Source organism: Lissotriton vulgaris, chromosome 5, assembly GCF_964263255.1.
Source record: "Lissotriton vulgaris chromosome 5, aLisVul1.2, whole genome shotgun sequence".
Taxonomy (NCBI): Eukaryota; Metazoa; Chordata; class Amphibia; order Caudata; family Salamandridae; genus Lissotriton; species Lissotriton vulgaris.
This window is the reverse complement of record NC_141693.1, coordinates 605,128,775-605,272,953: the sequence shown is the minus strand read 5'-3', so window position 1 is coordinate 605,272,953 and position 144,179 is coordinate 605,128,775.

Here is a 144,179-nt window from a genome sequence, read left to right as displayed (position 1 = left end):
CCATGTTATCCACCTCCCATTGGATAACATGGCTAAGAACTGCTCGCAAATGCAAAAGAAAACGCCCGCAATGCATGAATATCGCAGAAAAGTCAGCGATATTCATGCATTTTCCAGCAAATGCTCTTAGCCATGTTATCCACTTCCCATTAAATAACATGGCTAAGAACTGCTCAGGGCCCCATGAGGAACGCTTTCCATTTAAAAAGGTAAACATAACATCAAAGACACTAAAATGCCTTCTAAATATGACCCCAAACAACCTATGAAGCTCTAACAGTACATATCAAGAAATGTAATTGATTTGAAAATTCGTTTTTAAACACAGCATATAAATCAATTGTATACCTGCATTCAAGAGGAAAGGACTGAAAATGTCCTAGAGACACAGAAAAACGTTTTCTTGAATGCCCTACCACCATTGTTTGGACATTATTAACATGGCTATGTAACTCCCATAATCAAAATCTAAATTTGCAAAGCACAAGTGGGAGCGTATTTACAAGACACTTGCCCCATGAGGAACACTTTACATTTTAAAAGGAAAACATAACATCAAAGACACTCAAATGCCTTATAAATATGGCTCAAAACAACCTATGAAGCTCTAGCAGTACATATCCAGAAATGTAATTGATTTCTTAAATCGTTTTTAAAAACAACATATCTGTTTCAGCTTACATAACAGACCATGGAATGGGCTCCATGTACCACAATAACTTGTGTTACTGCATGCCAGAATGCTACACCGAATATGCAATTACAATTTCTCAAAGAAACTAATTCTATTAGTATATCACTAGAGACAAAACCACATTTTAAAAACACAGCTTTCTTCATCATTTTCTCCTTAAATCATACTATTCTCTATCTAAATTAAATAAATCTTTTCTCACCTTAGCAAATATTTTTTGAGTTTTGAAAACAGTCTCAGAAATACACCAAATTGTCTTCAGCAGAAGAAAAAGGATGCACTCCAAAGGCTGCAGCTATTGAAAGCACAGAAATACAGATATTCATTTCACATATCTCTCATATTAGCCAATCATAACTCTTCCCTCACTTTTTTCAAATCAAAACCCTTCCCCCCTCTGCCCTCTCTGCCTTTTTTCCATAGCAACCACCTCCTGGAAGACCTCTCATGTTTGCAAATTCACACAACAATGTTTCAATTGAACTCTGAACTCTCAGTGCACCTGCGTATCCAGTGCAATCTTTCATTAAATGTTTCTTCCTTGACCATTCAAATTACATGTTTCAAAGAACACATCCATGCACCCTAACTTTCTGTTTTCAGAAATGGAAATGCACCAATCACTGCTAATGATTCATTAGCATTGCAAACCCACACTTTTTTTTCTTTAGAAACTCCTACTGTTTCAACTGCCCTTTCATTACCACACTTCATCTGACTGCAGAACAACCTTCTCCCACCATGTTTAAGGTCTGGATTGTTGGACATCGTTACATCCACTGGGCTCAAAGGTATGCTGAGAACAGAAATTTACCTAACCTCAATTTACAAGATGTGGAAATTAAGTGGTTGGGCCAAAGAGGATTAAAATGTCACCAATTGATACCATTGGTGAAAACCTTTATGCATTTGCCAAAACCTGACCTGTTAATAGTGCACTGTGGAGGTAATGATTTGGGCACTTTGACAGGAGTAGGTCTGGAAATGCTTTTAAAGGACACCTTTGAGCAATTAATGGCACTTTTTCCTCAAACTGCCTTGGTATATTCCAATATATGCCAAAGACAGAAATGGAGGTGGTCCAACCAATTTTGTCCACAAATTGAGAAAGCGAGGAAGCATGTAAACAAATCTGTTTCAGCTTTCATGAGAGACCATGGAATGGGCTCTCTGTACAACAATAACTTGCGTTACTACATGCAAGATATCTACAGAGGAGATGGAGTTCACTTCTCAGATGAGGGCAACAGAATTTTCATTCTGAATTTAAGACTGTGCATTGGTACCTACTTATAAGTACCTAAATGTACCATAAACCCAAAAGCTCTTCTCAGAGCTACCCTTCATCTGATCACTCACAATTATTATTTTTTTCTAACTTTTTTCACTAATTTTCCACAAAATACGCTCCCCGGGGCGCTACCCGGTTCGCGAACCGAAAGCTAACCTCGCGGAATTTTTAAAAAAAATGTTTTTTTCCGCACATATAAGCCTCCTCAGCCACCCTCAGAAAACCTAGAGGGTCAAGATAAGTCTACCATGACCCCTTCTACCCATTCTAAACATTATTTGCCCTCCATCTTGTATCTTAATGCGACCGAAACACAAAATGGTGGACTCCCGTGACGCTTAAGGTTCGCGAACCGGGCCGCTTCCCGGAAAGCGGTCCTAAAAAAAAGGTGGGAAAGTAATTTACAGAAAAACGACTAGAGACACTCTCACCAAATATAGATTAGCTCATACTACATAACAATCCCTTTCATTTTCACAAATTTGATTGAAATTCCATTTAGCCATTAAGCCTGTAGACCTCTCTAAGTACCGTGAGGTAAATTACTTCACAAAACACATCTGAAGTGTTGGAATTGACAACCAATGAAAATGTTACTTTCATTTTCAATTTTTTTTTCCTGACATTTGATTGGTTATGTACCTGAATATATATAAAGGAAGAGAAGGAAACACAGCCATTTTGACTACTACTTCCTGAACTACATTTCAAGAGCCTTTTCACCTCCCTGTAAAGTTATTTGATAATTTGTAAGTGGCACTTTAAATTAATTTGTAAAAACGTTTATTGATAATTATTTACTGTCCCCCTGCTATAGTTATAGATACAGATAACCTCCTCTGTTACATTTATTGATTGACTTACACTTCTCTGCCATAATTATGAATTTACTTACTTTAACTTCACTGTTAAAAAAACAGAACTACATGTCTGAACTTAAACCCAACAGTGCCCTAACTCTTCTAATATAATTATTTTTTTTATGCAATTTACAGCAAAAAAATGGAAGGGGAGCAAGAAAAAACTAATGTTTCCTTCGAGATTACATCCGAAGACATTGTAACTGAAGAAAATGTGGATGAAGATTTTATGGATCAATCTTTTGACGAACAATTTATTCAAACCTTACAAGAGACAGAAACATCCATGTTTGACGAGATACCAGATGATATAATGCTGGAAGTTTTAATGAACTATGAAAATAATAAATAATTTTTTTTTAAATCAAAATAAATAAATAAATAAAAAAACGAACAAAAACAACAAATAATTAACATACAGTATTAGAAAAGTCTATCATTCTTTTATCCTTAAAGTACGCTGCCCAGAACGCTTTCCGGTTCGCGAACTTGGCGCTTACCACGCAAAAAAAAAAATATATATTTTTTTTTTTTGGGACCCTCCTAGGCCCTTTTAAAACCTCCACATAAAACCTAGGGGGTCAACGAGGATCTACTATGCCCCCTTATGGTAATTTCCCCCTTTGTTTTGGCCTCCTCTTGTCTCTCGATCCTACCGAGAGACAAGATGGCGGCCGCTCCGGACTGTTTAGAATGTTGACAGACACCGGAGGGCCAATCAGCTTCGCATCGCAAAGTTCCGATACGCGAAAAGTTCGCTAACCGGATCGCTGCCCGGAGCGCTGTTACAGATATATATCTTGATTTAAACATTAATTTCTCAAATTCCACTGAAGCACATATATTGAGACCTAGCAAAGGCACATAGGGCTAACAGTCCCTACAATTTTGCCAAGTTTCGTGAAAATCCATTCAGCCGTTCGGGCTAAAAGTGAGTCCAACCGCCCTATGGAAATTAACATGGGAAAAACGCGTTTTGGGACCCCCCTTTTTTCTCGGCCCCCCCTTGACGACCCCCCCCCAAATTTCCAGGAGCTGCTCAGAAACAAAATGTGCCATTTTCCAGAAAATTTCAGCCAATTCCGTACACAAACGCCAAAGTTATTAGGCATAGAATTTTCAGAAATCCCATAGGGAAAAAATCCTAACTATATATACCTACTGGCGACCGCCAGTAGGTAATATATATACATATATATATATTTTAGTTATTGTTAATTTATACTGTATTTTTAAATTGTTTAGTTATTGGTTTTAAATATACTTGTTATTTGGCCAAGCAAAACAATTTACATGTTGCTTTATGATTGACTCTTAGGGGTCCAATAGGATGTCGGGTGGATTGCGCCCGCCAGGTTGGCGGTAGCCACGGCCGGCCTGGCGGGGGCAATCCGCTCAATATCTACTCCTGAATTCCCCCTGCCATATTAGAATGGCAAGGGGGCCACGGCGGATGAAAAAGACCGTCCGCTGCTTTTCCGCCCCAGTCGCCTTGCGGCCGGGCGGAAAAGGATTAATATGGTGGTGGTGTCTTTCAGACATCGCCAGCCATATTACAATTGAGCGAAGCCGCCACGGAAAGGCATGCGGTCTTAACTCTGGGGGACCTGCGGGCCCCCAAAGTGAAGGAGAGGTGGGGGCTGCACACAGGGGGTACATCTAATACCCCCCTTCATTTGCATAAACAAAGTGGCAGGCACCGCGCGGTACCTGCCGCTTTGTTTATGCAAATGCATTAATGCATTTATAGCATTGTGGCGGGCGGTGCAGAGAGCACCCCCCACCACAATGCTAAAAATGCAGGATGTGCCCGCCACTGTGGCGGGCACATCCTAATACCCCCAAGGGACCCCCGCCCTAATGGCGGGCGGTCCCGAATTCCAACAGGATGGCAGGCGGACAAAGTCCGCCCGTCATCCTAATGAGCCCCTTAGTAAGACTGCTTCTTTTTGACTGAAACCTGGACCCGTTGGCTGCAGTTCTAGCCAGTTATAAGACACCGTAGGCTGGCAGACACTCAAGAAATGGGGAGCCCTCACAGTCACTTTCAGAGTTACTGGACACTTCAGCCATGCTGTGTTGCTAGTTGTTAAAACTGGGGATTTCTGGTTGGCTAAGGCTTGCGCCAAAGCAAGGCAGAAACCACCACTCTAGTCAGGACAAGGGAGTCACACGCCAAGATAACCCCTGCTCACCCCCTTGGTAGCTTGGCACGAGCAGTCAGGCTTATCTCGGAGGCTATGTGTAAAGCTTTTGCGCACGCACCCACCAGCAACAACATCCCAGGCCCCCCACAAAAGGAACTCCACACAAGGTGTTATCAAAAATAGCCTTTGTTATCACAACACATCTGAATAATAATCACAGGATGTACATTGTGCCAACTGGTACAGGCAATATTTACAAGGAATTATGTACACCTGACAGGGCCACATGGACCACTGTCAGGATCATCACAAAGTTAACTTGGTAAAGGTGAACTAAAACATACAAGTAACATTAGGTCATAGAACGTACAGTCAGTAAGCACTGATAATCACTGCACTTGCAACAGTCTGTGCCATGAAATCCATCATACACAGAATCCCACCAGTCTAACTACATTAGACCCTCACCACCTAAGTATGGGCCCTCACTGGCCCTTAGAACAATAATGTGCCAAACGTTGGAGCCCTCTAGGCTCTGGCAACACAAATAGGGGTATTGCAACACACTGGCTCCTGAAATAATCCTGCGCAACATAGGGAGTAGAACTTGCCCCCCAACCACTGGAGCTTTAAATGAATGGGCCCCTGGGAGCCACCAAGGCTCTAATGATAATCATCTCCCCAAGCACTGGGGGGAAATGGATACAGGCCCCTCTGGCCCTGTAAACCAGCATGGCCAACTGTGGGAGCCACACACAGGCTCTAGCAATAATCAGGTCCCCAAACGGTGGAGCACGCTGGCTCTGGGAGGACAAGGGCCCTCGGGACCTCAGGACCTCCCACAGGATCTTTAAACTACAGATGGCCATTGGTGAAGCGGCCCGCCGCGGCGGGTCTGCTCATGCACCCCAAAAGAACTTGTGCCATGTTGGAGCAGCCCTCTAGCTAGAGGGGCCACTCAGTAGACCATCCATACTGTAACGGGCACAGGGGGCGGGCCGAAGATATGCTGTGAAATCAACCCCCCAACCATCTCTCCGCCATTGAGCCACACTCACTGGGCTCTCTTGCGAGGTCTCCTGCTTCGCCGCCAGTCTGCTCTCTCTCCTGTCAGGTACGGCGGCATGCGGGGTAGCAGCGTCGCACTACATCCTCATCTCGAAATGTGGCAGGAGGGGGGCAGGCACCGACAATGTGCCTCGGGCCCCCCCTTCTTCCACCAGATGCACCATCATCGCCGCAGGGCTCTTACCGGCAGACGGGGGCCCTGCAGGCAGGCTCCCACCTCCTCCTCGCGTCCGGCCGCACTTCCGGTTCCGTCTGGCAGCCCCGCCCACAACCAGGTGGGCCGCGGGCGGTGGCGCTAGCAATCCTTCAGAAGGCACTCGGGTAATTAAAGTCTGGCACAACAACGGGGTGGGCACCAGTCATACAAATAGCAAAAATAGGTGGCCATGATGAGGGGTGGGTACCTGCTAGGAATACTTAATAAAAGCAGAGATGCAGGGTGGGCACCTGCTCAAATTAGAGCAACAGCAGGCAGAATAAGCTGGGCGGGCACCCGCAAAAGAGATCCTCAAATAGGCGGGTTGGGCACCTGCGCTGCAAGAATAAATGCGGCAATGAGGGGTAGGCTCCCTCCATAAAAGAGCAAATGAAGGTAAAGCGCTTCCCAGGCACTAAGAGAAAAAGAACACCCAGTTCAACAGAACAACTGGAGTAAAAGGGTCCCAAGAAGTCCTCCAGCATCCAGGGCATCCAGGGCCTGAGCAGGGCCCAGGGAGGCAAGCCTTCCCTGGGCCCCAGCAGCAGCACGCCCCTGGTAGATTCAAGTCAGGAAACCAGAACATTTAACATGAGGTCACAGCCTCTTTTTATACACCCATTTCCTTTGTCTCTAGGGTGCAGGGTGGGGGGAAACCAGACGCAGCTGGTTCTGGAGCACTCGGTTGTTCTCAGCCCCTCTCCCCATTCACAGGACAGGCTAGGGACATCAGACGCACCACAGGGGTGGAGCCAGCATTGTGGAGGGAAGGTCTAGCCCTATTCAGGTCCCAGGTGCACTCCTCCCTTACATCAACATGCAGATCTCTCCATTCACCACCGGGGCAGACCCATCCTGACTCCTGGAGCCAGGCACACCAGCCAGCTCCAGCCAATCACAAGCCAGACAGTCAATTCACATTATCTGCACAGACATGCCTACTTCTAGAAGTGGCACTTCCACACTAGACACAATAAATCCACGCACATCATCATGCAGCATTTAATCACACGAGTCGGCACATACCAAACTCGACCCTGCACTCCCCACACATCAGGAACTACCATGGACACTCATATCCCCCATGCATTCCTATGGGAGGGCAGGCCAATCTCACACACGCACTCAGAGAGTGCACGCACTTTACACTGCGCCACAGTGCTAAAGTGCGCAAAGACCAGAAATCACTACAATGATGTAACATTAAAAGGCAAAAAGTTCAGGGGTGAACCTGCCAGAAGGGCCAAGTGCAACACTAGTGTTTAAGCCGACTTGACCCCCTTCCGTAACTTTCACTGGTAAAGGTACTTATAGGCCTACAAGGTCAGCTAGTCACTTGCGCATTCTACTCCCAGAATTCCTTGCACCGTTGGTAGCCTCTGTGGCTAATCTAACCTTGGGTGATTTTAATGTTTGTGCTGACTCTTGCGAGAGAGCCAAGACAACTGCCCTTTTGATTTCCAGTACCACCTTAGGACTCCTGCAAACCTTTGTCACACTCACCGCTCCACCAGTCTCGATGGATTTAATTTTCTCCTCTTTACCAAACATCACTTGTAGTAATTTGCTTATCCTCCCCAGGTCGGTCCACTGAGCAAATCCTTTTGACTGAGCACTCTCACAAGTCAGAAAAGATTATTTGCACCCTGTCAGATACCATTTATAGACATGCTTGATAAAACTTTACTCCTGATAAACTCCTTCTATATCCCGTTGCAATAATCTGCAATTTTTATTCTAGGCCACTCAAATCTTGATTTCCTTAACAAGTACTGGCAAATCCAATAGGTCTGGCTTTGGCAATTTGGTAGAATATTTTTTTTATTGCAGGCATATGTTACAGAAAGAAAAATAAAAAAGAGTAAACATGCTATCCCTACCTAAACGTTGGACACATATGCTTGGAAAACAACTGAAATTAAAAAAAAAAACGTTGAACGCAATTTTACATTTAGAACAATGCTGGTGCTTCCTAGCACACATGGGGTTCAAGTTCAAGTTCAAGTTCAGGGATTTATATAGCGCGCTACTCACCCAGAGGGTCTCAAGGCGCTTGGGGAGGGGGGGTTAATTTTTTGTCGAATAGCCAGGTTTTAAGTTCTTTTCTGAAGGAGTTGTGGTTCTGAGTAAGGCGGAGATGAGTGAGGAGTGAGTTCCAGGTCTTGGCCGCCAGGAAGGAGAAGGATCTGCCACCCATGGTGGATTTTCGGATGCGCGGGACTGCAGCGAGGGCTTGATTGGAGGATCTTAGTTGGCGGGTGGGTGTGTAGAAGGACAGTCCTTCCCCCGTTCAGATCAGAAGCCACCGAAGTCATCTGCGGCATTCCTCAAGGCTCCTCGCTCAGCCCAACCCTCTTCAACGTCTACATGAGCCCCCTCGCAGCCATCGCACGCCAACACAACCTCAACATCATCTCCTACGCCAACGACACCCAGCTGATCCTCTCCCTCACCAACGACCCCGCCACCGCCAGAGCCAACCTACACGAAGGGATGACAGACGTAGCCAAGTGGATGATGTACAGCCGCCTGAAACTGAACTCGGACAAGACGGAAGTCCTCATACTGGGATCTTCACCCTCCGCCTGGGACGACTCCTGGTGGCCCCCCGCCCTGGGCAGCGCCCCCAAACCAACAGACCACGCACGCAACCTGGGCTTCATCCTGGACTCCTCCCTCTCCATGACCAGACAAGTCAACGCCGTCTTCTCGTCGTGCTTCAACATCCTGCGCATGCTACGTAAGATCTTCCGGTGGATCCCCACCGAGACCAGGAAGACGGTCACCCAGGCCCTCGTCACCAGCCGTCTCGACTACGGCAACTCCCTCTACGCCGGAACCACCGCCAAACTCCAGAAGAGACTCCAGCGGATTCAGAATGCCTCAGCACGACTCCTCCTGGACATCCCCCGTCGCAGCCACATCTCCGGACACCTGAGAGATCTGCACTGGCTCCCGGTCAACAAGAGAATCACCTTCCGTCTCCTCACCCACGCACACAAAGCCCTACACAACCAAGGCCCAGGATACCTCAACAGCCGCCTCAACTTCTACGCTCCCACACGCCAGCTTCGATCAACCGGCCACGCCCTCGCCACCGTCCCCCTCATCCGAAGAGCCACCGCAGGAGGAAGGTCCTTCTCCTACCTGGCCACCAAGACTTGGAACTCCCTCCCGACCCACCTCCGCCTGACCCAGGACCACCTTGCCTTCAGGAAGCAGCTCAAGACCTGGCTGTTCGAGCAGTAGCGGACCCCCCCTCCTCTAGCACCTTGAGACCCTCCGGGTGAGTAGTGCGCTATATAAATGCTTTGATTGATTGATTGATTGAGTGTTGAGGCATTCGGGTCCTAGTTTGTAGAGGGCCTTGTGTGCATGGGTGAGGAGACAGAACGTAATTCTCTTGTTGACGGGAAGCCAGTGGAGGTCTTTTAGATGTCCGGTAATGTGATCTTGGCGAGGGATGTCCAAAATGAGTCTCGATGATGCGTTTTGGATGCGTTGGAGTTTTTTCAGTAATTTGGCTGTGATTCAGGCGTATAGTGTGTTTCCATAGTCCAGTCGACTCGTGACCAGTGCGTGGGTGACAGTCTTTCTTGTCTCGGGGGGGATCCAGCGAAAGATTTTTTTGAGAATATGAAGTACGTTGAAGCAGGAGGATGAGACTGCGTTGACTTGTCTGGACATCGAGAGTGAGGAGTCTAGGATGAAGCCAAGGTTCCGTGCGTGATCTGTGGGTATGGGTGCTGTGCCCAGAGCCGAAGGCCACCAAGAGTCGTCCCAGGAAGAGGGGGAAGATCCTAGGATGAGCACCTCCGTTTTGTCTGAGTTGAGTTTTAGGCGGCTGTGTTTCATCCATTCGGTTACTTCTTTCATGCCTTCGTGAAGATTGGTTTTGGCGGTGTTAGGGTCTTTGGTGAGGGAAAGGATTAACTGGGTGTCGTCGGCGTAGGAGATGATGTTAAGGTTGGGTTGGCGCGCGATGGATGCGAGTGGGCTCATGTAAATGTTGAAGAGGGTGGGACTGAGTGATGATCCTTGTGGTACGCCACAAATGACTTCAGTGGCCTCTGATTTGAATGGGGGGAGTCGGACTCTTTGAGTTCTCCCGGCGAGGAATGAGATGATAAAGTCCAAGGCATTTCCTTGTATGCCGATGTTGCTGAGGCGTTGTATAAGGGTGCTGTGACAGACTGTGTCGAAAGCGGCGGAGAGGTCGAGTAGAATGAGGGCCACTGTTTCTCCGTTGTCCAGTAGTGTTCGGATGTCGTCTGTCGCTGCAATGAGGGCGGTTTCAGTGCTGTGTTTGGCTCAAAATCCGGACTGAGAGGGATCAAGGGAGTTGTTGGATTCAAGGAAGGCAGCGAGCTGGCTGTTGACGGCTTTCTCAATGACTTTGGCAGGGAATGGGAGGAGAGATATGGGTCGGTAGTTTTTAAGTTCAGAGGGGTCTGCTGTGGGTTTCTTCAGGAGGGCGCTGAGTTCGGCGTGTTTCCAGCTTTCTGGGAAGGTGGCAGAGTTGAAAGAGCAGTTGATGACATCACGGAGATGGGGTGCGATGCTGGAGTCACCTTTGTTGAAGATGTGGTGGGGGCAAGGGTCGGTTGGCGAGCCAGAGTGGATTGAGTTCATTAGGCGGATGGTGTCTTCAGTGGTGATTGGGTTCCAGGCGCTAAGGTTGATAGTTGGCGGTGTAGGTTCTGAGGGGGGTGGGGAGGGTTGTTCGCAGGGTGTGTTCTCGAAGCTGTTGTGAATGTCTGCAATTTTGTTGTAGAAGAAGGAGGATTACGCATCGCAGAGGTCTTGGGAGGGAGTGATGTAGTTAGATGCTGCGGTGGGGTTGGTGAATTCTTTGACGCTAGAACAGGTATGGAAACCACTTATAGTTTCCATGCATAGTATTATGAAAGGAAAAGTCACAGGAAGATGTGATCAGGGGTCAAAGAAAATATGCTTTTGGCTTTGAGTTACTGTAACTGAAAACCAAATTAAAAAACAAAGATAAGTAAAAAATACATAAGTATAAAGAATTAACAAATAAAAGCATTGTTAATGAAAAACATTGGCTCAATTACATTGAAGTGCCCTACTTTTTAGGTAGATGTATACCAGTAATATTCAAAATGTCACTCATAGTGCAAGACAGCAAATGGCTGAAATGGGCTGACCCATTGCCCTGTGTTGCCTGATGTGGTGAGTGAGAGCAACATGTTTGTGACACCTATACAGAACAGTGGTTGAAAAGAGCGGACCCAAAACCCCTATATACAAATATGAGTATCTATGTTTTTCATAATTTTGTATTACATGAGGCAGACAAATGACTAAATGTGGCTCTCGGGCTGACTTGAAAAAGGTTAACGCACACCACTCACAACCCTGTGCTCCCTCGTACTCACATAAGCTAAGTTATGTAAAAAGCAATGGAAAAAAACTTGAGCGGGCATGGTGCACAGAATATATTAGCTCAAACAAAAAGATGTGTACAGCAGTCTTATGGAAATGTATAAAGAAGAGACTATGCAACGTTCTTATCATTTTATCATCCTAAAATCTCCGCTGCAAAGAATTCGCTAAGAAGATGTTAAATATCATTCAAGTCTTGATTAACCCCAGCTGTTGTAAGACAATAGCCACCAACACTTTGAATCTATGTGATTAGCTTGGCGGTGACTTTCACAACAAAGTCCCACTAGTTGTAAAACGTTTTACACTGGTAATACTGCCTCTTTAAGGAGCCTAATGCTGTCAACAGCAGGGCTATAACCCCCGATCTAGTGGACTTCAGGCTATTGTCTTCAGAATTAACTAAGTCACTTGTACATGCTGCCATATCCAGTGTTATATTTTATTAGGTTTGTGCCCAGGTTTTGTGCAACATAGGTAGATTTGGGACATTTGACCCGCCCTTATATCATTATGGATTAAATGTATCACTTCCTCACTGTTTTCTTCAAAATGGATAGAAGCATTTATGATAACTTGATTAATGAAGGCTATTGCTGATTTCAATGTCTTCAGCATTTACATTCGTATTTCACAGTTGCCTCTGGCTGACAAAATACTTTAAATAAACATAAAGAAACAGCTCTTAGAATTTATTCGGTATAACAGGCTCCAAAGCCTCCCCCAATGCAACCGCTTCCCTGAGGTCTGGGTCCTTGCCTAGTAAACTCTCTTGCACCTTCCCATCATTAGTGCACCTCACCAACGGTTCCCCCATTCCAAGGGAGTAGCCAGCAAATTAAAATACCCCCCACTATGATCCAGACCTTGAATGCCATTGGGTGAGCCAAGCAAGTAAGCCCTACCAACTCTAGATGAGGTCCCTTATTAACACCTTCTGTTCATATTTAAGCCTTTCATGTATACATCCATCTGTCCATCTTTTCGCACTTTCATCCATCCTTTCAACATCTCATCCACCCTTTCATTATTAGTTTCCATGCATCCATCCTTCCTCTCACACTTCCATCTTCCAAACATTCATATATTCTTTTGCCCATCCATCCATTCATCCATCCATTCTTCTTCCATCCACCAATTCACCCTCCTTTTAACAATCCAGCAATTCATCCTTCCACACCTCCATCCAGGCGACCATTCATCCAGACTTTTTTCATTCAAGCCACTTTCTTTCTCTCACTCATGCAAATATTGTTTTATCCTTACATCCATGAGTCTATTCGCCTTTGCATCCATCCTTTCATTTTAAAAAAATATATATTTATAAAGTTTTATATAGCGCGAACAAGATCCCAAAGGATATCAGAGCGCTTTACAGTAAATTGGTATCCTTTTTACTCTTCCTTCTGTCACAGTTCCTTCTTTATTTTCATATGCCCTTCATTTCACTCTTCCTTCCAGCCCACTCTCTCTCTTTCACTCTCTCTTTACCTCTGTTTTCCTCTTTATGTTTTTTGTTGTAATGATCTTTTCTTGCTTAACCTCTGTTATCAGTGTTCACAATTTTTTTATCTATTAGAGCTTTTATCTGCAGAGCTGCAGACAGGAAAGGCTCATAAATAAATGTGAGTGTCAACACCACCCCCGCCAAAGCAGCAAAAGTGGGGGGTTTGCAGTGCTACAGCCCTAAGCAATGAATCAGTTAAATTTCCAAAGTCATACCTGCCAGATAGTGTTCTTAACAATGCAATATAGTTTCCCAATCTTTTCATTTTACTCACCACCCTTGAAAAAAAATTGTGCTTTTCTAACACAACATTAATCTTGCTGCGAAAGTTCTTCTCAAGCACTATCATCGACATCTCAAATTGATCCCTGGGTTCCCCAATCACCTTTACCTTTAGGTAATTCTTCCAAACGTTCATAAATGTTCCTCCCCTCTAAGCCAAGATTGGGGTGCAAAACAGCTTACTTCCTGGCTGAGGAGAACCGCTATCCTCCCATGGCTATTAAACAGGAATCAAATACTTATGACCAACACAGTCATCCGCTCCCCCCGCAACATACACATTTTACCCATAAATGATACATCAGACACTTTGTTTGTGGGTAAGAACTGCTGCAGGTTTATTATCATACAACCAGTGTACGACATTAGTGGTTCATCTTACGGGCGATCCAGGGCAGGCACCCCCTCGCTGCCCCGCCCGCCTATAGAGCCAGCCAGCACGGTGGGTCGACGCCCGGACAGTGCCGCACCTTGTAGATCCTAATCTTGTACTCCCGCCCCTTTCAGGGCGGAGCGGTATGGCACACCCCCAGTTGGTTCAGGCCCCCAACCGCCCGAAGGACTAACGGGGCGCGGTCGTGGTTTCCCGGAACCTCCTGCGGCTCACGGTCTTAGGCTCTGGCACCCTTACTGTGCCAGGCAGAGGTACCCTTACTGTACCCGTCTGCCGCAGAGGTACCCTTACTGTACCCGTCTGCCTCCAGATCGCCCTGTAACTCCGCCTGCAACACAAGAGAAAACATTAAAACATTCCAATTATCCGCACCGCCTGTCATGCTGCTGGGTAAGAGATCAGGGTGGGTGCAGCACTTAGGCGGCGGACGGACACAGCCCGAGGACAGTGGCCGAGCCAGGGAACAGGAAGCAGAGGCCGAGGCGGCCAGGGCATATATAGCCAGCACGCCCATCCCAAAAGGCCCTCCTCGGCTGGGCGGTATGGCGGAACAAGGGAGGGTCAAGGAGGCTCTCTGGACTTCCCCTCCTAGCCCCTGCGCGCAAGAGGGGGGGGACTGGCCTGGTGGCCACTAAGGAGCTGCCCTGCCAATGTCCCCCTGCGTGGGACGTGGGCAGCGGCATAGTGCCCACACAGTCATCCGCTCCCCCCGCAACATACACATTTTACCCATAAATGATACATCAGACACTTTGTTTGTGGGTAAGAACTGCTGCAGGTTTATTATCATACAACCAGTGTACGACATTAGTGGTTCATCTTACGGGCGATCCAGGGCAGGCAGCCCCTCGCTGCCCCGCCTGCCTATAGAGCCAGCCAGCACGGTGGGTCGACGCCCGGACAGTGCAGCACCTTGTAGATCCTAATCTTGTACTCCCGCCCCTTTCAGGGCGGAGCGGTATGGCACACCCCCGGTTGGTTCAGGCCCCCCAACCGCCCGAAGGACTAACGGGGTGCCGTCATGGTTTCCCGGAACCGCACTTAGGCGGCGGACGGACGCAGCCCGAAGACAGTGGCCGAGCCAGGGAACAGGAAGCAGAGGCCGAGGCCGGAGCGGCCAGGGCATATATAGCCGGCACGCCCATCCCAAAAGGCCCTCCCCCGGCTGGGCGGCATGGCGGAACAAGGGAGGGTCAAGGAGGCTCTCTGAACTTCCCCTCCTAGCCCCTGCGCGCAAGAGGGGGGGACTGGCCTGCTGGCCACTAAGGAGCTGCCCTGCCAATGTCCCCCTGCGTGGGACGCAGGCAGTGGCATTCTTCCGTTGTTTCCATAAAAGCAGAGGTTCACCTTTCTTCGACGAGAATGGTAAAGGTTGAGACATGTTAGAGGTAGTCATGGTTGCTGACACTTCAACAACACACCCTTTGGCTGCTTCTACCACTGTAGCACCCCATACTCTGTGGGAATGATATGGAATTGTTGATTTTCTCTTCACTTTGTTCCCTCCCCACTCCCCTCCTCCCCTCCCCTCCCCTCCCAGACTACACGTCATGAAACACACACCGTATACAAACAAAAATGCCCAAAACGTGAAATATCCATATTGTACCTAGTGTGTTTTCCTCCGTGCACACTGCTCCAGTCTTACTGACAGAAGCCCCGGGGTAATAGTTGTTTCCTGTTAGCTGTCTTTGTTAGACTGTTTCCAAGCCGATGAGAACTTCCCCAAACCAAAATCATGTGGAGGAGGGGGGCTTAGGACGTCACCCATACGCTACTCTTGTAGTGCAGACGTCCCAAGGAAAGGATGTGGTCCGAGGGATAGAGCTGCCGAATTTGGTGCTGGAAAGCAAGGTTCGAGCCACGTGGTCGCGTCCACATCCTGTGATTCTGGGCAAATCACTTTATCTCCCTGTACCTGAACGTGTCCTTGTGTAACATAACCGGTGCTCATGTAAAGCTCTCCAATACCTTCGAGTCGATTTCGCGCTATATCTGCAACAGAAAAATAGGAGCAGCTCTGCTGTAGCTTCTCTGGCTCCATCTGATGATCCACCACTTGGTTTGCTAGCACGCTTGACGCTGTCCTCTGTGCCTGTCTCCGAAATCAAATGAGTTGTCGCCACAACTCCCAACAACTCGGACAGTGGTCTCACTACTGGTTCATAGGTCCACTTGTCATCAACATTTGTTGCCATAAGGAAAGCCGCCTCTTCTTTCTCAAACTCCTCAAGGCTTGACTTTTTTCTTCTTAGAAAGACCAGCTCATTGATAGGCCAGCTAAGAGATGGCCAGAGGATGCCCAGTGCCAGGAAAATGGGTGGTAACTGCACAATCAATACAATGTATCAAAAGTACATAGACCTTTGTGAATGTGTCTACACTCCTGTGATCAGGCGTGCAACACCCATTGGGCTCACGGGGCTTCAGCCCCCCCCACCCGTCGTGTGCGTCAGCCTGGGATGACACGTCTTCGCGGGCTGGCGACCATCTAAATTGCAACCACACCTGAGTACTTAACAGGTCTTTAAGGACCATTTACGTGTAAATGAGGCTTTTGTTGTGTGTTCACCCCTTCTTACAGCCCCTCTGTCTTTGGTTTGAAGAATTAGCCCCCCCCCGAAATATTTTTCAGCCCCCCCCCACCGAAATATGGCTCTAGTTGCCCGCCTGCCTGAGATAGTACAGGTCATCGTGCCTACTTTCCTGCAAGTCCTTCACAAGTGGAGCAGTCTGTCAAGAAGTGCATCCCATTTTAGAGGGGTATCAAAAGCCACAGTACAGCTGGAGATAAAGTAGCCACAACTGAGGGAGTGAGAAGATGGTTTCCACTGCTTTATTATGGACTGAGGAAAGAAGCATGGCCTTGTCACTTTTCCCTTGTCTGGAATTTGTTCCAGAAAAGGCAGATGCACTGTATCAAATTCCTTCTCCGAGCGACTCTTTCGGCTATCGGACAGGTTATGGAAGGCGGAAGGCGGAAGCCAGACAGATCTTCAGCGGAAGTCAGGCAGCAGGCAGCGGAGGCAGCACACAGCGGCGCTCAGCGGGCAGCTGACTGCGGACTACGGGCTACGGGCTGTGACTACGGGCTACGGGCTGTGACGGCGCATACAGTTACGGCGCATACTGCCTCGACCCCCCCTACGGCTCCCCTAACTCTCCTAAGACCCCTCAGAACCTAAGCCCTTTCAGCTCCTTTCAACTCTTCCTTTCGCTTCCCTTCGGCTCCTACTTCAGCTTCTTAATTCCTGAGTCTGAGTCCAGCGGATCGTGGCCGGGCTGGTCGGGGGTGTGAGGCCGGGTGAGTGAGGCTGGGTGTGGTTCAGGTCCGTGCTTTGGAGTAAAGTTGTCAGGTCGGCAGGTCCAGCTGCTGTGGCCAATGCTGTGGCCCCTGTGAGCTGTTGAATCGGCTCACCACTGTCACGAGGCTTTGAAGCGACACGAGCCTGGCGAGCTGAAGTTGAGCTGAAGTTGAGCCGAGGTTGAGGGGACAGGAGGACTGGGTCCTTGGAGCGCCGGAGGACTGGAGGGTCCAGGTGGACACTGCAAGGTGGATTTGGAGGAGGAGAGGGGCTATTGGGAGGTGAGTCAGTACTCTCGTTCCAGATCCCCTCCTTTCCCTTCCTCCCCTCCCCTCCCCTTACTAGCAACATATACCCTACAACCCCGCATGGTGTGAACTCTGGGCAATAACTTTAATAAACCAAATCAAACCTGCATGCCCAGCAGCAACCTGTCCAGCGGCCTATCTAGGACCTCTAGGACCTCAAGGAACCTTTAAGGGAGCCTCTACCCCACAGCCCCGCATGGTGTGAATTCTGTGCAATAACTTTAATAAACCAAATCAAACCTGTATGCCCAGCAGCCACCTGCCCAGCGGCCTATCTAGGACCTCTAGGACCCCAAGGAACCTTTAAGGGAGTCTCTACGAGGACTGTTCGTATTGTCTATTGTCCAAAATTAGAGGCAGAGACAGACACAAGTAGACTAGGCACAAGGAACTGGGCACAACACCAAAAAACATTTAAAAACATAAAGTACCAAAATACCCAGCCAGCAAAGCTAGCCGGGTGTGAGCCCAAGGAGTGCAGCTGAGTAGACGGCTGAGTTTGGCAACTGAAGGATCTCCTGCCATAATCATAATAAATAAATAATAAGTAATTAAACAAGCTTTGATCGTCACTAGCGGGGGCAGCACCACCAAGGCTCTCAGAGGCACACTTTGAACCGCAATTGAGGCGCGGCTGAGTAAAATTGAACACAATCTGTGAAGCACTCAACTCAACTGAGAAACGTAGGCAGTTGCAGGCAAACTCCAAATCGGCCACCAGAAAAGGACAATAATCAGTGTACAGGGCGCCATGAGATCAGTTAGAGTGCTGAAGGTCACAACAAAGCCAAGACTGCAGGTCAAAGCAACAAAACGGAAGAACGACAGTAATAGTACACATAGAGAAGCCAGTCCACTTGAGTTCGGTCCTGACAATTGTAAAATAAAACGGGAAAAACTTGATGAAACAAAGGAAAAGCCATCGACTAGCATGCTCTCCAACTCCAATAAGACATTATCTCTCAATGATACACCTAATTATGATTTTGTTAGCCAGGAAGAGAGCAACTCTCCACCAGCCGCAATAACCAAAACAATGAATATGAGGCGGGGGCTAGACGATCAGGATTCAACCAGACTGGAAGGTTCCCAACTAAGGAGAAACCCTTGTACCTTCCAGCCCAAAATATATACAAAATGTTTCTTTCTGAAGGACCCCACCACTGCATTTTTTTCTAAAAGTGGCACAATAGAAGGACTGCAATCTCCTCTCCTGCCTTTAGAATTAGGCCGTACTGACCAAACCTTATAAAGTACAGCGACCTTACAAACAGCTGCATTAGTTCATTCTAATGAATGCTCTCCACAAAAAGCTAATAGGAGCATCAAAGTAGAGAAGTTGCCATTTTGGCAAAACCTGCGAATTGGTACAAACAGTGGAAAAATTTAACATATCGTGTCCTGACGGGAAGTATGATAGTATACAAGATCATCAATTCTTTTATCAGAAGGACAACATCATCACCCAAAAGACTAACTCTCTAAATATTATACCAATCCCACAAGAGGGCCACCATGATCTTCAATTAGCTCACCAGAAGGTTAACATCATTTCCCAAAGGAATAATTCTGTAATCATTCTCCAACTCAGCAAAATACTTCACTATATAGTTTATGCACTAAACACAATGCTTGGAAATTTCCCCTATCCTCGCTCGCGCCAACAGAAGGACTTGAGGGTTTATTAGAGACAGCTAATAAAATACATCCTAAGCAAGGGGAGAAAATGCCTGGATTAATTCACAAGCTTTACCAAGTTACCCCTCAATCTCCGGTGACTACTCTTAGCATAGACACCCAGCGAAGCCCAAAACAAGCAGATTCAAACCTTGGACCAACATTAAAGAACCAACATGGCTGCAAGTCTAAAGTAGCTCAGTCGGAAGAACAGGAAATAACTGAAAATAAAGTAAATGAACATGAATCATCATCATTAAAGTATTCTTTTCTGTATCCTTCATCAACCATCGATCCAGGATTAACATCCTCTCCAGCGGTCCTTTCGGCACCTGACAAACTATTTGAAACATTTGCACCACAGCACACTCAGCTGCCTATTTATGGAGACTTACTTAACTGTAATGGCGACATGACCTTTTTAGGCTCCCAAGAGTGGGAGTAACTAGTCGCCTCATACAATCATAATTCCATACCGGCAAAAACCGCTCCCTTAGAAAGAGGTCATCCAAACAAAAACTTAATCTGGGAATTGTTACTAAGTACAATGCAATATTCAACTGCGGCTTTACAATACCAGTCACAAAAAATGGATCTCCAGCTGACAGTCCTCCAAACTTTAGCCGACTTTACCTCGGGGATTGATAGGAAATTATCCGACTTGAATGGTTTGATAAAGAGAGGGCAGGAAGTAACTTACAGCATACAGCAAAGGCAACAAGAATGTTCCTGTGCCCCAGTAGTGGACAAACTACTAACTCTTCCAACAATATTAAGTGACCTACTGACTGTTCTGAAAAAATCTGTTTCTAATCAGAAAACTGTAGGTAATGACAACTCCATAGAGGAGAAAATAGCGTTGGTTCCATTTCTCATAAAGACGTCACCTTCAAATAGTGCCCCATCAACAGAAGGTGCCGGATGCCTGCAGAATAGCACATCAGAATCCTTGGTTGAATCCACTGCTCCAGCAAAAATTGGGCACAAGCAAAAAAGGAAAGGAAGAAAGAGGAGAGTGCATCTCCAGTTTTCTCGCTCAGTTGTCCCGATTACACCAGACCACACAAGCAAGGGAATACCAAACGCACCAGCACTAATTCCTCCAGTACCATCTACAACGGAAGTTAGAAAAGAGGCACAGCAAAGAAGCCCAAGTTCCACAGCCAGTGACACTAATAACCTGCAAGGCAAACAAAAACCAACCAGGAGTTTACTTGAAATTAACCTTATACCAACCGCCTCTACCAATGAAAGCCATTTGGAAAAAATTGGCCTCATTAAAGAACCATTTAAATCACCATTAAAAAGAAAGCCTCTAATTGAGGGGACATTAGCCACAAAGAGGACCCAGGGTATAACCCTTCAGGAGAATTATAAAGAGTTCATCTTTATGTCGAGTCAAGCCATCGAGCAAGTACCATTTAAGCAAGAAACAACTCAGTCTCCATCTGTTCAACCTGTATCTACTCACAACAATACTAACCAGGAAACAAACATGACCAGAGACTCTTCTTTTGGGTCTTCTACGTGTACATTTAACAGTAAAATACACACCTATGCCCCAAACCAGAGATGTTCTGCTAATACAGCAATTAATTGTGATAAAACATCTCTTTACAACCCACAGCCGTTAAAAGTGATATAGTTTGACACCATTATATTACTCCCGCGATATAAATCGCCAGGTCGTATAGACATATTAAATAGACAAAACGTGTTACGGCTCTTACACTCTACCCCAACTTTAATTGACATCACATCGTCAGATTTGAATGTCTGACTAATTATCCACAGACAGAATATCGATTTACAAAAATATCGCTACACAAATATCGAGGGACAAAATATCGGGATGCTATCTTTAAAAAGGTAAGTACCAAAATATCGGGAAAAAATTATCGAATGTAAAAAATATCGTTTTTTGTAAAATATTGTTATATTTTTATTAAATTAAAATATTATATTAACAAAATAATAATTATGAATGTAATAAACATGTTTAAAAATATAATATATTATAAAATATTAACAATAATGTAAAAAATAGAATTATTAATACATGTATAATACATAGTATCTTTTTCATTAATAATAACTCTAAATTAATTATTTTAATAACTTATAAATATATAAAAATATAATAATATATATATAAATGTATATACATACAATAGTAATATAAATTACAATTAATAACAACATAAAAGTACTAAAATAAACATACATTAAATATATATAAATAATTTTATAAACATAATTTATTTTATAAATAACAATTAATTACAACATAAAAGTAATAATAATAAAATTATAAACATAGATAGCGTATGAGTACAAATTACTATTCCAACTCCAGAGAGCGCAACAGTAGGGAAAGTGTTGGATAGCGTAGGGGTTAAAATTACTATTCCCACTCCAGAGAGTACAACAGTAGGGAAAGTGTTGGATAGCATAGGGGTAAAAATTACTATTCCAACTCCAGAGAGTGCAACAGTAGGGAAAGTGTTGGATAGCGTAGGGGTTAAAAATACTATTCCCACTCCAGAGAGTGCAAAAGTAGAGAAAGTGTTGGATAGCGTAGGGGTAAAAATTACTATTCCCACTCCAGAGAGTGCAACAGTAGGGAAAGTGGTGGATAGCGTAGGGGTAAAAATTACTATTCCCACTCCAAAGAGTGCAACAGTAGGGAAAGTGTTGGATAGCGTAGGGGTAAAAATGACTATTCCCACTCCAGAGAGTGCAACAGTATGGAAAGTGTTGGATAGCGTAGGGGTAAAAATTACTATTCCAACTCCAGAGAGTGCAACAGTAGGGAAAGTGTTGGATAGCGTAGGGGTAAAAATTACTATTCCCACTCCAGAGAGTGCAACAGTAGGGAAAGTGTTGGATAGCGTAGGGGTAAAAATTACTATTCCCACTCCAGAGAGTGCAACAATAGGGAAAGTGTTGGATAGCGTAGGGGTAAAAATTACTATTCCCACTCCAGAGAGTGCAACAGTAGGGAAAGTGTTGGATAGCGTAGGGGTAAAAATTACTAATCCCACTCCAGAGAGTGCAACAGTAGGGAAAGTGTTGGATAGCGTAGGTGTAAAAATCACTATTCCCACTCCAAAGAGTGCAACAGTAGGGAAAGTGTTGGATAGTGTAGGGGTAAAAATGACTATTCCCACTCCAGAGAGTGCAACAGTATGGAAAGTGTTGGATAGCGTAGGGGTAAAAATTACTATTCCAACTCCAGAGAGTGCAACAGTAAGGAAAGTGTTGGATAGCGTAGGGGTAAAAATTACTATTCCCACTCCAGAGAGTGTAACAGTAGGGAAAGTGTTGGATAGCGTAGGGGTAAAAATTACTATTCCCACTCCAGAGAGTGCAACAGTAGGGAAAGTGTTGGATAGCGTAGGGGTAAAAATTACTATTCCTACTCCAGAGAGTGCAACAGTAGGGAAAGTGTTGGATAGCGTAGGGGTAAAAATTACTATTCCCACTCCAGAGAGTGCAACAGTAGGGAAATTGTTGGATAGCATAGGGGTAAAAATTCCTATTCCCACTCCAGAGAGTGCAACATTAGGGAAAGTGTTGGATAGCGAAGGGGTAAAATTTACTATTCCCACTCCAGAGAGTGCAACAGTAGGGCAAGTGTTGGATAGCGTAGGGGTAAAAATTACTATTTCCACTCCAGAGAGTGCAACAGTAGGGAAAGTGTTGGATAGCGTAAGAGTTAAAATAACATACTTATAAATAAAAAATAACATTTATTAATCAAAAAATAATCTATTACATAAATAATTACCAATTAATTAAAAATAAATACCAATTAATAAAAATTATTTAATAATTCCTACAAATTAATACTTAATTTAACATAATTAAATTACTTCCCACCCTATTCCCCTGTAAACTCACAACCCACTACAGAACATATTTATCAATTAATCAATATTTATTGATTAATCAATTAATTAAAATTAATGACCAATTAATTAAAAATATTTAAAAACTCCTACTAATTAATACTTAATTTAACATAATTAAATTACTTCCCACCCTATTCCCCTATAAACCCACAACCCGCTACATAACATATTTATCAATTAATCTATTAATTAAAAATTATTACCAATCAATTAAAAATAATTACCAATCAATTAAAATTAATTATTCATTCCTACTAATTAATACTTATTTTAACATAATTAAATTACTTCCCACCCTATTCCCCTATAAACCCACAACCCGCTACTGAACTAAAATGCTAAATTTAATTAAATTACAGAAATAAATACTTAAAAACATATTATATACATTATAATATACAAAACAATTATTAGAAAATCGATATTAGTAACATCGAAATTATTTACATCGATATTACTACACATCGATATATTTAACTTCGATATTACTGATATCGATATTAAATAGTGTCAATATGACTTACCTTCGATATTGTGTTACATCGATATTTAAAGTTCAATATAATTGTATATCGATATTTAAATTTCGATATTATGTCTGTGTACCGTCAGATTTGTTGTCAATTGAATTCTTACCAAACAACAATAGCCAAAATCTAGAAGCTACCAGAACTAGATGGATAAATTCAGAGGTTGCAGGCAGAATCTTACAGGAAGTAGACTGATTCCAAAATTGGGGGATAATCATGAGACCAGTCCCAAAACCATTATATCCAACACCTTTCCTAAACAATGACATAAACAACTCAAGCTTGATGACACTCTCAATCCTGAAAGGAGCAAGGAGTAGAACTCTAGGCACAAAGATTGAGGCAAATCTGGCAATAGCAGTTTTAGCATCAGAGATTCAACATGCATTATCACAATACTCAATTAACAACAATTAGTCGGGCATACAGCGTGTAATTACATCAGCGCGCACAAATTGACAAGAGTTGGCTGTAAAACATCCATCCCAAACTGAGCATGACAGCCTTAAAATATGTGTCTGGAATATTAATGGCTTAGCTTCCAAAACAAGCAACCATGAGTTTCTAAACTACCTGAAATCTTTTGACATAATCCTGCTCCAGGAAACTTGGGAAGACCAGTCCTTTGAACTGCAGGGCTACATCTCTCATCTACTTCCGGCAACAAAGGGGTCTGTTTTTGGCCATCGTTTGGCCGGCCTATTGCTCTTAACCTCTATAACAGAAATAGGTAAGACCGATTTAAAGAAAATTCAATTATCACCTCCAAGTTGCATTCAGGCCATAAAAATATCGCTTAAGATTAACCAGTGCCCAGTGGAAGTTATAATAATGAACATCTATGTCCATCCAAAACAAAAGTTACAAGCAGCAAAGGAGTTGTCAACAGAGTTAAAAAGATTGATGGACAAGGAAGCAACAGGCCACATCATCCTTGCTGGTGATTTCAACATGCATCTCTTAGGTGACACTCAAAATGACGATCAAATCCAGGATCTATCTGCAGCATGGGGTAACCCGACGCAAGCCCGACTCATTGTCACCAACCCAGCGCGAAGTGCGAAATACCTGCTTCAGGATTTGGAGTACTTAAATATGAAAGCCGTAAATGGCCGTTTTAAGGACGATACTCCACCAGCTGCTAGGTACCATTCAGCCATAGCATCGTCCCACCTAGACTATATCTTCACAACCCTAACACTATACAATCATATTACCACCTTCGAGATCGGCAATAATGATCTCAGTGACCATATGCCACAAGAACTAAGTCTTAAAGCAAGGTCAAGCCAGACACTGCCCGTCAGTAAAACAATTGTGCAAAATGAAACCATCAATCTCAAACGAATAAGGTGTAATTCAGCAAACATAGAGAAAATAACATCCATCGCCAAAGACCTGTACAAACAAGAGGGGGAGGCGGCAGCAGAGCCTTTGTAATGCTGGGGCAATTTTATCAAGTCACTTGGAGAAACATTTTTAAGCAGACAAGGTTTGAAACAGAGGAATGCTTTATATATTCCTAGCAAAATGGCAAAAAGTCCAGTATCCACAAAATTGATGCAGCTTATAAATCACACACTAAAACAACTTCGCAAATTTCCAAACAATTTGTTACTGCAAAGTTCCCTCCGCGAAGGCAAAAAATCATTAAATAAGAGGAGATGGGAAACTAGAAGAGCAAAGAACGACGAAATATGGGTGAAACTTCTCCACGATGCAAAACAGAAAAACAGCGCCAAATTTTGGCAAACAGTCAATAAATTACAGAGACCGAACCATCTTGGCATCAACTCTAACATCAAAGAAGCGGTCTGAAATGAATATCTATTTAATCACTTCAATGACTCAAACCAAAAATTAGACACTGTTTCCATCTACCAAGGCAACACTAGTACAACCAAACCAAAGAAAGAAGCAACTACTCATCATTGCTCCAGCAAAGAGAACATTAGTAACTCTTGGTCGATCCAGCGGGAGAAGGACTTCTCAGACCAAAATTGCCTATCCATCGAAGCAAAAGACCATAATAGCCCTGCTGCACTGGCCATAAAAAAGCAACTAGCTAAAGGCAGACGGGCGGGAGCTCCCGGCCCCAACGGCATTCCACCAATGCTGTTCAAACAAGATCCTGACATCTGGAGCAACGCACTGGTACCAGTTTTCAGACATGCATTAAGAACTCCCATGCTTCCAGAATCATGGAGAGGCTCCATTATCAGCCCAATATATAAGCAAGGCGAGAGGTCTATTCCAAATAATTACCAGCTGATAGCCCTTATAGACACTGAGGCTAAATATTAAGCAGGGATTATCTTGGAAGAAATAGGCTATTCTGCCTCAGAGAATACGATTATCCCTGCAACACAAACAGAGGAACAACAACTAACATCATGGCCTTAACCATGCATATGGACCCTGCAAAAGAGGGCAAATACCCCCTGTATCTCTGCTTTATAGATTACACAGCTGCGTTCGACCACGTTGATTGCTCACAGCTCTGGCATAGGCTGGCCAGTTGGGGGATACCAACTTCTCTTTTAGATCAACTTAGATACCTGTATAACAGCACGTGGTTCAGAATAAAACTAGGTGGCGGAACGCACCTTTCAAGCAGAATTTCCACAACTAAGGGTCTTAAACAGGGGTGCGTCCTAGCTCCACTGATGTTTAATCTCTTCCTAGCAGACTTACCAGGGGAACTGGACAGCTGTTCATCTCATGCCCCGAAGTTGGGTGGTATGACACTGACAAACTTGTTATACTCTGATGATCTAGTCCTGATCAGTCGGACCCCAATTGGTCTTCAACATCTTCTGGACGTGGCTAGCAAATTTTCAGAACGGAACGCCTTAAAAATAAATCTTACTAAAACTAAAGTTATGGCAGTAAACTACCACATGAAGACAAGACCAAGTTGGTACCTTGATGGAAAACTTTTACATCTAGTAACAAGCTACAAGTCCCTGGGGATACTTTTAGATCAAAACAACTCCGTCAAGCCGCAGCTGGAATCATTACGAAGGAAGGGCACTATGACCTATTTGGCTCTCAAACCCTTGAAGAAAATGTTGCTGGACCTGTCTCTAGATCCTTTCTTAAAAGTCCTGTGAGCCAAATTGCAGCCCACGATCACTTACGCTAGTGAGCCAATGAGAGGAAGAGATGTAGCAATATTAAATGGCCTAATAGCAACCTCTTACCGAGCAATATTTCAGCTCCCTAAATATGTTTCCCTGGCCCAAATACGGTTGGAATTTGGACTGCAAAACCAAGAGGCAGAGAGAATGGGAGCCTGTGTAAAATGCTGGCCTAAAACCAGAGCTGCAGAAAGTGGTACCCTAAATAACCATCTCTGGTAAGAACTAACACGAACGGGGAAATCACCAGCGAACAAATACTTCTGGATTCCATCAAAGCTCTAGGTCTGACAGACCTTTGGAAACTTTCAACGACTCACAGTGTATTAAAAAAAACTAGTCACAAAGTCAACAAGACTTAAATCTATTGTAGAGGACAAGGAAGCACTGTCAAAACGGGCCCATGGATGGGTTGTGCTCAACAACTACGAAGCTGGTAAACCTCAATCTTACCTAAGCGCAGGAATAAAGATAACAACTAAAGAAAAATTTCTGAAACTTCGTTTGGGAGTTGGATCAATCAGCCCATTTTTGCCACCTTGGGAACGTAGAGGAGGAGACCAGCAATGCAGGATATGTGCTTGTGGAGTCGAGAACCTTATTCACATCATTTGTATCTGTGACAAGTTAAAAGATCTAAGGAAAACTTTACTAAAACCATTCTTTAACCAACTCGGTATAAGGTCCTGTAGACAGGCGGTAATCTTGTGCTTCAATCCAACACTAGCACAGCTGAACCGCCGCCTTATCAAATTCCTTGATCTCACTGATCAGAGACTAAAAAACATATCTCTACTGCCTTTGCACAATCACTGTATGTTGGTCCCCGGAACTAATCTAGTCAGCTTAGAAAATTACCCTTAATAACTTAAGCAGATCATCAGGACCACTTCCCCAGTGACATCTTGAAGCTGTTTTTACTGCCTCAAACAATTTCAGTGGCAAGGGAACCCCAATGAGAAGCAACGAATCTGAGGGCGGATTGCTCAATAACATATCCTATATGAGATAGACTTTTTAACCTGACTAAAGATAATAACCACATTTTATACGGCTTTATGTAAGATATAGTCTGGATTGTTTTAAAGCTGGTCAATTTCTTTGAAATAGTTAACCATTTTATAACGAGTCACAACTTTGTAACAGTGGATTGTTGTTTTTAAAGATTATTTAATGTATGCAACGGTTTTAATTAATCACGCATAATAATAAATTACTTACTTGTCGGGGGAGAGCAGGGTGTGCCCAACTTCTCTCCCATGAGCGAGGGAAACTCTAATTGTGCCTGCAATTTCAACTAGGTGTAAAAAAGGTGGTGGCTCACCTGGCAGCTGAGAGTAGGATAGCCCTGGTTACTTTAACCTTTGTGGGGGTAGCGGTATGATGGCTTCTGGTTCTCTTTCCTGGTTGGGGCAGAGTATTTTATTTCCCACTGCTCTAGTCTTTTCCTCTCATCAGAGAGGACAGGTGTAGATGGCAGGGCCGGCCTTAGGCATGTGCAAGCTGTGCACCTGCACAGGGCCACCAAACCCCAGGGGCCACCACGCCAATATATATCCTTAATATAATAATCCTCTGAGGATGGATACATATTTGCGTGGCGGCCCCTTGCAGGGATTTGGCAGCCTCTGGCTCTGTTCCACTTCCAAACACCCTGACCCCCCCTCTTCACTGGCCTACGTGCTCCGTCCTGCCCGGACCCCCTCTTCCGGGGGCCCCTACCTGCGCTCCCTGCCCAGGGCCACCATGAGCCTAGAGCCGCCCCTGTAGATGGCTTCACCTACTCTGTGGTTTGGCTCGCTTTCACCCATCTGATCCTGAGCAGACTCGGAAAACCGACAGCAAGTGTGAGGAGCTTGTGATCCTCATCGTTAAGCTCTTGAGATTCAGGGCCTGATTACGACTTTGACAGTGTGGGAGTGGCCACCACGCCAGCACCCCATTCCCACACTGCCAAAATCAACAGCCGCCCGCCAGATTACGTGTCATTCCGTGGTCTGGCGGGTGGGCAGCACGGCAGCCCTGTGGTGGTGCAATTCAAAGGCTTTTATGTGAGTCTTGAAACTGCAACGCTGAAGGAGTGCTAAATCAAGGTCTTGCATGGCATTTACTTGGAGTCCATGATGTGCATGAACTGGGGTGGATTCTCACAGGGGAGCACAACATGTGCCCCCCTACATGCATCACCAGGCCTTGAGGCATCTGGGCCCCCTTAGTTTCCTCATCACCACAGTTTTCATGGCAGGCTTACCACCATGAAAACTGTGGCTGTGAGGAAACTCATATTAGGCTAGGTGGTGCTGCTACGCCACCGCCAGAATATTGCTGGGCCTGCCCGCCGCACCACAGCCGAGGGATCACGGATCCCCATCGGTTGTGGCAGTCCTGTGGCGGTGGGACCGCCACACTCGAAATGCGGCGGTCAGACCGCCAGCACGGCAGTTCCCGCCATGCCACTGAGAGTTTGGCGGTCCGATGGTCTGCCAAACTCATAATCAGGCCCTCAGTGTTTGAGAAGAAACGGAGACGGTCTGGCAAAGTTTTAGGAGCTTGTAGAACCTGGAGCATGAGTAGAGCTTAGGTCACAAGGAGATGGAAAGGTGGCGATTGGGGCAGCGTGGGGAGCTTGTGGCACACTGACTGTGCCAGTGGTGACGTAGGCTCTAATGCAAACAAGGAAAATGGGTCCCTTCCCTCTCTTTCTACAGCAAAAAACAATCATAATTTGTGCACGGTTGACCCCATAACCCACTGTTTGGTGTCACTGAAACTACTGCACTACTGACAGCTGGGACCTGGTACAGACATTGTGAGAAGCGTGTGGTACATGAAGCTTAGGCCTTACAGTGTGGGTGAGGAGTCAAGGGCTGAGCGCGAGGAGACTGAGGGGCACCAGAGCGGATGGTTCGGCCCCTCGGTGCAGGTTAAGCCAGCATGAGGGGGTTTGGGTGAGCTCCGCGCCTCTCCCTCCGCCCTTCTTGTGTTTGTCTCTGCGCCAGTGGCCCACGACGATCCACACGGATGAGACGCATTGTATGGGGGTATAGTTAAAGACGCACACGCTGCAAAGAACGACAAAAGCACTTCAAGGTGCGGGGGCACGGGGTCAAAACATAGCGTCTGGAACAGAGAGGACGTGTATCGGTGTATTTATTTTTGCTGCTTTGTAATGCGCCACATGCCGCCTCCCCGCACGACAGGATTCGGTAAAACAATCTCGGGCCCTTCAGGGAGCGCGGCGCACAAGGGCCGACCTTTTCCCGAGGATCGAAAGAACCGGAGGGGCCGTGCGCCCGGAGGGCCGCCACAATGCGTGACCCGCGGGCGCCGCGGGAGGCCGCCAAGCACTGTTTACTTAGCTTCTAATTGAAAAGGCTGCCGATTGTCGCCATCACATAATTGGCACAGTGCAGGCTTCCGCAGCGCCAGCGGGTTGAGTAGGAAAAAAGGATAAAAAACTTAATATAGCAAAAAATCAATACAGAGAGCATTTAGTGTCAGCAACAATGATCGGAGTTTAGAGACCGGGGCCTGCAGCAACAACCTGCAAACCGGGGACGCAGGGAAGGAGGACTGGTTTTGCCAAGAAAACCAGGGCTGCAGGAACCGGGAAACCAAGCACAGGAGCAGAAAAACCAGGGCTGAGGGAGTAAAGAAAGGGGTCAAGAATTCAGGATCTGCAGGAGCATGGAAATCAGGGCCAGGAGGAACAGAAAATCTGACATGAAGAGTAAAGGAATGCAGCCGTGCAGGTGGAAAAAAAAAACAACAGCATGGCGATTTGCAGAGCAGGAAAGACCTGCTGCAGACTAGGGTGTATGTGACAGCAGTGAATGAAACAATGCAAGAACCAAGAAGTCAGTAGACACAGAGGGGCAGATTTACAATAACTGGCGCATCCCTGCATATTAAAAGGGATGCGCCAGTTATTGTGCGTCACGGCTCCACCGCCATGGATGCACCGCATTTACAATGCGGCGCACCATGGGGCGCACCATGGGGCAAAAATGGACAGATGCGTGACACATCTGCTGCCGTAAAGGCGGTGCATTGCTGGAGTTGCGTCGCAAGCGCGACGCAGCTCCAGCAAGGCTCGGGGGTGCCCTATCTTTAAAATGCTGCGTCAATCCTTACGCCTACTTCAAGTAGGTGCCGGATTTTAACAAAGCATGGCCTTAAAAGTGGCAGAGTGAAGTCTACAAGATTTCACTCACCCACTTTTAGGAGGCGTTCCTGCACTGGAATGCCCCCTCCTGCGCCAGAACGCCTACATGTGGCGCAGGGCTTCACAATGTGATGCATCTCCCAGATGCATCACGTTGTAAGTACCCTGCACCTTGGCGCTGGCTTTGCACCACCGCTGCGTCACAAAAGTGATGCAACGGCGGCATAAAAGAGGCGGAAGGGCTTGTAAATCTGCCAGTGAATGTGGAAAAATGCTTACAGGGGCCAAGAGTTCCTGCAATCGCATGTCAAGAGGCATGGGACAGAAACTAATCAGCCCTGCAGAAAAGAACTGACGATCATCAGTAAATAAGCACTTGCAAAAGCAAAGAAACAAGGACCTGAAGACGTGGGGTAAAACAAGCTTAATTATTGGCTTCTGCAGGAGGTGATGCTCCAAAGCCTGGCTCAAAAATAAGACTTGTGAAAAGGAAACAAGGGAGAGGCAAGCCTTCTCAATGTAGAAACCCAAAATCTGAAAGAAAATTAATCTGCGTGTCAGTATTGTAGTACTCCTGTGGTTCATAAAGGAGCTAAAGATTCATACCTTCAAAGAGCACTTACACAAACGAACCAAGAGCCTTCCTCGCTTCTTCACCCTGACCTCCCTCTTGCACCTAATCTTAACACCATTGCTGCTGATAGTATTCTTCTTCTATGCTGACAATTATTGATTCCCATTGTTCATGACGAGCTCAGCTCGTCATGCGCACACGAGAGGTGTACCTCATGACGAGCTGAGCTCGTCATGAGCATCGAAGGGGCTAAATGTCCCCTACTCTCCAACAATTATATAGTGCTCATTAGATCTCTAGATGGGTCCATGTCTGTAAATACACATTATAAATATCTATATAAAGACAAAATAAAGTATTTTCAGGTTCTTGTTTGGCTATAGTGTTCCAGATGGATTGTGGTCGAAAGCAGTGTTAACTCAAATACAGGACTGAGAATGATAGCACAAAACAACCTAAACACAGCACAGATACAACACGGGCATGGGCGGAATACAACTGCACATACATGTTTTATAATATATATGCAGTTTATGTGTGGTGCAAATTATTTGTATAAACATAATACTTTATGCTATTGAATATACTGCTGTAATAGATACCCATATGGGTATTTGGGGGGATTGGAGGTATTGCTTCCAATTCAAACAGTGGGGCGATGATGGTGTTTGTAATTGTAATTACCGGTATTGGGATGTGCTTAATGTCTCACTGCTTGACAGTCACTTAGTAAAGGGGTGTCAACAAACACTGGGCGTCCTATTATGTCTCGCCTACGCAGCGCGCATGTGCTACATAGGAGGACCTTTAGCCAACGTTCTGCTCATTTTCAAAGCACATACTAGTGCTTGGGCGGCGTTCACCTTGTGGGAGCGAGAAGGGGCACGCCACAAGCACGGGTGCAGTGCCTTCAAAAAGAGCAGACTGCACACGCACGCACGTACCACTCCTGGGCTCACCTCCTGCTCCCCCTCTCTCTGACTCGCATTCCTTGTTTGTGTTTTTTAACTTTAAGCACGTTTTCACAGGCGCTTTCCTTGTTAATCTTATTGACGGATGTAATACATTTGGACGCTTTTAATCTACTTTTAAATCTCGGTTAGTACAAGGGACAAAAGTTTTTTCTTCAATACATATCCCAAGTATTATGTTCCAGGGGGGAAAGTAAATAAAATATCATGAGGGGGTTTGGGTGAGCTCCGCGCCTCTCCCTCCGCCCTCCTTGTGTTTGTCTCTGCGCCAGTGGCCCACGACGATCCACACGGATGAGACGCATTGTATGGGGGTATAGTTAAAGACGCACATGCTGCAAAGAACGACAAAAGCACTTCAAGGTGCGGGGGCACGGGGTCAAAACATCGCGTCTGGAACAGAGAGGACGTGTATCGGTGTATTTATTTTTGCTGCTTTGTAATGCGCCACATGCCGCCTCCCCAAACGACAGGATTCGGTAAAACAATCTCGGGCCCTTCAGGGAGCGCGGCGCACAAGGGCCGACCTTTTCCCGAGGATCGAAGGAACCGGAGGGGCCGTGCGCCCGGAGGGCCGCCACAATACGTGACCCGCGGGCGCCGCGGGAGGCCGCCAAGCACTGTTTACTTAGCTTCTAATTGAAAAGGCTGCCGATTGTCGCCATCACATAATTGGCACAGTGCAGGCTTCCGCAGCGCCAGCGGGTTGAGTAGGAAAAAAGGATAAAAAACTTAATATAGCAAAAAATCAATACAGAGAGCATTTAGTGTCAGCAACAATGATCGGAGTTTAGAGACCGGGGCCTGCAGCAACAACCTGCAAACCGGGGACGCAGGGAAGGAGGACTGGTTTTGCTAAGAAAACCAGGGCTGCAGGAACCGGGAAACCAAGCACAGGAGCAGAAAAACCAGGGCTGAGGGAGTAAAGAAAGGGGTCAAGAATTCAGGAACTGCAGGAGCATGGAAATCAGGGCCAGGAGGAACAGAAAATCTGACATGAAGAATAAAGGAATGCAGCCGTGCAGGTGGAAAAAAAAAACAACAGTATGGCGATTTGCAGAGCAGGAAAGACCTGCTGCAGACTAGGGTGTATGTGACAGCAGTGAATGAAACAATGCAAGAACCAAGAAGTCAGTAGACACAGAGGGGCAGATTTACAATAACTGGCGCATCCCTGCATATTAAAAGGGATGCGCCAGTTATTGTGCGTCACGGCTCCACCGCCATGGATGCACCGCATTTACAATGCGGCACACCATGGGGCGCACCATGGGGCAAAAATGGACAGATGCGTGACACATCTGCTGCCGTAAAGGCGGTGCATTGCTGGAGTTGCGTCGCAAGCGCGACGCAGCTTCAGCAAGGCTCGGGGGTGCCCTATTTTTAAAATGCTGCGTCAATCCTTACGCCTACTTCAAGTAGGTGCCGGATTTTAACAAAGCATGGCCTTAAAAGTGGCAGAGTGAAGTCTACAAGATTTCACTCACCCACTTTTAGGAGGCGTTCCTGCACTGGAATGTCCCCTCCTGCGCCAGAACGCCTACATGTGGCGCAGGGCTTCACAATGTGATGCATCTCCCAGATGCATCACGTTGTAAGTACCCTGCACCTTGGCGCTGGCTTTGCACCACCGCTGCGTCACAAAAGTGATGCAACGGCGGCGTAAAAGAGGCGGAAGGGCTTGTAAATCTGCCAGTGAATGTGGAAAAATGCTTACAGGGGCCAAGAGTTCCTGCAATCGCATGTCAAGAGGCATGGGACAGAAACTAATCAGCCCTGCAGAAAAGAACTGACGATCATCAGTAAATAAGCACTTGCAAAAGCAAAGAAACAAGGACCTGAAGACGTGGGGAAAAACAAGCTTAATTATTGGCTTCTGCAGGAGGTGATGCTCCAAAGCCTGGCTCAAAAATAAGACTTGTGAAAAGGAAACAAGGGAGAGGCAAGCCTTCTCAATGTAGAAACCCAAAATCTGAAAGAAAATTAATCTGCGTGTCAGTATTGTAGTACTCCTGTGGTTCATAAAGGAGCTAAAGATTCATACCTTCAAAGAGCACTTACACAAACGAACCAAGAGCCTTCCTCGCTTCTTCACCCTGACCTCCCTCTTGCACCTAATCTTAACACCATTGCTGCTGATAGTATTCTTCTTCTATGCTGACAATTATTGATTCCCATTGTTCATGACGAGCTCAGCTCGTCATGCGCACACGAGAGGTGTACCTCATGACGAGCTGAGCTCGTCATGAGCATCGAAGGGGCTAAATGTTCCCTACTCTCCAACAATTATATAGTGCTCATTAGATCTCTAGATGGGTCCATGTCTGTAAATACACATTATAAATATCTATATAAAGACAAAATAAAGTATTTTCAGGTTCTTGTTTGGCTATAGTGTTCCAGATGGATTGTGGTCGAAAGCAGTGTTAACTCAAATACAGGACTGAGAATGATAGCACAAAACAACCTAAACACAGCACAGATACAACACGGGCATGGGCGGAATACAACTGCACATACATGTTTTATAATATATATGCAGTTTATGTGTGGTGCAAATTATTTGTATAAACATAATACTTTATGCTATTGAATATACTGCTGTAATAGATACACATATGGGTATTTGGGGGGATTGGAGGTATTGCTTCCAATTCAAACAGTGGGGCGATGATGGTGTTTGTAATTGTAATTACCGGTATTGGGATGTGCTTAATGTCTCACTGCTTGACAGTCACTTAGTAAAGGGGTGTCAACAAACACTGGGCGTCCTATTATGTCTCGCCTACGCAGCGCGCATGTGCTACATAGGAGGACCTTTAGCCAACGTTCTGCTCATTTTCAAAGCACATACTAGTGCTTGGGCGGCGTTCACCTTGTGGGAGCGAGAAGGGGCACGCCACAAGCACGGGTGCAGTGCCTTCAAAAAGAGCAGACTGCGCACGCACGCACGTACCACTCCTGGGCTCACCTACTGCTCCCCCTCTCTCTGACTCGCATTCCTTGTTTGTGTTTTTTAACTTTAAGCACGTTTTCACAGGCGCTTTCCTTGTTAATCTTATTGACGGATGTAATACATTTGGACGCTTTTAATCTACTTTTAAATCTCGGTTAGTACAAGGGACAAACGTTTTTTCTTCAATACATATCCCAAGTATTATGTTCCAGGGGGGAAAGTAAATAAAATATCATACTTGCTACTGACTCGGTGTAACCGTACCCAATAACCAGAGAGTCTGCCTCTGGCTTCCCGGCTTGGTTGGCTTACCGACAGTGCTTGTGCGTCCGACACCCAAGTGGATATTCCGGTGAGTGGGTGTTGAGGGGGCAGGAGTCCTGTAGAGTGTCCATCTTGGCCGGGCAGTATTATGTTACTAACTCGAGTGGGACCAGGCAAGGTTCTTTTCGGACCCCAAAATTATTTTCAAAGCTACTGCTTTACTTTAAGTCATTTAAGACATTTTGTAGTGCTGCTTCTTAAATGACCTAAGGTATAATGCAAGTTAAAGAGGATATACAATGTTACCAATTTGTCTGTAAATTTCCCAGTTATTTGTTTTCTACGATTGGCATGTATTGAAATTTTCTAACTTCTTGACCCTTACCCAAGAAAACTAGCGAATTGTAGCCTTCAGATATAGGTGCCCGGGATGGCCGCGTGAGCGCAGAGCTCCCGAGATCCTCGCAACCTCCCACGTCTATCCTGACAATTATCCTGATTACATTGACGGGTTATTGAAGACGAGCCATAGCGGAGGCGAACACCGTTGTCCAAATTTGAATCGGACTTCGGGAACCGGAATTACAACGATTTGAATATTGCGGCCTGCCCCTCGGCGATGCCCGGAGCTCGAGTTGGTACAGTGCCCGGTCAGTAGTTGAACAACAACGGCATGAAGAGACACTGACTTGTATTTTCACTTTCGTTTTCGAGGCTCCAGTCTGATCCTATCTGAGAAAGGAACTGCAACTAACAGAAGCTATTTGATTGCTCAACGATCACAAGGGTGACTGCGCACATTGGGCCTATACTCTCTGTGCCCTCTGGTTGCCGCTGTTGCTTTGATCGCAGCTCCCGGTGCGGCCACTTTCTCTCGAGATACACCACTTTGGAGGGCCTCCTTGTCTGTGATGGCGATCAGACCTAATGGCGACAAGCAAAAATCCAAGACCACTAGGCGAGGTGGCTACACTCAAACAAATAATATGGATCGATATGCCCAATCTAAAGTATCCCCTGGTGGTCCGAGCAGATCACTAGATGATACTAAAGAGGGCCCAGCCTCGATGGCAGAATTGACTTTACAAGACGTCATGGGCGCCCTTGATGGGATGAATCCGTCCATCGGCAGGCAATTTGAGACTCTCGCCCACAAGCTGGACACGGTTTTGATCGATGTCAATTTGATCCGTACGGATTTATCGAAAAATAATGATAAAGGTCAAATCTTTAGATCTGAAAAGTTCCAGCCTAACGGGTGATGTGTCCGACTTGCAGATAGAGGTCCGCAATCTGTGGACCTCGAACAATCTTTGTGGGCGCCGGTTGGAGGACGTTGAAGGAAGGGCCCGGCGTAACAACGTACGCATTATTGGGGTCCCAGAAAAATCAGAGGATCCGGCTGCCGATTTGTTTGTGGAAGATCTCATCACCAAACACCTCACTCCTAAGGGTCTGAGCAGGTTTTTCGCAGTTGAACGAGCCCACAGAGTACCGGGTGGTAAACCTAAGCTGGGTGCCCGCCGAGACCTCTCATCGCCAGAATATTCAATTTCCGTGATAGAGACGCTATCCTGCAGGCCTCACGGATGAGTGGTCCTACCAAATTTGAAAATACCACTGTAAGTTTCTACCCAGACTTTACACAGGCAGTCCAAAAGCATAGACTTGGATTTATGGGCGTGAAACGGCGACTGAGAGAGATGGAACAGAAATACGCAATGTTATTTTAAGCCAGGCTGCGCGTGGAATACAAGGAACGAACATATTTTATTGACCGCCCGGATATGGCAGGAGAATGGCTCGACACTTTGCCACACCAACGTGGCCGGGAGGAACATTCTGGAGGAGCGGAAGGTGGCCTGACGGAGCAGGAATAGGAGTATGTTTTCCGGTTCCTGAACTTTACTGATAACCCTGACTATGGTTCGATGACTTTTACAGTATGACTTGATGCGCCCTACCATGGAGTGGCGGGGCGATGGGTTGACTCTCTTCCTCCCCGGGGGTTTCTTTTTGTAGACTAGTTTGATATTAGGGCGACAGGCACACTGCAAGTTGGGGTGGATATTTAGTCTTATGCAGGGGTGCAGGGTGGGGGGAGTTGTAACGGGTTTCAGGTTTGAGGCTGGAGGGGTGTTCAAGTGGGCGTGTTTTGGTTCCATGCAAGGCAACGTATTATATTATCATTTGATTGGGATGTTGAGTTCTGAACAGGGGGTCTGCTTTCACCTTTGGGATGGGGGTAGGGGATTGAGACTAATGAGTTGGAATGTGAATGGGCTGGGGGATAAGATAAAACGAGGGGTTGTGTTACAGTTGTTGAAGCGACTTTCCCCTGACGTGGTGTTGTTGCAGGAAACATATTTGATTGGTAACACTTGTCACGCCATGACCTGGAGAGGGTATCACCTGGTTGCTCATGCGGGGTTCACCTCTGGACCCAGAGGGATGGGTATCCTGATTAGGAATTCTCTCCCATTAGATATAGATGCTACGGTCCTGGACGATAGGGGGCGGTATGTAGCTCTTACTGGATGGTGGAAGGGTAAAACTGTATCCTTGATCTCTGTTTACGTCCCCCCGGGTCTGCAGTCAACAACGTTTGCTGACCTGGGGTGACTGGTATTGGGACTTCCTGGGGGAACTCTGGTCATGGGCGGAGATTTTATCTCAGTTGTCTCTGGTAGAGAGGATCGTCACCCACCCAGGGACCTCACCGGGGCACAGAATTGGCTTAGTGGCTTTGTAGATACGCTGGGGTTGGTGGATTGTTGGAGACTGTTGCACCCTGCCCAGACTCAATACACTTTCCACTCGGGTGCACACGGTAGCCTTTCTAGGATTGATTACATTTTGATGCCGGCTGCACAGGCCACCTCTGTAACTGAGGTTCATCACTTAGCACAGGGAATATCCGACCACTCTCCACTATGGCTTCGGGTAGACTCGTGTGTGGGCTCGGAGGGGCGGGTAGCCCCAATTAATCCGTGGTATCTCCGTAACCCTAAGACTCACACGGAGTTGGTAAAATCTCTTGACCATTATTTTGTTGAGAACCTAGGATCAGTGTCTTCTGCAGTATCACTCTGGGAGGCCTTTAAGACGGTCATCAGAGGTCAGGCGTTATCGTTGATTGCTGGTGCGAAGAAGAGTAGAAACGAGGAGGTGGTCAGGCTCGAGACAGGGATCACCGAGCTGGAGCGTGAGCTGGAATCGGGTGTCACCCGTGAGAAGATACATGTTATGCGACTTAAACAGCTTGTCTACAGGGCGTTGGTTACGGATGCCGCGAAAGATATGGGCAGAGAGCAGCAGGGTCGGTTGTATGATGTTGAAGATAAAGCCGGCAAATTTATTGCATGGTTGGATAAAAAAGAGAGGACTAGTCGTGTGGTCCCTGTGATTGAGAGGGTGAATGGTGTGTGTGTGACTGAACCCGAGGAGATCGTCCAGAGTTTTGCGGAACATCTTCGGGAAGTGTATTCCCCCGTATCTGATAGGCCGGAGGAAGACTCACATTTATTGCTGCGCGACATTGCATTGCCCTGCTTATCTGATTCTGATAGAGAGTCACTAGATGCCGTAATAACCGCGGAAGAGGTGGCTCTCGCTATCCCCTCTGTTCGTTCGGGAAAGGCGATGGGTCCTAATGGACTCCCCATTGAACTTTATAAACTGCGCCCGATAAAATTGCGCCATATCTTCGTGATATGTTCTTGGAATCGAGAGATGGCGGCTCCCTTCCCCGTGATCAGCGTCTTGCGACCATAGTGATGATTCATTAGGAAGGGAAGCCCAAGGACTGCTGCGCCTCTTATAGGCCAATATCACTGCTTAATGCGGAACCCAAGATTCTCGCTAAGTTGTTAGCCAATCGTGTAATAAAGGTGATTAGTGATTTGATTAATTCGGATCAGTCCGGTTTCATCCCGCATCAGAATACGGCCCTGAATCTGCGACGATTGCATGGTGTTCTCGCGAGGGCTTCGGCATTGCGTGAGCCGGCCATCTTGGCCTCTCTGGATGCCACAATGGCTTTCGATACGATTGAGTGGCCATGTTTGTGGGCTGTACTCGCTAAGTTTGGTTTTGGTCCTGGCTTTATTAGCTGGGTCAGGCTTCTCTATGAGGACCCGTTGGCGCAGGTGGTGGTGAATGGTCGGGTCTCTGAGCCCTTTGTTCTCGGAAGGGGCACAAGACAGGGTTGTCCATTATCTCCGCTCTTGTTTGCTCTTACCCTTGAGCCCCTTGCAGCCTGGATTAGATGGGAACCGTTGATGAAGGTTATACAGTGGGCCCCAGACCTCGAAGATCGTATTTCGCTTTACGCGGACGATATATTGTTGTATCTGACTTCTCCCCGGAAGTTGTTAATTGTTCTGTTTGATGTCCTCACCTCCTTTGGTAGGAACTCGCGTCTAGTCATTAATTGGACTAAGTATTACCTATACGTCCTCTCGGGAGATGTCCCTCTATTACCGCGTGATTGTCCCATCCAGGTTACACAGACGGGTTTTAAGTATCTCGGGGTTTATGTATCATTGAACCCGGCAGCCCGATATGAACAGAACTTGCTTCCGCCGCTGACCAGGCTTAAGATGGATATGGAGCGCTGGCGCAAGCTGCCGCTTTTGCCGCTTGGCTGTGCAGCAGTCTTTAGGATGATGTCATTGCCACGCTTTCTGTATGCTCTTCAGAACACCTTTGATGTAATTCCCGCAAGCTATTTTCGGACTATTGAGGGTCTCCAGAGGAAGTTGATCTGGGATGGGCGTTCGCGTATCGCTCTCGCCAAGTTGACGCTCCCATACTATGACGGTGGTATCGCTCTCCCTGACATCAAACAGTATTATTGGGCGTCTCAATTGGGGGCCATTAATCATGGCATGTATTGTCCCGGATTGAACCCTGCGTTTGCCGTGGACAGGTGGCTGTTGCCGGGGGGAGATTATTATAGAACGCTTTATTCTAGACTGGATAGAGGGAAGCTCTCCGGGCCCACAACGATTGCTGTACAGGTTTGGCACTGTGCAAATAATGCTATGGGATGGAAGGATTGACTTACTCGCGCAACCTCACTTTTTGCTTCCGAGAAGCTGTGTAACTTATGGAGAACGAAAGGATTTGAGAAATGGGATATGATCGGTATCAGTAAGGTAGGTGACCTATGGGAAAAAGGCAAGTTTAAAACTTTTGAGGAATTAAGGCTTGAGTTTAACCTTAATGACAGGGAATATTTCCGATACGCTCAGGTCCATCATGCCCTGCATTCGTTTCTTACTGATGGTGCGGAGATTCCGGAGTCCTCTCCACTTGAGGATAGGATACTAGATGGTTATTTGCCAGATAGTACTATTTCTTTGATCTATAAAAAACTGATCAATGGTAGGACTGACCTGTTAGTGCTCCTCTGGGAGGTATGGACCCGAGACGGCCTTGAATTAGATGATGAGGACTGGCAGTCTGCGGTCTCTTCTCCCAAGGAGATATTGGGTTATTGGAACACTTACCGGGGAGATATTTGCACTCCTCCTCTTGTGGATATACCTGAAGTTCCACTTTCTCCCTGACCTTCCATTCCTCATAATGTAATAAATGTAATCGGCTTTGTACTCGTTTCTCCCCTGCTCCCATCCCCCTAATATGATTTTTATACTTTGTTGTATGATACTTATTCCTCCTTCCACATTCGAATTGATATCCTATTGTACTGTGTCTACTGCCTTGTTGTTTTTTACTTTCAATAAAAAGATTTACAAAAAAACAAAAAAAAAACAAAAAAAAGATATAGGTGCCCGGGCTTTCCTAGAGAACATTCAAATCTAATTACATATCATGGTTCATTTTTGTTAAACTCCATCTTCATATGCGCATATACGCCCAATAGTGTCGATCATGGGATACACAGTTACCTAGCAACGTAACTTTCTGCTGGGATGTATGCAGCCCCAAGCCTCTGTTTTGAGCCCTGAAATACTGGACCCTTTTTCATTGTACAGAGTCAATAACTACTATTGTTACGTTGGAAGGCAAGTGAATGAGACCCCTGTAGCAATAATCCCCACACTGCCTCCTGGTTCATGGCCATCCAGATGAGGCAGGCCTTACCTCTGAGTGTTGCCATATATGCCTAGATAATATGAAGAAAGCTACCTGCGTTATTGCATTCCATTTAAACAGGAGTCCAAATCTGGTTTCACAAATTGCTTAAATTGAGCTCTGAAACAATAAACTCAATATATACTTCAGTGCTAGTGATTAAGAATGCAATAATTAAACCTATTGCCCCCAATCATAAATTTACCACCGCTTCAACCCCATATGTATTGGTACTTGCAGGGGTTCCTGAATTAAGGAAGGAGCTAGTAGAAACTCATCAAGATCTAAAGAACAAATCCATTCATTGGTTAGTGAACCATAGTAATTTTCAAAAACACTGAAGAGATCCTAACGACAAGAAGGGTGGGTTGGATAGGCGAACGACACAAGGACATTCAAGGAGAATGCATAGTAATTAATTTTAGAAATCTAAGTATGACCGAAAAAGTTTTAGCTACTGTGCATGGGAGAAATAGGGGTAGTATTTTATTTCTCCCCCTTGTTTATTTTTACCCCCCTAACAGGTCCTCTCGGCAAGGGCAGTTTTATGAGTTGGGAAGGAGATCTGCACCTAGAAATCCGGTACTACCATATCTAGGGCAGCTTTGGCATAACCAACCTATTTTTAATATTTCGACTGGAAACAGGTTTAGTCCCCTAGAGGGAGTGGATTGACTGAAGGAAGTCACCTTAATCAATAAGGAGAAAATATCCCCACATCACTAGATTTTGAGACCCAGGGCAGTTCTACAGGCCCAAATTCCGAGAATGAGGATGGTTTAGTCGGAGGGAGCATGACCGGCTCCCGATGCAATAACCGCCACGAGGGTGGGCTAGCCCACTCTGAAAATTTTGAACAATTATTAGCTGTAGGGCCAAACTTCTGGATGTCACTGGACCTTTAAAAGTGGCTATGAAGCAGCCCCCCTTAGTGTCCTTCAATAAGAATCTATTGATTTGCCAGGTAACAAGGGTTTCATCCTGGAATATTGCGGGTATAAACAATAAATTAGATGACCCTGATTGGGAATCTTTTATTATTCATTTTGAGATCTGCATGTTTCAGTAAACCTGGGCTAGAGGGGAGGTCCCTAAATTAGGTTATGCCTCTTTAAGTATCCCCGCAACTTTGAGGGGTATAGGGAGACCATCTGGGGGCCTTACCACATGGATAGGCTCATACTTGGGGTGTACAGCTGAGCAAATTGACACAGGTTCCATTGACATTTTAAGTGTTCTATTATGGTTTCCTTCTAAGTCTCCTGTTGTCCTAATAAATATATATTCGAGACCCTCAAAAACAAAGAGTCCACCACGGTGGAAGAATTAACCACATTTTTATGTTCTATTGACGCAAATCAAATGATCATAGTATGAGGACAACCTCCTGAAAATTCCAGAGTCTAGATGTCCAAAGGTTAAAAAATGGTCTCCCCTGATGATCCAGATGAATTGTTTCACATTGAGACATTAATTAAGAGCGTATTATGGGAGAACCTTATCTGATACATCCAATGGTTACACGTTCTACAGTAAAAATCATGGGTTTCTATTAAATTATATTTTAAATAACTCTTACTCCTGGGACAGGATGACGGATTTTAAAATCATCCCACGCCTAGATAGTGATCATTACGCGCTAGTAGTAGAACTTAAAGCTTTTAACTCTGGAAGTCTGTATCCCTCAGATAACTCCATTAATCCCAGGGTGGTGGTCTCAAATTGTATGCCGAGAGTGAGATGGACTGATTTTAGTAAATCAAAGGATAATTTGGGCAGCTTATACATCTTGCTACCCGTACTTGTAGAGGCGTCTACTTTATGCAGCCAAAGTGGGGATGGTATAGATCTAGAGTTGGTTGAGATGAATCATGCCAAACTAGGAGAAGCTAAACTGAACTACTTCTATCCAAATAAAACCAGCAGGCCGGGTAGGCCGCCGTCTCACCCCTGGTGTAATGCCCTTTGCCGCAAGGCTATAAGGGCATTAGTAGCATCCATTAAAGCCAATGATCGCCCACGAATAAGAACTGCAAGAAAGGATTATAAAGCGGTCACCTTAGAAGCTAAACAAAGGTGGGAAAAGGAAAATTGGGACACTTTCAAAATTGCACTACGGGACAGGAATATGAGGACTTTTTGGGGTATTGTAAATTCAAGATCCTCTACCCCCCAAAGAGCGGTCGAACCGAACTTGGAGGAAGAGCTCTGGTGGGAGCATTTTGAATCCCTCTATGCCAAGGAGATGCTGCCCAGAGTTGATTTAACCAATGGCTGTCATTTGACAGTGATTTGCCCCCCAAACAATCGGGATACAAACCCCCAGTCCGATGGTGTTCTGGGCCCAAGTATAAGTTTAACTGAAATAAAGGGCGCATTGGCAAAAATAGCTCAGCGCAAAGTACCAGGCCTGGACAAGATTCCTGGGGACCTTTTTAGGAGTGAACCATCTAGCTGGGCCTTGTATTTTTGGATGCTTTCTAATGCAATAATGCAGGGCATGAAGATCCTCCCCCTAGCTGGCTTGGTGCGGAAATAATCCCGCTTTTCAAAAAGGGTTCCCCTCTTCTCCCAACCAATTACAGACCAATCAGTTTAACAGACAATTCACAAAAAATATTCGCACGTGTTTTGCTCCTTAGGCTACAATCCTGGATGGAAGAGATGGGGTACTGTCCTCCCTACAGGCGGGGTTCAGGGAAAAGTTTTCGACCCGGGACCAAGTACTAAGATGGCAATTGTTGCACTGGAAGACCGTCTGCCTGCAGGGGGGCAGTCTCTATTTAATTTTTGTAGACCTGAGGTCTGAATTTGATTTGGTCCCTAGGGAAGAATTGTGGTTAGTTCTTGGTGAGATGGGGGTTCCTAAATATTTAATCCATCTCATTAAACGACTACACAAGTCCAACTATGTGCACATTAGGCATGGTAAGGATGGTAACCTTACTGCACCCATACCCATCAAACGTGGCGGACGCCAGGGATGCGTTCTCGTGCCAACCTTATGCAGCCTCTACAACAATGACTTGATTGATGCCCTGCTATCAGAAAAAGACCTAGATGCCCCTAAGTTAGCCTCCCATAAAATATCAGCAATGATGTTTGCCGATGACACTCTGTTGGTAGCCAAATCTCCTATGGGGTTACAAAGGGTTCTGAATAAATTTGAGATATTCTGTAGGGAAAGAGGTTTAGAAATAAATCTACAGAAAACCAAATTTATGGCATTTAATTGTCCAAAAAGCACACGCCCAAACCCTTCATTAAACGGTAAACCCCTTGAAAGAGTGTCATCATGTGTTTATTTAGGCATAACAATCACCGAGACTATGGATTGGGGGGCTCAGATTATGAAATCGACACTAAAATTAGCGCAATCTACAGGTGGCATCAAGAACGTTTTTTACCAAGTCTAGCAAGATAGCTGTTAGCCCGGCACTAGAAATCTATAGGGCCCAGGGTCGAGGTGGGGCATTATATTGCACAGAGCTATGGGGCCATCTTAAGCTTGAGACCCCATCACAGGTGGAGAACCAATACCTAAGACAGTTGTTTAAGTTGCCACGTGGCACTCCGCTAATTCCGTTATGATTAGATACTGGAATAATTGCAATTGCAGAAGTGTCGAGCCTTAAACCCGTAATGTATTGGGGCCGCCTGTGGACTACTCCCGAACTTTTACCTTACAGGGAGGAATTGTCCGAGGTAATGATGGTACGGGGTGCTGCCAAGCTTTCGTGGTTTGACCATGTTCAACACTTGCTAACTAGCATGGGCCTAGGGGACTGCTGGGCTGATCCTGAGTTAGCCTGTTCTTTAATATTAAGGAAATAAATGAAGGTACACTATGAAGAGTACAGAATGGCTTAACTTCACTCTTGTTTCAAAACAGGGATAGTAACCAGAGCTATCCTAGAAATAAAAGATACTCCTTGCTTTGAGATGGTACTAGACCTTATTAAACCACCTGTGGCAAGGAAGCTCTACTTACAGTTCAGGTTTGGGATGCTTCCTCTTCACTGCTTTACATCTAAGTGGAAAGATCAGCAAGTGACACATTGCCCGGCATGTGAACACCCCAAAGAATCAGTGCTCCATGTTTTCTTTAGTTGCACAGGCTATTATAAAGCAAGGAAACGCTGGCTGGTACAGACTTGCAGGAACCTTGGTAATAGGCATTGTCTTGAAGTATTTAGGATACTGAAGTCTGACCAATTGTCTATCCAGTTGCAGGATTCCTGTTTTCCATGTGGTGTACCAGAAGGTTCTTTTAAAAATCATCTAATGATGTATTGGTCTCGCCATAGGGAACAAAAAGTGTTAGCATAGTATCTACGGTACAAAAGGGGGTGGTGATGGACGGAGCATCTGAACCAATCAAACACTCACACCCAGTCAAAAGTTCTGGGTTTGATCCATCACCGTTCTTTAGCCCACTCTGCCACCCCAGTTCAGACATGACTATATGCAAATCAGTCTGACCCTGTGGCTCGTGCTAGACAAAATATAGAAGTGTTGTTGTACAACATTTTGAAGAGGAGCTTCAGGACGACATGATTTTCATTAAGTTCAGCTGGAGTAGTGACATCAGTGTATGTCATGTGCAGAGTAAAATACATGGCCAGGCTGTGCTGCAGTAGTATATACATTTTAATGTGTGTCATCTGCCTTATGTGCACTGCATTGTGAGAACCACATGGTGCACGCAGTGTTTCCTCTGTGCAAAATATGCAAGTTTGTGAACGGCGTTTCGTTTTGTTCGCTTGATGCAGGGTGTGTGTCTCCCCTCTGCCACTACTGAGAGCACAGGCTCTCCTTATGCTGCGGGCGAGTGTGCACTGTTCAACCATACACTAAACATTTTTTATATTAAATATTTTTTTAATAAGGTTCAAATATACATAATCTCACCTTAATTATAGACAAGGTCACAAAAATGCTTATAACAGGTTTTTTTAAATATTATCTTGCAACATGCTGCACACAAACCCCACTGCTCTACAGCATAGATTAAAACACATTAGCAAAGCCACTAGTTATGGCTAAACACTTATAAGGTCCCAAAGGCGAGACCTATTGGCTTTGCCAATGCTTGTTTTCAGTGTGGGAAGTATCTGTGCCACCTCTTAAGTGACTCTAGAAAGATTATAAAAGCTACATTCTTTAGATGCAGCATTTAAAACAGTTTCTTTCAATAGGTTTACATGCAGAGATTGCATACAAAAAAATCTGTACCTGCTATATATACCTTAAAATCCTGCATAAAAGATTGACCTTCTGTGAAGCTTTTACTTATTTCCATCCCTTATGTTTTTTAATGGGCCTCTTCCTCTCTTCTACCTTCAACATGCCTCTTCTGTGTATAACATACTCTAAATCTCAGGCCTATCTGACTTAAGTTTTTTTTGGGAAACCATAACAATACCAAATAATTCCAGCCAGCAATTGCTTCTCACAAAGTCCCCTCTAATGATCACTCCCTATATCAATAATTTACCATAAAGATAATGGAGGGAATGCATGGAATGATCATGCAAAACCAATCCCAATACCAAATGGACTGACCACTAACTTTTGGCTCCCAGGTAGCATGCGACTCACTGTACGACCCTTCAACGCCTTGTCAGGGGTAGTAAGTGCTATATGAATCCAATTTAAACTATTTAAATTGAGAACGCGCACACACTTTTTTTTTCTCTGTCTCTCTCTCTCTCTCTCACTCTCTCACTCCCTCGCACAAAAAAGTCAGTGTATAAGAGATCCTGAGTAACCACCCGACACACAGACCAGGCACAGTACACATGACAGCAGTCAAGCACCACTTGGTACAGATACTGCAGGAACAGCAGGAATGGAAGACTCAAACACAGAGAACATATACTGTATGTGACAAACAAACTTCTTGCACTCTTAGAACTTTACTTATTGGGGGCGTGGCTTGCACGCCGAGGAGCGAGGACGGCTTCTCCGTGAGCTCCTGTGGAGGTTCGGACTCGCTGATGCCGTGAGAACCTCTTCCAGCGCCTCTTCATGTGAATTTTTCACCGTGCTTCCGGCGGAAGGTGTCTGGAACGAGTGAGGACCTTTGAATTATGCTTTCCTGCCGGTTACAAGCTTTTTCGGACTGCGGTTACTTTTTCCTCTTTTAGACGTGGGCGGCCGCCATTTTGTGCCGCCGAGCCCGCGTCTTATCTATCTCCAATCTGCATGTTACCGCTTCCGCTGCAAAATGTCTCCCCTTCACCCCACATTGATTGCGTTGCCTTGTTACTGCACACTATGGCATAAATTGCGATGTTTTTCATATGCTTCATGCTGTCTCCTAGCTTAATGCCTCCTTTTCCCAGTTTCTGTGCGGAAAACGGCCGCCATTTTAGGTGTGCATGAAATGAAGAGAAGGTTTATTCTACCTCTGCTATTTCTGCGAGTATAATATCCAGAGTGAGGGTTGCTATAATTTTTTGTTATGGATGATGCTAAATCATGAAGGCTGTTCCTCTGATGGTTTCTGCTCCTCTGCTACAGTTTTGACGTCTGCTCCAGTACTGCTCGTGCTTTTGTCCTGTATTATGCTGCCCTGTATTTTTGGACTGAGCTCATCTGTTCTTTTATATATTTTTTGAGTCCGTGAAGGTCGTGCCAGCTGTTATTTGCCTTCATAGCTTTGTGAAGTATACACCTCATCATACCTATTAATACATTGTTTTTTGGCGCACTTCCACGCTTCCAACATGGCTCATGACTCAAACAACCCAAAAACTTCCCATACTGGAGCCAATCCTAAGAGATCTAAAAATGACCTGCCTCCTCCCATTCTTTCCTCCTCAAATCCTGTTCTAGACTCTATTTTAGAGGATGTTCGTGGTCTCCAAACATTCATGTCTGCCACTAATGAAAAACTCAAACAAATTGAAGAGCGCTGGGTTATTATGGAAGGCAAGGTTCTGAGTTTGAAGCAACGCGTGAGTGATATCCAGGATGTCTCCGCTAAAATCCCTGTGTTGGAACAGGAGATACACAAACTGAAATTACACACTGAGGACCTTGAAAACCGCAATCGTAGGAACAATCTACGTATTTATGGGATTCCGGAAAATGTTGAGGGCCTGGACATGGTGTCTTCCCTACGGAAATTCCAACATAAAATTTTGGATCTTCAACCTTCGACTCATCCTCTCAACATTCAGAGAGCTCATCGTCTAGGTCGTATTAATTCCAATGCTACCAAGCCTCGCGGCATTATTATGCTGTTTCTTGAGTTCACAGAGTTAATGAATGTCCTGAAGGCTGCTAGGCTTAAACAATGTCTCCAGTGGTCTGGGCATAATATCTTTATCCCACAGGATCTTTTGTCTGCCACAAATGCCCGACACAAGGAATTTTTGAATCTTCGTCCCCTAATGAGACAGCTGAACATTCAATATGGTATCCTCCATCCTTGTTTTTGCAAGATCACGCATAATGGTCGTACCCAATCATTTGAAGATCCGCGAAAACTTCACACTTATTTGCTGAGTGTCGCCCCTTCTAGCATTGACACTAATACTTGATGCCTTTCTTCCTCTTGGCTTTCATTGTGGCTTTTCCTGTCTTCACTTTGGCTTCTTTTGAATTTTCCTTCTAGTTACGATTCTTTTTTTTTCTGAGGTTCTGTTTTTCCATCCTTTTCTTTTTATGTCCTTTCTTTGGCTGCTCGCTGGGATCCGTCCCCTCTTTGGCGTCTCTTCACTCCTGCTGTCTTGGTTGTTCTTTTCTCCTCAGATCAGGCTCTTATGCCTTGATCTGTCTACTCTTTTCTTTCTCTTCCTCTATATCCTTCCTTTCTTCTCTATCTTTTGCCCTTTCTTTATCTGTTCTTGTTTGTCCTGCTTACTCCTGTTTTATACTCTTCCTGAACGTTCTCTTCTTCTCTTTTTGTACATCATGTTGTTACCCTTTCTAGTTCTAGGTGCAGTATATTTTTGTACTATGAGTGTGTTGGGAGTTTTCTCCTCACATAATCTATTTGTTTGCTGTATCCCTTTTTGTAGTTGTCTCCTTGAAGTGTGTCTACTCCATGTGTCGCCCATCCTTCCTCCCTCTCATCATGTGTAATTTTGTCTCGTGGATCGTTCGAGGTCTTGGACACCCTGTCAAGCGTCAAAGGGTACTGTCCCATTTATCTAAGCTTAATTCACAAGTTGTTTTTCTCCAAGAAACGCATTGTTTAGATCTTGAATCATCTAAATTGAAAAGACAGTGGGTGGGCCAAGTTGTGTTTTCTCCTGCTATTAATAAAAAAGGGGTGGTTGCTATTTTGTTTCATAAAGCTCTAGATGTTCAAATTCTTTCTTCTCAGAATGATGATGAAGGTCGTTGGGCAATGGCTAAGGTTGTAATCCAGAATAAGACATTGGTCTTGCTAAACGTTTATGGTCCGGTAAGACCTGATCCCAAATTTTGGAAAGATATTAAACTCCTTATTTCTTCCATTGGCTGTCCAGATATTGTAATTGCTGGTGATTTTAACCAATGGATTGACCCTTTTTTCGGATAGACTCTCCTCAAGTAAATTTCAACCCGACAAATCCCATAAGAGTTTTCAATCTGCCATTGCCTCTCGGCCATTATATGACTCGTGGAAAATGTGTAACCCTGATTTGCTTGAATATACTCTTTTTTCAAATGTACACCACACTCGCTCAAGGATCGATTATATTATAGTTAGCAAATCTTCACTCCCATCCATTCAGAAATCTGTAATTGGTTCCATTTTTATATCTGATCATGTTCCTGTTTATACTACCCTTGACCTCTCCCTCGCCTCTTCTATATTTAGTAATTGGGAATTTAATACATTCCTTTTGACTGATACTGTTTTCATGAAAGAAATTGAAGGGTTTTTTGCTGAATTTTTCACATTTAACAATCCATCAGACACCTCTATCCCTAATAATTGGGATGCTTCTAAGGCTGCCCTACGGGCCTTTACTATATCTTATGTCTCAAAAAAAAGAAACTTAATAGAAGTAAATATGAAGACCAACTTCAGAAAATTAAACGGCTCAAACATTCTTATTTTACCTCTAAATCTACCTCTTCCCTTCAGGACTTAATCCTGGCAAAAACTGATCTTAATAAAATTATCACCAATGAAGCATGTAACACCCTACTTAAAGTCAAATCCAAATTCCATGGTCGTCAAAATAAAGCGGGTAAAATGTTGGCAAATTATCTAAAAATCAAATCTGAACGCAAAAATGTGGGCCCTATCTTTAATGACTCTATTCATAAACTAGTTTCCTCTGATGAAATTGCAGAAGTGTTTCATAATTATTACCAATCCTTATACACTGATGACACACGCTCCTCTGATGAGAATCTAGCTTCTTTTTATGGCGGTCTCCCCTCACCCACGTCTCTTCCGGATGAATTAGCACTATTAGAGAAAGATATCACTCTTCAAGAAGTTACTCGGGCCATTAATTCCCTTAAAAAATCGAAAGCACCAGGCCCAGACAGACTACCCGTTGAATTTTACTCTACTTTTCACGCTCTTTTTGCACCAAAACTCCTACAACTTTTAATTCCTTTATTGCAGATGCCAAAGCTTCTGGGTCCTTTTTGGATGCATTATATATCATAATTCCCAAACCTGACAAAGATCGCTCGCAATGTAAAAGTTACCGCCCCATATCATTAATCAATTATGACTTTGCTAAAATTCTGGCTTCACGCCTTGATTCCATTATCCCCCTTCCAATTAAAATGGACCAAGTGGGGTTTGTGAAAGGTAGACTAGCTGCAGATAATGCTCGTATGTTCTCTAATATTATTGCGCATAGTAAAAATGTTAAAGTCCCATTGGCGGCTCTGTCTTTAGATGCTGAGAAAGCCTTTGACCGCATTAATTGGCAATTTATGTTTCGTACCCTCCAATGGTTTTGGTCCCTCCTTTATTTCATTAGTTAAACTCCTTTATTCTTCTGCCCGAGCCAAGAATTTTTGTTAATAATCAATTTTCCAGGTTCTTTTCTTTATCTAGGGTACACGTCAAGGAAGCCCTCTTTCCCCTTTATTATTTATCCTGTGCCTTTAAACTTTTTTACAACGGATTCGCTCCAACCCCAAGATTGCTGGCTTCAAAATCTCATCTATTGAAACTAAATTATCTGCTTATGCGGATAACATATTGGTTTGTATGGCCGATCCTATTGTATCCCTTCCATATTTTTTGGATGAAGTGCGGTTGTACTTCTCTGTCTCGGGGTATAAACTCAATTTATCCAAAACTGAAGTTTTGCCCCTAAATTCGGTTTGTTACCAATATATTTTTAGTAATACCGAGTTTGCCTGGTGTCCTTCCAAAATTAAATACCTTGGTATCTGGTTTTCGTCATCCCTAGTTGATACACTTAAATTTACTTTTGACTCCCTTTTGAAGAAAATCCAATCACTCCTCCAACTTTGGTCTCCCTTATTTCTGTCCTGGTGGGGTAGACTGGACACGATTAAAATGATGATTACTCCTCATGTCCTTTACACTGTATTTATGCTCCCTCTAAAAATTCCTAATTCATACTTTTCTCGCATAAATTCTATTTGTACCAAATTCTTGTGGAATGATAAACACCCTCGCATTGCCTTAAAAAAATTGACTTGTCCTAAAAATGAAGGTGGGGTTCATTTTCCTAATTTTAAAATGTACCACTCTGCCTTTCTGATTAAGCAATCCTTTTCTTTAGCCTATGATATTTTAGACAATCCTGTGCCCAGATGGGTTGTTCTTGAATGCTCCCTCTTAAAAGATTTTTCATTCCAACATACTTTTTTTTCTGTCAAACTGTTCTTTTTTGGCCAAATATCCTGTGTTAAAATACTCCCAAACATTGCTTCAAAATGTGTTTTCCTAATACTTCTCCACCCTTCAATGTTTTTTTATCATCTGTTGTGTGGTATAACAAATTCCTTAAATACAAAGGCAAATCGTTTTACTTCAAATATTGGAAGGAAAAGGATATTTTGTTTGTCCATCAGTTTCTTGCTGACAATTCTATCATTCCTTTTCATGTGTTGCAAAATTTATATAATTTGCCTTTGTCTTGTCTTAATGAATACACCATCATAACGTCTGCCATTCAATCACATTTGTCTACTCTTTCAATCCCTGATGTCTTAACTTCTTTCAATCCAACTACTCAACTTTCAGGCAGATGCATCAAAGAAAATACCGGGAGCAAACGGGCAGATTCTCAGAATCTGGCCGTTTGCTCCCGGTATTTTTGCATTTGGGATGCATCATCCCAAATGCAGAAATCGCAATTTAAGGAATCTCTAAATAGCGATTCCTTAAATTGCTCTTGCATTTAAGGAATCCCAAAATGAGATTCCTTATATGCAATGCATGAAACCCCAAAAAATAGCGATTTTGCTAATAGGGGGAGCAAATTACCATGAAGTTGAACTTCGTGGTAATTTGCTAAAACTTTGAAAAATGCACTTTTGTGCATTTTTCAAACTTACATGTTGCGCACAGGTCCATTTCAGGGGTGCAACAGGGTGTCCTTTAGACACCCTGGCACCCTTGAAATAGCGGAACATTAGTGATTCGGTAATAGCTAATCGCTAATAAGGAATGGCTTTCCCATTCATTCCTATTTAGGCCCATAGGAATGAATGGGAAAGCCATTCCCTATTAGCGATTAGCTATTACCGAATCGCAAATAAGGAATCCGTAGGAATCGCTAATAACATTGCGATTCCTACATGCATCCCGTTTTGCGAGTCTTTAATAGCGATTCCTTAAAATTCGCTATTAAGGACTCGCAAAACATAAATTTGATGCATCTGCCAGTTTATCCTTTATTTTCAACGTACCAGCCTAAAGCTGCTCTTGTTTATACAATTTTGCTATCAAATGTTATTGATCGTCCTAAAACAACCATAGAGACTGCTTGGGAAACTGACCTCTCTGTTTCCCTACCTGTTACGTTGTGGTATCGTTTGTGGTCTAAACTGTTTAAAGTATCTATTGCTGAACGTATTACTCAATCTTTGTTTTTTATATATCATAGAGTTATTATTACTCCTGTTAGTATTCATAAGTTTTCTCAGACTTCCTCTCCCCTATGTTGGTCGTGTTCTAAAGAAACAGGCACGCTTAAACATACATTTTACGAATGTCCCTCTGTTTTATCCTTTTGGAATTCTGTTTGGAATATTTGCATGCCAATGTTTCGCTGTTCTACTTCATTATCATTATTAAATGCTTTTTTAGGTTCTTTATCAACTGATATTGATATTGTATACTCTTCTGCTACATTATTAGACCTATTTATTGCTCTTGCCTTTAAAGTAATTTTATCATGTTGGAAGGATAATTCTAAACTTTCTGTACATACATGGTGGAATTTCATTTGTGATGAACACAGGATTTCTGTAGCTTCATCCTCCTCTGTTTCCCTAAAAATTTAATCTGATCTCCTTTGGCTTCCTTTTACTACCGATCTTTCTTCCAACTCTCCTAGTTGATCGCTTGGTTTTTCTTCCCACGTGTTCAACTTTACTTTCTCTTCCTTCTCCTCTCCTTTCTTCTTTCCCCTTTTCTTTCATCTCTTCTCTCCCCTCCTCATCTCCCCTTTTCCTTCTTCTTTTCTACATTATCTTCAATGTTATTACATTTGTCATATATTCCATGTTCTTTTGTAGTTCATCTCAATATATATGGCTTATGTATTGTTTCTCTTTTTAAAAATAGACTAATAAAAATTTCTTAAACAAAAAAAATAACTTTACTTATTTAAAAAGAGTTGTGTAGTAGGTCAAATAGATGACTTCAGAGCACTAGATAGGATGAACACAAGCGAGGGGATAACGTTTTGTATTGCATGTTAGAGTCCTGTAGGATTTATTAGAAGGCACCCAGTTGTTTCCCAGTTGTAGGTGATCTTAGTTAAATGTAGAAAGGCAAAGTTTGTTTTTCAGGAGTTTTCTTAATTGAAGGTAGTTTCTGCCCGTGCAGAGTTGAAGTCTAGTGGATTCCACAGGCGTGGAACCTAGACACTTATGGCTCTTGTAGGAAAGTAAGATCAGCTTCTTCTGGTTACCCCCCCCTTTTGCTGATGTCTCACTGTTTTTGGACGAGTCTGACTAAGATCCTGCAATCCAGGATCCCAGTCTATCGGCTTTATCCCTTAAATTGCTATGTATGTACTTTAGGTACACTACAGGTTGGATACTGAGGGACCCTCATCAGTCCCTAGTATATGGCACACCATGTACTCAGGGCATAGGTACTCCAGAGGCCTCCCATGGGCTGAAGGATGTATTCTACCACCCATGAGAGGTCATTCAAAATGACACAACAGGCCTGCTACAGCAGACTGTGTAAGATAATGCTTGCACCACTTACTTAGATATAGGTTCACTATATCTATCTAAATCACTACACTTAAAATACCTTTCTTAGTGTTGATTAAAATGTGATTGACATAAAAGAGGGGCGTTTCAGGCGTGCCATGTTACCATCGATAAAGGCGTTTGCCGACATGCGTCTGGTTACGTGAGTCCGTTATATAAATGCTTTGGACTCCCACCCGAGAGTGCTTTCTTTGTATACAAGGATTAACACGGAGGTTGGAGCAGATATATATGAGCAGATATATATATATATATATTCACTGAAAAAACCATAGGTTTCACACCAGTTATAGTTAGCTGGAAATTTTACTGATATAAAACCATTGAAATTCCCACGTTATAGTTAGTCGGACTCACTATAACTTGCGCGTGCAATGCACTGCTGATGACATCACATATTACATCACTCATGACATGGTCAGTGACATCACTCATGACATCACTGATGACACCATCCTTGTGACACAGTCACAGACCTCCTCTCAGTGTAAAGTAACCCTTGAGACACATATTCAAAAATAGAAACTGAAATTTTTAAAAAATGGACATACCTATATCAGTTACAACAAGCAATTCTGTACTTCCACTATCTATGTACACATCCATTCATTCACCAACAGTTCTATATAGTCACTCATACATATACTCACTCATCATATGAAGAGATACACCTATACATCCTGTTACACACCGACATTCATCCAAAAGTTACTCACACACATATTCACACGTGCAAATAAACTATTGAACAACCATTTATTTGAATATAGAGTTATACACACACTTCCACCTTACTTCTATTGAAAATTACACATATTTATTCTCTTAAACAATCACTTATAGAAACACATACTTATTTAAACAGGAAATCTTACAATCTCTTACTCTCACATATACTCACTTATATACATCAATATTCATATATACTAGATTAAAACATATGTAGTTACTGATAAAGACACTAGTGGGACAGTCATTCACTCACTAACAAACACATATAGACACTCATCCACCCATACAGTCCTGTACATATGCTGTCTTCAAAACACATACAAACAAAGAGTCAGTCACTCATGCATCTATGTGCTAAGTAATACCTCCACCAAACCATATAGACACTCATACTGATACTACTAAAAATATCAAATAACCCATATACATACGCATGTAGCTACTTACCAACACACGTAGCCACTTATACACAAAGTGAAACACTAATATATGAATTTAAATATTAAAACATAACTCACTAATATTTATTTTTCAGAAAGACACATATTCACTGGATGGTGTCATCAGTGATGTCATGAGTGATGTCACTGACCATGTCATGAGTGATGTAATATGTGATGTCATCAGCAGTGCATTGCACGCGCAAGTTATAGTGAGTCCGACTAACTATAACGTGGGAATTTCAATGGTTTTATATCAGTAAAATTTCCAGCTAACTATAACTGGTGTGAAACCTATGGTTTTTTCAGTGAATTTAATAGGTTTTTTAAATGCTAATTCCTAACTATAACTGGTGTGAAACCTATGGTTTTTTCAGTGAATTTCAAAGGTTTTTTTAATGCTAATTCCTAACTATAAGTTTCACTTTATAAATAAGACTGTTAGCACTCTAGTTGTTCTTTTTAACACTTTGGTACATTCTCTCATTGGGCTACAGTTGGGCTACATCTAGTTGAATTTTGGGCTACATTTTCAATTTTTGATCTCTGGTGGCCATCTTTGGGCTACATTGGGCTACTTTGGGCTACATTTGGGCTACATTTTGGCTCTAACATATATTAAGCCCAATGTAGCACAATACATATTTTTCTAAAGTTAATGTTTTTTACAAACCACTTCAGAAAAGGGCTACCTGTCCCTACAATTATCCCAATTTTTTTTTTAAAAATTATTTTGGGGAGCGCTCCCGGAGCGCGCCCCGGGGAGCGCCCCGAAAAGCGTATTTTTACAAAGCGCCCCGGGGCGCGCTCCGGGGAGCGTCCCGTGAGCGCCAATATCGCAAACGAAAACATGATTGTGACGTATCGCGTAGCCGCGACCGCGTGATACGCACGGCGTAAGCGCACCCGGAAGTACTCGAGCGAATACGATCGCACAACGTAAACTTCCGACGCGCTTACGCTGCGCGACCCGGGGCGCGCCCCGGGCGCGTAGCGTAAGCGCGTCGGGTCATGTGAGCAGAAAATAACACTTTTCATTGGTTCATAACAGTTTTGGTTTCATAATGATGAAGCCCCTGGTCTTGTGACCTGAAAATAACACTTCTCATTGGTTCAGGACAGTTTTTTTTTCTAAATGATGAAAGACCCCACCTTTTTTCCTTATTCTGACTTTGTCCTTTGACTGAGGAAGACCTGTTTGTTGCTCTGTCTACTTTTTTGCTCTTTGAGTAATATTTTGTACTTTAAAATGGCTTCATTAGTAGCATCAGCTGGTGCATCTGCCCCACCACCACCACCACAACAACCAAGAGGACCAGCTCCAAATTATATTGGTGGTCAAGAACAGGAGGAGGAAGAGGAAGAGGAAGAGGAGGAGGGGAGAAGAAGATGGCTGCCAGAAGAAAATACACCTTATAAACCCAAACCACACTTTATTTGGCAGTTTTTTTCAATTCCAGAGGGGAAAAAAAAGGTGAATGCGCCCAAAGTCACTTGCCTCATCTGCAATGATGAACTTTCACGGGGCAACCCAAATAAGAAATATTCTTTTGGTAACTATACCATGATTCGGCACATGACAAGAAAGCATCCAAACAACTACTCTCGTGCAGAGTTCCGGGAACTGGCCAGTAACCTCCCCCATTCATCAAGGACCCCCTCCCAAAGAAACCAACCCACTTCCTCGGAACCAGAAACATCAGAGGTGATGCCTTGCATTCAGCCGAGATTTGCTGATTTTAAAATTACTTGCACTGCTTGTGGCAAACTTATCTCCTATGGGGAACAAAGTGTGAAACTCATCGTCCTTGCAGGTGATAATCACAAGTGCCCCAAAAAGAAGTAATTTTTTGGGTTTTTTGTTTTTTTGCTCCAGTTGAGCCAGTTTCAATTCCCTTTTTTTGTTTCTCCCCCCAAAAAAATACAAAAAAATATATAAAACTGTTTTGAAAAGCCAAAAAAAGTTCAAAAAGTTCAAAAAACACAAAAAAAATATAAAACAACAAAAAGAAGAAAAAAAAAAGTTCTTTTTAGAACTACCTCCAATTTCTAAATCAAAACTTCATTTTTTAAACACTCTGTCACCTTTTTTCATCATAGTGCGCTCCCAGGGCCGCTCCCCGGTGCGCGCACCGTGCGCTTCCCCCGCGCAAAACGAAAAAAAAAAAAATAATTTAAATGCCCCGCGGGGCCCTTTTATAGCCCCCACATCAAACCTAGGGGGTCAAAGGGGTCTATCCCTGACGCCTTATGGTCAGTTCCCACTTTGTTTTAGCCACCTCTTATGTCTCGATTTTACCGAGACACAAGATGGCGACCGCTCTGGACTATTTGGAATGTTTACAGACACCCGAGAGCCAATCAGCTTTTCATGCGCACCTCGCGTGTCGCGCCTGGAGCGCTCTCCGGTGCGCGCACCGGTGCGCTGCTATAGATATATATTTTTTTGAACCTAAATTACTCAAAATCCACTGGAGCACATATCTTGAGACATAGCAAAGGCACATCGGGCTACCAGTCCCTACAATTTTGCCAAGTTTGGTGTAAATCCATTCAGCCGTTCGGGCTAAAAGTGAAATCGACCGCCCTATGGAAATTAACATGGGGAAAACGCGTTTTGGGACCCCCCTTTTATCTCGGCCCCCGCTTGACGAATCCCCCCCAAACTTTCAAGGAAGGACCGGAGCTCGACGAGGCCATTTTCAGGAAATATTCAGGCAGATTCGTCAACCGGTGCCAAAGTTATTCCAAATAGAATTTTGAGATTTAACATTGAAAAAAATCCTAACTATAACTACCTACTGGCGACCGCCAGTAGGTAATATATATATATATATCCGACAAAGCTCCAAATACCACTTCCTGGTCAACAAACGTCGAACCGGCGAGGCAACAGAGGAGACGGACCACAGAATGCGCTGCACAGGTTCTTTTATTTTGCAGAGAAGCCGGTAAGCCAGAGGGCACTACGCGTTTCGGGCTGGAAAAGCCCTTGTTCACATGCAAATGAGCCAGTTTCAACTTTCTAATTTTATACTGCTGTGCACACCCAATTGGCCCGCCCTGTCACATGGTATACAACTGCATAGACATAAAAAACACATTTTACTCCCACATCATTTTTTTTTTTTTTTGAAATATATTTTTATTGCAGGAATCAGTAAACTGTTACAATTATGACCAGCATCAAAAATACACTGAAATCAATCGACTGCATCCTGTCCACCCCCCGCAGCACGTTTTTATACACTAGACTCCAGCCCACAGTTCCAAAGTCGGGCGATAAATTCCAGTGGGGGTTCAGCAGGAGCGAAAGGCTGGTCCGGATAATCCACTGTCCGTCATCTGCTTTTCTAAACAAGCCCCCAAACCCAAAAGAAAGTCCCACCCACAAAACACTAACTTGCAAAGAAACCCCTCCCCCACCCAACCCTGCCATCAGTGTATGGTAGCTACCGCAATAGGATTCGTGAGAGGACCCAAGATGTGCGTATCAGTAACAGTAAATACTATCGCCTATCGGGACTCAGGGCGCGCTGCTATCTCGCTATCAGAGTCGCTGGGGGCGCAATAGTCTCTGAGGGCCTGCACTAGTGTCTCCCATTCCAGCGCTGTCTCCTGTGCTCGTTCGTTACGTTGTCTCCCAGCCAGTTGGTATCTCAGCGTGCTCTCCCCCGCCGCCCACTTCAATAATTCGCTATGCCATCTGCTCCCAGTCGGACCAGCTCGTGCCTTCCAGTTCCTGGTCACCTCTCGTTTGGCTAAGAGAAGCCCTAAATCAATAAATTTACTGGAAATTTTGTTTTTGGGGGTATGTGGAAACCAATGCAACAGACCCACCGCCGCATCAACCGATAGAGGTCTCCCCGTCACCTCCGTCAGGGTCTTCTCCACCTCCACCCAGTAGGAGGATAGACCCGGGCAGGCCCACAACATATGGAGGAGGTCTGCCTCTGGCGCCGGGCATCTGGGGCAGGCTGCCGAGCCCGTAGCGAAATACTGTTGGATTTTCGCCGGGGTCAGGTATGCCCGATGGAGTACATAATAGTGGACCAACTGAAAACGTGCGTGACGCGTCCCCTTCCAGGCTCGCCGCACGAGCTGAGACCAGGTCGCTTCCGGGATTTCCTTGCCTATGTCCGCCTCCCACCGGATCTTGAGGGTCGTAAGGGGGGTCAACCCTTCATTGATCAATCTACCGTAGAGGCAGGTGACCGCCTTCACCGTGCCCGCAGACATCATGACGTATTGACACACCGGAGACGTAGGAGGTTCCTCCTGTCCGCCTTTCCAATGCGCCTGGATCGCACGGACCAGGGCCGAGTGCAACAGGAAGTCCCCTGGGGGAATCTCGAAGCGGTCAATGAGCTCCTGGAAAGGCAAGAGTACCCCGGCCTCATAAAGATCCCCCACCAACTGCAGCCCCGCGTCCTCCCAGTCCGCCAACCGTGACCAATCCCCGCCATGGGGCAACGCCGTCAGCATCCCCAATGGTATTTCCGGCACATACGGTATCCGGAGTTGGCCCCTGGCGTGAGCCCGGTTCCAACACAGGCGAATGGTCTTTTCCTCCAACGTCAGGTCCTGTAAGGTCAAACGTTGGCGTAGAGCTATGAAAGATAGGACATGCCTGGCCATCCCTGTCCCTCTCCTGTCCTCCGGGCCTCGGAACTCCCTGGCAACCTCCTGGGTGAGAGTCTGGAGCTGCGCCGCCAGATAGTATTTCTCGAAGTCCGGCACTGCAAGTCCCCCTTCGGCTTTCGGCCTCATCAGGGTCTTAAGGGCCACTCTACGGCGGCCCGAGCCCCAAAGGAATCCAGTCATCGTCGACCGTAAGAGCCTAAACGTGGCTGGCGGGATCCAAACTGGCAGCGCCCGGAAATAGTATAGCAGTCGGGGGAGAGCCACCATTTTGAGGAGGGCGACCCGCCCCGCCAACGAAAGCGGCAGTGTAGCCCAGAAGTCCATGTTCCCCCGTAGAGCTCGACTACATCTGGCGATGTTTCCGTCCAGGAGGTCAGATGGATCATGATAAATGTACACCCCCAGGTATCTGAAACAGTCAGGTTCCCATCTAAGTCCTCCAATGAGGACTGGACTAGGGGTGCCTCTACGGACCGGGAAGAGGCATGTCTTGCTCCAATTTACCCGTAGGCCCGAGACCGCCCCGAACGCCGTGAGCGCCGTCTTAGCGCCAAGTAGGGCCTCGACTGGGTCCTCAAGGAAGAGTAATAGGTCGTCGGCATATAACGAAACATGGTGCGGGCCCGAAGGGGTCCGGAAACCACTGTAATGCGCCCCCGACCGGAGTAACACTGCGAGGGGCTCCACCGCCAGCGCAAAGAGAAGTGGGGATAACGAACAGCCCTGTCTCGTGCCCCTTTCTACCGGGTACTGTGAGGATATTAATGGGCCCGCCCGAACCCTGGCCGACACGGAGGCGTACAGGACCGCGGTCCATCTGATGAAGCCCTCACCGAGGCCAAACCGTCGCAGCACCGTGTGTAGGTAGTCCCATTCCAAGCTATCAAACGCCTTCTCTAAGTCCACCGACAGGACCACTGGGCACGGAGCATCTATTAGCGGCTCACCCAGTAAGCGGAACAACCTACGGATGTTCATTGTTGTATTGCGCTTGGGGATGAACCCGGCCTGGTCCTCATGCACTAGGGAGGCCATGTGGCCGACTAGTCTCGAGGCCAGGATGCTGCTCAGAATCTTATAATCGACCGTCAGCATCGATAAAGGCCGGTAGGACGCCGGATCGGTTGAGTCTCGCCCCGGCTTGAGGAGGGGAACCACCAGGGCCTCACGCATTGAGCCAGGCAGTCGGCCAAGCCTCTTCGCTTCTCTATAAACAATCACCAGTCTCGGAGCCAGGAGGTCGGCATAGGTCGCGTAAAACTCCACAGGAAGACCGTCTAGTCCTGGGGTCTTGTTCCGCGCCATTCTTTTGATGGCGCCGCGGATCTCCCCCAGTTCGATATCGGAACCTAGGGCTTTCGCCACGTCAGGCTCCACCACCGGGAGCACTAGGGGTCGCAAATAATCCTCAAGGAGGTCGGGGTCTTTGGCAGCGCGACTGCGATACAACTGATCGTAGTAGTGCCGGTAGCAGCCCAGAATCTCCGGTTGAGTGTGCACCATGGTCCCGTTCGCCATACGCATGGATGTCGTCAGTGAGGTCTGGCGCGTAGGGTTTGCCAACCATGCCAGCAGTGCACTCGATTTATCCCCTTCTGCAAGGGACCGAACTGTATAGGCCTTGTAGTCGAAGCAGCGCAGCCGCTCGACCTCAGCCGCTACCGCCTCCTTCGCCTCCGCCGTGCGTCCCTGGAGTTCAGGGTGCCCGGGGCGGCGGAGTTCCAACTCCCGAAGCTTCCGGTCGGCCACCTCCAAGTCATCGAGGATAACCCGCCTCATACCTACCTTCTTGGTGATGCAATAACCCCTCACCACCACCTTAAAAGCGTCCCATTCCAGCGCCCTCGAGCTTGCAGAGCCCCCGTTGGACGCGAAATACTCCTCGATCTTATCACCTAAGTCCGCTCTGAAGACAATGTCCTCGAGCATCTCAGGGCGTAACTTCCAGGTGGGCACCGCCGGCGCCCCCGGAAACCAGCGAAGGGCCAGCAGGAGGGGGTTATGGTCCGAGATGGTCCTAGTCAAGTATTCGGAACAGATGGCCGCCGAAACCAGTTCTGTCGAGCCAAGAAACCCGTCCAGCCGAACGTGCAGCTCGTGGAGGCCCGAAAAGTAGGAGTAATCTCTAGTGTCGGGGTGCTGCGCTCTCCAAATATCCGTCAAACCCCACCGTGTCTGCCAGTCTCTACGGCCCTTGGCCACGCGGCGAACCGGAGAATCAGGGAGGGGCGGGTGCGAGCGATCGGTCTCCACATCCACCACTGAATTAAAGTCCCCACCGAGCAGGAGGGGCCCCGTGAAAAAGTGGGCTAACGAGCCCGATAACCTAGAAAGGAAGGCAATCTGGTCCATGTTAGGTGCGTAAACACAGCAAACGTTCAGGTCCCTCCCCCCCAGAGTACCAGAGATGGCCACGTAACGCCCCTCGGGATCTACCACTGAGTTTGTGACCTGAAAGGGAACCCCAGCCCGGATCCAGATTAGCGCCCCCCTGGCATACGCTGAGTACGACGTGTAGAAGACCTGTCCCCTCCATCTACGCTGTAGCGCCGCCCCTTCCGCCTTGTTCAGATGGGTCTCCTGCAGTAGCGCCATTTGTATTCCCCTACGCACTAAATAAGCGTGGACTTTGTGCCGCCTAGACATGGTGTGAAGCCCCCGCACGTTCCAAGTAATACACTTCACATTAGCAACGTCAGCCATTGTCCCATACTGTGCGTGCAAAGTCTCTCCATCTGGGTCTCAGCAATAGGCAAACAACAATCCCCCCAACACTGATGGTGGCCATTTTCCCCAACCAAAACTCAACAAATCTTACGTTACCCAAACCCCTGCCCACCCCCCCCAGAACAGGACCCAAATAACTCCATCTAGTTCCCATCCAAACCATGCCCTCAAGAAATCCCCTCATCCCAAACTAATCCTACAGTCGCCACCGTAGGAAGGCCTTAAGGGCCAGGTGCGGGCTGGGCGGTGGCAGTGGGCCCTCGACGCCCTGGCTGCCAGGACTAAAGCAAGCCCTAAACAGTAACGGAAACCCTCGGGGCAAAGGCAGGGCACCCCACCCCCCCCGCTTCTCCCGTAATCATGTTGAACCATCGGCACCCTCCACCCCCGCTACGGGCCCCCACCCAAAAGGATACAGCTCACCCCGTCAACCCTGTCCATCAAGAAGGTCCTCAACCGATTTTGGTGTAATCACCGGTGTGCCGGTACTATCTGTCACCGAGTTCTCCGAGTCCGTCGATGCCCCCTCGTCACCAGGGTTCTCCTCTTCTGCAATAGCGTCCTCTCGTGACCCAGACAGGGCAGACAACACCTCCAATACACCTTTCCGCTCCGTCGATGTCTCTGCAGTAGTAGGGCCGCCTGAACGGCCCCGGCGACTCCGCACCCTCGTGGATCGCCGTCGCTGTCCCGGCTCCGCCGTTGTCTGAGATGTGGAGGCAAAGCCATCTTTCCCAGCCCTATAAAGTTCAAGCCAGTTACAGGCCTCCTCCGGGGTATCAAAAAATTGAGTCTTGTCGTCAACAATGACGCGGAGCCTTGCAGGAAATAGGAGCGAGTATTGAATACCCTCGCTCCGGAGCTCACGCTTGATCGCCAAGAATGAGTACCGCCTACGTTGGGTTTCATAGGTGTAGTCCGGGAAGATGTTTACCTGGCTGTTCTCCACCTTGAAAGGGCCATTATGTCTAGCGGCATTGAGGATGAGGTCCCTGTCGCGAAAATGTAGGAGGCGCGCCACCACCGGGCGCGGCGCCCGGCCCAGTTGCGGTGGCCGTGCTGGGACTCTATGAGCCCGTTCAAGGGTGTAGAAAGAGGATAGGCCCTCCGGGGCTACCGTGTCTCGGAGCCAGGCCTCCAAGTAGGCCACCATGTCGCCATCCTCGATCTTCTCCGGCAGGCCTACCACTCGGATGTTGTTGCGCCTGTTACGGCCTTCCGCATCCTCCGCTCGCTGTTCCAGGGCAGAAATCCGGGTTAGAGCATCCTTCATTGCCGCGGCCAGGGTTCGCTGCGCCGGCTCCAAGGTTTTCACCGAGCCTTCTACTTCTTTGACCCTGTCCGATAGCTTGCCATGATCCGCCCTGAGGAGGCCCAGACTCGTCGCCACCTGAGCAATGTCCTGCTGGAGGGCCGAGCGTGTGGTCGCAATCGCTTCCAGGACGCGGTCAAACTGTTGCTGCAGCGGAGCGCCACCAGCGTCCCCCGGGTTGCCGCTGCCTTCCTTGTCTGGGGTCTCCGAGTCAGAGGCGGCCGGGGTGGGCCCCTTGGCCCCTCTCGGCTTCCCCATAGCGCGGGAAGCGCACAGTGTGGGCTCAGATAAAGGTGCCACCGAGTGCGGACGCCGACTATAACTCTCCCGAATGGAGGTCCTCGGGGTGAAGGCCGGTGATCCTCTTCTCCAGGGCCAGGTGGATCTCCACAGGTTCGGCTCGCGCCACCACCGTGTCGTCTGAGGGCGCTGAGGAGGAGGCGGAGACACTCGGCGCCAGGCCGGGCAGGTCCGTCTGGTTGACGAGGATCCGGAACGAGGGCCACCCACACCTCCAGAGACTTTGTGGCACCAGGGGGTTATGCTTCCCATGGGATCGGGACGATCGGGGGATGCAGCCAGGCGCCGCGTCGGAGGTCGTCACCACCGCCGGGACCTCCAGTCGTCCGCGTGCCAAGGTTCACTATGGTAGGAGCTCCGATCGCCCGGGCGCATTCATCAATACCAGGGTCTCAACAGGGCAGAGTCCAGCACCTCACTCTCCTGGAAAACACAAGAGCGGAGGGCACGTTATGACCAGCGGCGTTCATCCAGGCTAATGGCCCCGTCCAAGGGGACAAAGGGGTCCGGGCGCCATATTGGGTCGCTCTTCCCGGGACCTCAAACTTCGTGTTTCGGGCAAAGCACCACTCGTCCAGGCCGCGCCGGGCGTCTCAGTGGGGTCCAGGTGGGCCGAGCGACGATTTGCGGGGGCTAGGGTGCCCCGCGGCCTCCGATTAACAGGATAATCCCGGGCTCAGTCCCGGAGCCGAGCTCTCAGGCGACCATCGCCATCGGCGCCCAAGCCACGCCCCCCCTCCCACATCATGAGGAGAAAGGTACTGTCTAATCTATAGTTTTCCCTTGTCTTTAAACAAACCATTTTTCAATATTATACATATTATTTGCATACAAATTAATATAAAAACAATGGGATGTAAAATCAAGTCAGTAAGCAGATTAGAAAAATACGGTACTCAAATTTCATAACAGGATAAATCCTTATATATATAACCATAAAAAATGTCTATATACAGTATTGTAGTGACTGGGGAATTGTGGGATTGCTAAAGGTGCCAATATTTACATTTTAACCTGGTTCCAAGTCTGCGAGTAGTGGAGAGTGATAAAGTGCATAAGGAGGAGAGGTAGGTGAGAATAAAGTGCTGAATTCACAGGTTATTAAGTACCTTTTGTTATCATTGCATAAATGCATAAAGTCAGAGATGGGAACATGAACCTATATAAATCTCATACAAAAGTTTAAAACAATTAATACTTAATAAAACCACCATGTGTAGAATTCATAGTTGTTAAAAAATACCCGGTGTAAAATACAGTGATAAAAGGTGTACAAAAATATTTTTTCATTTTTTTGATAAAACCCGTGTATCAAAATTATTATATAACAATATTTACAATTTTAGAAGAAGGTAAGGAGTTACATTTGTCAATGGTAGGTTGACCAACAAGGAACTTGACTGGTCAACTGTACAGTTAGTGAGTACGGCACCATAATACATTGCTGGCACTCAGAAAATTTGGCCCACTAGATAACAGGGAACCTGACTATCTAGTGGAAAGGAAACCTAGGTACAGTATTCCCAAGAGCATCTCATAAAAAGTGACGAAGATCCTCAGTAATGTTAAGCCCGTTAGGCCATTTACTGTCAAATTCGAGGATCATTCGTGATTCCAATTGCCTTAGTTTAAGCTCACGGTTGCCCCCCCGTCTTAGCTTGGGAATCGAGGCTATTACATAGTAAGATAAGCAATTAATATCTTTACTGTGAGTGCTCAAAAAATGACGTGCTACTGGGTATGCTGGGTCCGAGTGCAAAATTGCGCGTATATGCTGTAAAATTCTGACATGTACAGGTTGTATGGTGCTGCCTACATAATTGAGGCCACACGTACATGTCAGGACGTATACTGCATATTCTGTTTTGCAAGTATGCTGGCCTTTAATTGGGATCTCTGTATCACTGAAGGGAGTTGTGTAATGGGTCTTGTTTATTCCGAATTTACATGCTCTACAAGTAGAGCATTTTCGGAATCCCTCCTTGATTAGCCAGTTCTGTTTGCACTTGAGTTCAGGGCTGCTTTGGTCAAGCACAGCGCCCATACTGTGAGCACGTCGAAAAGTAACCATAGGTTTATTAGGAAGCATATTGCCTAATACGTTGTCCGTTAGTACAATAGGCCAATTATGGTTGATGATTTGTCTTATTTTATTTTGTTGGCTACTGTAATTGGTGATGAACCTGGGACATTCCTGTTTGGTGGTATCAATTGTCTCATCAGGTGAGTTAGTTATTTCAGAAGATGTGCTTAAAAGACTTGCCCGGGTTCTATTTTTTGATTTAGCTAATGCTTGATTGAACATTTTTTCAGTATATCCTCGGGCTTGCATGCGAATGCGTAAGTCTTTGACACTACTCTCAAAATCATTTGTACTACTGCAGATTCTTTTCAGCCTAAGTATTTCCCCATAGGGAATACTCTGGATCGTGTGCCTAGGGTGTAAACTAGAGGCATGAAGAGTAGTGTTGCCTGCAGTAGCTTTGCGGTGGAGAGTAGTTTGCACTCTATCATGTTCATCAATGTATATAGTCACATCCAAAAATTCTGTTTGTTTGTTGCTTATTTTGGAGGTAAACTTAAGGTTGTATGGATTATCATTGATGGCTTTTATAAACGCACATGCTTCTGTTTCATCACCTTGCCACACTAAAAAGATATCATCAATGTAGCGAAGGTAACGGACAATTTTCTCACGTACCCACACCTGATGCGTGACATTGAGGACCCGCTCCTCCCACCAGCCAACGTGCAAGCACGCATAGCTGGGGGAGAAGCAGGCCCCCATAGCCACGCCTCTCAGTTGCTTCCAAATCTCTTTGCCAAATAAAAAATAGTTATTATACAAACACCATTCTATTAAGCCCAGAATCACCTTGTTATGCTCATAGAAATCAATTGGCCGTTGGCCTAGAAAATGAGAAACTGCATTTATATCATCTGTATGTGCAATGCTGGTATACAATTGTTCAACATCCAAAGTTATAAGGAGCATATCATTCTGCCATTCTAGATCCTCTATTTTGGCAAGAAAGTCTCCAGTGTCGCGTACAAAACTAGGCAGTCCGCTTACCCACTTTTGCAGAAAGAAATCCACGTATTGACCAACTCTTTCACCACAGCTGTTGATTGCCGAGATTATTGGCCTCCCGGGTATTGGTGATTGTCCTTTATGCACTTTCGGGATCAGGTACATAGTAGGTAGAGTTGGATGTTCATTGAGCATGAATAAATATTCTTCCTCTGAGATAAGGCCCTCTCTTCGATGTTTTTGTAGCAATTTGTTCAAATTCTCATTAGCCTTAGTGTATTCTTTGTTTGTGGATTTCTTATAACAAACTGGATCCGATAGCTGTCTTTGAGCCTCTTGAATATATGCTGCCTTTGGCCAAATGACAAGGTTGCCACCCTTATCTGCCGTTTTTACAACAATGTCCGGATTATCTTTCAATTTCTTCATTAATGCAGAGTATTGCGCTTGTTTGGCATCAAATTTCTTTCTTTTTTTGTGGATGTTGGTGGTTTTATGCAGTTCCTTCATTTCAGTAATGACACAATCCTGGAAAACATCAACTGCATCGCGAGTCATAATGGGTACAAAATCCGATTTACGCTTAAAAGGAGTGATGCCTGCTCCTGATTTAGCGATGTTGATTCTTTCTAATTGGATTTGTACTCTCCATTTCACTTTCTCCGGTTACTTCCACATTATCATCATTTATTAAACCATGTATTGCAAGAAGCGCCGGGGCATCTGACACTACAAAAGGTTGATTTGTATCAGCAGTATTTGAGTTGGCAGAACTGTTGGTGCCAATCGGAGTTTTAAGTCATTGTAGAGCAAAAAATTTCTGCAGTTTTAATTTTCGGATGTAACAGTAAACATCCACCCTGGTGGAAGCATAGTTAAATTTTTGTTTAGGACAGTAGTTTAAACCCAACGCGAGAAGTTGTTGCTCCGCCTTGGTCAGAACTACATTAGACAGGTTGATAATTGATTTGTCCATTATTGTTTCTTTTTCTTCCATTGCTGGTTGTTTTTTTGTGGTTTCTTGGACCCTTTGTTTTCTTCTTCTTCGCCTTTCCCGGCGCTTTTGGTTGCGGCGGGTTTTGCCGTTGCTTTTTGGCGTGGCCTCAATGTGCGCAGTTTTTCTTCCACTAAAAAACCCAGCTCCTCATCAATTTCCAAAACAGGCAGAGGTTGGTTGTTGACACTTAGATCTGTGCTAGATCCACTAGATCCACTATAGCTGGACAGCGAGTCACTACTAGCGCCACCTGCAGCTTCCTCATGAGTATTTATTTCAGATGTTGTAGGTTGTGCATTAGGTGTGGGATTAGATGCACCTCTGAATTGTTGCCTCTTAGTAGCATTGTATTTTCTGGCAAAGGTGAATATTTGACCATTTGCGTAGTCAGAGGCATCTCGGGCAAATTTGCTGATTTTTCTCGTTTTAATTTTATCTGCATGCTTTTTTAAGCGGTCATTCATGGCTTCTTTCAACTGTTTTGCCCCTTCCACTTCCCCCAATGCATTTATTTGTTCTTCCAACTCCGTGATTGTTTTAAGAATGGCTTCTCTGTCAATGGCGGCATATTTGATGAGAATGAGAACTAAATTCATTGAAGCCGCAAGATTGTTCTGACCCCATTCTTTTAACATCAATGGGTTGGGATTTTCGAAGCTTGGTGCTAGCATAATTCTCAGTCCTCGTGGCACCCTTTTTACTTCTGCATATTTTGAAAGGGAATAATGCTCCCACCATTTCGTTATTTCCAGCCTTTTTTGTTTTTCCAGTTCTTTGTATAATGATTTTAGGTTAGGTTTGTCCTGTGCTTGTGTGTTTGTAATCGGCGCACTGGTGTTGTTGCTTGGCGCCATCACTCCACTGAACAGTAACTCCGCCTCCTCCTCCCTTGCACGGAACTCTTCCGCAGACATCACCTCTGGTTACCCGGCTTAACACAATATGCAAATTTACACCACCGGGATGTTTTTGGCGTTTCACGTGGTGTATAGGATATGCGCTGTTTCCCTACAGCCGGGAAAAACCTTTCCACCTCCGCTTCTTTCGACAACTTCCAAACTCACCGCGTTTTCCGCAGTTACTCGTCAACCGGAGCCTTCCGAATCCCCCGACGAGTGCTCGCGTTCCACAGCCGGTTCACAGTGTCTTCTTCCGGGTTGCGTGAGGGGGCTGCCACATTTAATTTCCTCCAGGAAACGTAGAAAACAGAGTGGCTTGCAGTGGCGCCTCAACTTGGAAAGGGGGTCCGAAACGAAAGCAAGCCGGCTTCCGTAATTAACATCCGACAAAGCTCCAAATACCACTTCCTGGTCAACAAACGTCGAACCGGCGAGGCAACAGAGGAGACGGACCACAGAATGCGCTGCACAGGTTCTTTTATTTTGCAGAGAAGCCGGTAAGCCAGAGGGCACTACGCGTTTCGGGCTGGAAAAGCCCTTGTTCACATGCAAATGAGCCAGTTTCAACTTTCTAATTTTATACTGCTGTGCACACCCAATTGGCCCGCCCTGTCACATGGTATACAACTGCATAGACATAAAAAACACATTTTACTCCCACATCATGAGGAGAAAGGTACTGTCTAATCTATAGTTTTCCCTTGTCTTTAAACAAACCATTTTTCAATATTATACATATTATTTGCATACAAATTAATATAAAAACAATGGGATGTAAAATCAAGTCAGTAAGCAGATTAGAAAAATACGGTACTCAAATTTCATAACAGGATAAATCCTTATATATATAACCATAAAAAATGTCTATATACAGTATTGTAGTGACTGGGGAATTGTGGGATTGCTAAAGGTGCCAATATTTACATTTTAACCTGGTTCCAAGTCTGCGAGTAGTGGAGAGTGATAAAGTGCATAAGGAGGAGAGGTAGGTGAGAATAAAGTGCTGAATTCACAGGTTATTAAGTACCTTATATATATATATATCAGTCTAATAACCACTTACAATACAGAGGAACGTAAAATAAGGGGCATTCTTAAAAAACATTGGCCCATATTGAAGACAGACATCAGTCTAGCACCAATGCTACCTGTTGAACCTTCTATTGTTTTTAGGAGGGCGCCCTCTATGAGGGACTCTCTGGTTAGAACTAGTCCAGAAGTAACTAACAGCAAAGTAAGGGTCACCCACAAAAAGGGCTTCCACAAGTTCTTCTCGTGCAGGGCATGTAAGTTCGGGGTTAATACCTCAGAATTTTGTTCAGCATTTAACCCTATACCTACACCTATAAGGGAGTTATACACATGCCGCACAGATTTCGCGGTATATGTCTTAGAATGCCCCTGCGGGTTCAAATACGTGGGCAGTACTAAATTACAAGCCTTCAACCGAATATTGCAGCATCTGAGGGCAATAGTTAACTTGGATGCTGCATATCCAGTTGCTCGCCATTTCGAATTGGTGCATGGAAAAAATCTGAGTCACCTGAAATATTTCATTATTGATGCGGTGCCCAGGAACATACGGGGAAGGCACCGGGAAAAACTTTTAAGACAACTAGAAAGCAGGTATATTTTGCTTCTGGATACAAGAATCCCTAATGGATTGAATAGGGGGGAAGATCTTCAGGTTTTTCTCTAGGGTTGATTATATGAATTTGTTTAGCCATTTTCCCATTAGAGTTTGACCAGCACCTACTGTAGTCTTTCTAAAACTCAGGTTATACCGATGATGTTAGTTCCAAACTTGGAGCCTGAGAGTTAGAAATAGACTTGTTGATCCCTGAGTTGAGTGGTCCAGTTTTCCCTGTAATATTTGTATATATGAATTTGTATATATTTTTTTGAAGCTCGACGATTATCGTTTGTATATAGCCATTGTCGGTTCTCTTAAAAAAAAAATGGGTAGTAATGAAACCGTGAAGATATCTTATAATAGGTCAAAGGTATTACTAGTCACTATGGGTTTAGTAAGTTTTTTGCATTCAGCTTGGTGTGCTTTAGTGTTTATGTCTGTGTACATACATTAACATATGTTTTTTATGTTTATATCAATTTTGATGATTGGTGGAATTTATTTGATTTGGATGAAGACACAATTTTTGCACTATCACAATGCACTTTTTAATCAATTTTAAGCACTTGCACTTTGTTTGACATCAGTTTACGTGATTGTTGGTTTAATTTTGACATAATTGTCAGTAAGGACATTTGGATGGGTATATCTGTCTTGAAGTACTGATTTCATTGCAATATTTGGACTAAGACTCTTTGACCATTAGGGTTATGATCATGAGTACATGCACTTTAACGATTTTTATTGTTGCAGCCACTATATGTAAATAGAAATTCAAATGTAGTTCATTAATTTTTTATTATGAAGATTACTGTACTATTGACTGGTTCCCCTCTAAAACGTTTTTGTAAATAGTGTTATTTAAACACACAAGTATATATTTCTTCTATGTTAGTTAATCATTTGATTGATGTCAATCGTAATTTAAACACAGTATATAAACACTCCCATTGGTATTTCGCTGCCATGTGATCAAGGTTGTAGTAATACAACCGAAACGCGTCATGCTGGTGGAGAGGAGAAAATAAAGAACACTCTATTCAACTAAACTTTTGGCGTCTAAGAGGTCTGTACCTGTGGTTTATATGCAGCGTCGAGAGCTGGATGAGCAGGATTTTGTTATATATATATATATATTCACTGCAAAAACCATAGGTTATAGGCCATATATAGTTAGGGGTTAGCATTTACAAAACCTTAATTTACTCGCACAAAACCATAGAAATTCGCATATATAGTTAGATGCAATAACTATATATCGCGCACCCGCAATCCACTGCTGATGATGTCACATATTACATCATTAATGACATGGTCAGTGACATCACTGATGACATCACTGATGACATCTCAAATGACATCACTGATGACATCTCAAATGACATCACTGATGACATCTCAAATGAAAACATCCAGTGACTGTATGTTTCTGAAAAGTCAAAATATGTCTTACATATTGAAGAATGAGTGGATGTATAAGTGTCTGGATGAAGGATTTAGTAGGTGCATGACTGACTGTATGAGAGAGTGATTAAATGTGTCTCACTGAGTGCATGGGTTAGTAACTAAACTGTCTTGATTTGTGCATCATTATATCTGTTGTTCTATGAAGTGCTGCATGTGTTAATCAGTAGCTATATGAGTAACTATATGGGTTATTGTTTGGTTGCCTAAGTATTTCTATGGGAGAGTAAGTGTGTGTGTGGGGGTGGCTGGGAGGTGTGTGACTCTGTGTATACATGTGTGAACAGTTGATTCACTCGATCTATGGGTTCAAAACTGCATGTTGAAACAGCTGTATGGGTGGTTGACTGTGTACGAGTGCATTGGTGAGTGAATGGATATCTCAGTGCTACATGTCAAAGTAAGTAAATATGTAAAACACAGTACATGTGAGAGTTGACATATATAAATTACTGTGTATAAGAGCCAGTGAATGTGTGAGTGGCTGAATGGATCATTGTGAACTTGTATCAGGAATTGTATAAGAGAGTAAATATGTGTTAGTATATGTTTGAATAAGTAAGGTGTGTATAACTGTATAGTTGATGAAATGGAGGTGTGATTGATTCAGTGCATGACTGACTAGGTGTGTGAGTAACTCCATGGATGAGTGACAGTCTGTGAGTGTCTGTTTACTCTGAGTGTATCTAAGGTTATATTAGAGTCTGAAGAGGTTGATCGTATTATCACATGATTGATATCATCAGTGATGTTGTCAGTGATGTCATTTGAGTTGTCATCAGTGATGTCATCGGTGATGAAATCAGTGATGTCATTTGAGATGTCATTTGAGATGTCATCAGTGATGTCATCAGTGATGTCATTTGAGATGTCATCAGTGATGTCATCAGTGATGTCACTGAGCATGTCATTAATGATGTAATATGTGACATCATCAGCAGTGGATTGCGGGTGCGCGATATATAGTTATTGCATCTAACTATATATGCGAATTTCTATGGTTTTGTGCGAGTAAATTAGGGTTTTGTAAATGCTAACCCCTAACTATATATGGCCTATAACCTATGGTTTTTTCAGTGAATTTCAATGTTTTTTTAATAGCAAATATCTGTAGCTGTAACATATATTTTTTTATTCTAATTCACAAATATTTTTTATATATATTTGTATTATATTTTTTTAATTCAATTTATATTATAGTTTGAATTATTTTTCTTGTTTCGTTGCCGGTCCGCGAATCGGTAAATGTTCCGTTAGTGCAAATACCGACTTAGAAATGCACATCGTGACGCGTTCCGTAAACGCAACATATCGCGTTACTACGTAATGCCCCTTATGACGTCCTGCGTTAGCGCACCCGGAAGCGTTCTGGAACGCGAACAAAGGCGCGAAACGTAAAGCCCCGGAATCGATCCAAGGCGCGATGCGGAATGCGGAACGTAAGCATAACAGGTCATGTGACTAGTTAATAAAACGTTTCATTGGTTGATTTTACTTTTAGTTTCCTAATGATGGAACGCTTGATCATATGACGTTTAACAAACACTTTTCATTGGTTTAGAACATTTTGTTTTCTCAAATGATGAAAGTCCCACCTTTTTTCCTCACTCCGACTTTCATTTTTATGAGAGAAAGACCTGTTTTTGTTTGCTAAGACATGGCATTTCTATTAGCTGCAGCTGGTGGATCTCCACCACCTCCACCACCACCAAAGAAGAGAGGACCGACTAGCCAGGTCATCTTCGACCAGGAAGAAGAAGAAGAGGAAGACGAGGAACAGGAGCAAGGGACAAGTGGCTTTCTGAAAGAAATGCCAAGAACGTCCCGTGTGAAAGTGAATTTTATCTGGCAATTGTTTTCTTTTCCTTCTCATGAAAAGAAAGTTAATGCTAGGTATGTTACCTGCCTCATCTGCAAAAAAACACTCTCGAGAGGGACCGAAAAAAAATATAGCTATGGTAATCATACCATGCATCGGCACATGGAGACTTGGCACCCTCTTAATTATTCCAAAACGCAATTTCGAGATTTGGTGGAAAACCCCCGACCGGTAAAAACATCCACCAATGACTTTACAATAAGTGAGTCAGAGGCAAGGGAAACGGTTCCAAATCTGCAAAAGAACTTTGTGCACATGAGATTGACTTGTTTACAGTGTGGAAAATTAATTTCATGCGGAGAAATGAGTATTACTTTAATAAATAGATCATTTGAAAATCATCAATGTCCAAAACGTCCAAGAAAGGAATTTTTTTTTTCTTGTTGCTCCTGTTGAGCCCTTTGAAGTGAATCATTTTTGTTTCCCCTTCCTCAAAAAAAAAAAAAAATATATATAAAACATCAAAAATAATAAAAAAAAGTTCTTTTCAGAACTACCTTCCCTTTTCAAAAAAAATTGCTAGAATGTTTAGCACTCTAGCATCCTCTATTTCTATTGATACGCTTCCCGGTTAGCGTTCGAGTACGCAAACCGGGAGCGGAGTAAAAAAAATATTTTTTTTAAAAAGACGAATTAATAAACAGAGAGTAATGTGAAAAGAAAGAAAAATAGAGTGAGTAACACACAGTTACTGTAGAAAGAGGGACTGATAAAAGAAGTGAAAAGAGTAGTATAAATAAGTAATAGAAAAAGAAATGAAAGAAGTAGCAAAGACAGGAAACTAAGGGTTAAAAAAAAGAAGCAGAGGAACTAATAAAAGTTAAATCTGATAGACATGTAACGTAAAAAGTACTAAACGCTTACCTTATAATTGTCATTACCGTACTGTATTGTCATTTTCATACTTTTTATCTGTGTAAGAAAGAACAAAAAAATTTAAATTAATACAAGATGGTAAAAAAAGAGTGAGCATAAGACAAAATGAATGTTAAATGTTAAATGTGGTGTACTAGTAAAGCGTACAGCTGACCCAGCAAAGAAGCATCCCGGCGCTGTATTTTACTGGGGAACCCATCCTGGCTTTCCCTGTGAGATAAACCCTCCTGAGCATCCCCAAGGTGATGCCAGGCATCCCCGGCGCTGATGGGGCTGTTAGTTGAGATTAAGCAAGCTATTACCCAAAGTTGCTGAGTGGGACCCATGGTTGGAGTAGGCACCGAAGCAAAAATTATCGAGTCCACTGACCAAGGCCCAAGATCCTGCCACGTCAGGAATTGAACCCTGGTCCCAGGCCGACCTCTGCTTCTAGGTCTACCGCCTCTAATCAGTGAGCCACACCAATCCATATACATATTACAAAATCACAAATTAAAGTAGAAAATTAATTAAACATATTTAATGGTTTATTTTTTCTGTTATCAGAAAAAATCAAATTCACTGAAAACAGTGAGTTGAAGGTTTTCATCATATAACAGCGGGGGAAAAAAAACACAATCAAAATGATTGTGTTTAAAAAACCCAAATAATAAAAATAAGCAGAAATAGGAACTTCTCCAAAGTAACTTACTTTCTATGACGTCAAAGGATATCCTATGAACAGCTTATACTCAGTTGTGCTGTTACTATTTTCTGCCAACCACTTTCTGAAAGATAAACTCAATTGTTTAAAGAAAACTGAGACATACAAAGCAATTTGAAACAGCACACTAAGTTACAGCAACACCTAGAATTATTGTAGTCCAATTACCTACCCTAAATTCTGACTTCAAAAATCAAGTTAAAAGGCAACATTGCTTCATACTCAATTAGTAATGTTTGATGTAAGAATAGCCATTTTTAAAATTTTAAATAAGCTGTGTAATATCCAGATATTGTCAAAGGACCAGCATATTATGTAATAACTGCAATGGAAATGTTCTTCCTGAAATCGATGACTGTGTAGCAAAAACATTTTTAATTAGACTGCACAACTTATTTTCATCTAGTTTATGTAGTTGAAATTGTAAAATGACATTTCATCCATAAGTTTTCAAAAATAATGTGGACAGCATTGCAGACTTACATTTCCTCTACTCCTTTTTTTGATCTGCTGCTTGACTTTGCTTATAAAAACAAATAGTTTTCGCTCTGTACTACAATTATCCACAAGGCCATATATAGTAGGAGCCATTAGAACCTCTATAAATTCCTCTAAACAAATCCCAAGCTTCCTTTCCTAAAATTTTGGTTGTAAGAACACCAGGTAAGAATTTTGAAGGTGGAAAGGCAATCTTTTTTTAAAAGTTAAAACAGAATCATTGCAGAATGACCATCCGTTTCCAGATTTTAAATAAGCTGTGTAATGTCCTGAATTAGTTGATGGACCTTTATGATATATAATTGCAGTAGTTTTAAAAGTCCTTCCTGATATTGACAACTGCGAAGCCACAAAATTATTAATTAAAGTTGTCAATTTAGTTCCATCAGGCCTACATCGTTGGAACATTAAAATGACATACTGGCCATAACTTCGTAAAATGAACGTGGACAGCATTCCAGACTTACATTGGCTGCACTCCATGTTTTGATCGGCTGCATTTACTAGCTTATTGAAGGATACTGATTTACTGTCAGGCAAAGTTAAATATATAAATCTTTCTGAGTCTACACTAGTAGTACTTGATAGCCTACAGTTATCGCAGTCATGCTGTCATTGATAAGAAAGGCCAAATAGATAATCTACATCTACACCCTCATCTTGCAATACATCAAGCATATACATTAAAAACTCCTGACAATCCTGCTGAATATTTTCAGAGAATTCTGTTTGACCTGAACATTCGTCTAACAGAAAACGAATTTCAGACACACTTTCTACTCTCGTTTTATCAGCACTATATTTTTCTAACACAGAATTCAACAAACAGCATAAACTTTGTTCCGAATTGATCACAATCTGTTCTTTGAAAGTCTCTAGTGAAAAGAGAACATTAACAACTACATTAGCATAGCAGCTGACACCAGAACTATTTTCAAATTTAAAACCAACAACATTATCAACAGAATTCATTTTATTCCTGCTTCCACTTTTGGGTTCATCGACTTTTGCTCTTTTTGCTACAACCTCCCTATTATTACTGATATTTATTCATTTCCGGCCTACCACACGTTTCTCAATCAAAGGATATTGAGGCAAATGTGGCGCATACTCTCTTCTTAACCTATTGTATTCCTTAACACAATCTAGAACTGCACAAATGTTTGTGACATCACAGTCAATCAAGTACAAACCCGATAAAGTTTTGACTCGTGACAATGCTACATAAGCCATACCCTCTTTGAATACAGAACTGCCAATATTCACTAAAGCAGTGTCTACACTTAAACCTTGCGATTTATGAATTGTCACCGCATATGCCAAGCAAACAGGAAACTGCTTACGGCGAACATATAAGTCTTTAACAAGCAAAAACCCAGCAGAGCAACGACCAATTACCTGTACTTCCTCAATGCCATCAAATTTAATTTTTAAAAATTCAATTCCATCTCTATTTCTGTATTTCTCAAAATCAACAACATTACCCATTGATCCATTTACCAGACCTCTTTCAACATGTAAATTCCCTCTCAAAATGATTCGGCAATTTAAGCATACATTCAAAGTCTTTTCAAAACCCGCAGTTTTAGATATAGTCTTCTCTAATTAATCCAATTTAGATTTTAAATTCTCTGACAAAATAATTGTTGCTCCCATATGCTCTATTTTGTCAATAGCTTCAAGTTTTACAATCTCTTGTTTTTCTAAATTCAACAATTTGTTGTTGAAGATGGAACATTCTGCAAGAGTTGGCATCAAACATATTCCAGATTTCTTCACAGTAATTTTCTGAAAAATATCTTCTGGCAAAACGTCTTCTTCTGGATATAAATTTGACAATAGGCGTGCATGTAAAGCTTGTTTACCACGCTCAGTCACTCTCCCGATTCTAATATCTTGTAGAATATTCTTGTAATCTTCGTCCTTCGCCTGACGCATATTTTCACGCAGCTCAGCATAACTGAAGTTTAAAATATGTTAACGTTGCCAATGCTCCCTAGGCACTTCTTGGTATCTTCATGTGTGAGCAGTTTAAACACTGGTTGTCCTTTCACTGGTGTGAGCTGCAGAAGATCACCAAAAACGATGATGTGTTTGCCACCGAATAACACATCATACTCTGTTTTAAGAACTTCCTGCATTCTTAAATGCACAAAAGCAAGCATGAGATTGGAAACCATGCTTACTTCGTCAATAATAAGAAGTTTCATCTTCTTCAAAACTCGAGATACTTCACAACAAGCATCTCCAGATAACTTGTGGTATTGTAATTTGTTATCATGCTCCACTGGCAGCATCAGTAACCGATGCAAAGTAATCCCTTTAATGTTATGAGCTGCCAGTCCAGTTGGAGCGGTCACAACACATGACAGTGATGAATCAGTCCTTTTCTGCATATAACATGAAATTGCTTTAATAAGGAAACTTTTTCCAGTTCCGGCTTCTCCACTCACGTACAATCGGACAGGCTTCAACGACGTACATGAGCACTCTTTCTTCTCATGACTTAATCCATGCTCAATTTGGTTGGTAACTTCGACATATATTTTCCTCTGCTCAACGTTAAGTTGTCTTTCCAATTCTTCTAAGTTAACCGCATCCTTCTGAGCATGTGCCATGGCTCTTTCCACTTCAATCATGGCAGTGGCAGCTTCATTTTCAATAACTGGTTCTCCTAGTGGATCCTGACTCAATGAAACAGATTTTTGACTGTCCTGAGAACTGTCTCTAGCAATCTCGGCTGCAATTGTTGCTTCCTGCTCAATTTCTGCATTCAACATTTGTAGATATTTTGGAAAAACAGGACATTCTATGGACTCCTTGGCTGCATTGAAAGAGTCTTCGTAACAGAGGAAATCCCCAAGCAGTTCCTCTTCTGCACGCCAAGGCTTGAAAAGTTGCAAAAGAGCTAAATAGAAAAACTCTTTTCTTTCGGGAGATTCGCAATCCAATTTTCGATGATTTATCAATTGACATTTTTTTTGCTTGACCAGACATCCCTCACTTCCAATTACAGCATACACACCTTTATCAATATCTTCTTTGATGTTCCTCTTGAAAACGTAATTTTGAAGAACTTCATACAGACAAGCATTCTCCAGATGACTGCTTCTATTTGGATAATATGTATCCAACATGTTGCTCTTCAAAATATCTGTACTGTTTGGCTCCTTCTCCGCCAAATACTCAATTTCCCGTACAGGTTTCAAAACTCGATTACGCGTTGCAGCAAGACCAAGACTCACCCAAATGATACTCCTAGATTTGGCATAGAGACTTGCTGAAGAGAACCGGTCAGAACATTCGTAAGCTCCAATTTCTCGATGCGACAACATCTTCAGACTGAAACTGTACAACTTCTTACTGAGGTTCTTTTCATGGGAAATATCCTCCCACATATCCTTCAGTTCTGTCTTTTCTTTTTTAGTGATTTAAGACGTCACATACCGAGCCACAGCCATACAGTTGTCAGCCACAAACTGTATATCCATGTTAGCATTCCACATGGACAAAATCACTGGGTTGTAGTCGTTGATGTACTTGGACTCTTCGTTTCTTTTCAAATTGTATGTGTTTTTGGGTGATTTCCTCGTCACATTATGTCGCAGTGATGACATCAAATTGTTAACTCTTCCTTTTGATAACACCGACCGTGGAAATGCAAAACGACATTTGGTGTAGTATTTGTCCTTGTTTCTGAATTTAAGACGACAGAACTTTCCACAACGATGACTTTGAAACCGTAAAACTTGTTCTCTTAGACTTTTGTCTTCATTTGTCTTTGGAACAGCACATGTAGCATACTGTTCTATGAAACTCATCACTAAGTCATCCGGATCTGTTCCAAATTTGGGTGCATCTTTGATCCATAGTAGCATATGTATATGAGGAGCACCTCTTGCTTGATACTCCTTTCTCCAAAAGAAATCCAACACCTCTCCAAGAGGTGGATTTTTCTTGTTCGTGATGAAAGACATCATAGCTTCATATCTATGATTGAAGTACCTGCAAACATTCACAGGATCCAAAGAGCACAGTTCTCCGGGTGTCTTAAATTCAATATTTTCAATGTTTCCATTTACCTCTCGTAGAAATTCAAGTAAGTCTTCCCAGCCATACTCAGCACAGCTGAGAGTGAGGAACCATGTGGGAGTTCCTAAGTTCCTCAGCATACATTTTAAGTCACCATGACGGCGGTACCAATACTCATTAGTACCACGCTGACAAGCCATGAGATTAATCAGGTGAGAATCCAAAATACTGTCTTGCACATTGACTTTATCCATAAAGTTCCTTGCCGAGATATTTCGCAGTTGTATACCACTTTTCAAGATGTGGTTCACTGCATAAGACAATCCAGAGAGATCACTTTCAAACAATAGATGAAATAAATAGGGAATGCATTGTCGAAACCTAGGATCTTCTGTATACAATCGTAAAGTCCGGTATTCTGAAGCAGGAATTTGAACAGGTCGCTCATCATAACGTCCTCCTCGACCTGTGGGAAATAACTGAGGGAAACACCGAGCTTCCAAACTTTCCTCCCAAACACTAATAGGACTCCCTTTGGCTTGTTTCATTTGAAACAACTCAATAGCATTCCCCATGACTTCCTTGGAATGCAAAGGATGAACACTATAATGTTCATATATTTCTTCCTTTTTAGAGGCTTCTACTTTCTCAATTTGACCAGGACACAAATCGCTATCCTCTTCTTCACTTACTTCCTCTTCTGCAACACATACATTCTTGTAGTACTTATTATTTTTGATCAAATACAATGTTGCCTTTTTAACTTTCCTAACATCCACTAAATCTTGCCAGATTTTCTTACTCTTTGTCGGAACACCATTAACTATGATAACCAGAGGTTCCTCTTCCACTTTCTCTACTCCAATTGTATTAATGTTTTTCTTCAAATCCAAAGGCAAATAAACAACCCTTCCCTTTAATCCTCTCTGTAAATCTGATGGAGGCAACTTCCCTGTCTTTGGCTCCATTCGTACAATAGCCTGGAAGGGATGGACACTTTGAATCAAAATAGATTCATAAGTATTTAAATCCTTCAATTCATAAGGAATGTCATCTAATTCCAGATTATTATAAACCGCTCTAGCAGGCATCTGGTTTTGGTTTAATTTGTTATAGCAATAAGTACACATATGTTGGTCTGCTCCCAAATCAAAACAATATTCTACCATCAAGTATGTGGCAAAATCCTTCCATTCACTATTGTTTTCCATATAACTCTTTGCATATATATCCACTAACTTAGTCTGATTCTTATCACCTTAGCTGCGTGTAAACATTTCTCCCCAGTGCTGCGCTGTCCATTAGAACTAGTGCTGAATGGACGTTCAATGGTCGTGCGCAGCACTGGGGAGGTAGCGCTGCTGACGACCATTGGCCGTCAGCAGCACTTAAGGGGTTACAATAAGTCCGTCGACAACACACACAAGTGAAATTAGGCCTCTCACTTGATTTTACCATAAACGTGGAAATTTCCTTGTGAAACTTATCTGTACTGAAAATCTGTTCACTGTCTTCCACATTACCATCTTCTAGTGGTTCAATATCAACATTGTTCTCTTTACCAGCAAAATAACAGAACTCAATTTCTTGACAAATATTCTTCACATCTACTTCATAACTATGCAAAAGAGCTCTGCTTAATTTTTGAAGCATAATTGCTGGACTCTTAGCATAATACAACATTCTAACTAATTTCCTCACTTTATTATGATGCACTGCAAGCATCCTGAAATGATGAAATACACTCTGGCATACTCTCCTAGAAAGACAAGCCAGTGAATGACCACGCAAACCTGTCACTTGTCTCACTCTGCAAGGATCTAATTCTTGCAACAACTTTATTTTTTGCTTTACACTTTTCTTATGAAACGTCCGTATAAAATCACAAAGCAAATTGATGGAATCCTGTCGCACACTGCAAATAGAACTACACTTCAAGTGTACACTGGTCCCTTAGGACGTCTCCCTAAAACCTCATCACTTAGCGCCTCTTCTGCATCTGCAGACACAAGTATTTCTTTTTCAACCGGATGACCATCTTTTACCTCATATGCTCGACCACTGCTGTCAACTGCATGCACCAAATCATTGTCCTGAAAATAACTCTCCTCATTAAAAAATGCCTCACTATTTGAACTATGCATCCATTCTCCTAAGAAAACTTCACAAAAATTACTCCGATTAACGTCTCTCTTCCATCTACTATTAGATTTGAAAACATAGATTACCTTGTTTAGTTTCCTAATTCTATTAATTACCAAAATAAATAACTTTCGCTTGATTTCGAAAGCCTGATCAATAATTTTCTCGACATTTTTCTTTTTCTTATAAAATGACACTTTCTGTTGACTTTTTTAAAATTGTTTTAGCAAATTGACAATTACCCTGTTGCGGAACATTCGCTTACGAATGTCCCTGAATATATTTGCCCTTCTACTGCCATGCACAGAGTTATCTCCTGCTCTAGCACAAACTTTTTTGACGGGCCTTTCCTTTCCATTTAAATTGGCTCTCTTTTTCTGGACTAAAACTTGTTCTGTAGTTATACTTTTGTTTCTACAAATGTTTTTAAGGAATGATTTCGTTCTCTTACCCGGTGTTCTCTTCGTCCGTTGAGTTAATATTAATGTAGAGGACTGCTGCAAAATTTTTGGTAACTGATGTCTTTGACGTTTTGTAGCCTTTCGAATTCTATCCTTAGACGGCATTGTCTAATTCCCAAATAATCTGCAGTTGAATCTGTGGTGAAATATAATAAAAAATGTTATTAACCACTATTACCAAACAGTAAATCAATAACAGTAAGAACTAGATTCGACAATGCTATAAAAAAGTATTCTCAAGGGTGCAGGGGGTATCACTTTGACACCCTCTGGTACCCTCAAAACAGGCACAGGTGCCATTTGGCAGGCATACCAGCCCTAAGGGCAGGTCTGCCTTTCACATGACATAAGTGTGCATGCACACATGTGCATGCACACCGGAATCGGTAATTTACCATGAAGTTTGATTTCATGTTAAAATACCGATTCGTTAAGGCCTTTGGGACTCAGAAGCGTCCCCCCTACATAGCAAATTTACAGAATCGGTAAAATTACCGATTCGGTATTTTACCGAACAAATAATTTTTCCGATATCTGTAAATGTAATTTACCTACATGTGGCCTTGGATTTAGGCCCCTACATACTGATCGGCCATTTACCGGTCGGAAACGGCCGAAATCGGCCGTAACCGGTCAGTAAATGGCCTAAAACGACCACCTACATCGGGCCCTAAGTGTGCATGCATTTGATTTCAAACAAAGTTTTTAAACCTTTTATGTAAAACAATAATACACCTACATTCATGGGGAACAGACTTAAAATGCCCTAATACACATGAAACTGTTGTGCATGTACACAGGAATCAGTATTTTACCATGGATTTGTATTCCATGGTAAAATACCGATTCTGAAAGCCATGTGCCAATGGAAAATTGGCTACCCACATTTAAATCTTGCATTTTCGGTAAAATTACCGATTCGGTAAAATTACCGAAAATGCTACATTTAAGGGCCCCTACATGTCAATGCCCATTTACCGGTCGGTAACGGCCGAATTCGGCCGTTACCGATCGGTAAATGGCTATTTTCAGCCACCTACATCTAGCCCCTACATTCATGGGGAACAGACTTAAAATGCCCTAATACACATGAAAAAGTTTTTTTAAGGAACTTGCACCTTTTTTTCAATAACTTTTAACATGGCTATGTAACTCAAACAATCAAAATGAAAATTTGCCAGGCTCACATGGGGGCGTATTTACAAGGGCCTTACACTACAAGGAAAATGACTTCAAATGACCAGACACACATGGAGACGTATTTACAAGGCCCTTGAACCCGGGGGAAGTGACTTGAAATTGCTAAGCACACATAGGAGAGTATCTACAATGCCCGTGCAACACTTATGCATCATTTTTTACATGTACACCGTAACATTAACAACACAATTACATCATATATCTGTTCCGCAAAAGTGCCGCATTGCAGGAGTCACATCATTTTACCATCAAAAACAATTTCTCCGATTCTGTAAATGTAAATTTACCTACATGTGACCCTGGATTTAGGCGCCTACATACCTTTTGGCCATTTACAGGTCGGAAACGACCGAAATCGGCCGTAACCGGTCGAAATGGCCTAAACGACCACCTACATCGGGCCCTAAGTGTGCATGCATTTGATTTCAAACCTTTTATGTAAAACAATAATACACCTATAAATGAAAAATGCAAAATCGCCTTTGAAAGCAGAATGCGAACACTTGACTCAAAACATCATTTTAAATACACAGCTGACTTTCTTATTTACGCAAAAAAGCATACTACTCTTTAACTAAAATATATAAACGATAACTCACCTTTACAAATTCTTTTTGAAATTGAAAACAGTCTCAGAAACACACCATTTATTCTGTACCAGAATTAAAGGTATGCACTCCAGAGGCTGGAACCAACAAAGGCACCGAAACGCTGATATTCAACACACATATCTCTCATGTCAGCCAATAAAAACTCTTCCCTCACTTTTTTCAAATCAACACCCTTCCCCCCTCTGCCCTTTCTACCTCTTTTCCATAGCAACTACCGCCTGCCTGACCTATCATGGCCACAAGTTCACACAACAATGTTTCAAATGAACTCTGAACTCTCAGTACACCTGCTAATCCACTGCAATCTTTCATAACAACATTTTTAAATAACCATTCAAAATACATCTTTCAAAGAACACATCCATACACCCTAACTTTCTGTTTTCAGCAATGAAAATACACCAATCACTGCTAATGAATCATTTGCACTTAAACTCCACAGTTTTTTACATTACAAACATCCCTATTTCAACTGACATTTCATTCCCACACTTCATCTGACTGCAGCAAAAACTCCTCTAGCCATGTTTTCAGTCTGGATTCTGGGACATAGCTACATCCACTGGGCTCACAGGTATGCTGATAACAAAAATTTACACAACCTCAATTTACAAAATGTGGAAATCAAATGGATTGGTCGAAGAGGATTGAAATGTCACCAATTGATACCATTGGTGAAAACCTTTTTTCATTTGCCAAACCCTGACCTCATAATAGTGCACTGTGGAGGAAACGATTTGGGCACTTTGACTGGGGTAGGTATGGAAATGCTTTTAAAGGACACCTTTGAGCAATTGATGACACTTTTTCCTCAAACTGCCTTGGTATATTCTAATATATGCCAAAGACAAAAATGGAGGTGGTCCAATCAATTTTGTCCACAAATTGAGAAAACGAGGAAGCATGTAAATAAGTCTGTTTCAGCTTACATGAGGGACCATGGAATGGGCTGCATCTACAACAATAACTTGCGTTACTACATGCAAGATATCTACAGAGGAGATGGCGTGCATTTCTCAGATGAGGGAAACAGAGTTTTCATACTAAATTTAAGAATGTGTATTGGTTCCTACTTATAACTTTCTAGAACATACACAAAACCCAAAAGCTATTTTCAGAGCTACCTTAACTTTGTGTACTCTTTTAGAATTTCGAATGAACCTTTTTTTTCACTTAATTTCACCAATATTCGCTTCCCGGTACGCTACCCAGTTCGCGTACCTGCAGCTAACCACGCGAAAAAAAACGTTTTAATTTTATCGACATATATGACCCTCCTCAGCCACCCTCAGAAAACTTAGGGAAACAGCATACGGCTAAAGTACCCCAATCTACCCATTCTAAACATTATTTACCCTCCATCTTGTATCTCAATTCTACCAAAACACAAAATGGAGGACTCCAGTAACACTGCAAGTTCGCATACCGGGAAACGCACTGACAAGCACTCGCTCAAAAAAGGTGGGAAAGTAATTTACAGAAAAACCCCTGGAGACACTTTCACCAATTAAACAGTAGCTCATACTACATACCAATTCCTACCATTTTCACAAATTTAGTTGGAATACCATTTAGCCATTTAGCATGTAGAACTCTCTAAAATCCCTGAGGTAAATTACTTCACAAAACATATCGGAAGTGTTGGAAATGACAACCAATTAAAATATTACTTTCAATTTCTACTATTATATCATGACATTTGATTGGTTATGTACCTGAACATATATAAACAAAGAGAGAGAAACACAGCCATTTTGACTACTACTTCGTGAAGTGCAGAACAACAAAAAATCAACTGATAACTTCAAATTATATTTAAAAGGTAAGATATTATTTTTAAAACTGAAGTATGTTCTGTACTGAAAGCTAATTAGAAAAACATTTTCAAACAGTTTTATTCTTTCACTCTGTAATACTTATAGAATAAAATAGACTTCTCTGTTTTAGTTATGGCAGGGCCAGTCCAAGGATTTGCGAGGCCCTGAGCTAAAAGGGAACGTGCGCAGGCCCCCTCCAAATTACATAACTGGCCACTTACAAGGAGAACATGCACAGACACTGTGGGGGACCCATTGTCCATCATTTTGACGCCCCCACAGTTTTAACTTTTAATCCACACGCATTTCTCACACCTTCATAGGTGTGAGAATTGATTGTGGTCTAAAAGTTAAAACTGAGGGAGCGCCAAAATGCTGGACAATGGGCCCCTCACAGTGTCTGTGAATGGTCTCCTTGCAATTGAGGGAGCGTCTCCTTCTCCCTCCCCTATACCTCCTGACACCATCCATGAGAGGCCCAAGGAGGGGCCCCCGCCAATGGACCTTAATTGCAGGCGACACCTTTCTTTGTGATAGATCTCCAAGAAAACAAAAGGACACCTCACCAGTGCGTGGCCCCATGCTGGTGGGCTGAGTGTGAGGCCCTGAGATAAGGATAGAGTTAGACTTCTATAGTATAATTCAGAATTGACTAAGAGTTTATTTGATGATTTTCTCATATTTCTACTTCCAATTTGAAACAATACACTGCCCAAAGTAAAAAACACTGTTTAAATAACCAAACTGCCTGTCTGTACTGAAACCCAACAATGCTCTTTCTGTACTGATATATTTTTTAAAAATTCATTTTTCAGAATTGAAAATGGAAGAACAACAAAACAACATGAAAACTGAAACAGAAAAAAAAATTGAGACAGAAGTTGACATGGATTTCTACGACCACACAATAAATAATGAACTTGTGCAATGTGTAGATGCAGTAGATTTTCTACTGAAAAATGAAGAAAAAAATGATCACGACTTTTTAGATTTTCTTTTAAATTTTGAAAAACAATCTGAAAAATAAATTTTAATTTCTTAATTCAAAAATTGTTTCACACATTATTTATTTTTATACGTATATTGAAAACTAGTAGCAAATTGATAAAAACGTGAAATCAGACTTTAAATATACTGTGCAGTTTTTTAGTATTACATACTAACTTTATTCATAGTTACTTCCTTTCTCCCACTATATTATCTCCAATGTATATTAAACATTTCTTTATCATCTCCTGCCTCCATGTTGTTTCGGCTTTCCAGACAGACTATGGTATGAATTCCATGTACCACAATAACTTCTTTAACAACAGGCAAGATATCTACAAAGGAGACGGCGCTTATTAAATTATAGACTCTACATTGATACCTACATGTAGCTACGTAAATAAAAATAAACAAAAAAAAACAACAAAACGAACAATCAATAAACATACAATAAGTTAAAAGTCAATCATTCTTGTTTCCTTATAGTACGCTCCCCAGACCGCTTTCCAGTACGCGAACAGGGCGCACCCCACGAAATTTTTTTTTTTTTTTGGCCCCGCGGGGCACTTTAATATCCCCCTCATCAATCCTAGGGGGTCAGAAGGGGTCTACCTTGCCCCATTTCCTTCATTTCCCCCTTCGTTTTGGCCTCCTCTTGTCTCTCGATCATACCGAGAGACAAGATGGCGGCCGCTACGGACTGTTTAGAATGTTGACAGACACCGGAGAACCTATCAGCCTCGCTTCGCAAAGCTCCGTTACGCGAAAAGTACGCGATCTGGAGCGCTATCTAGGACGCTGTCACAGATATATCTGTTTTTTTAAACGTAATTTCTCAAAATCCACTGGAGCACATATATTGAGACCCAGCAAAGGCACATCGGGCAAACAGTCCCTACAATTTTGCCAAGTTTCGTGTAAATCCATTCAGCCGTTCGAGCTAAAAGTGAGGCCAAAGGCCCTATGGAAAAATGAATGGGAAAAACGCGTTTTGGGACCCCCCTTTTTTCTCGGCCTCCCCTTGACGAAACACCCCCAAATTTTCAGGGGCTGATCAGAAACAAAATGTGCCATTTCCCTGAAAATGTCAGCCAATTCCGTCCACAAACGCCAAAGTTATTAGACATAGAATTTTCAAAAGTTCCATAGAGAAAAAATCCTAACTATATATACCTACTGGCGACCGCCAGTAGGTAATATATATATATATGTATATATATATTCACTGAAAAAACCATAGGTTAGAGACCATATATAGTTAGCTGGACATTTTATTGACATAAAACCAATGAAATTCCATATATAGTTAGTTGCACTAACTATATATCGCGCACCCGCAATCCACTGCTGATGATGTCACATATTACATCATTCATGACATGGTCAGTGACATCACTGATGACATCACTGATGACATCTCAAATGACATCACTGATGACATCACTGATGACATCTCAAACGACATCACTGATGACATCATCTAGTGTCTGTGTGTTTTTGTAAAGTTTAAATATGTTTTACATATTGAAGAATGAGTGGATGTATGGAAGACTGAGTGTGTGTGTGGCTGGCTGGGAGGTGTGTGACTCTGTGCATATCAATGTGTACTTGTATCAGTGATTGTATAAGAGAGTAAGTATGTGTTAGTATATGTGTGAAAAGTATGGTGTTCTGTGTTTAACTGTATAGATGAGGAAATCGAAGTGTGATTGATTCTTCACAGGACTGACTAGGTGTATGAGTGCATATGATAGTGTTGTAATAATGAGTGACTGTATGTATGAGTGATTGTATGGGTGAATGAGTGAATGTGTGTGTAGACGTAGGAATCAGTGAGTGCGTATGTAGTAACTGGTATTGGTGTGTCATGATGTCATCAGTGATGTCATTTGAGATGTCATCAGTGATGTCATTTGAGATGTCATCAGTGATGTCATCAGTGATGTCACTGAAGTATGGTGTTCTGTGTTTAACTGTATAGATGAGGAAATGGAAGTGTGATTGATTCTTTACAGGACTGACTAGGTGTGTGAGTAACTTCATGGATGAGTGGCAGTGTGTGAGTGTCTGCATAGGTGTATGAGTGCATATGATAGTGTTGTAATAATGAGTGACTGTATGTATGAGTGATTGTATGGGTGAATGAGTGAATGTTGGTGTAGACGTAGGAATCAGTGAGTGCGTATGTAGTAACTGGTATTGGTGTGTCATGATGTCATCACTGATGTCATTTGAGATGTCATCAGTGATGTCATCAGTGATGTCATTTGAGATGTCATCAGTGATGTCATCAGTGATGTCACTGACCATGTCATGAATGATGTAATATGTGACATCATCAGCAGTGGATTGCGGGTGCGCGATATATAGTTAGTGCAACTAACTATATATGGAATTTCATTGGTTTTATGTCAATAAAATGTCCAGCTAACTATATATGGTCTCTAACCTATGGTTTTTTCAGTGAATTTTCAAGGTTTTGTAAATGCAAATTCCTAACTATATATGGTCTATAACCTATGGTTTTTTCAGTGAATTTCATTGGTTTTTTAAAAGCTAATATCTATAGCTGTAAAATATATTCTTTATTACGTGACGTATCACGTAGCCACGTGAGACGCCTCATGACGCGTCGCATAACCGTGACGTATCGGTTCTGCAGCGCAAACAAAACCCGTAACGTAAGCGTGCCGGAGCACGCTTACAGATATATATATTTTTTTTAACCTTAATTAGACAAAATCCACACGTGCACATATCTTGAGGCCTTGCAAAGGCACATCAAACAAACAGTCTCTTCAATTTTGCCAAGTTTGCTGGAAATCTATTCCCTTCATTTTTTTTTTACTGTTTCTCTTGGTTTTCCCCTTGTTACGCTTACCGGGACGCTACCCGGTACGCGAACCGGACGCTCCAAAAACACAAGATGGCGGACTCCCGTTATGCTGCCGGTTAGCTGCCCCGTTCGCGTACCGGGAAGCGCCTCTACCGCGAAAAATCGCGGGGGACTTTAATATCCCCCTCATCAATCCTAGGGGGTCAGGAGGGGTTTACCTTGCCCCCTTTCCTTCATTTCCCCCTTCTTTTTTCACCACATCTTGTCTCTCGAACCTACCGAGAGACAAGATGGCGGCCGCTCCGGACTGTTTACAATGTTGACAGCTACGCTGCCGGTTAGCTGTCCGGTTAGCTGCCCGGTGAGCTGCCCGGTTCGCGTATCTGGACGCACCTCTACGGCGTAAAATCGCTAAATTTTTTGCCCCGCGGGGCACTTTAATATCCCCCTCATCAATCCTAGGGGGTCAGGAGTGGTCTACCTTGCCCCCTTTCCTTCATTTCCCCCTTCGTTTTTCACCACATCTTGTCTCTCGATCGTACCGAGAGACAAGATGGCGGCCGCTCCGGTTTGTTTAGAATGTTGACAGACACCAGAGACCCAATCAGATTCGCTTCGCAAAGTTCCGTTACGCGTCAGGTACGCGAACCGGGGCGCTAACCGGAGCGCTGTCACAGATATATATATTTTTTTAAACGTTAATTTCTCAAAATCCACTGGAGCACATATATTGAGACATAGCAAAGGCACGTCGGGCAAACCATATCTACAATTTTGCCAAGTTTCATGTAAATCTATTCAGCCGTTCGAGCTAAAAGTGAGTCCAACCGCCCTATGGAAAAATGAATGGGAAAAACACGTTTTGGGACCCCCCTTTGTTCTCAGCCCCCCCTTGATGAAACCCCACCAAATTTTCAGGGGCTGCTCAGAAAAAAATGTGCCATTTTCCTAAAAATTTCAGCCAATTCCGTCCACAAACGCCAAAGTTATTAGACATAGAATTTTCAGAAATCCCATAGAGAAAAAATCCTAACTATATATACCCACTGGCTATCGCCAGTAGGTAATATACATATATAAACATATGTAATTTGCATATCTATATAAATATAAATGCATGCATACATATACATATATGCATACATATGCATGTTATTTACATGAAAGTTTTAAAAACACTAATAAAAGCAAAGCTAAAAAGCCACCTCATTACAAACAGAATGGCTTTAACTTAAACGAGGGCGAAATCTATTGCATTTTCAATGCTTGTTTACTTTGGTTCTATCAAGAAGGCATTCAGATGTGTCACACATTTGCCATGAATTCTGAATGTTAGCACTCTAGTTGCTCATTAGATCACTGTAGTAAAGCTAGTGCTCACCAGGGAAGTCTGCTGCTAATCATGGTTTGCAGCCATTTTCCCGCATTTTTTATCCCGCAGACTTTCAGTCCGCATACCATTATCCCGCAAGGTCATTGAGCTCGCATACCATTATCCCGCATTTTTTCAAAACGCATGTGCATTTATCGTGCATGCCTTTACAAAGAATTACGTTTTAAAGGCATGTATGGTAAATGCATTTGCGTTGTGAAAACCACGATGACGAGAGAGGTAAGTGGGTTTGTGTTAATTTTTTCGTGGATTAGTGATTGTGTAGTGTAGTGTAGTGTTGTGTAGTGTAGTGTTGTGTTAGTGTAGTGTAGAGTTGTGGTGGTTGTTTAGTGTAGGGTCATGCTGGGGTAGTGTTTTAGGGTTTAGGGTTGTGTTGTAGTGTTTGCGTAGTGTAGGGTCATGCTGGGGGTAGTGTTTTAGGGTTCAGGGTAGTGTTGTAGTGTTTGCGTAGTGTAGGGTCATGCTGGGGCTAGTGTTTTAGGATTTAGGGTAGTGTTGTAGTGTTTGCGTAGTGTAGGGTCATGCTGGGCGTAGTGTTTTAGGGTTTAGGATAGTGTTGTAGTGTTTGCGTAGTGTAGGGTCATGCTGGGGGTAGTGTTTTAGGGTTTAGGGTAGTGTTGTAGTGTTTGCGTAGTGTAGGGTCATGCTGGGGTGTAGTGTTTTAGGGTTTAGGGTAGTGTTGTAGTGTTTGCGTAGTGTAGGGTCATGCTGGGGGTAGTGTTTTAGGGTTTTGGGTAGTGTTGTAGTGTTTGCGTAGTGTAGGGTCATGCTGGGGGTAGTGTTTTAGGGTTTTGGGTAGTGTTGTAGTGTTTGCGTAGTGTAGGGTCATGCTGGGGTGTAGTGTTTTAGGGTTTTGGGTAGTGTTGTAGTGTTTGCGTAGTGTAGGGTCATGCTGGGGTGTAGTGTTTTAGGGTTTTGGGTAGTGTTGTAGTGTTTGCGTAGTGTAGGGTCATGCTGGGGGTAGTGTTTTAGGGTTTTGGGTAGTGTTGTAGTGTTGGCGTAGTGTAGGGTCATGCTGGGGGTAGTGTTTTAGGGTTTTGGGTAGTGTTGTAGTGTTGGCGTAGTGTAGGGTAATGCTGGGGGGTAGTGTTTTAGGGTTTTGGGTAGTGTTGTAGTGTTGGCGTAGTGTAGGGTCATGCTGGGGGTAGTGTTTTAGGGTTTTGGGTAGTGTTGTAGTGTTTGCGTAGTGTAGGGTCATGCTGAGGGTAGTGTTTTAGGGTTTAGGGTAGTGTTGTAGTGTTTGCGTAGTGTAGGGTCATGCTGAGGGTAGTGTTTTAGGGTTTAGGGTAGTGTTGTAGTGTTTGCGTAGTGTAGGGTCATGCTGGGGGTAGTGTTTTAGGGTTTAGGGTAGTGTTGTAGTGTTTGCGTAGTGTAGGGTCATGCTGGGGGTAGTGTTTTAGGGTTTAGGGTAGTGTTGTAGTGTTTGCGTAGTGTAGGGTCATGCTGGGGTGTAGTGTTTTAGGGTTTTGGGTAGTGTTGTAGTGTTTGCGTAGTGTAGGGTCATGCTGGGGGTAGTGTTTTAGGGTTTAGGGTAGTGTTGTAGTGTTTGCGTAGTGTAGGGTCATGCTGGGGGTAGCGTTTTAGGGTTTTGGGTAGTGTTGTAGTGTTTGCGTAGTGTAGGGTCATGCTGGGGGTTAGTGTTTTAGGGTTTTGGGTAGTGTTGTAGTGTTTGCGTAGTGTAGGGTCATGCTGGGGGTAGCGTTTTAGGGTTTTGGGTAGTGTTGTAGTGTTTGCGTAGTGTAGGGTCATGCTGGGGGTAGCGTTTTAGGGTTTTGGGTAGTGTTGTAGTGTTTGCGTAGTGTAGGGTCATGCTGGGGGTAGCGTTTTAGGGTTTATGGTAGTGTTGTAGTGTTTGCGTAGTGTAGGGTCATGCTGGGGGTAGCGTTTTAGGGTTTAGGGTAGTGTTGTAGTGTTTGCGTAGTGTAGGGTCATGCTGGGGGTAGCGTTTTAGGGTTTAGGGTAGTGTTGTAGTGTTTGCGTAGTGTAGGGTCATGCTGGGGGTAGTGTTTTAGGGTTTAGGGTAGTGTTGTAGTGTTTGCGTAGTGTAGGGTCATGCTGGGGGTAGTGTTTTAGGGTTTAGGGTAGTGTTGTAGTGTTTGCGTAGTGTAGGGTCATGCTGGGGGTAGTGTTTTAGGGTTTAGGGTAGTGTTGTAGTGTTTGCGTAGTGTAGGGTCATGCTGGGGTGTAGTGTTTTAGGGTTTTGGGTAGTGTTGTAGTGTTTGCGTAGTGTAGGGTCATGCTGGGGGTAGTGTTTTAGGGTTTAGGGTAGTGTTGTAGTGTTTGCGTAGTGTAGGGTCATGCTGGGGTGTAGTGTTTTAGGGTTTTGGGTAGTGTTGTAGTGTTTGCGTAGTGTAGGGTCATGCTGGGGGTAGTGTTTTAGGATTTAGGTTAGTGTTGTAGTGTTTGCGTAGTGTAGGGTCATGCTGGGGGTTGTGTTTTAGGGTTTAGGGTTGTGTTGTAGTGTTTGCGTAGTGTAGGGTCATGCTGGGGGTAGTGTTTTAGGGTTTAGGGTTGTGTTGTAGTGTTTGCGTAGTGTAGGGTCATGCTGGGGGTAGTGTTTTAGGGTTTAGGGTAGTGTTGTAGTGTTTGCGTAGTGTAGGGTCATGCTGGGGGTAGTGTTTTAGGGTTTAGGGTAGTGTTGTAGTGTTTGCGTAGTGTAGGGTCATGCTGGGGGTAGTGTTTTAGGGTTTAGGGTAGTGTTGTAGTGTTTGCGTAGTGTAGGGTCATGCTGGGGTGTAGTGTTTTAGGGTTTTGGGTAGTGTTGTAGTGTTTGCGTAGTGTAGGGTCATGCTGGGGGTAGTGTTTTAGGGTTTAGGGTAGTGTTGTAGTGTTTGCGTAGTGTAGGGTCATGCTGGGGGTAGCGTTTTAGGGTTTTGGGTAGTGTTGTAGTGTTTGCGTAGTGTAGGGTCATGCTGGGGGTTAGTGTTTTAGGGTTTTGGGTAGTGTTGTAGTGTTTGCGTAGTGTAGGGTCATGCTGGGGGTAGCGTTTTAGGGTTTTGGGTAGTGTTGTAGTGTTTGCGTAGTGTAGGGTCATGCTGGGGGTAGCGTTTTAGGGTTTTGGGTAGTGTTGTAGTGTTTGCGTAGTGTAGGGTCATGCTGGGGGTAGTGTTTTAGGGTTTATGGTAGTGTTGTAGTGTTTGCGTAGTGTAGGGTCATGCTGGGGGTAGCGTTTTAGGGTTTAGGGTAGTGTTGTAGTGTTTGCGTAGTGTAGGGTCATGCTGGGGGTAGTGTTTTAGGGTTTAGGGTAGTGTTGTAGTGTTTGCGTAGTGTAGGGTCATGCTGGGGGTAGTGTTTTAGGGTTTAGGGTAGTGTTGTAGTGTTTGCGTAGTGTAGGGTCATGCTGGGGGTAGTGTTTTAGGGTTTAGGGTAGTGTTGTAGTGTTTGCGTAGTGTAGGGTCATGCTGGGGTGTAGTGTTTTAGGGTTTTGGGTAGTGTTGTAGTGTTTGCGTAGTGTAGGGTCATGCTGGGGGTAGTGTTTTAGGGTTTAGGGTAGTGTTGTAGTGTTTGCGTAGTGTAGGGTCATGCTGGGGTGTAGTGTTTTAGGGTTTTGGGTAGTGTTGTAGTGTTTGCGTAGTGTAGGGTCATGCTGGGGGTAGTGTTTTAGGATTTAGGTTAGTGTTGTAGTGTTTGCGTAGTGTAGGGTCATGCTGGGGGTTGTGTTTTAGGGTTTAGGGTTGTGTTGTAGTGTTTGCGTAGTGTAGGGTCATGCTGGGGGTAGTGTTTTAGGGTTTAGGGTTGTGTTGTAGTGTTTGCGTAGTGTAGGGTCATGCTGGGGGTAGTGTTTTAGGGTTTAGGGTAGTGTTGTAGTGTTTGCGTAGTGTAGGGTCATGCTGGGGGTAGTGTTTTAGGGTTTAGGGTAGTGTTGTAGTGTTTGCGTAGTGTAGGGTCATGCTGGGGGTAGTGTTTTAGGGTTTAGGGTAGTGTTGTAGTGTTTGCGTAGTGTAGGGTCATGCTGGGGGTAGTGTTTTAGGGTTTAGGGTAGTGTTGTAGTGTTTGCGTAGTGTAGGGTCATGCTGGGGGTAGTGTTTTAGGGTTTAGGGTAGTGTTGTACTGTTTGTGTAGTGTAGGGTCATGCTGGGGGTAGTGTTTTAGGGTTTAGGGTAGTTTAGTTGTTTAGTGTATGCTAAAGGCATATTCGTTCTAAAAGTTTTCGTTAATCTAATTTGCGGCCTAATAGTACATGCGGGATTTTTTTTGCGGACTGATGGTATGCGGGATTTCGTCATATATTCGCTAATCATACTTTCTATGGCAAAATGAACCCCCTCATTTTGTTCCTTTTTAAATTAAATGTTTTAAGAGTTACCACTTTATTCCAATCAAGATGGCTTCAGGTGTGCCATACCTTTGTAATAAGTAGGACTGTTAGCACTCTAGTTGTTCTTTAGAACACTCTGGGACAATCTGTCATTGGGCTATAGTTGGGCTACATCTGGTGATATTTGGGCTACATTTGGTTTTTTTTGTCTCTGGCGGCCATCTTTGGGCTACATTGGGCTACATTGGGCTACATTGGGCTACATTTGGGCTCCAACATATATATAGCCCAATGTAGCCCAATATATATTTTTCAAAGTTAATTTTCGTAAAAACCACTGGAGCCTATATCTTGAGACATAGCAAAGGCACATCGGGCTACCAGTCCCTACAATTTTGCCAAGTTTGGTGTAAATCCATTCAGCCGTTCAGGCTAAAAGTGAGGCCAACCGCCCTATGGAAAATTGCATGGGAAAAACACGTTTTGGGACCCCCCTTTTTTCTCGGCCCCCCCTTGACGAAACCCCCCCAAATTTTCAGGGGCTGCTCAGAAACAAAATGTTCCATTTTCCTGAAAATTTCAGCCAATTCTGTCCTCATAAGCCAAAGTTATTCGACATAGAATTTTCAAAAATCCCATAGGAAAAAAATCCTAACTATATATACCTACTGGCTATCGCCAGTAGGTAATATATATATATGTATATATATATATATATATATATATATATATATATATATATATATATATATTACCTACTGGCGGTCGCCAGTAGGTATATATAGTTAGGATTTTTTCCCTATGGGATTTCTGAAAATTCTATGTCTAATAACTTTGGCGTTTGTGGACGGAATCGGCTGAAATTTTCTGGAAAATGGCACATTTTGTTTCTGAGCAGCCCCTGAAAATTAGGGGGGTGTTCGGCAAGGGGGGGCTGAGATAAAAGGGGGGTCCCAAAACACGTTTTTCCCATGTTAATTTCCATAGGGCGGTTGGACTCACTTTTAGCTCAAACGGCTGAATGGATTTACACGAAACTTGGCAAAATTGTAGGGACTGTTAGCCCGATGTGCCTTTGCTAGGTCTCAATATATGTGCTTCAGTGGATTTTGAGAAATTAACGTTCAAAGTAAGATATATATCTGTTACAGCGCTCCGGGCAGCGATCCGGTTCGCGTACTTATCGCGTATCGGAACTTTGCGATGCGAAGCTGATTGGTTCTCCGGTGTCTGTCAACATTCTAAACAGTCCGGAGCGGCCGCCATCTTGTCTCTCGGTAGGATCGAGAGACAAGAGGAGGCCAAAACAAAGGGGGAAATTACCATAAGGGGGCATAGTAGATCCTCGTTGACCCCCTAGGTTTTATGAGGAGGTTTTAAGAGGGCCCAGCAGGGTAAAAAAATTTTTTTTTTTTTTTTGCGCGGTGAGCGCCTAGTACGCGAACCGGAAAGCGTTCTGGGCAGCGTACTATAAGGATAATAGAATGATACACTTTTCAAAGACTGTATGTTAATTGTTTGTTGTTTTTTTTTTTTTTTTGTTTTCTTTATTTTTAAAGTTTTTTTTTATTTTGATTGTTTTTCATAATTTATTAAACTTTCTAACATTTCAATGTCTGAAATGTCATTATTTTCTTGAAATATTGTTTGCAATCTGTGAGGTTGTAAAATGTCCTCATTTGCAAGGAGGGCATCTACTGCTTGGACACATTGCAGCAGTTCATTATCCAAGCTTTCATCCATAAATTCCATGTCAATTTGTTCAATCAATTCTTGGCTGCTCTCTTGCAGGTCCATTTCAAAAGAAACTTGGTTTTCGCCTTCCATTTTGCCTGAAATTTGGATTAAAAAAATATATATTAGTAGAGATAGGGCACTGTTGGGATTAATTTTAGATAGGCAGTTTTTATCAGTGAATTTATCTTTTGGCAGTGTATAGTATCAGAGTGGAAATAGGACTATAAAAAAGTGTATGTGATTTAACCAAGACAAGCCTAACTCCATTCATAACTATAACAGAGAAGTCTATCTAAATACATTACTACTACAGAGGGATAGTGTATATCTAGCAGAAAAAGTCTACTATATTAAGTTATAGTGCACAATATATTTCATTTTTAAAAATTATAACTCACCTTCACAAAGAAGTTGAAGTTTTTGGAAGCTATTGAAATGTGATGTACAACAAGAAGTAGTAGTCAAAATGGCTGTGTTTTCTTCTCTTCCTTTATATATATTCAGGTATATAACCAATCAAATGTCAGGTAATAAAAGTAGAAAATGAAAGTAACATTTTCATTGGTTGTCAATTCCAACACTTCAAATGTGTTTTGTGAAGTAATTTACCTCACGGTACTTGGAGAGGTCTACAGGCTTAATGGCTAAATGGAATTTCAATCAAATTTGTGAGAATGAAAGGGATTGTTATGTAGTATGAGCTAATCTATATTTGGTGAGAGTGTCTCTAGTCGTTTTTCTGTAAATTACTTTCCCACCTTTTTTTAGGACCGCTTCCCGGAAAGCGGTCCGGTCCGCGAACTAGGAGCGTAACGGGAGTCCACCATTTTGTGTTTCGGTCGAATCAAGGTATAAAATGGAGGGTAAATAATGTTCTGAATGGGTAGAAGGGGGCATGGTACAAGTATTTTGACCCCCTAGGTTTTCTGAGGGTGGCTGAGGAGGACCATATTTGCGATGAAAAAACTTTTTTTTTTTAATTTTGCGCGGTTAGCTTCCAGTTCGCGTACCGGATAGCGCTCTTTGAGCGTAGTTTGTTGAAAATTACAGAAAAATGTTAGAAAAAAAATAATAAAAGTGTGTGATCAGATGAAGGGTAGCTCTGAGAAGAGCTTTTGGGTTTATGGTACATTTAGGTACTTATAAGTAGGTACCAATGCACAGTCTTAAATTCAGAATGAAAATTCTGTTGCCCTCATCTGAGAAGTGAACTCCATCTCCTCTGTAGATATCTTGCATGTAGTAACGCAAGTTATTGTTGTACAGAGAGCCCATTCCATGGTCTCTCATGAAAGCTGAAACAGATTTGTTTACATGCTTCCTCGCTTTTTCAATTTGTGGAGAAAATTGGTTGGACCACCTCCATTTCTGTCTTTGGCATATATTGGAATATACCAAGGCAGTTTGAGGAAAAAGTGCCATTAATTGCTCAAAGGTGTCCTTTAAAAGCATTTCCAGACCTACCCCTGTCAAAGTGCCCAAATCATTACCTCCACAGTGCACTATTAACAGGTCAGGTTTTGGCAAATGCATAAAGGTTTTCACCAATGGTATCAATTGGTGACATTTTAATCCTCTTTGGCCCAACCACTTAATTTCCACATCCTGTAAATTGAGGTTAGGTAAATTTCTGTTCTCAGCATACCTTTGAGCCCAGTGGATGTAACTATGTCCAACAATCCAGACCTTAAACATGGTGGGAGAAGGTTGTTCTGCAGTCAGATGAAGTGTGGTAATGAAAGGGCAGTTGAAACAGTAGGAGTTTGTAAAGAAAAAAAACTGTGGTTTTCAATGCTAATGAATCATTAGCAGTAATTGGTGCATTTCCATTTCTGAAAACAGAAAGTTAGGGTGCATGGATGTGTTCTTTGAAAGATGTAATTTGAATGGTCAAGGAAAAAACATTTAATGAAAGATTGCACTGGATACGCAGGTGCACTGAGAGTTCAGAGTTCAATTGAAACATTGTTGTGTGAATTTGCAAACATGAGAGGTCTTCCAGGAGGTGGTTGCTATGGAAAAAAGGCAGAGAGGGCAGAGGGGGGAAGGGTTTTGATTTGAAAAAAGTGAGGGAAGAGTTATGATTGGCTAATATGAGAGATATGTGAAATGAATATCTGTATTTCTGTGCTTTCAATAGCTGCAGCCTGTGGAGTGCATCCTTTTTCTTCTGCTGAAGACAATTTGGTGTATTTCTGAGACTGTTTTCAAAACTCAAAAAATATTTGCTAAGGTGAGAAAAGATTTATTTAATTTAGATAGAGAATAGTATGATTTAAGGAGAAAATGATGAAGAAAGCTGTGTTTTTAAAATGTGGTTTTGTCTCTAGTGATATACAAATAGAATTATTTTCTTTGAGAAATTGTAATTGCATATTCGGTGTAGCATTCTGGCATGCAGTAACACAAGTTATTGTGGTACATGGAGCCCATTCCATGGTCTCTTATGTAAGCTGAAACAGATATGTTGTTTTTAAAAACGATTTTAGAAATCAATTACATTTCTGGATATGTACTGCTAGAGCTTCATAGGTTGCTTTGGGCCATATTTATAAGGCATTTGAGTGTCTTTGATGTTATGTTTTCCTTTTTAAATGAAAAGTGTTCCTCATGGGGCAAGTGTCTTGTAAATACGCTCCCACTTGCGCTTGGCAAATTTAGATTTTGATTATGGGAGTTACATAGCCATGTTAATAATGTCCAAACAATGGTGCTAGGGCATTCCAGAAAACGCTTTCATGTGTCTCAAGGACATTTTCAGTCATTTCCTCTTGAATGCAGGTATACAATTGATTTATATGCTGTGTTTAAACACGATTTTTTGAAATCAATTACATTTCTGAATATGTACTACTAGAGCTTCATAGGTTGTTTGGGGTCATATTTATAAGGCATTTGAGTGTCTTTGATGTTATGTTTACCTTTTTAAATGGAAAGCGTTCCTCATGGGGCCCTGAGCAGTTCTTAGCCATGTTATTTAATGGGAAGTGGATAACATGGCTAAGAGCATTTGCTGGAAAATGCATGAATATCGCTGACTTTTCAGCGATATTCATGCATTGCGGCCGTTTTTTTTCGCATTTGTGAGCAGTTCTTAGCCATGTTATCCAATGGGAGGTGGATAACAGGGCTAAGAGCATTTGCTGGATAATGCATGAATATCGCTGACTTTTCAGCGATATTCATGCATTGCGGCCGTTTTTTATCGCATTTGCGATAAATCTTGCTAAGGAGAAAATGATGAAGAAAGCTGTGTTTTTAAACTGTGGCTTTGTCTGTAGTGATATAGAAATAGATTTTGTTTCTTTGAGAAATTGTAATTGCATATTCGGTGTACCATTCTGGCATGCAGTAACACAAGTTATTGTTGTATATGAAGCCCATTCCATGGTCTCTTATGTAAGCTGAAACAGATATGTTGTTTTTAAAAACCATTTTTGAAATCAATTACTTTTCTGGATATGTACTGCTAGAGCTTCATAGGTTGTTTTGGGTCATATTTATAAGGCATTTGAGTGTCTTTGATGTCATTTTTCCTTTTTAAATGGCAAGCATTCCTCATGGGGCAGGTGTCTTGTAAATACGCTCCCACCTGCGCTTGGCAAATTTAGATTTTGATTATGGGAGTTACATAGCCATGTTAATAATGTCCAAAAAATGGTGCTAGGGCATTCCAGAAAACGCTTTCATGTGTCTCAAGGACATTTTCAGTCATTTCCTCTTGAATGCAGGTATACAATTGATTTATATGCTGTGTTTAAAAACGAATTTTGAAATCAATTAAATTTCTGAATATGTACTACTAGAGCATCATAGGTTGTTTGGGGTCATACACCATTTTTGGGAAATTATTAACATGCCTATGTAACTCCCATAATCAAAATCTAAATTTGCCAAGCGCAGGTGGGAGCGTATTTACAAGAAATTTGCACCATGAAGAACGTAAAATAGCATAATAGACACTCAAATGCCTTATAAATATGACCCAAAACAACTTATGAAGCACTAGCAGTGCATATTTCCAGAAATGTAATGGTTTTCAAATAATGACTTGCTTCATTGGTAGGCCTTCACATGTATTTTCTCCTTGGTTTTTTTCAGTGAAAATCTTATCTGCAACCATGTGTTGGCCTCACCTCAAATAAACAAAACAGGTGATGGACCGAATGTGGATCAATGACACACATTCACCCCAGTCCAAAGATCTGGGCCTAAACAAACCTTTAGATAGGCTACATCTTATCGTCATCCTGAATTAATCATTTAAAATATTAGGGAGTGATTTATGATTGTTCTATGCCTGTTTTGTACCATTGAGTGTCATTTTTGTGATGCAGTGCTGGTGCAAAAGATTTGCTATGTTAAATAATTAGTAGGGCATTAAGTTTTAGATGACTGTTATTCATTTACTGTTTGGTAATAGTGGTTAATAACATTTTTTATTATATTTTTCCACAGATTCAACTGCAGATTCTTTCATAGTTTGGAAAATGCCTACAAAAAATAGAATTAGAAAGGCTAGAAAACGTCAAAGACAGCAGGATGATGTTTTATTGCAGCAGTCCTCTTCCCCAAATACTTGTCAAAACACCAAGAAAGGCCCGGGTAAGAGCACGAAATCATTCTTAAGAAATATTTGTATTAAAAAAAGTATTTCTCCAAAAAATGTTTCAGTCCACAAAAAGAAAAGCAATTTAAATGGAAAGGAGAGACCCATCAAAAATGTTACTGGTAGAGGAAGAGATAACTCTGTGCATAATAGTAGAAGGAAACAACAGTTTAGGGACATTCGAAATCGAATGTTCCGTAACAGGATAATAGTTAATTTATTGAAAAATATTTTAAAAAAAGGCCAACAGAAAGCGGCATTTTATAAGAAGAAGAAAAATGTAGAGAAAATTATTGATCATGCTTTTGAAATTAAGCGAAAGTTGTTTATTTTGGTAATCAATAGAATTAGGAAACTAAGCAAGGTAATTTCTGATTTCAAAACAAAAAGTAGATGGAAGAGAGTAGTAAATCGTACTAACTTTTGTGAAGTTTTTTCCAGAGAATGGATGCATAGTTCAAGTTGTGAGGCATTTTTTAATGAGGAGAGTTATTTTCAGGATAATGATTTGGTGTTTGCAGTTGACACCAGTGGTCGAGCTTATGAAGTGAAGGATGGTTGTCCAGTTGAAAAAGAACAACTTGTGACAACAGAGACAGAAGAGGCGCTAAGTGATGAGGTTTTAGGAAGATGTCTTAAGGGTCCTGTGTACATTTGGAAGTGTAGTTCTATTTGCAGTGTGCGACAGGTTTCCATCAATTTGCTTTGTGATTTTATACGGACATTTAATAAGAAAAGTTTGAAGCAGAAAATAAAGTTGTTGCAAGATTTAGATCCTTGCAGAGTGAGACAAATGACAGGTTTGCATGGTCATTCACTGGCTTGTCTTTCCAGGAGAGTATGCCAGAGTGTTTTTCATCATTTCAGGATGCTAGCAGTGCATCATAATAAAGTGAGAAAATTAGTGAGAATGTTGTATTATGCTAAGAGTCCAGCAATTATGCTTAAACAATTATGTGCTGCTCTTTTGCATGGTTCTGAAATAGATGTGAAGAATATTTGTGAAGAAATTGAGTTTTGTTACTTTGGTAGTAGAGATGAGAATGTTCAAATTGACCCAGAAGTAGAGGGTTATGTTGAAGATAATATACAGGTTTCTAGTTCAGATAATTTTCAGAAGGAAATTGCCACGTTTCAGATGAAATCAAGTGAGAGGCCTAATTTCACTTGTGTATGTTGTCGACGCACTTATTATAAGAATCAGACTAAGTTAGTGGATTTATATGCAAAAACTGAAAGGGAAAATAATAGTGAATGGAAGGATTTTGCCACATACTTGATGGTAGAAAATTGTTTTGATTTGGGAGTGGACCAACGTGTGTGTACTTATTGTTGTAATAAATTAAATCAAAACCAGATGCCTGCTAGGGCAGTTCATAATAATCTGGAATTGGTTGAGATTCCTTCAGAATTGAAGGATTAAAATACTTATGAATCTATTTTGATTCAAAGTATCCATCCCTTTCAGGCTATTGTAAGAATGGAGCCAAAGACAGGGAAGTTGCCTCCAGCAGATTTACAGAGAGGATTAAAGGGAAGAGTTGTTTATTTGCCTCTAGATTTGAACAAAAACATTAACACAATTGGAGTTGAGAAAGTGGAAGAGGAACCTCTGGTTATCTTGGTTAATGGGGTTCCGACAAAGAATAAGAAAATATGGCAAGATTTAGTGGATGTTAGGAAAGTGAAAAATGCAACTTTGTATTTGAAGAAAAATAATAAGTACTATAAGAATGTATATGTTGCAGAAGAGGAAGTAAGTGATGAAGAGGATAGCGTTTTGTGTGCTGGCCAAATTGAGAAAGTAGAGGTGTCTAATAGTGAAGAAATATATGAACATTATGGTGTTCATCCTTTGCATTCCAAGGAAGTCATGGGGAATGCTATTGAGTTGTTTCAAATGAAACAAGCCAAAGGGAGTCCCATTAGTGTTTGGGAGGAAAGTTTGGAAGCTCGGTGTTTCCCACAGCTATTTCCCACTGGCCAAGGAGGAAGATATGATGAGCGACCTCATCAAATTCCTGCGTCTGAATACCGGACTTTACGATTGTATGCAGAAGATCCTAGGTTTCGTCAATGCATTCCCTATTTGTTTCATCTCCTGTTTGAAAGCGATCTGTCAGGACTGTCATATGCAGTGAACCACATTTTAAAAAGTGGTATACAGATGCGAAACATCTCGGCAAGTGACTTTATGCATAAAGTCAATGTCCAAGACAGTATTTTGGATTCTCACTTAATTAATCTCATGGCGTGTCAGCGTGGTACTAATGAGTACTGGTACCGTCGTCATGGTGATTTAAAATGTATGCTGAGGAACTTAGGAACTCCAACATGGTTCCTCACTCTGAGCTGTGCCGAGTATGGCTGGGAAGACTTACTTGAATTTCTACGAGAGGCAAATGGAAATATTGAAAACATTGAATTCAAGACACCTGGAGAACTGTGTTCTTTGGATCCAGTGAATGTATGCAGGTACTTCAATCATAGATTTGAAGCTATGATGTCTTTCATCACAAATAAGAAGAATCCACCTCTTGGAGAGGTGTTGGATTTCTTCTGGAGAAAGGAGTACCAAGCAAGAGGTGCCCCTCATATACATATGTTGTTGTGGATCAAGGATGCACCTAAATTTGGACAGATCCGGATGAATTAGTGATGAATTTCATAGAACAGTATTCTACGTGTGCTGTTCCAAACGCAACGGAGAAGAAAAGCCTAAGAGAACAAGTTCTACGTTTCCAAAGCCATCGTTGTGGAAAGTACTGTCGTCGTAAATTCAGAAACAAGGACAAGTTCTACACCAAATGTCGTTTCAACTTTCCACGACCGGTGATTTCTAAAGGAAGAGTGAACAGTTTGATGTCTTCACTGCGACATAATGTGACGAGGAAATCACCCAAGAATACATACAATTTGAAAAGGAACGAAGAGTCCAAGTACATCAATGACTACAACCCAGTGATTTTGTCCATGTGGAATGCAAACATGGATATACAGTTTGTGGCTGACAACTGTATGGCTGTGGCTCGGTATGTGACATCTTACATCACCAAAAAAGAAAAGACAGAACTGAAGGATATGTGGGAGGACATTTCCCATGAAAAGAGCCTCAGCAAGAAGTTGTACAGTTTCAGTTTGAAGATGTTGTCGCATCGAGAAATCGGAGCTTACGAATGTTCTGATCGATTGTCTTCAGCAAGTCTCTATGCCAAATCCAGGAGTATCGTTTGGGCGAGTCTTGGTCTTGCTGCAACGCGAAATCGAGTTCTAAAACCTGTCCGGGAAATTGAGTATTTGGCAGAAAAGGAACCAAACAGTACCGACATTTTGAAGACCAACATGTTGGATACATATTATCCAAATCGAAGCAGTCACCTTGAGAATGTTTGTCTATATGAGGTTCTCCAAAATTATATATTCAAGAGGAACATCAAAGAAGATATTGAGAAAGGAGTGTATGCTGTAATTGGAAGTGAGGGATGCCTGGTCAAGCAAAGAAAATGCCAATTAGTAAACCAGCGAAAATTGAGTGGTGAATCTCCAGAAAAAAAGGAGTTTTTCTATTTAGCACTTTTGCAACTTTTCAAGCCTTGGCGTGCCGAAGAGGAACTGCTTGGAGATTTCCTCTGTTACGAAGACTCTTTCAATGCAGCCAAGGAGTCCATAGAATGTCCTGCTTTTCCTAAATATCAAGAAATGCTAACTTTGGAAATTGAGCAGGAAGCAACGATTGCAGCCGAGATTGCCAGAGACAGTTCTCAGGACAGTCAGAGTTCTGTTTCATTGAGTCAAGATCCACTTGGAGGACCTATTATCGAAAATGAAGCTGCCACTGCTATGAATGAAGTGGAAAGAGCCATGGCACATGCTCAGGAGGATTCAGTTAACTTGTTGCTCATGTACATCGTTGAAGCCTGTCCGACTATACGTGAGTGGAGAAGCGGGAACTGGAAAAAGTTTCCTCATTAAAGCAATTTCTTGTTATTTGCAGGAAAGGACTGAGTCATCGCTGTCTTGTGTTGTCACCGCTCCTACTGGACTGGCAGCACATAACATTAAAGGTATTACTTTGCATCGTCTACTGATGCTGCCAGTGGAGCATGACAACAAATTACAATACCACAAGTTATCTGGGGATGCTTGCTGTGAAGTTTCAAGAGTCTTGAGGAAAATGAAACTACTTATCATTGACGAAGTAAGCATGGTTTCCAATGTCATGCTTGCCTTTGTGCATTTGAGAATGCAAGAAGTACTTAAAACTGAATATGATGTGTTATTTGGTGGCAAACACATCATTGTTTTCGGAGATCTTCTGCAGCTGACACCTGTAAAAGGTCAACCTGTGTTCAAAATACTCACGCATGAAGATACCAGGAAGTGCCTAGGGAGCATTGGCAACGTCAATATATGGTTAAACTTCAATTATGCTGAACTGCATGAAAATATGCGTCAGGCAAAGGATGAAGATTACAAGAATATTCTACAAGATATTAGAATTGGAAAAGTGACCGAGCATGGGAAAGAAGCTTTAAATGCACGATTACTGTCAAATTTATATCCCGAACAAGAGATTGTGCCTGAGAATATTTTTCAGAAAATTACTGAGAAGAAATCCGGGATATGTTTGATGCCAACTCTTGCAGAATGTGCCATCTTCAACAACAAAATGTTGAATTTAGAAAAGCAAGAGATTGTGAAACTTGAAGCTATCGACAAAATAGAGCATATGGGATCAACAATTATTTTGTCAGACAATTTGAAATCAAAATTGGATTCATTAGAGAAGACTATATCTAAAACAGCGGGTTTTGAAAAGACTCTGAATGTGTGTTTAAATTGCCGAATCATTTTGAGAAGGAATTTACATGTAGAAAGAGGTCTGGTAAATGGATCAATGGGTAATGTTGTTGATTTTGAGAAATACAGAAATAGAGATGGAATAGAATTTTTAAAAATTAAATTTGATGGCATTGAGGAAGTACAGCTAATTGGTCGTTGTTCTGCTAGGTTTTTGCTTGTTAAAGACTTATATGTTCGCCGTAAACAGTTTCCTGTTTGCTTGGCATATGCGGTGACAATCCATAAATCGCAAGGTTTAAGTGTAGACAGTGCATTGGTGAATATTGGCAGTTCTGTGTTCAAGGAGGGTATGGCATATGTGGCATTGTCACGAGTTAGAACTTTATCGGGATTGTACTTGATTGACTGTGATGTCACAAACATTTGTGCGGATCTAGATTGTGTTAAGGAATACAATAGGTTAAGAAGAGAGTATGCACCACATTTGCCTCAATATCCTTTGTTTGAGAAACGTGTGGTAGGCCGGAAACGTAGAAATATCAGTAATAGTAGGGAGGTTGTAGCAAAAAGACCAAAAGTCAATGAACCGAAAATTGTTAGCAGAAAGAAAGTGGATTCTGTTGAAGATGTTGTCGGTTTTCAATTTGAAAACAGTTCTGGTGTCAACTGCTATGCAAATGTAGTGGTTAATGTTCTCTTTTCACTAGAGAGTTTAAAAGAACAGATTCTGTTGAATTCAGAACAAATTTTATGCTGTTTGTTGAATTCTGTTTTCGAGAAATGTAGCACTGATCGAACAAAAGTAGAAAGTGTTTCTGAAGTTCGTTATCTGTTAGATGAATGTTCAGGTCAAACAGACTTCTCTGAAAATAATCAGCAAGATTGTCAGGAGTTTTTAATGTATATGCTTGATGTATTGCAAGATGAGGGTGTAGATGTAGATCACCTGTTTGGGCTTTCTTATCAATGGCAGCATGACTGCGAGAACTGTAGGGTATCAAGTACTACTAGTGTAGACTCAGAAAGATTTATATATTTAACTTTGCCAGACAGTAAATCAGTGTCCTTTAATAAGTTAGTAAATGCAGCGGATCACAACATGGAGTGTAGCCAATGTAAATGTGATATGATGTCAACATTATTTATACGTAGATATGGCCAGTATGTCATTTTAATGATCCAACGATGTAGGCCTGATGGATCAAAATTGTCAACTTTAATAAAAAAATTTGTGGCTTCTCAGCTGTCAATATCAGGGAGGACTTTTGTAACTGTAGCAATTATCTATCACGATGGTCCTTCAACAACATCAGGACATTATACAGCTTACTTAAAGTCTCGAAACGGCTGGTCATTCTGCAATGATTCTGTTGTAACTTTCAAAACAAAATTGCCGTTTGACCTTAAAAATTCTTACCTGGTGTTTTTAAAACCAAAATTTTTAAGAAAGAATTTTGGGATTTCCTGTGAGGAATTGGAAATTGTTCATCAAGTAGAGGGAATGTAAGTCTGCAATGCTGTCTAGATTATTGGTCCAAAACTTTTAATTATAATGTCAATTTTAAAATCCAACTATATAAACCTGATGCAAGTAAGTCTGCTTCATAGTAAGCAGTATCAGTGTCATAGGAAAAGGAGAACATGAGTGACAAAGAAGAGTAAGATATTAGTAGTCCAGGATTGTGAAAATAATCTCAAATGTTTTCTTTTTGAAAGTTGCGAAAATAGAAAATGACGGGATTTGATTGGAAGAATTACAAGAGTTGCGAATCGCTGCAACATGATTTGGCCTAGTGGAAACATGTGATAGAATGTGAGAAGTCTTTTCTTGTATGTAACATATTTTTGGAAACGATGGAGGTTTTCTTTCAGAAAGTGGCGGGCTGAAAATATTTATAGCACAACAGAGCGGACGCTGTTCATAGGAGATCCTTCGACGTTATTGAAAGTAAGTTAATTTTAAGGACTTTTGAATTCAGATTTCTTAGGTCGTATGGGTTTTTTAAACACAATCATTTTGATTGTGTTTTTTTTCCCCGCTGTTACATGATGAATACCTTCAAGTCACTGATTTAAGTGAAATTTGATACATTCTGAGAACAGCAAAAATAAACCATTTAACATGTATAATTAATGTTCTGCTTTTTGTACTTATGATATACATTTAGAAATGTGAGGTAGATATGAAGAAACTGAGTCTTCTGTAAGTGTCAATTTTAATGCTTACAGTGCTGTACTTCTGGGTACTGTTTTTTTTTAAAAAAAGAAATAGGCCTCACCTCAAAGAAAGCTCTTCAAAGCACACATCTTATTTGCATCCTGAAACAATCATTGAAAATGTTAGACACAATTTTATGATGGCTTTACATCTCTTTTGCGCTGCTATTGCATCACTATTGTGAGACATCAGCAATGCAAAAGAAGCATCATGTTCCAAAATAGGCCTCATTTCATCAGCATGAAGATACTGTTTGTTTAAAATAAATATCTTTAGGATTGTGTACGGGTCTTAGAGAAGCAGAGGCTTCTGTAAGTGTCAAAGTTGTTTAAAAACTGTTTCTTCTTGAACCTTTTCCCTTCTTTTTTCTAATTTTTAAATACATGTTTTAATATTTTTGGAAATGTTTGTTCTCTCTTTTACAGATTGAAAGTATGAAAAATTTTCTTTAAAAGTTAACAAGAATTATAAGGTAAATGTTTTCTACTTTTTTAACCCGCATTCCACTGCTGATGATGTCACTGACTATGTTATGAATGATGTAATAAGTGGGCATGTTTTACTACAATGGTAGGTCTTCACTTTTATTATCTCCTCTGTATTCTTCAACAAGCATAAATTTGATATGCAACCCTGAGTACGGTTCACCTTAAACAAACTTTTAGAGAGGACACACCTTGATTCTTTCACTTTCTTATGTATTTTGTTTTCCACAATTATATCCTTTTACTTCTCTTCTTAGGTAAATAAATCTATTAAACACCATTTCTGGTTTAAACCCTATAGCTGTCTTTCTTTTTACATCACTCTGTGTTTTCTTCTCTTGTAATTACTCCTTTATTTAAAAAAAAAAAAAAAAATTGGGGTTAGCTCCCGGTTCGCGTACCGGAGAGCTAACCGGAAAGCGAACTAAAAAAAAACAGCTTGCCAGAGTGTTACACTTTCTAGCAATTTTTGTAAAAAGGGGAGGTAGTTCTGAAAAGAACTTTTATTTTTTTTTTTTTTATTTTTTTTTACTTTTTTGAACATTATTTCATTTTTTTTGGATTTTTTGAACACTTTTTTGTTTTTTTTGTTGTTTTTTTAAAGGGAATGAACAGAAAGAGGCATTGAAAATGGCTCAACAGGAGCAAAAAAAAAAATTAAAAATTCTTGCGTTTGGAACATTGGTGTTTCTCGAAAGCCAGATTAATCAATTTCACACTCATGTTAGCGCATGAAATTAGAGTTCCACAATACAAGCATGTCAGCTTTAGATGCACAACATTTTTTTGTATGTTGGGCACTGTTTCGTTCGCCTCGGCCACTGACAGAGACAGATCAGAAGATGTTGAAGGCACCGAAGTTGGGGGGTTTTGTTGCAGTTCACGCATCTCTCCACGACTGTAGTTCATTGGATGCCACCTCTGCATATGTCGGTGCATTGTGTGATTTCCAAAGCTGTATTTTTTATTTGTTCCTCGGGATAATTTTTTTTTGCAGATAAGGCACTTAGCATATCGTGCATTGACTTTTTTTTCTCCAGAAGGAATGCTAAAAAATTGCCATATAAAGCTTTCTTTCCGATGAGATACCCGGGGTAACTCTTGGACAAATTGTGGTCCCTCTTCTTCCTCTCCGTCTTCTTCTTCCTCTTCCTCCTCTATGTTTCCAATAAATTGTGGAGGGGGTCCTCTCTTCCTATTAGGAGATGGGGGTGGTGGTGGTGGGGGTGCAGAAGCTGAAGCTACTATTGAAGCCATCACAGAAAAAAATCAGGTCTTCCTTTCACAAAGTTGAAAGTCAGAGTGAGAAAAAAGGTGGGGGCTTTCATCATTTGGGAAAAGAAATAGTTCTAAACCAATGAAAAGTGTTATTTTTAGGTCACATGACCTAGTCTTACATCATTAGGAAACCAAAAGTGAAATGAACCAATGAAAACTTTAATAAACAAGTCACATGACCTGTTCCGCTCACGTTACGCGGAGCGCGCCGCGCCTCGAATCGCTTCCGGTTCGCGGTCCGGAGCACTTCCGGGAGCGCTAACCCGGCGCGTCATAAGACGCATTACGCGACAACGTGATACATCGCGATTCCGCGACGCGTCACAGTTGCGCTAACAAAACGTTTACCGGTTCGCGTACTAGATCGCGGCATCAAGATGAGCTAACGGAAAGCTTCCCGGTTCGCTTACCGGAAGCGTAGAAAAAAAATATTTAAAAAAAAATTATCAATAAACATCTAAAATATATTTTTGGATTTAAAGAAGAATACATTTTACAGCTACAAATGTTAGCTTTTAAAAAATCAATGAAATTCACAGAAAAAACCATAGGTTATAGACCATATATAGTTAGGAATTTGCATTTACAAAACCTTGAAAATTCACTGAAAAAACCATAGGTTATAGACCATATATAGTTAGGGTTTAGCATTTACAAAACCTTATTTTACTCGCATAAAACCATTGAAATTTCATATATAGTTAGTTGCACTAACTATATATCGCGCACCCGCAATCCACTGCTGATGATGTCACATATTACATCATTCATGACATGGTCAGTGACATCACTGATGACATCACTGATGACATCACTGATGACATCACTGATGACATCTCAAATGACATTACTGATCACATCACTGATGACATCTCAAATGACATCACTGATGACATCACTGATGACATCTCATTTGACATTACTGATCACATCACTGATGATATCATTCATGTGATAATACAATGAACCTCTTCAGACTCTAATATAACCTTAGATACAATCAGTGTAAACAGACACTCACAGACTGTCACTCATCCATGGAGTTACTCACACACCTAGTCAGTCATGCAAAGAATCAATCACACCTCCATTTCCTCAACTATACAGTTATACACACCTTACTTATTCAAACATATACTAACACACATTTACTCTCTTATACAATCCCTGATACAAGTTCACAATGATCCATACAGCCACTCACACATTCACTGGCTCTCATGCACAGTTATTTATATATGTCAACTCTCACATGTACTGTGTTTTACATATGTACTTACTTTGACATGTAGCACAAAGATATCCATTCACTCACCAATAGACTCATGCACACAGTCAACCGCCCATACAGCTGTTTCCACATGCACTTTTGAACCCATACATCTAGTGAATCCACTGCTCACACATCTATGCACAGAGTCATACACCTCCCAGCCACCCACACACACACTCAGTGACCCATACAAATACTTGGGCAACCAATCAATAACCCATATAGTTACTCATATAGCTACTGATCAACACATGCAGCAGTTTACAGAACAACAGACATAATGATGCACAAATTAAGACAGTTTAGTCACTAACCCATGCACTCAGTGAGACACATTTAATCACTCACTCATACAGTCAGTCATGCACCTACTAAATCCTTCATCCAGACACTTATACATCCACTCATTCTTCAATATGTAAGACATATTTACACTTTACAGAAACATACAGTCACTGGATGTTGTCATCAGTGATGTCATCAGTGATGTCATCAGTGATGTCACTGACCATGTCATGAATGATGTAATATGTGACATCATCAGCAGTGGATTGCGGGTGCGCGATATATAGTTAGTGCAACTAACTATATATGAAATTTCAATGGTTTTATGCGAGTAAAATAAGGTTTTGTAAATGCTAAACCCTAACTATATATGGTCTATAACCTATGGTTTTTTCAGTGAATTTTCAAGGTTTTGTAAATGCAAATTCCTAACTATATATGGTCTATAACCTATGGTTTTTCTGTGAATATATATATATATATATATATACGCCAAGGTGTATTGAAGAATGAGTGGGTGTATAAGTGTCTAAATGGATGATTTTAGTAGGTGCGTGACTGATTGTATAAGTGAGTGATTAAACGTGTCTTACTGAATGCATGGGTTAGTGAATAAAGTGTATGAATGTCTGTATCAGTCTGTCAGTTGGTGTGTAAGCTGCTGCATGGGTTGGTGAGTAGCTACATGAGTGGCCATCTGGGTTATTGATTGGTTGTCTGAGTATGTGTATGGGTGCCTGAGTGTCTGTTTGGATGGATGAGGGTTGTGACTCTGTGCATAGATGTGTGAGTGGGTGATTCACTGGGTGTATGGGTTCATGAGTGAATCTGGGAAGGGCTGTATGGGTGGGTGAGTGTGTGTATGGGTGTCTTGGTGAGTGAATGGATGTCTCAGCGGTACATGTGTGAGTAACTACATATGTGAAAGGCAGTATATGTGAGTGTTGGAGTATATGTAGGCTGTCCGGAATTCGGTTAAAACCGACTCTAAACGATAGTAATCTAGCGGAAGAAAATCAGCTGACCCGGTTTAAACTGAGTGTTACTGATCTTCTTTGTTGTTGCAGCACTTCGCCACTTGATGGAGCCAAACCATTATAAACTGTGGCACGGAGGTGTCAGGGGAAAACAGTGTTTCTGGGTTCTGGCACATGGGGAGCCATGGTGTTAATGGCCCCCTGGGGGACTTGTCACTGAGATGAAACGGGTCAAGGAGTGGGGTCACGGAGCGGCTTCGGCTTGGGCTGAAGGGGTTTAGAACCATAATCAGCAGAACGGAGGCGAGTGCTGAGTGTGGGAGGGGCCTGATCTGAACAGTGCAGAGGGATGGGCTTAGGACAGGAGAGGCACAGGAACGCCCTGTTAAGGTGGAAGGAAGGCACACTTACGGCTGTGGTGGAGATGTCCCACAGACATGGAACTGGCCCAGGATGAGGACGAGGTACAGGTGGGGCAGCGAGGACTTCCACATGGTTAGGGCGGCACAGGAGGCTCCTCTACAGCTCGTCAGGGATCTGCTCGAGGACCCTATATAACGTGGCTGGTGCCCACCGCCCACGCAGGTAAGACAATGTCCGTTGTGGGGGATTTCAGGGGTCAAGACTCGAGGCCTCACTTCAAATCGATAATCTGTCCAAGGCACACAATGAGTTAATAAACTGGCAAGTAAAGTTTAAACAGAGCCGCTGTAAATAGCCCCCGCCGCCAAATCTGTGAGAGTTTGACACAAAGCGTGGACACACAATTACACTTAGATGTATTCTATATACTCTATCAATTACTCCTGCCTCCCCTGTATTCTTTTGTACTCGCGTTTGTTTTCTTTTAGCCAGATGTTCACATTTCCCTATTTCCTCTGTTTTTCTAACTTTTTGGTTTCTTTTTTCTTGTCAACTCTCTAAACACATTTTATCCTTTCCGCTTTTGCACAATTATTTTTCTTTTTGTTTCTCTTCTGCTCTAAAATCCTTTATTGAGTTTTTCCCACCTAAGCATGACAACATGCTTGGCTTACATTAAGCGCACCATACACACTTTCATTTTCAAGCAGCCGGGATGCATTATCCCGGCTACTTGAAAATGAAACGCCAGAGTTCCTGCTCGCTGAATTGTAGAGCGAGGTTGATGTGGATCTGTTTCCACCGTACAAGAAGCATACCCCCCACTCCCCCTCGTGTGTGGCAGCATGGGATGAGACAGCCCCAGGCATACACACTGCTGCCGCACCCAAGCACTTCACAGGTCTTTAAAAGACAATTTGCATATTAATGAGACATTGTTGTTTCACCCCTTCTAAGAGCCCCTGCAGCTCCACTCTGACTATTGCTTAAAGATTCAGTCACCCTTAGATCCCCCGAAATGTGGCTCTAGTTGCGCCTCTGCTCTGCCCTGGATTCCTTGGTGCATGTGCAACCTGCTCTGTTGGCTTCGCCCTTGTCTTGGTAGGGTCACTTGATGACCCCATGACATCAGAGCACCCTTTTCAGACCCCAGGCTTTCCTAAACAAATATGTGTATTCCATAAATTGTAGTGCTGCTTCAGTTTAATTGACGTGCAGAGGTTGACGTGCACAAAACTATGATTTGTTAAGATAAGTCGCAGGACTACAGATCACTTGGCCTGATGAGATGGATTCATCTGGTAACCTATTCAACCCCTGCACAACAGCCAGTCTTCCCTTTGGTCCTGTGCCCTGGCTGCAAAGTGTGTCTTTTTCCTGGTTGGTGCTATTGCTGTGCACTGTTTGCCAGGTGTATCTGTACCCTCCCTTCCCTGTTTGCTACACCTCTGGTGTGTCAGTCCTGTATATTGCCTGCCTTCTGTTTCTGTTCCTTGTCTGCCTCCTCTTTCTGGTCCGTGTCTGCCTCCTCTTTCTGTTCCGTGCCTGCCTCCTCTTTCTGTTCCGTGTCTGCCTCCTCTCTGTTCCGTGTCTGCCTCCTCTTTCTGTTCTGTGTCTGCCTCCTCTTTCTGTTCCGTGTATGCCTCCTCTTTCTGTTCCATGTGTTCCGTGTCTGCCTCCTCTTTCTGTTCCGTGTCTGCCTCCTCTTTCTGTTCCGTGTCTGCCTCTTCTTTCTGTTCCGTGTCTGCCTCCTCTTTATGTTCCGTGTCTGCCTCCTCTTTCTGTTCCATGTATGCCTCCTCTTTCTGTTCCATGAGTTCCGTGTCTGTCTCCTCTTTCTGTTCCGTGTCTGCCTCCTCTTTCTGTTCCACGTCTGCCTCCTCTTTCTGTTCCACGTCTGCCTCCTCTTTCTGTTCCACGTCTGCCTCCTCTTTATGTTCCATGTCTGCCTCCTCTTTCTGTTCCAAGTCTGCCTCCTCTTTCTGTTCCACGTCTGCCTCCTCTTTCTGTTCCACGTCTGCCTCCTCTTTCTGTTGCATATGTTCTGTGTCTGCCTCCTCTTTCTGTTCGGTGTCTGCCTCCTCTTTCTGTTCAGTGTCTGCCTCCTCTTTCTATTTAGTGCCTCCCCCCCTCTTTCTGTTCCGTGCCTGACCCCTCTTTCTGTTCCATGCCTGCCCCGTCTTTCTATTCCATGCCTGCCCCCTCTTTCTGTGCTTTGCCTGCCCCCTCTTTCTGTGCCCTGCCTGCCTCCTGTAGTCCTGTACGCTGCCTGCCTTGTGTCCTTGTCTGCTCTGTATTCCTGTGCCGTGCCTAGTGTTTAAGACAAACTCAGTTCATTTAGTTTCTTTTTCTGCTGCATGCAGCCTTCTGTGTGCAGATTGCAGCTTCAAATCTTAGTAGGCCGGAGAAAGGTCTGGAGAAAGGTCTAACAGTGAGAGCTTGAGCCATAATCTTTGGCTTGGGACGAGGTCAAATGGCTAATTACACAAATAAGCACCACGTAAATTGCAATGTGTTGTTTTTTTTTTACATTCAAGTAGTTTTATTTGTCCACAGTTATAACTTATTTTCTTTTTTCTTTCTGAGAATCACAAATGAATGTGTTCTTGATAGTTTAGTGTCTGGAGCAAATGAGGTAGGCAGCGGGATTTTATACGTATGTTGTGTTATCTCACATTTGACTTTGCCTCAAAAGTAACATCTCCATGTATAACACTCAGCATATATCGGCAGCCAGAAAATGACTGAGCAAGCAACAAGAACATGGGTTTAAAAACCAGCATTGGCATAGCCAATAGGTCTAGCCTTTGGGACCTTATAAGTGTTTAGCCATGCAACAGTTAATGTTGTTGCACCAAGGATATTGTGCTGCATAACTAAATACTAATAAGGTCCCAAAGATGAGATCTATTGGCATGGTGCACCTAACAGTACTTTATTACATTACAGCACTTGCAAAACAATCCTGTTGGAGAGCAGTCAAAAGAGCAAAAATGTACCATCACTGTCGGACAAAAAAAATCAAGTGCAATAACAAATACACAAATACCTATTTTATTTTTTTTTCTACAGGAAGTCTTTTTCTTACCCCATTTTTTTGACTTGCATATGCATGCCCCTTCGGCCACACTGCAATTTTATCATAGCATTTTAAAAAATTACCTACGTATATTTATTGACAACCGCTGAGTGACCAATTCACGCTTTCATTTAAAACAAGCATTTGCAATGCAATAGGCCTCACATTTTCGCGAGTTTGAGCTGTTGACATTGCAAATGACAATGCCTTTTATTTTTGTTTTTAAAACATAAATAAAAGGATTTGTCATTTACAATGTCAATAGCGTAAACTCGCATAAATGTGAGACCTATTGCATTGCAAAAGCTTGTTAAATCTGAGCTGCAGAATCAAAGGACAATGGAAAGTGTTTCATGACTGTATTAACTTCTGAAATGTAGAGCAGAATACAATTTCTGAAGAAAATGGAAAAAGCAATAATAAAAGCGTAGCGTTCCATAAACACCGGTAAAACACTGTTTCAGTTGTTTTTTATGGTGCAAAAATGAGTTACCACTGAAAAGCACTGTTTTTTTAAGGTATGGAAATCATTGGAATACACTGAAAAAACACCACCAGAATTGACCAAAAATAGAAACTGAAAACAGGAAAGCCTAAGTATATACATGGCTATATGCGAGAATGGTAATTGTGAGAGTGGCTGTATGGATGAGTGCGTGTTTGTATCAGTGATTGTATCAGAGAGTAAGTATGTGTTAGTATCTGTATGACCACGTGAGGTGGTGTGTGTATAACAGTATAGGTGAGCAAATGGGAGTGTGATTGATTCTTTGCATGACTGACTAGGTGTGTGAGTAACTCTATGTATGAGTGGTGGTTTGTGAGTGTTTGTATAGGTGTATGAATGCAAATGAGAGTACTGTATTGGTGAGTGACTGTATGTATGAGTGACTGTGTGGGTGAATGAGTGGATGTGTGTGTAGACCTAGGAATCAGTGAGTGCGTATGTAGTAACTGGTATTGGTGTTTCTATTGGTTCGGAAATGGTAGTCTGTATTTTATAGTGAGTGTATCTTAGGTGATAGTAGGGTGTGAGGATGTGCATCAGATTATCACGTGGATGATGTCATCAGTGATGCCATTTGATATGTCATCAGTGATGTCACTGACCATGTCATGAATGATGTAATATGTGACGTCCTCAGCAGCACATTGCGGAGGCACGAGTTATAGTCAGCTTAACTAACTATAACAGCCGAATTTATCTGGTTTTGTGCGAGTGAAATGTCCAACTAACTATATCGTCTCTGAAACCTGTGGTTTTTTCAGTGAATTTCAAAGGTCTTTTAAATGCTAATTTCCAACTATGCCTACATAGGTAGAACATGTGCAGAAAAAGGGAGAATGGCGAAGAAAGAAGCAAAGAGAAATGAAGAAAAGACAACAGAAGTCTAGATAGATGACTAAAAGTGCAGAAAGAAGCAAGAGATATGCAGAAAGAACCAACAGAGGTGCAGAAAGAGGCCTTGTTGCAAAGTGATCCTGTGCCCCCAACTTTTTGCTGACTGGTACTGGTGGTAACTGACTCTGACTAACCAGGCCAGCCAGTGCTATGCTGAAAGACACTTAGAATACAGTGAAAACACCTACATACACTAGGATACATTTATCAATTCTGGGCCACCAATATGGAATTTTGACTCTGTTCTTCAATTTAACAATGCCTAAATGACCTTCATGGTTTAACTCCAACACCTTGGTACGTAACTTTGTGGGAACCATAACTCTTTCACCTCTGCAGATGTAATTAGCATTATCAATGGAAAACTCTTCTTTGATCTCCCACAAAGCTCTTAAATCGTCGTGGAGTTCATTTCTACTTGGCCACCCCTTCACGGCAAAATTACCAATTTTACATAAAATGTTGTCTTGTTTATATTCTAGATCTCACTTTTCTTTCAAATTAGCACAACCAGTATTATAGATGGCTGCTACACTAAAATCATCCCAATCAGCACTCACAGTTTCATCATGAGGTAGTGGAGATCTGCTAAGATAATCGGCAACTTGATTCCTCTTCTCTGCAAATATTCCACTTCATACATGAAATCCAGTAGTCTCATAGTCATTTTTGCTATCCTGGGCATAGCTTTAAGTATATCTTCAGAAGTCAAAACCTTAAGCAAGGGTTTATGGTCAGTACGTAAATTAAATTGGTACCCCACACAAACTGTCTGAACTTCTCCTTTGCCCATACTGCAGCTAACATTTTCTTCTTTATTGCTGAGAATTCTTCCTCAGCTGGAGACAAGGAACGAGGAACTTCACTCACCTGTGTTAAAACCGCTCCAATACTCTTCCCACTAGCATCAGTGGTAATGAAACTATGAGCAAGACTGCCAAACCCCTACAAAGGGAAAGCAGAGATAAGATCATGTTTTATCCTTTCAAAGTCTTTTTGAAGTTCCTCATTCCAAATGAGTTCTTGCCTGATTTTGAGTAACTGTCTCATGCTATAAGTTTTGTCCGCAAAATTTTGTACAAATTTAGAGTAAAATTTGTCAGACCTCAAAAAGATTCATCTTTGGATTTGGAAGGGGATGCGTTACTGATTGCTTTAATCAGACCTTCCTTGGGTGAAATTCCATCACCTCGCACTTCATGGCAAATACGTGCCTGACTTCATGGCAAATTTTCAAAATGAGCGCTGGGGAGCCTGCTCCCACCAATCCTGGCATTGCTTTCACAGCATGAAAGCAGCTCTAGGATTGATTGGAGTTGCATTCCACAAGCAGGAAGGAAGTTCTTCCTTTTTCTGGTCGTGGGCCGTGGTGCACCAGTGGAGCTCTTGAATGAATGGTGAGTTGTGCGCCTTCACGCCCACCATTTGTTTTTTTAAGCTTTTCACTGCTCTCTCATAAGCTTTCATGGAGCAGGTGCAGCACCGGCACAGATGTGCAAGCTACTCACCTACTACTCACCCAAACAGAGAATACTTTTATATACACAAATTCTAACATACCAAAAAATGTGACAAGTGTTATGAGGACTGATTCCCATAATTCCATGCACTCATGAGGTGTTTTTGTAGTTCAGTCCACCATAACCAGCACGATGGGTACCAGCTTGGTCTCTATAATGTGTTTTATACAAGCACGCACACAATATATATACAGGTTTTTGTGAGGACTGGGTCGAAAAATTAAGGCCTAGATGTATCAAGCCTTTTGCGATTCGTTAAGGCCGAAATTCTGCGAATTTCGGCCTTAAGGAATCGCAAACGGACATTTAGCATCTTTTGGGATGTATCAGAAATTAGCAAATTAAGGAATCGCAAAAAATTGCGATTCCTTATTTTGCTTATGCATTTAAGGAATCACAATTTTGCTATTCCTTAAATGGCATGTATGAAACTTTTTAAAATTGCGAATTCGGGTTAAGGAATCGCAAATTAACACCAATTTGAGGTTCGTGTTAATTTGCGAAATCCTTTTAAAAAACAAAATATGACTATTTTGAAGGTGGCATGTGACACACATACATGCCCATAGGGCATGTATGTGTGCCATATGCACACACATGTAAGTTTCAGGGGTGCAGCAGGGTGTCCATGAGACACCCCTGCACCCTTGAAATAATTCTCAAATTGCGATTAGCGAATTGCGAATTCGCAATTTGAGAATTACTGCACAATCATTCCTATGGGCCGCCTGGCCCATAGGAATGCATGAGCAATTATTCCTTATTTGCAAATTCGCAAAATGCGAATTCGCAAATAAAGATAAATAAGGAATCGCTGAAAAAATGCAATTTTTTACATACATTCCATTTTGCGAATTCTAAATAGCGATTCGCAAAAAATCCTATTTAAGATTCGCAAAATGGAATCTTGATACATCTAGGCCTAAATGCGGCCCCTTTGTCCCCTCATCGCCCACCTCCACGCCCCCTTGATTCACTAACTCCACCTCTATTCTATTCTTTTGCATCAATTTGACTTTAAAGGCGTTGGAACACTGTACAGAAAATAAACATTTGCAGTGAATAGGATGTAGGTGCTGTACAAAAAACATCTATACAGACGGGCATGAAAACATGCAATGTCACAATCAAAAGTGACAAACACGACGAGGCAATTAAAGGATCAGTAACATTATAATAATAGGAATTCCTTGCAGCAGCCGAGGATCACAAATTATATTCGTGAAAGGTGTATATTGCAATTAACGTGTAGCCGTATAATGAAATGAGTCAGGATTGCTTGACAAGCAGAGATATGTGACAGGCCCTTTCAAGCACAAACAATTCAATGGTATTACCGTAGAAACATGTCACAATTACGAATAAAATAACACAGACCATTCAAAACTAGTAAAAATAAAATAGCGTCTGATTGATGTTGAGAGCAGCGCCCATGTAAGTCAGAAATGCAAGGTCTTGTCACACCACAGGTTCATCTTGAGCATAGCTTGGTGAGGCTACTTATTAGTCAGGAAATTCTTGAGTTCTTCTTTAAAATTGATAAGAGAGGGGCGCTTCCCTGAGGCAGAGGGGGAGCTGCATAATCTCAGAGCGTCTCCAGAGGAGGTCTGCTTCCACATTTTAATTGGAAGGTTTTATGAACTGAAGTAGAGCACTCTAGTTTCTAGAAGAGTGAGTTCCTCCAGAACTTTTCAGTTTTTGCGAGAGGTGTTTTGACATATGTAGATGGGGTGCTTTTTTAGTTAATGCAGGGAAGCTTATAGGAGCATCTTGCTTCAATAAGGGGTCATTTATGATTAAATTATGTTATTTTTCTCTTTTGACATTTTCGTCTGTATATATACATATATATTTTTGCTAATTTGTTCTGTATGTATCCATTTTTACATTGTGTATTCTGTATAAATGAATCTGCAATCGGTATTTTTCCACAATTATTTAACTGAGAAATGTTTACTCGTATTTGCATGTCCAAAAGGTTTCAGCAGGATGCTGTATCTGAAAACACTTGTATTGTTGTATTGTAGCGTTATCAGAAAACACTTGTATTGTAAAATAACATAAATAATTGTAGATGTGCACTTAAGTAGTCCTAATTAGGTATTTCACTGTCTTTTTTCATCTTCCCTACCTCTCAACCTACTAACCTGGCACTCATGATTGACAGTAGAAACAATTTTTCTGCATTTACAAGCAAATACAGACAGAAAGTAGGTAGTTTTCTGTCTGTATTTATCTGTAAAAATCAGTAAAAAAATGAGAACTGCGAGCCCCATTTATGATACTTAAGAACTCAGATAATTTGTTATTTATAGCATGTGCATGCTGCACGATGTGCACGTGCCTGGAGGAGGGGTTGGCTGCAACTACTAAATGCAGCAGTGTTTTCTAAATTGCGTTACAGACATTTAGACAATCCAAAACATATGGATCACAAAATAAAACATAAAGGGGCCAATTATGATTCGTCCGTAAAAGTCTCTGACCCTTGGTCAGAGTCTTTACGGCTGCATCATCGTCGGCCGGTCGGTTTACTTTACGACCGCCTCATTACGATGGAGGCGGTCGTAAAGTAAACCTGCTGGTCATCCCGGCTGGCTTACAACGGGCTCGGAGAGCCTGTAGGCCATTCGGAATATGTCCCGTGATCTCAAGGGCTGTCTTTACGCCCTTGAGATTACAATATCGGGTTTTGACAGCGTTTCTGTCCCGGCCTTTCTTACTTGATTCAACTTGACCTTGGGGGCCCCCAGCAGGGCCTTCTTGGGGGCACATTGTCTAGTTGGAGGTCAAGGGAGCACCTCTGGTGCCCCCTGTTGATCCCTGCACGGGGTGAAGGGATCTGCACCTCCCATTTTACTATGGGAGCATGCATTCCGGCCTGTTTACAGATGGAATACATGCTCCCATTGTAAAATGTAGCAATGCGACTGGACAGTGTTTGGTCGCATCCTAATGGGGCGTTGGGGACCGCCGACTGGGTGTCAGTCGGTCCCATGTTCGATACGGTGTCGGGCGGAAGTGATTCTACCCCACATCGTATGACCCCCTTAGTGCCACTCCACTCTAAGCCACTGCAATCGCCATTAAGCCACTTCACTCCACTCTTTATCACTCTATCTATGCCACTGATCTCTGCTCTAACCACTGCACTCTATGCCAATGCATTCTTAACCACTTTACTAAAAAGTAATGCACTCTGCGCTATTCCACCCCAAACCACCCTGCACCACTGCACTCTACACCACTGTGTTCTCTACTCTGCAACACTATATGTCACTGCACTCTACACTATTGTATTCTACGCCACTGCACTCTAAACTCTCTATTCTACTCTGCACCACTAAACTCTACACCACTACTCTCTACTCCCCTCTGCATCGCTCACATTCCACCGCACTCTACTCCACTCTTCTATAAACCACTGCACTCTATGGCAGTCTACTCTGCAACACTGCACTCTCTGCCACTGAACTCTATGCCACTCTACTCTATGCCACTGCACTCTATGCCACAGCAGTCTACTCTGCACCACTCTTCTCCGTTCCACTCTATGCCACTGCACTCTTTGTAAATCCACTCTAAGCCATGCTAATCTACTCCGTACCACTGCACGATACGATACTGCACTCTAGGGCTCTCTAGTCAATGCCACAGCACTCTGCGCTGCTTCATTCTACTCCAAAACAATCTACTCTATGCCACTGTATTCCACTCTATGCTACTCCTCTCTACACCACTGCATTCTATGCCAATGCACTCTACACCACTTTACCTAATAACCAATACAATGTACACCACTGCACAGTATGCCACTATAGACTACTCTGCAACACTGCACTCTACACCACTGCACCCTACGCCACTACACTGTATGGTACTGCGCTCTATGTGACTGCGCTTTATGCCACTGCACTCTAAGCCACTGAACTCAACCCCACTCTATTCTGCTCTGCACCACTGTACCCTATTCCACTGCTCTCTACCCCATATTATTCTGCCTCATTTTACTCTATGCCACTACACTCTAAGCCACTCCACTCTACACCACTGCACTCTGTGACACTCTTCGCTGTAAAACTGCACTTTCGATCACTGAACTCTGAGCAAATCTACTCTCTGCAACTCTGTTCTGTGCCACTGCACTCTATGCCACTATGCACTATGTCACTGCAGCCCTCTACGCCATTCTAATCTACTGTGCACCACTGCGTTCTACACCACTGCACTCTATGCCACTTCACTCTACACCTTTGTACTCTAGTCTGCACCACTCTACTCTATGCCACTGCACTCTACTTTAATATGCCCCACTTCAATCTTTGCCACTGCACTCTACACCACTCCAGTCTAAACCACACCACTCTACTATGCAACACTCAGCTCTTCACTATGTGCCACTACTCTAGGCCACTCCACACCTCCATGCACCACTTCACTCTACCTGGCAGTACTCCACTCTACACCACCTCACTCTACTCTGAAACAATCTACTCTACAGCACTGCACTCTATGCAACTCTACCCTATGTGATGCCATTCTACACCACTCTACTTTATGCCTCTGTGCTCTATGCCAACCTACTCCAAACCACTGCACTCTGCCCAATATACTGTACACTACTTTACTCAAAACCAATGCACTCTATGCCATTACACTCAACACCAACTATTCTGCACCACTGCACACTATGCTACTACACTCTACTCTGCAACATTTTGAACCACCGCACGCTACACCACTCTACACCATTGTGCTCTGTCACTGCACTGTATGCAACTCTATTCTATTCTGCACCACTGTACTGTACGCCACTGCTCTCTTCCGCACTCAACTCTGTAACTCGCTTCTGTACTTCATAGCACTCTACACAATACACTCTACACCCTAAGACATTCTACTCTGCAAAACTGCACTCTCCACCACTAAACTCTACTCTACTCTGCGCCACTGCACTCTATGACACTGCACTCTACTCTGCACCACTCATCTCTACACCAATGTACTCTACGTCTCTACACTCTATGTCACTCTAATATACTATGCACCACTGCACTCCATACCAGTGCACTCTACACAAGTCTATGCCACTGCACTCTACTATGCTACTCTACACCTTTGCACTGCATCCTAAACCACTTCAATTCAACCTGCACCACTTCACTCTCCTCTGAAACAATTTACTCCATGCCGCTGCACTCTACGCCACTGCACTCTATTACACTCTACTCCACACTGGGCCACTCTACTCCACCCTGCTCCACTCTATCCTGGGCCACTTCACTCATTCCATTGCACTCTATGCCACTACAATCTATTTCTGTGCCACTCCACTTCACTCTACTCTGCACCACTCTACTCCATACCACTCTTATCTATGCCACTCTACTGTACACCAGTGCACTGTAAGTCACTGAACTCTACATCACTTTACTCAAAACCCATGCACTCTAAGCCATTGCACTCTATGCCAAACTACTCTGCACCACTGTACTTTTTGCCACCTCATTCTAGGCCACTCTACTCCACTCTACAATACTCCATTCTATGACCCTCTACTCCATTAAACTCTACTCTACTCTATGACACTCAAATCCTCTCTACAAACTCTACTCCACTCAATGCCACTCTACGACAATACTGCTCTATGCAACTCCTTCTATGCCACTCCATGCCACTTTACCCCACTCTATTCTATGACACACTACTCCACTCTATTCTACTCCTCTACTCCACTCTACCCCACTACAGTACTCCACTTTACGCCACTTCATGCCGCTCCACACTGACACTCTATGCCCCTCCACTCTGAGACTCTATGACACTCTATGCCATGCCACTCTACTACACTGCTCCACTCTATGTCTCTCCACTCTGCAATAATCTACTGCGCTCTAAACCAGTCTACTCTACCACATGCCATTCAACTCTACGGAACACCCTGTAAGCCACTCCACTCTGTTCTACACCACTCCACAACACTCTAGGCCACTTCACTCTATGACTCTCTAACACTCTACTCCTCTCTACACCACTCAACTCTATGACATGACACTCCATTCTATGCCCTTCCAGTCTACTTCACTCTACTCCTTCCACAACACTATGCCACTCACCTCTAGGACACTCCATGACACTCCACTTCACTCCACGCTACTCAATTCTACTCTACACCACTCCACAACTCTCTACGCCCCTCCATACCACCTTGGTCTACTCCACGACACTCTACTTTACAACACTCCACTCCACATCACTCTGCTTTATGCCACTAACTTTTAGCCATGCTGAACAGCTGCCAAGCTAGTTTACAACATGGCTAAAACATATTGTCAAGGCCAATAGTTCTTGCATTGGCGAGACCCATTGGCTTTGCTAATGCTTGTTTGTATTTCCCTTTCTACATTTCAGGGTAAAATATTGGGTGTTAACCCCACATAAGGTTAAACTAGAGAGAAGTCAAGCCTGTGTCTTTAGGCTTCGTGTAATAAAGGGTCCACGTCTTGTATTCTGCACATTCAAGCAATGTTTCAAAACGTGTCTTTAATTACAGGTTTCTGCTGTGTTCACAATATGGGCATCTGAGCACACCACTTCATGTATAGAAACATCCCTGCAGAAGATCATTGTATATGACATATGTATCGTATAAGTACCTCTCAAGATTCAAGACACCATACATAAACTGAGGAGGATTGTTCTAAACCTTAAGTGACCTCTTGAAAGTACTACTACATTAAGAACACTGTGATGAGAAAACAATTTGCATGAATCCTGAAACAAAGCATTTCTATGACAAAGTTTGAATCATTTGTTTAGGCCCGACAGCAAGTGTTAGGCTCCCGATTGGCCTTTTCAAAGCGAGGCGTGCACCCGTACCCCTGCTCCTTGCATCATGCATCAGATCTTATTTTTCTTTTTTATTTTTTTTATTTTCAAAAGCCTTTATTCTTCATAAAGCAGGGTACACCTCATGTAACTCACAGGACTGGCGTGGGTGTCTAGTGACACGCTACTCAGCTATACAGTGTGGTCTTGTGTAACACAGCCATTTAGCCGGCATCCCGGGGCCGGGTGGCAATCAATTAACAAAGTGAGCAAGAGCCCTTATTCTCATATGCAGGTAAAAAGCATTATACACATCACAAATAGTATGTACAAGAGCGTATTTACATGTACGTACACATGACTTGGCTGTCCCAGTGTATCACATACCGAAAGTCATATCGTTATATAATTCTTGATCCTTAAGAAAACATACTACCCCAACAAACCCCCACCCCCCCTGCATGTCAGCAGTTATGCTCCCTTATTAGTGTACCTGTGCATGTGCTATTAGCTGTTCCCTTCCCACTACCTTCCAGCATGGAGGGTTTGTCCCTCCTTCAGAGTCCGACCTGTCTTAGAGTAACTGCAGTGTGTAATAGTACTGTATCCCGCTCAGCACCCTCACTTGGGGCATCGAAGGTGTAAGTGCTTTCAGCTCCCAACTTCCCCTGTAAGCGGCCATCTCACTTCCCCAGGTCCAGGGAGCCAGGTATAATCCTGTCCATGGCTAGGTCCCCTATAGCTCCTGCTCCGTCTGCTCCTCTAGGGATTCTAGGGCATCTAGTGCCTCACCCTGCTCAAGGTCCTCCTCCTTCCCCGAGCGCATGTAAGTCTGATATAGGCCCCAGAAGTTTTTAGGTCGGCTCCTAGGCGGGAGCAGCTCACTGTAAGCTTCCGATTGTGTACAACAATAAAGCAGGTCACCAGCCCATCTCTACTTGGTCGGTAACGGGCCTCTCATCTAACACATGGCAACCACCCTCCTGGCCATTAGAAGGGCCATATCTACTAGTCGTCGCTGGGCGACCGGAAGAGGTTTGGAGTATCCCAGTAGCGCTAGATACTGCTTTGCAGGTAGCTCCGAGCCCAAGATTAGACTGATTTCCGAGAAAACTTCTGTCCAAAATGTGTTAACGCCGGGCAGTACCACGCCATATGGATAAAATCTGCGACCAGGGCATGACAACGCTCACACTCCGCCGTTTGCCTAAGCCTGTAGCGGTGTAATCTCTCTGGTGTATAGTAAACACGTTGGATAAATTTAAAATGTACCAATCTGTGTCTTCCGTTAAGGGACAGTTTTCTCATGCTAGTGCAGCAGTACTTCCACATCTCATCATCTATTTGTAATTGCAGATCACGCTGCCATTCTGACCTAGCCTTGGAGTACTGGAACTGTTTATGTTTGACACCTAGTTTATTGAGATTGGTGACCAGCTTGCGGGATGACGGGGAGCTAATTACATATGTGAGCTCAGGGACCTCTGGTGGTTCCTCCATACCGGGGCCCAATAGGTCTAGTAATGCACTCCGGACTCTGTGGAATTGGAAACGCAGTAAGAGTGAAGCCCCTGCCTGCGAGGGAGAGATTTGCTCCCAGGTTTAAGCCACCCCATCCACAAATAGGTCCTCCATTTTTATAAGTCCCAGTGCCCGCAGCGCCCCAGTGACTCCTTTTTCTTTCAATGGTGCCAGCCACACCGCCCAGTCCGTCGGCATCAGTGGGGAGTACAGAAGTCTGCGGTACCGCACCTAAGCCAACGCATGCCATGCATGATTGGTGGTCTTGATGGAGTCTAGTTGACCGATCGCGCGGTCTACCGGAAGGCAAGTAGTGGCCGGCAAGGGGAAAGGTTCCGCAAACAAACTTTCATGGGTTACGTGCGGAATGCGCAGGTCCCTATGTATCCATGTGTGTAGGTGGGCTGCCTGCACGATTCTATAGTATCTTTCCATGTCTGGCGCACCCAGACCCCCCATTTCGTAAGGAAGCATTAGGGTTTTCCACTGGACTCTGGGCTGTTTGCCTCCCCATGCCAGTTTAATGAGCACCTGCGTTAGTTGTCTGAAAAAGGCCTTGGACAGGACCACCGGGATATTATTAAATAGGAACTGAAATCTAGGCTGGACTACCATCTTCATAATGGCTATCCTGCCCATTAAGGACAATGGTAGCCTGCACCATGCGTCCACATCCTCAACTAACTTTGCATACGCAACCCCGCAGTTTTCCCTAACCAATATGTCTGGATCTGTGTGGAGCTGTATTCCTAGATACCTGACAGAGTCAGTGGTCCACTTCAGTGGGAATTCCATCTCGAAGGGTTACTGGCGTCAACGGAAAAGCAACTGATTTGGCCCAGTTAACTTTCAGCCCCGAAAGGGCGCCAAATCAAACAACTTCCCTCAGTACAGATGAGAGGTTCGTTTCTGGGTCGCAGACATAGAGGAGTGTATCGTCAGCGTATGTAGAGATGCCAATTTTATATGTTGGGAAGCTAATACCCTCCAGGCTGTGGTATTCCCTAATTGCGCACGCCAGAGGCTCTGCCACCAGCGCATATAGGAAGGGGTGAAAGAGGACACCCCTGCCTAGTTCCCCTACTTATGTCAAATGGGTCCGTGACTCTGTCTCCTATCTTCAGTCTCGCTGTGGGTTTGTAGTACAATGCCCCCAGCATCTGGAGGAAAGGTTCTGCCAGTCCCAGCTTTCTTAGGACTCTGAGCATGAAGGGCCACGCCACAGAGTCGAAAGCCTTCTCCATGTCCAGGAAGACTGTTAGTGCGGTGTTTTCCTGGCGCACATGCTTCATAGTCCCCAGTACAGTACGAATATTGTACGTTAGGTTCCTATTGGGGACAAAACCAGCCTGTTCCGGCGCTACCAGTTCCGGCACCAACAGCGCCAGTCATGTGGCCAGTACTTTAGCAAATATTTTGGCATCCACATTTATCAAAGAGAGTGGTCTATAGGAACTACATGCAGTTGGGGGTTTTCCAGGCATTAAGATGGTTATGAGTAGAGCCTCCCTCATGGAGGCAGGCATAGTACCCTCCTCACAGATGTCATCGAATAAGGTGATCAGGTGTGGGACCAGTTTGTCTTTGAACGCCTTATAGAAGCCTACAGTCAGTCCATCTGCCCCCGGCGTGCTACTCGCCAATGCCTCCAAGATCACGTCCTCTTGTATGGGCGACATTAAGAATTCCCTATCTGAGTCAAGCAAGAAGGGCATTTTAATGTGGCCGAGGTAATCGTCAATTTCCTCCTCTACCTGTAAGGACCTGTATTTATACAGATCAGCATAGTACTCTCTGAACTTTTGGAGGATATCCACCTCGTCAGTAATGGCCTCCCCTTCTGGTGTGATCAGTTCTTCTACCACTAGCGGTCGTCTATAATTACGCATCATTCTGGCCAATAGTGCGCCAGGTCTCTCCCCCTCTCCATACTTTCGGGCTGTGGCGTATTTGCCATTATGTTGCACTTCCCTATCTGCCTCTTCATGATATTCAGCAAGTAAGAGTTTGATTTGTGACTCGTTGTTAGTGTCTGAGCCGCTCTGCATTTGCCTCTCCATGTCGGACAGTTGGGTTTCTAGTTGCTTCAGTCTTTTCCGTATAGTTTTAAGCACACTTGAATGCTTGGACATTGCCATGCCCATGACGTAGACCTTAAATGTGTCCCATACGGTCTGGAAGCTATCCACAGATCCCAAGTTCGCCTTGAAAAAGGTGTCTATATCGTCAGCAAGCTCTCCGCTAAACACATCATCCAGAAGGGAGTAGGGTGGAAACCTCCAGGTGAAGGGGGGAATTGTTTTCCCTGTGGCTACTAGTGCCAGAAGTATAGGGGAGTGGTCGGAGAGGGTGTGGGGGAGTACCATGCAACTCTTTATACTATTAAGCAGAGCTTGGGACGCTAGCCAGTAGTCTATTCTTGTGTGGATATTGTGGTAGGCTGAGTAGTGTGTGAATCCGCCTTTCGTGGGGTGCTTACATCTCCATACATCTACTAGGTCTAATTTAACCAGTTCTGACTGCATGTGTAAGGCCAAGGCCACTGGCCTTCGGGCCGGCCCTGCCGACCTATCCAGGTCCGGGTCAAACACAAAACTGAAGTCACCCCCCATAGCATTCTAGAATGAACATGGGTTCTGCAATGTGATACCAGTGCAGATTAAAACTCAGGATTGTCATAATTAGGCCCATAAACATTCACCACCACCAGATCATGCCCTTTACCAACACACCTAGCTATAACATACCAACCCTCCGGGTCCGTCACAAGGGGCGTTAGTTTAAGCTGAGATTTAGGATTGACCCATGTGACCACCCCTCTAGAGTGTGTCGTGAACCCCGCTGCCACACTATGTCCCCCAAACCCTCTAGCCAACAGCATCCTACTGTTAAGTGGAAGATGGGTTTCTTGTAGCAGGGCAAGATCAATCCGGTGCCTGTGTAAGTAGCTGAGCACTTTCCTTAGTTTACGCTAATCATTTAGCCCTCTCACATTCCATGATAAGGCATTCAATTCCTGCAGATCAGGCACAGCATTCACGTCATTTGTAGTGGTCATTCCAGCAATGAAATCGATAGGTCTCGGACAGTGTTACATCGACATCAGTCGTTCTCCTATATGTAAAATCGGGCAACATTCTGCTTGGCTCTACTGTCAGTACCCCATGTGCAAAACAACAACATCCCACAACACACGCTCCCCCCCACCCACAGCCGACCACCCCCAACCTGGCCTGGCAGGACCCAATCCCTCCCACTAACTTCCAACTTGTGAAGCTTCCCTGTGCATTCCCAATTATTACTCTCCTAAGAACGATTAGAGCTATAAGCGCTAGGGCGGAGGTCGCCATAAGAGTCACACAACAGTGCATCAGTATTGTACAGTGCAAAAGTGACCCCAAGCGCCATCACCCTAGTCAATGTCCATCAACGGGAGGCCGAACCAGGGTCTAGTATGCGTCAAATCAGGGCATCTCTCAATTGACCCCCCCCTCACCCGTCACCCGCTCCCAATATCAATGTTCTGTGACTGTGTGCAGTAGAGTTCCTACATTGCCCCAAGCTTTACCCTCAAAGACACATGGCTGACACCTGATACGTGCATAATGCAATGGTCTCACCCAACCACAATTCGCTGTCCAATCTCAGGTCGCATCAGTCACTTGTCAGCACTTCTTCGACCTCAGTAAGACGCCTCTCCAACATGTCGAGCCGCTCCGCATGTTTATCCACCCCGCTCCGACACGTGATCCATATGGTAGGTGAGTGCGTCTATCTTCGAGCCAATGGACGCCATACTGTCTTGCAACCATTTCTCCATAGACACAAGCATATCTTTTATGTCCGCATACATTGTGCTTTCTGGTCCTTTGCTCTGTGGTGAAGGGTCAGGTGCTGGGTCCTCCGGTACCTTCGTTCTGCGCTGTTCAAACACCAGTTTGGTCTGGGTCCTGTTGTTCTTGCCCATAGTGCGTAGGTGAGGAAGTCGGTGTCCTGCTTCTCTGTGCGGGCTCCGACTTAAAGACTGCAGCTACCCGTGGCACTGGAATCACAGTGGCGCTTTCACCTCATAGATCTTGCGCTGTCTCACCGTCCGAAGATTGCGATCACCGGTCCAAGCCAGTGGCATGTCCCAGGTTTTTTACCCCAGTCGTTGCAGCTTTCACCACACAGCCGGTGGCGGGACTATTCCCCTGGTTCTCATCAAGTGCAGTTGCTATCGATCGCCCCTCGACCGGGGGTTCGGCCACACTCTCCAAGTCACCCCGGAGTGTAGCAGTCACTGGGTCAGCGGACTATATTTTAAAGAGGGTGGGCCACAATCAGACCCCCCGCACAGCCCATCCAGCCGCTATTCCTAGGGTGACGCGTTCACACCCCTAGCGTCGTCCTCTTCAAACTCTGCAGCACCCTGCCAGCAAAGGTCTCCAAAATGGCGCGCTTTCCCGGGCACCGCTGCTGGTCTTCTAGGCGGTCTACACTATCACACAGCCATGCAGTGTCTGGTATGGGAAGGGCAGAGGTATCCTGCAGCTCTGCCTGTTTAAGGCCTGTAGCAGGAAGTATGGAGGGGACTCCTGCAGGCACTTGACCACTGTGCCGGGCCGAACACTTCCAGCCCTCTCGCGGCCGTCGCTCTTCAACAGATCGGCTTTTCCAGTGTCCTACAAGTAGGTAGTAGATATCACTGGGGTAGGGAGGGGGATCCGGCGCAGTCGAGTAACACACAGCTCGACCCGAGCTAACCGTTCTGCACTCATCTGCTTCGAGGAGGGGAAACACCAGCTCCGGGGGGGGGGGCCCAGGGAATTTGAATTTGAATTTAAAATATTTGTATAGCGCAACATTCACCATGCGGTTTCTTGGCGCTGTGGAGGCAAATTTAGCAGCAGGGCAAAAGAGACAAATGCAGAAAGAAAATTAGAATCGCTTCACATTAGGGAAAAGCCTGAGTGAAAAGAAAAGTCTTGAGATCCTTGCGAAACAGGGAATAGTGTCTAGCCAGACGCAAGTGATCAGGGAGGGAGTTCCAAAAGGAGGGAGATAGTACTGAAAAATTAGCTCCGCCCCATTTCTTGCGTCTGTATCGGGGTACCTGCAGGAGAGATTGTGTGGAAGAACGGAGCTCACGGGAGGGGATGTACTCTTTAACCAGAGAGGAGATGAAAGCAGGGGCAGTCCCCTGGCGCGCCTGAAAGACCATACAACCGGTTTTGAACAGGGATCGCTCCCTGACAGGTAGCCAATGTAGTGCCTTTAGTAGGGGGGTAGAATGATGGAAGCGGGGGAGGCCATATACCAATCTGGCCGCCTGGTTTTGAACCAGCTGGAGCTTCCGCAAACTATACGCTGGAATGCCGTTGTAAAGGGCATTGGCGTAGTCCAGCCGGGAGACAACCAGTGCGGACATGATTAACTTAAGTGCAAGGGGGGAAAAGAAACGGGAAACAGAGCGAATAGTTCGGAGAACCAGAAAACAGGAAGAAACAACAGAATTAATTTGTGAGTGAAGGTTGAGATGATTATTAAGTTTGATGCCCAGAGTCTTGACTGAGGAAGAGGGTATGGGGGGGGATCCCAAAGAAGGAGGCCAGAAAAAAGAGTTCCAGGGACTGGAGGAACCACCCGTAAGGACCAATTCTGTTTTCACAGAAAACAGTCAATGTCCGGTCAATGTCCGGTGTGAGAAGGTAGGTCCGCCGCCAGGCCGCCAAGATGAGTGCGATGCGCAGTAAAATGTCTGCCTCTAGCTCTGGCGCAGTCTCTGTACCCCTTGTGTGTCCGCTGCAGGCCGGGGTATTTATTTCCAAATCTCACCTCAGAGCACTCAGATGCGCTGCGTCTCACCGTCCGCTTTGCTTCCCACAGAGGTGGTTTGGAGGTACCCGGGTCTCCACTTCCCCACCGGCCGCACGTACGAGCACGCACGTCGGCCAGGCGCTCAGGCAAGTCCGCTGCTCCGGGCCTGGTCGGCTAGCCGCCCGCTGGTTCTGGAATTCCTTCGATTTTCGCTCGATTTCTGCCGGCGACCCCCCCGAGAGCACCAGCAAGGTCCGTGCAGTGGATCCCCACCCTGGCGGCACTCTAAGTCCGTTGAAACAGGATAATTTTCAGGATTTTTCAGGTGATGGCGCGGAGCTCAGCGCACACACGTCTTACATTGACGCTGGCAAGCTCCGCCCGCTCCAGATATTCTTTTTCAATAACACATTATCCCAGTCCTAAAGGATGATCAGAGGATACATGAAATACCTCCAGAACTCCAATGATCCGTTAAGAAAAAATAAAATGTATGCATTGAGTGGGGAGTAAGACTTTCTGTTTAAAACTGTGTGTCTGATTTCCACTTACAATCCAGCTTTCAGCTATCCTCTGTGAACAGACTGGATCAGTCGCCAATTTTAACATGATGGTATGGACTGGCATATATCTTATAACTAGGCATGTGTGAGCCTTTTTTTGGCATTTACTTGAACATGGGCATGCCTGGGTGCATGCGTATACTAGGAGGTAATGAGTGCACATAGTGCATGCTTGTGCTCATGGCATTGACACAGTTATGCAACATTACAACATTGTATTGTAATTGAATTTATATAGTGCTTACTACCCCAGAAGAGGTGTCAAATCGCTTTACCAGCGAGTAGCACGCAACTCCGGAACCCATAAAGGAATATTGGTGAATTAGTATAGTGAAAATATGAAAGGGATTTGAGTGGTGGATATGTTAGTGAATTATTTGGATTGAAAAGGATAGTGGAGGGATACAGAGGGAAAAAGGTTTGCATTTATATAGTGCTTGCTACCCTGAGGGGGTGTTGAATGGCTTTTTCTGTGAGTAGCATGCTCCTTTGTAACCCATAAAGGATTAATGGTGAATTAGTATAGTGAAAATATGAAAGAAATTTGAGTGGTGAATATGTTAGTCAGTTATTTGGATTGAGAAGGATAGTGGAGGGATACAGAGGGAAAAAGGTTTGCATTTATATAGTGCTTGCTACCCTGAGGGGGTGTTGAGTGCTTTTTCAGCGAGTAGCACGCAACTCTGGCATCATTAATTGGCTTATTGAACAAATCTGGCACAAGGTGGCTTTGACCACCATATATGGTATTTCTGGGCACGTAGTGGCATTGAATCACATTTGGGAAGTACTTCGCTAAATCTTTGTCTTTCATGTGGGGCGTAGCCCCCCCCCATACTTGTAACTGTTCTCATCACTGCTGGCCGGCGTCACACACACCCTTGGACACATTGATATGATTCTAGGCGCCGCTCTATAGCAGGATGCAGGAGATATGTCAGTCCATGTAGTGGTGACGTGGCAAGTGGACCGTGTTCCACTTGCCACCATCTGCGCCCACTCCTTAGCCTAAAGGGGACCTTCAACACCAGTGCCAGCCCATCCTGCCCGGCGTACAGCCACGTATTCTACCCACCCCCATCTCCGAGAATAATCAGCAGTGCAGACCAGCAACTTTCTCTCTCGTCTGTGTCACAACAGGCCCTCTTTAGCATCAGCTCCCGGCATTAATTTGATATTTAGGTCTTGCAGGATTTTTGTTGTTGTCGTTTTAAATGATTTAACGAGGAGCTGCCAATTAGCAGCACGCAGCAGGCGCAGTGCAGGTGCGAGATTTGCAAGCAATCAGCTTTCAGAAGTTGGTTGGTGCGTCGCCTTCTTCTTCTTCCCGCCTGAACCCTTCGCGAAGGCCTCGACGTGGCCTGCAAACAAAAAAAGTGATGAATACGAGAATTTGCTGTGTTGTTTTGTTCTTCCAGATGAGTGATGCCTCTCTGGCCACCAATCAGGGACAACCGGCGCTGCTAATTGCTAGGTTTGATGGAGGAGAATGTGCACAGCTGGCGAGTCACTTATATCAGAGCGGCACAAAACAGAACATCTAACTCTACAGCATTTTACCATAGGACGTAATACTGGTTTTGTGCATAATTGTAACTGTAATTGTAAATTGTATTTATATACCATTTAGTTTCCCTACTTTGCAGAGAGTCGCACGCTACTCTGGAACCCAAGATTGCAGGTAAATAGGTAGTAGATTAGTAATATGTGCTTCATTTTTCTTATCGGATTACTTGTGTTAAATTTGGTGAGTTTCAGCTCTTGAGATCTCATATTTACTCTAGGATTTTGAATAGGGATAGATTAATTCGACTGGATCAAAAACAGGCCCTCCCCCCAAAAATAATAAATCATGCAAACCCACTGTGCCATCCTGGGAGGCTTATTTTTAAAAAGAACGGGAAGCTGCATGTTGGACTTGGCCCTTTTTGCAGGGTCATGCCTGAACTTTTTGCCTTCCTCCTAGTCTTTTTTCTGACATGGTGTTGGTGGATTTAAGACTCTGGGCACTTTATCACTGCGTCCAGTTTAAAGTGCATGTGCTCTCTATGGTAAAACGTGATAAGATTGGTCTACACCTGTTTGGCTAATTCAATTTACCTATCAGTCCCCGGTAATGTGGTATCTCATATAACTGGGGCCAGTAAATGAAATGCTATTGGTGGGCTTGCAGCGCTGCTTGCGCCACCCACCAAAGTAGCCTTACAAACCTGTCTCAGGCCTATGCCATTGCAGGGCCTGCGGGCACAGTTTACTGCTGCTGTGATGTGGCACATAAAATGGGTGCCACGTCTGTGACTCCCCTTTTTCTACATATCAGTCACCCCTAAGGTAGCCCTAGCTAGCGCTATGGGCAGTGTACAATGTAGGTAAAGGTGGGATATGTGCCTTAAATGTGTGGTATGTCCTGGCAGTGACAAACAGCCATTTTGGTTTCTCACTACTGTGAGGCTACCCTCTCTTAGGAATGCTTTGCGGATTCCCTAATATGTGTGTCAGTGGTAATTCCTGATATGAGAGGAGTAGCGTGATCAAGTTTGGTATGTTTGGAATAGTGGTAATAAATGCTGCGTATTGGTGTGTGCAGATTTATTATTGCTATTTTAGAAATGTCACTTTTAGAACTGGGCATTTCTGTTTGCTGTGTGTCTTTGTGCCTGTCTGATGTGTATTGCATGTCTGGCACTGGAGTGACAGGGGCTGGGAAGGTGCCATGGCTCCAGAGGGGCAGGGTGAGGCAGCGCTAGGGTGAATAGTCAGATCTGCATTGGGAGTAGTGGGAGGAGTATTCCCTGAATAGGTCGGTGACTGCCTTGTAAAATGCTGGCTCTGCCCCCCTGCGGTGTGTTTGGGGCTAGGACCTGCAATGTCAAATGGAACTGTTGTACACTGTAAATAGATTATTGATTGCCCCCCAGGTATGTTTTTGACTGGATCCCCAAGCCATGTGGCAGAACAAAGACCTGGCTGGTATAAATATTGGGACTGTGATCCCAAGTAAGGTGCTGTATGTGCTGACCTGGAACTGGTAGCCGGCAGGCTGCTGGGCTCCCTGTTTCCCAGATGTAACCGAGATGAGAGGCCTATGTCAGGAGCCAGTGGGAGCTCCAAGAATCCTGCCCAGTTGGTGCCTGCAAGTGCACTCTTTCCTGCAAAGGTAAGCCCTGGTGAAGGGGTTTACAAGGCACACTGTTGGTGCCCGTGGGTTCGCACAGCTGAACCGCCACATTTCGGGCAGATGCAAGGCGGAGGCACTCCTGTTGGAGGGGAGACACGTGTGCATTGCACCCTACCCCCCAATTGCTTTGTGGATCTTTTCGGGGGTTTTGTTCCTGCTGCCTCGGCAGCCAGAAGGCCAGTGGGAAGGCCTCATGATAATAGAGCCCTGACTTTGATGGATATAGCAAATTGCAGGGAAGTACCAGACGGCCCCCCTGAGGAAGGCCAGTTGGCCTGCGAGCACCTTGTGTGCTGGTAGGGGGCAAGGCCCCAAGGTGATTTATGCACCTGAGGTGCATTGCTAATATGATTTATGCATACTGTGATTTATGCCGAATGTGATTTATGCAAAGTGTCTGTACCAGTAGATACTGGTTGTTTATTACTTACCAGTTCTATTGGTTCTGACAGTGGCCCAATTGGCCCTGTCGTGTATATAAGTTATGTCTAGTGCCAGGTGGCACAGGGTACATATTTGTGTTTATGCGCTAATGTGCTTATGAGGAATACAACAGCTATTTTTTATATAACCTTGATTGGAGTTTCTTTTGTGGGATGCCTAGTGGGTGGCTGCTGTGTGTGTCATCAGTGATGTAATTTGAGATGTCATGAGTGATGTCACTGACCATGTCATGAATGATGTAATATGTGACGTCATCAGCAGTCTATTGCGGGCGCGCGAGTTATAGTTTGCTGAACTAACTATAAAAGGTAAATTTCAATGGTTTTGTATGAGTGAAATGTCCAGCTAACTATAACATGTGTGAAACCTATGTTTTTTTCAGTGAATTTCTAAGGATGTGTAAATGCTAATTCCTATCTATAACGTGGCTGAAACCTATGTTTTTATCAGTGAATTTCTAAGGTTTTTTAAATGCTAATTCCTAACTATACCGTGTCTGAAACCTAGTTTTTTTTTCAGTGAATTTCAAAGGTTTTGTAAATGATAATTTTTAAATGTATTAATTGTTATTTTTTTTATACTGATTTACTACATTGTTTAAAAGTATTTATTTTTAGATATTTTATTTTTTAAATTACATTACATATTTTTAATATACATTGAATTAAAAAAAATATTGAAATTGTAATATTTTTTATTTTTTATTTTATATATTTTTTAATTTATATATTTTTTATATAGCAGGCAATGATATCCTATGGAAGAAATTTCAAGTTACTGGAAAGTAGGGTTAAAATTACTTTTCAGGATCAGTAGTGGGCTGAAAGATGCAGCACTGAGGTCTCTCCTGATAACAGGTGAGTAAATCGGAATTCGTAGTTCGGCTGATTTTAGAGGAATATTTTGTTCAATAGTGAAGGAAGGGGGCTGGGCCTAAGGTGACATATGTGCAAACACGCCCTGTGGTGCGTTTTGAGTTGGGGAATTAATTCCTCTTCAATTCAGAGGTCCCCTAAGGGCCAACTAGCATAATGGAGGTTCCTGGTGGGCTACTCGGCCCCCAGGGACCCCCAGTATTCAAGGGGACTTAATCCCCCATTTTAGAACGTGCCACAGGGCGCGTTTGCAGAGTGGTGGAAATCCGTCACCTCAAGCCCCGCCCCCTACCTTCACCACTGTGCAAACGCACCCTGTGGCGCATTCTAAATTGGGGGATTAAGTCCCCTTGAATACTGGGAGGTCCCTGGGGCCAACTAGGTCACCAGGAACCTCCACTATGCGGCAGGCGGCTGTGTTGCAGAGAGGTGTAAAAAGGGGAGTGGCCTCATTACAACTCTCTGCAACGCAGCACCCGGTGCATACTGGAGGTTCCTGGTGGGCTACTTGGCCCCCAGGGAACCCAGTATTCAAGGGAAATTACTTCCCCCTCTGCAAACGTGCCAGGGGGCTTGTTTGCAGAGTGGTGCAGGGAGGGGGCGTGGCCTCCTTCCTGATCTTGTTTTTTTGTAAAATGTTTTTAAGAAGGGGGGCTGTATAGCCCCCATTCTTTTTCTTTTTTTGGGCCCTGGGGACCCCATCCCCCAGGTCCTGACCCCCAAATATTATGACCCCCCTCCTCAGGCCACTTATTACCCTGGGGACCCATCCCCCGGGGCTGGCCTGCTTCCTTTTTTTGTTGTTGTATTATTTGGGGAGGGGGGGCCGCTTGCCCCCCTCCTGGGCCACTTCTAGCTCCGGGGACCACATCCCCTGGGCCCTGGCCCTCTCCGTTGGGGTTCGTGGGGGGTCCCCAAGCCCCCCAAGGTCCCTGCGGGCTCCTCGCATCCTGCGGGAGCCAGCATAGCTTTTATACATAGGGAGCAGCTAACATGCTGCTTCCCATGTAGAAAAGCAATAGGCTTTGGTTTTTGTAAGAGAGAGCAGGTTTCCTGCTCTCTCTTCCAAAAACCATAGCAAACTACAGTGTCCCGGGGTAGGCACCCCAGGAAACTGCAGGAGCCGCCCCTGGGGGGTGGCGGTCCCCAGGGCCACCACAAGGCTCCAGGAGGTGGGCCGCACGGCCCCCCTCCCAACATTTAAAAGCCCCGGGGGGTGGTGCTCAATCCATCAAGGACCCCCCAATTTAAAAATGTAGTGCCCCGGGGAAGTGGTGCTCCCCGGGGTGTGTGGTGGGCTTGAGCCCCCCCACACAGGTTTTTTTTTATTTTAATTTTTTTAAAGAAACCCAGGGGGGTGGTGGTCCCCAAAGCTGCGGGCGGGGGGGCCGTGATCCCCCCACATTTATCATGTTAAAGCCCCAGGGGGTGGTGGTCCAGGGGCTTGGGGGGCCTTAGAGGCCCAACATCATTATACATTTAAGCCCCGGGGGTGGCGGTCCCCAGGGCTGCGGGGGGGGGCTGTGTGCCCCCTGCTATAATGCATACTTTGCCCAGGGGAGTGGCAGTCCCCGGGGAAGTGTGGGGGGATTGGCCCCCCCCACACTTCGTTTTTATAAAGCCCCTGAGATTTGGCACCCCGGGGGCTAATTAACATTAAAGCGCGGTAGCCCACACCCTCTTTTTTTGGGGGGGATAGGCAGGATACGCGTATCCTACGTGCACCCCCTAAGCAGGCCTAGTGGGTCAGGGTGCTTTTACCCTGCCCCCTTTTCTTGTTCGTCGCGTTTCTTTTTCTGCTTTCTTGTGCCTCGGTCGGCACAAGATGGCTACCAAAACTTCCTGGTTTGGAGTGTCGACAGCCAGTTGACAGCCAATTAGCAAGCAGCTCGTGCTCGTAAGGGTACGCGTATAATCCTCGGACGGTACTTCGTCCATAGATATATCTATGATTTTACTTTTGATTTTCTCAGGAACTACTGCACGGATTTACACCATTTAACAAAAATCATCATCTGCGAACCAAACTCTACCTATTTGCCAAATTTGGTGTAATTCCGTTCAGCAGTTCGGGCTGTAGCCCATTTTAAATGCCCCTATGGGAAATTGCATGGGGAAAACACGTTTTGGGACCTCCCTTTTTTCTCGGCCCCTGCTAAACAAATCACGCCCAAACTTTCAGGGAAGGACCGGAGCGGAGCAGGCCATCTTCTTGGAGAATTTCGCGAAGATTCGTCGTCCAGCGCAAAAGTTATTCCAAATAGAATGTCGCAGATTTCCTATGGAAACTAGGTGAGCCCTCTTCAAAGCGCTTGCGCATTTTGCTTTTCCATTTACACACGGCCTACCAGGGTCGGGGAGAGGAGCTCCGCCTCAGTATGGGAACTAGTATCCATGTACCTGAGGACTGTGACGATGAAAACTGCCATGGCCTGTCAGCACAGCATCCAGATGTAAAATAGCGAAGAATACAGCCTGCCCTCACCTCCTACTCAAGGATACAAATAGACATTAACATGTGAAGGAGACGCCACCTACTCAAGTTCCAAAAGACTCACTCAACTCGCAGGACTATTAACTCCAGAGACTACAAGCTCCAGGAGTCCTGGTGTCGTAACTCCACCCACTTAGGGCGGACGACGCCCTCTTCTTGAATAAAATGCATTTAAGAAGCGCGAGCTGAGCATGGTGTATTCCTCTGCAGTCCATGAATAAGGGGCGGGTTTTGGCCCCGAAACGCGTCGGACATTCAGTTAATCAAAGAGGGAATCTGTCATTCTTTGTTTGGGAGCCACAAAAAGCCGGATGGTCGGAGGCTGCGGTGAGCCCTCTTCAAAGCGCTTGCGCATTTTGCTTTTCTATTTACACACGGCCTGCCAGGGTCGGGGAGAGGAGCTCCGCCTCAGTATGGGAACTAGTATCCATGTACCTGAGGACTGTGACCGCCCCTTATTCATGGACTGCAGAGAAATACAACATGCTCAGCTTGCGCTTCTTCAATGCATTTTATTCAAGAAGAGGGCGTCGTCCGCCCTAACTGGGTGGAGTTACGACACCAGGACTCCTGGAGCTTGTAGTCTCTGGAGTTAATAGTCTTGCGAGTTGAGTGAGTCTTTTGGAACTTGAGTAGGTGGCGTCTCCTTGCACATGTTAATGTCTATTTGTATCCTTGAGTAGGAGGTGAGGGCAGGCTGTATTCTTCGCTATTTTACATCTGGATGCTGTGCTGACAGGCCATGGCAGTTTTCATTGTCACAGTCCTCAGGTACATAGATACTAGTTCCCATACTGAGGCGGAGCTCCTCTCCCCGACCCTGGCAGGCCGTGTGTAAATGGAAAAGCAAAATGCGCAAGCGCTTTGAAGAGGGCTCACCGCAGCCTCCGACCATCCGGCTTTTTTTGGCTCCCAAACAAAGAATGACAGATTCCCTCTTTGATTAACTGAATGTCCGACGCGTTTTGGGGCCAAAACCCGCCCCTTATTCATGGACTGCAGAGGAATACACCATGCTCAGCACATTTTTTCCTTAGGAAAGCATATTTTGTTAATGTCACTATAACTTGTGCCCTAAGGTAACTATAATTTTGTCCCTCACCATACACTGCTAATTCCCCCACATACTACATCAGTCTTGACATCTTCTATGAAAACATCACTGCAACATTTGCAGAGAAATTGTTGATGAGAAAACTGCATGGCGAGGCCCAAGTTATAGTTACTTTAGGTCACGATATACAGTTACTTGAAGTAACTATAACTGTTGAATTTCTATGGTTCCTGTGTGTGCAAAATCTGAACGTAATCAGAACACCCATGTACCCTTTGTTTTTTTTTGCAATTTTATATGTATATGAATATATATATATATATATATATATATATATATATATATATATATATATATATATAGAGAGAGAGAG